The 144,179-nt window shown below is 32.0% G+C and overlaps 7 protein-coding genes, 1 long non-coding RNA gene and 1 other non-coding gene across 18 annotated transcripts; 5 read left to right on the top strand and 4 right to left on the bottom strand.

Moving 5' to 3' along the window:
* The first annotated feature begins 4,834 nt into the window (after nt 1-4,834).
* LOC112769606 (uncharacterized) lies at nt 4,835-5,980 on the top strand. The gene is made up of 3 exons (XR_003186547.3): nt 4,835-5,225; nt 5,669-5,798; nt 5,878-5,980. It is a non-coding gene; the product is annotated as an uncharacterized lncRNA (long non-coding RNA).
* A 28,910-nt stretch (nt 5,981-34,890) lies between these two features.
* Nucleotides 34,891-40,493, top strand: LOC112773053 (uncharacterized). The gene is made up of 3 exons (XM_025818096.2): nt 34,891-35,116; nt 35,211-37,478; nt 40,398-40,493. The coding sequence occupies exons 2-3, from the start codon at nt 35,433-35,435 to the stop codon at nt 40,491-40,493; spliced, it is 2,142 nt and encodes a 713-aa protein (XP_025673881.2). The 5' UTR covers nt 34,891-35,116; nt 35,211-35,432.
* Nucleotides 40,494-47,402: 6,909 nt separating this feature from the next.
* Nucleotides 47,403-55,808, bottom strand: LOC112789544 (importin subunit alpha-9). 2 transcript variants are annotated; one of them, XM_025831483.3, is made up of 11 exons: nt 55,624-55,808; nt 55,305-55,542; nt 54,936-55,089; nt 54,655-54,757; nt 54,179-54,363; nt 53,344-53,423; nt 51,136-51,286; nt 50,941-51,022; nt 50,779-50,837; nt 50,387-50,692; nt 47,403-47,715 (listed from the first exon to the last, which is right to left on the bottom strand). In XM_025831483.3, the coding sequence occupies exons 1-11, from the start codon at nt 55,661-55,663 to the stop codon at nt 47,548-47,550; spliced, it is 1,566 nt and encodes a 521-aa protein (XP_025687268.1). In that variant the 5' UTR covers nt 55,664-55,808; the 3' UTR covers nt 47,403-47,547. The 2 variants fall into 2 exon arrangements, with proteins under 2 accessions (XP_025687268.1, XP_025687269.1); XM_025831484.3 differs by having other exon boundaries at nt 55,305-55,550; nt 55,624-55,798.
* A 10,528-nt stretch (nt 55,809-66,336) lies between these two features.
* Nucleotides 66,337-68,073, top strand: LOC112789543 (E3 ubiquitin-protein ligase PUB23). Its single transcript, XM_025831482.3, has one exon. The coding sequence runs from the start codon at nt 66,755-66,757 to the stop codon at nt 67,985-67,987; it is 1,233 nt and encodes a 410-aa protein (XP_025687267.1). The 5' UTR covers nt 66,337-66,754; the 3' UTR covers nt 67,988-68,073.
* A 4,359-nt stretch (nt 68,074-72,432) lies between these two features.
* Nucleotides 72,433-74,411, bottom strand: LOC112789542 (uncharacterized). The gene is made up of 2 exons (XR_003196293.3): nt 74,049-74,411; nt 72,433-73,218 (listed from the first exon to the last, which is right to left on the bottom strand). It is a non-coding gene; the product is annotated as an uncharacterized protein (transcript).
* A 19,081-nt stretch (nt 74,412-93,492) lies between these two features.
* Nucleotides 93,493-97,569, top strand: LOC112789541 (protein FAR1-RELATED SEQUENCE 5). Its single transcript, XM_025831479.2, has 3 exons — nt 93,493-93,806; nt 94,769-97,189; nt 97,278-97,569. The coding sequence occupies exons 1-3, from the start codon at nt 93,726-93,728 to the stop codon at nt 97,386-97,388; spliced, it is 2,613 nt and encodes an 870-aa protein (XP_025687264.1). The 5' UTR covers nt 93,493-93,725; the 3' UTR covers nt 97,389-97,569.
* A 435-nt stretch (nt 97,570-98,004) lies between these two features.
* LOC112769598 (uncharacterized) lies at nt 98,005-100,023 on the bottom strand. The gene is made up of 7 exons (XM_025814097.3): nt 99,481-100,023; nt 99,234-99,405; nt 99,074-99,160; nt 98,856-98,993; nt 98,646-98,767; nt 98,402-98,474; nt 98,005-98,294 (listed from the first exon to the last, which is right to left on the bottom strand). The coding sequence occupies exons 1-7, from the start codon at nt 99,891-99,893 to the stop codon at nt 98,202-98,204; spliced, it is 1,098 nt and encodes a 365-aa protein (XP_025669882.1). The 5' UTR covers nt 99,894-100,023; the 3' UTR covers nt 98,005-98,201.
* Nucleotides 100,024-102,663: 2,640 nt separating this feature from the next.
* Nucleotides 102,664-108,662, bottom strand: LOC112789540 (uncharacterized). 4 transcript variants are annotated; one of them, XM_072232399.1, is made up of 12 exons: nt 108,348-108,662; nt 107,664-108,246; nt 107,082-107,534; nt 104,873-104,942; nt 104,460-104,778; nt 104,256-104,362; nt 104,017-104,188; nt 103,847-103,933; nt 103,628-103,765; nt 103,415-103,536; nt 103,240-103,315; nt 102,664-103,159 (listed from the first exon to the last, which is right to left on the bottom strand). In XM_072232399.1, the coding sequence occupies exons 4-12, from the start codon at nt 104,920-104,922 to the stop codon at nt 103,040-103,042; spliced, it is 1,191 nt and encodes a 396-aa protein (XP_072088500.1). In that variant the 5' UTR covers nt 104,923-104,942; nt 107,082-107,534; nt 107,664-108,246; nt 108,348-108,662; the 3' UTR covers nt 102,664-103,039. The 4 variants fall into 4 exon arrangements, with proteins under 4 accessions (XP_072088500.1, XP_072088501.1, XP_029151861.1 ...); XM_072232400.1 differs by lacking the exon at nt 108,348-108,662 and having other exon boundaries at nt 107,664-107,793; nt 107,863-107,992; XM_029296028.2 differs by having other exon boundaries at nt 107,664-108,643.
* Nucleotides 108,663-110,782: 2,120 nt separating this feature from the next.
* Nucleotides 110,783-119,114, top strand: LOC112789538 (uncharacterized). 6 transcript variants are annotated; one of them, XR_003196287.3, is made up of 11 exons: nt 110,807-111,240; nt 111,386-111,452; nt 112,258-112,343; nt 112,620-112,706; nt 113,077-113,160; nt 113,245-113,434; nt 113,533-113,685; nt 113,834-113,987; nt 114,618-114,701; nt 114,856-114,931; nt 118,497-119,114. XR_003196287.3 is itself a non-coding variant. In XM_072232397.1 (10 exons), the coding sequence occupies exons 6-9, from the start codon at nt 113,386-113,388 to the stop codon at nt 114,637-114,639; spliced, it is 378 nt and encodes a 125-aa protein (XP_072088498.1). In that variant the 5' UTR covers nt 110,807-111,240; nt 111,386-111,452; nt 112,258-112,343; nt 112,620-112,706; nt 113,077-113,160; nt 113,245-113,385; the 3' UTR covers nt 114,640-114,671; nt 114,856-115,009. The 6 variants fall into 6 exon arrangements, 2 of the variants coding, with proteins under 2 accessions (XP_072088499.1, XP_072088498.1); XR_003196290.2 differs by having other exon boundaries at nt 114,618-114,671; nt 118,497-118,637; XM_072232397.1 differs by lacking the exon at nt 118,497-119,114 and having other exon boundaries at nt 114,618-114,671; nt 114,856-115,009.
* Nucleotides 119,115-144,179: the final 25,065 nt, after the last annotated feature.

The raw sequence follows: 144,179 nt of genomic DNA, 5'->3' as shown, positions 1-144,179 counted from the left end.
TAAAAAATAATATTGTAAAACAAGCTCAACATGAACTTAAAAAAAGTAAAAAAAGTGTAACCTAGCTGCTAAGTGATAAAACAGGTATTTAGGTGTTAGTTATTAAGTCATTTAATTTTTCTTCTGAGCTTATATAAATCTGAGAACACTGGTGTAAAGTGTTGGCTTCTATTCTAATAATCAATTTTACAGATTCACTTTTTTTTTTTTTTTTCTGAAACTTGTTGTGAAAAGTTTTTTTTTTGTAGAAAATCCTTTAATGTATAAATACATATGTGATTTAATTTATTTTTAATGTATATTTATATTTTAACATATATTTTATACTAGTAATTAATTTTAATGATTGATTTTAGTATATATATAGTATTACTTTTATTAAATAGATGAGTGAAATAATTATTAGATCGATCAAAATTTATTAGATTTAATAAATTTTGATATTATATTAAAATTAAATGAATTAAAATCAAATTTATATAAATATAGATATATTCAGAAAATGATGAAGATTGTCTTACAAGAACTATAACAATTATATCTTTAATATATACATATGAGGCTTGTAGTAATAGACACCTGGATATTCCACGTAATTAATGGACCACGCTGCAATTCTTTATTTTTTCAAAGATCTAATTTATTATATTTTATAAAAAAATATAAAAAACTAATTTATTTATAGATATGATCTGCACTATTGCAGAAATATAGAGATATAAAATTATTTGATGACATATGAACAAAAATATTATATCTAGAGATATTGAATTAATGTATTTTGTATCTATTTTACTAAAAAAAATATAGACACTAACAAAAAATATATTTTATTTTTTTATTTTTATATTCATTATTCTTGTTAATTTTATAATTATATTTTTTATTATTGTATTTTCTTCTCAAATCTTTTAAAAAAATAGAATAAATTAGACTCTTATAATTTATTTTTTATCATTAAATAAAATATAAGAATATTAATTTTATGTTTCTTTCTAAATTTCTTATTCTATTCTCAAAATCAAATATAGCTTAAGTGACTTTGGGTTTATAATTTAAAATTTAGAATTCAAAAATTAAAATAAACAAAATAATTTTAAAAAATTGATTGATATTAACTAAAAAAAAGTTGATTTCTTAGTATTACATTATTTATAATCAATATTCATTCTGTTATCTTTAAATTATTTTAGTTAGATCCATATATTTAATATGGTCATGGATTCCTTACTCCTATTTTTATGTAGGAATATGATTAGATATTGACTTCTCTAATTTTTGTTTTTTACACTTTTTTCTTTTTCTTTTAATTTCAAATTTAGAGAAGAGAAGCATGTCTGTTAGAATTTTTCATCTAATTTCAATCAATGTCATTCTCTCATCTTCTTCCTCTGCTGTATCTCTCGTTCACCAATTCTCGCCATCGCAACACGCCTCAGACGACGTCATAACTTGCTTCCGCCGCCGCCGTACAAGACGCTGCCTCAACGCTTGGAGGTTAGTTAATTATTATACCTTTTCAATTTATGGATGCCTTTTCTCTTCTTCTTCCTCTCTTCGCAGCGCAACCCGTATTAGCTAAAAATGGATGTGCATGTTGGTTTTGATATGTTCTGTCCTTGTCTTGTTGATTGCATGAATTGTGGGGAGTGAGGAACCTACATACAATTAGAGTTTTTTCACCCCTTCACTCTCTTGGATTTGATTTGCAATGATTTTGCAGGAACCGGAGTGCTGAAAATATGTATGGTTATGCTGTGGAGGAAGCTATTGGACAGGATGGGATTGAGCTGATTGCTGACCCCAGGAATTTTGCCTTGGCTGATGATACTGTAGTGAAAATACTGTAGGAATAGAGTTTCTCCCCGCCGTTGAATCTAACGCGCCGCAGTTTCGCGTTGTCTTCTGACACCGTAAGCTTGAAAAAAGATTGAGAATTTATGTGATTTTTGGTGTTAGAGGTTCTGCTTCAAATGAAATCTAGCTCCTTTCGATGTTGAATTTTAGTATTCCTTATTGTTGTTCTTTTTAACTGTGACTGTGAATGAACTATATACTTTGCATTATTCACTATCACTCTATAAATTCTGATTCTGAGATAATTTTTTACTTTATACAGTATATTTTAGATTCTTAGTTGACTTGGGCGTGCTATGTGTTAATCTTTTCCTAATTAATGTGCAGTGCAATGGTTATGTGATGTGGTTGTGTGCAAAGAACAAATGATTGTGCTTTTTTAAATGGGGGAATACAATTGATATGAATCTTTATGTCAATAATTAGAATTGTTTATCTATTCAGAGGCTCTAATCTGTGGTGGTTTGAGTTGTGGAGGTTCTGCTCTTTTCATGCTGCATTTTCTGAATGCTACTTAAAAATATTTTGTAGAATGTGGAATAGAGAAGAAAGTGAGAAAAAGACACTACAAGATTAAACATATGTTCTGAGTTGTTTGCTCATGCTCATGTCTTTTCAAGCTAATTGTTGTAGTTAGAAAATTCTATTTTTGTTAGTGATTTTCTTAGTCTATAGATTTAAGAGAGATTTACTGTCATGGGCAAATAAATTCCTTAGTTGTACTAACATTTATATGATCGATCTTCTTGAACTCTTTCATAGCTATTGCAAATGCTGCTTAGTTTCAAAATTTGCATTTAATTAGAGTGTGTTTGAAAACCTTAATGAGATGGAATTGAATTGAATTCTAAAAAGAATTGATTTGGGATTCAATTCTCATCCTACTTTTTAAATTTGAAATAAAAAGAATTAAATAAAAAAATAGTTAAAATATATGTAATATTATTATATTACCCTCATATTGAGAAAAGAAAGAATAAAAAAAATAAAAATATTTAAAAAATCAAATTATGTCACCCTCATATTATGCTCTTTTAATTTGTTCCTTCTTGAATTTTTGTTGACGTCAAATCAATTAGAATTTAGTTAACATAAATTTTAAGAGTGCATATTAAATTTATAAATTAAATTTTTTATTAAAAATATATAAAATTAAAATTTTAATATATTTATTAATAAAATTATTTAAAATTTTTTATTAATATATAATAAATTTATCATATGCCCTTAAACATATGTTAACTAAATTCAATTAATTGATACCTTTTTATATAACATTTGACATAACATCACTTAATTAATGACGTTACTAAAAGGAGTTGAGAAGCATTGTGTGAAGCCATGATAACGAATCCAACCAAATAACAATCAAACATTTAATACTTCCTAAATTTCTGCGTCGAACAAAAAGCCTATGACAACTATACGTGTGTCGTGTATGAATTATAGATGATGAAACTGGGAAAAGGACAAAACGGCCATGGACAATAATAATAATTAACGATGATAGCTACAACACGAAGCTGCTTATAATTGAGAACCATGTATTTGTGATGCGTTACGACTGATGAGAACAAATTGGAAGATAAATAAAGTATATCCCAATTTTGATACAGGAAAATAGAATAGAATGTAATTTAAACAAATTTAAAGAGAAGTCTCACTACTAGAAAATTAGTTATTACAGACGAATATTTTCGACGGATTTTATCCCACGGAAATACAGACGGAATTTTAGAAAAAAATTTTGTCGGAAAACAAAAAAAATGAATTAGCATAAATTACAGACGGAAAACAAAATCCGTCGATAATTCTGTTGGTAAAATTAATTTTTTTCGTGGGAAATGGTTACAGACGGATTTTCCGTCTGTAATTAAATAGACAAAATGCTGCATTTTATTAAATTATTACAGACAGAAAATCCGTCTGTAATTTAAAATTTTCCGTCGAAAAATTTTAATTTAAACCTAATTTCATCCCAAGCCTATCGAAATCCTTTCACACACACAAAACCATATTTCTTCTTTTTCTTCCTTCCTTCTCTCTTTCTCTCTCTTCTTTCACACCCTAGAACCCTAACTAACCACAATTTCTCTCAGAAATGGTATTTCACCATTGCAGAAAACTCTTGCCAGAAATCTGAGTCCCTCTGCCACGTGGAGCAGAATTGTTCTTCAAACTGTGATGATTGCCTCAAAATCTGCATTACCAACCCCCAATACTACTATTATTCCCAACCACCGCCACCACCATCGCCACCGATTCCTCCTCTCCCCATAGACGATACATCAGACCATGAAAAAAGCCACGCGCTCTCGCCCTACTTGGTCCTTGCTCTCTCCGTTATCGGAGCTGCGTTCTTCGTTGTTATTTGCTATGCAATCTTCGCGAGGATCATCAGAAGGAGGAGAAGATCCTTATCGCCACCGTTGAATCTTCGAACACAGGATAATACGCGTGATGATTTCTTCGTTGATGAGGAGCACGGTCCTGTGGTGGACCACCCGATCTAGTACATCTGTAACCCTATCGAGCTCTGTTAGCTACAATTCTTCTATTCCATCCGTACACTCTTTCAACAAGGTTTTTGCTTTTCTTAATTTACTTCTGTATTCATCTTGGTCTTGCTTGTTTAGGTTTATTAGGACTTATTCTTTTTTCTCATTTGTTCTTTTGTGTGTATGAACTACTTTGCAGATTGATTGTTTTGTATATAGCTTCTGCTTTCGTTTTATTGGTTCCATAGAGCTTCAAATTGGAAGGAGGCTTTACCTCCAGGGATTAAGGGATTCTGAGTCATGGATGTGATGTCGGAAGCTCTTCGAGCTTGTCAAAAAACTTCCATGAGATGGATTCATCATCTGAAGATGAGGATCAGGAAACTCATCAATGTGGTTCTGGCAGTTCCAAAGATAAAATTCCTCTTTCTGGGCGGCTGTAGAGAAGCTTACTATTGCAGAAGGTTGTAGTTGTTTGAAATGATGTAGGGTGTATAATGCTTTTGTTTTGTAATTTTTCCTACTTGGGAATAGAAGTAAATAAGTGCTGTGAAAGTCCTATGAAAATGTTTGTAAATAATGTATGTTAACTTGAGTTCTAAAACAACAGTACAATGAGAAAGCTACACAATACCACTATTTCTATCTTCGGCTGGAGATTATGAAAAAATCAACCCATGCTCCGGTTCTTGCAAATTATTCTTTCTGGATTGTGCTTTGGAATAATCTGTTTTGATGATGTTGTCAATGCCTGTAGCACATCAGGTGCAGAGGCTGACTGGGAATCTTCACATTCTTTACTCTGCACTGGCGAGAGGTCTGATCCCGCTCATAGGGAGGCACTTCTTAAATTCAATAAACATGCTAATGGTAAGATTCTTTCTGTTTGGAAATCAATGATTTTTAACAATCTAAATTTCTTCAGAATATATTATTTTCTTTATGTTCATATTTATTTACCATAAGTGAAGTAGAAGTTTCATAAGTGAAGCTAACTACATTGAATTCTCTGGTGTCAAGGCAAGTGATTTCAATGAACCATCTATACACCTGAACTTGTCATTATGATTTTGTTATTATTTTGCTATGTTTGCTAGTGTTTCTAATTCTTTATGCTATTTAGAAGCTTGTTTATAACTTGAATATAGTGATATACTGATGTTAGCTGAATGGAATAGATGCACATTTACCTAAAATGTTGTTCACAGTGCACAGATAACTTGAGAATTGGTCATGTCAATTATATTGGTGGAACTATTTAAACATTTTTATCTAGTGGCCATGTCAATTAAAATTGGGACTGTTGATTTCAGGGATGATATAGTGATATGGGCAAGGAAAAAGACTGGTTCGTCTGTTATTAGGATAAATTCGAAAAAGGAGGCAGAGGAATTTCTGACAAAGTATCATACATTTGTTATTGGTCGGTTTGACAAATTTGAGGTAAGAAACACTTGGAAAACTCATTGTTAGTGTTTCCACTTTTCTAGGCTGTGCTAATTTTTGTGTGCAAATATATCAGGGACATGAATATGACGAATTCGTGAGAGCTGCAAAGTTGGATAATGAACCTGAAATATACACTGCATATGGTGAGTCGGCAATTGTTTCAATCCTTATGTTCAATGAGTTAAAATCTGGTGGACCAACATCACACACTTCTTTTGTAAAACATTTTTTCTTCCTTCCTTTCTTATCTTGTTTACCAAATAGTCTGATGTAAGTCAAGAATGCAAAACTTGCTGATTATGCAGATGGAGCTTTCACAACAAGTAAAATATTGGAGTTTTTTGGACTATAACAACTTTCCATTAGTATATATGGTATGTGGCATATTTATCATTTTTTGTTGAATTTTCATTCTAAAAGGCTAAGCATCATTCTATAAAAGCCGTAAATGAAGTTTTTAGGCTATAGTTACTACTAACAATTAGTAGCTACAAGGTTTTCTGTATGAAGTGCCTGAAAATTTGTTGCAGCTAACATATCATAATCATAAACAGAGTAAATATTGATCATTCTCATTTTGCATGCTGATCTGAGGTGTAGTTAACCAATCCTGTTACTTCCATGTTCCTTTCTTGGTTTCAAGAGTACAAACAACATGGATGCTGCTAGAGACATCTTGGTAGATGGCATAAAGAATTTGCCTCAAAACAAACAGCTTCTGGAGGTAGGTCTATCTTTTCCATATTATTTATGTAACCCTAGTAGAAGTGGAGAGACCTAAGCTAAAACTTTTCACAAGTATGCATTTATAGATAGATACAGAAAACTTCAAATTACTTGTTGTTAGTTAGAATGAGCAGGGGGCAACTCGTCATGTCATAATGAGTGAAACAACTTAGTTGCTACTGGCTTGAATGTCTAATGAGACTTCTTCCCTTTTTCCCTTTTTCTATATATATAAAGAAAAAAGTTCGTTTCAGATGTGTGGTGTATGGAATAACTCAATAAACTGCAGTTATTTTAGAGCTTATCTAACTTCATATTGCTATTTTAACAATTTCTTTAAGTATAGTTACTATTAACAACATTAGTTTGTGCCTAACCCTTCTTTTTCCTTTCATTCTTTCGAATCTTGTTATTGACAGCCTTCAGAACTGTAAGGATACACTTGCAACGTGCTAAGTACGTTTTCTTCCATTATTGGAATTTGCCCCTTCTGCTACCATTATCTTTCTTGTGCACACATTATTGTCTAAATATTTATTATTCTGTTTTTTTTACTATTTTATTTATTTACTATCTGTTGTCATGTTAAAAGTGGACTTTAGTTACATTTCATGTAATTTAAGAGATGAATTCATGATTGGTTATCAATGACAAGGCTTCATTTATAACTATTGACTTGATCAGTGAATTTTCCAGAATGAACTTGAGGCTGCTAAATCTGAGATTCAAAGTTGGCATTCTTCAATTCAAAATGAGCCTTGTGTACCTGCTGGTGCCACTCCTGGTTAGTTTATTCCTTGTCTTTGGCATGTTAATTGTGATATACATCTGCATTTTAATTGTTCAAGTTTTAGTTCTTTGTACACAATTGCTTTATTTTTTTGTTATAAATTTATCCGTGAACTATTAGTTAACCTTTGTTCTTTCCAGAGCCCAAAATGTTGCTTGATTATCTTCAGGCCCTAAAATCCTCAGAAGAGTCTTTAAGAGAGCATGTTTAGAATATAATCTGCCCTTTTTTTCTGTTGATGTAGTTCAGTATCCATTGATTAATTATCAATTATCATTACCATTGACATATATCTATTGTTATCAGCTTTTAAAGGCAAAGAAAAAGGAAGCTGCGTTCATTGTAACATTTGCAAAACGAGAACAAGAGATAGCAGAGTTGAAGGTATCATGCTCAAAATAAGATTTTTTCTATAGCATGGCTGTATATGTGCAATTACATTTCTTTCTGACATCAACTTTGACCACCTGAGTAAAATTTATTTCCACCCTTTAAGAATACTAACAAATTTACCCACTCTTCAATGCTAGTCAAGTTGAAACAATTGCCTTATTTGTTGTCTGAGTGTAGATCGGATATAGTAAGGTAGACATCCTCTGCTCAGAAAGTGGGAAGCAGCGAATAATTTTGATGGACCAAGAATCTCAAGAAGCAAGTATATTGCCATCATCACTAAGAAGCTCAAGAAAGAAGGAAGCTATCCATAAATTAGGATATTAAATCTTGATGAGTCCACTAGTAGTTATTTGTCATCTAATGTATTTAGATTGTATTATTGCATGGAAATAATTGCTTCTTATTATAAAGAAAACGTTTTGTACTCACTAGTGTGTTTTTCTATTTCTACCATTAATAAAAATTGGTATTTATTAAATTTATATTTATTTTGTATGAAAATAAGTTTATTTTGTAATTAGAAAAATAAAAAAAATTTATTTTATCTTACTGACGGATTTACAGACGGATTTTCTGTCTGTAATTAGAGTGTAAGATAATTTTTCAAAGTTCAAATTACAGACGGAAAATCCGTCTGAAAATTCGTCTGTAATTACGGATGGAAAATCTGTCGGAAAATCCGTCTGTAATTACAGACGGAAAATCCGTCGGAAAGTTCGTCGCCTTTAGAAAATGGATAGAAAATTTACAGAGGGAAAATCTGTCGGTAACTGGTAAAAATCCGTCTGTAATTTTCCGATGGAAAAAAAATCCGTCGGTAAATAATTTCCGACGGGGCTTTTACAGAGAGACAAAATCCGTCGGTAATTTCGTCGGTAAGCAAAAATTTGTCTGTAATAAAGACTAAATCCGTCTGTAAATCTTTCTGTATTAATCCATTTTCTAGTTGTGTCTGTCCATTATTTCCTTATCAAATGCACTTAAATTAAATATTAAAATAGTTATGTTAATTCAACCCTAGATATTATTAAGATTACGATTGAGGTTTGCAGAATGATAAATATAGAGAAAATAACACTCGTCTTTTTTTATTTAAAAAATATCACTTATTTATTCTATACTATTAAAATGAAAATAATTTAGCTAAAATACTCTTTAATAATAATTATATTTATAATATAAATAAGTGATTTTTATTTGGTTGATTTAAATAATAATTATAATAATATATTATTTATTATTGTAATACATTTTATTTATTTTTAATATTTTAGATTTTATAATATATTTTAATTAAATCCTATATCTGTTTTTTTTTTGGTGACTAATCCTATATCTGATTTAAATTTGTAATTATAGTCCCCTAATCTTCAAATCACGTTGTCTTCTTCTCTTTGTTGATCTCTTTTCACCTATGCCTCTCGCTCACCTTCATCACGACCCCCAACTTTAGTTTTTACTATCACAACTCCAATTAACCCCTTCACTACCACCATTACCAGGAGTGGGATGAGAGGGGAGGTCAGGAGCCCTTGTGAGACCATCGACTATTAGTAGTATGATCTATAGTGTAAAAAAATGTTGAATATTGTCGGAAACAATCAGATAATACAAATTTCGCCAATAAATTTTTACTGTCAGAATTTTTTTGTCCGACAGTAATTACAGTTGAAAGTTGCGTTGGATTATTGGCTTGAAATCCAATTGGTTACTGGTGGATTCTTCCGAAGATATTATTAGCGCCAAAAAATGTTATTTTCCGCACTGTTCTCGTCGGATTATTTCTACGGTAATTTCGACGGTAATATCAATTTTTTATTTTTTTAAATTTAAAATAAATGGTTAATTTTAATTTTAAATTTTAAATTTTTTTCATATAATTAGTGGTTCGTTCATAAATAATAAAAAAATTTAATTTAAAATAAATAATATAGTGTTCAAATAAATCAAAAGTAAAGTACGTCAAATAATATAATGAAACAATAAAACGAAAAATTAATAACTATAGATTTAGGTAGTCGTCGTCGTCGTCGTCGTTGTCGGTCCCGTGGCCTTGATTCGGCAGCGTGGAAGGCAGTGATGTCCATATACCACCTGCAAGGTCGATGCTAGTGGCGCGCATCTGCCTGGTACACTCCCATCTGAGCCTTCATATACTGCATCTACCCTAGTGACTACCTCCATTTTAGCCTGAGCTCATCCGTAGATGACACGCGGTTGAGGATCTCTTGATACCTCTCTCGATAATCGCTAAGCTCCTGAGCCTGCTGCTGAAGGTTGCGTTAGAGCTCCTGCACCTACAGCCTCAAATCCACGCCTTCCTTGGGTTGACTGGTGACGGAGCCTGACGACGGCCTCAACATGGATGTGTGGAGGCTGCTGGCGAAGAACGACCCCATCTTGTACACGTGGTTCTTGCACGGTGTTGAGGCAGTCTCGCGCCAAACTGCATCAGGATCGACGACTGTAGCTCCAGAGCCATCGGCGGTGTCCTTCCCACCTTGCTGAGACTGCTGAGTCACGTCTTCTAGTCTTTGTGTGTAGGACTCTTGATAATTAACACAAGTTATTGTGATTAGTACGCTGATAGATTTACAGTTAATCTCTAATAATTTCATAGCAGAAGATCATCAGATGTTTGTTTACTCACATAATAGTCCTGAGACTGCTAATAAGCAAATGTCTCTTTGTTCTCCTTTAACATGTGGGCATATTTGAACGTCTCCACAGACGTTGCCTTGCGATCCAACGACTTCGACTACATATGTTGTATTGAAACAATATGATTAGGATGCCTAGTATTGATATGCAAAACAATCTAACTAAGTTATTAACAAAACTAAAGTCACCTTACATACCAGCCTTGCGTTCATCTTCATGAAGGTCGCTGAGCTACCAATATACTTGGACAACCTGGTCGAGGCCCTATTAGCTCTTTGGTGAGATGTTGATGCCGGAACCCCTCATTGATCTCCCAATTATCAAACAGAGCCTTCTTTATGTCCAGTTGGAGTCACTGCGTCTGGTGATAGCCTCCCTGACAAATATCATCCAGCATCTGCTGGAGCTGTCGACCCATTCTATGGTTAAATATCTTCCTAATGGTAAGGTCATGCTCATCGTCTCACCTAAAGTGTAACTGCAACAAAGAAATTTTTAGAATTACTTAAGCAAGATAGAAGATATAAACTAGGTAAAAAGGTTTAAACATAAAAAATATTAATTATCACCCATTTTTGAAATTATCGCTCCCTGGTCTCAGCGGGAATCTTTGTGTAGCTGGGCCAAGGAGCGATGGTTTCATAAATGAGCGGGAATCCTGAGTACACGCGTTGATGTTCGTCGCAAACCTAATAACCCACAAACAAGAATCAACCTAAATCTACTATACATGAATCAATTAGCAGGAACTTTCATCAATAAAGTTAATCAAAATAAAACTTAAAAACACAAGCTAGTCAACCAAATCAACCTAAATTCACTAAAAAGGAATCTATTTTTAGGAACTTTCAGCAACAACCATAATCATTGAAATAGGAAACACTAAACAGTCAACCAAATAAATCTAAATCCACTAGACAGGAATCAATTATCAAGAACTTTTAGCAACAAATTTAACCATAATCATTGAAACTTAAAAACACTAGCCATCATTGAAACCTAAATCCGTTAAATTAGAATCAATTCTCAGACACTTTTTAAGATAACCATCAATTAGAAATACATGAGACTCAACTCGATACTTACCCCATGCTGCCATCAGGCCGAATCTTCAACCGTACGATAGGAGGAAGTGGTGGGACATCAGCTGTTGGCTCATTGTCGTGGTTGGACTCTGGAGCCACGGCATTCGTCGCTGGAGGCGGCGTCGACGTGGATGCGGGCTACTGAGTGGTAGGAGGCAGTGGCGTTGCTGTAGACGGAGGCATGAAATTATGGTTAGGGTCCATGATGAACGGCTGGTCTGCTAAACCCGCAACCTGTGGCGTCATCGGGGTGGTCGAAGTAGAGGGTGAGAAGCCAGAAGTCCTGGGGGTAACAGAAGAAACCCTTCCTCTACCCCGACCACGGTTACGACCACGACTAGCAGCCTAATGCACATAATTTCTACCTATCGACATATCTGCAAATATCAAATTATCAAACATCTCAGCAATAATTTCTCAGCAAAATCGTCATGCATGCAGCAATTAACACAATTAGACAATCCCAAACACTTCAACAATTCAAATTTGAAAACTAAATCCACTAAGATTAGAAAACTAAATTGAACTAACTTTAAAACAGATTGAAAATTAAAATTGAAAAAACCTAAACTAAATTAAACTAAAATTAAAAAAAATCAAATTCTATATGGTAAAGTATATCAAACTTGCAATATTAGGTAAGAAACCTCAAACATTCAAAATTCAAAAATGTCGGTCAATGGAAAAACAAATCAAATTCCATCAATGCAGATTGTCAAAACAAGAGGAGAACAAGCAATAATTTCAAGGGATTGACCAAAATTTTCAATAAAAAGCTTTTTGAGACATATTTACAAACATTTGGCATCCAAAGTCATAAATAAGATAACTTAGCATTAATAAGTAATCTGTGCAACATCAATTAACAAAATTCAACATCAATGACATAGAAAAAAAGTCAACAGCATTGATCATAAATTCATTAGACAGTAGTCTAATTAATTTAAAATAGCAAAATAACAAAATAGCAATTAAAACAATGAATGAGCACAATCAAACAATTAACCAAATAAACTCAACAACAATTTTTCCATTAATTCAATAAGCAAAGTCATAATAGTTCCAGACACTTTTAGCAACAATTCAAAACCTATAACTCTACACTAAATTATCCTAATCACCTAAATCCACTAAAATAAGAAATTAAACTAACTAAACTATTTATACCAATCTAATGAACCAAAACTAACTAACAGGATTTGAAAAAAAATTCAAACAAAGAACCTTGAATGCAAGGTGCAGAAAGCAACGAAGAAAGAAGAAGGAAGGCGACGACACCAGGTTGTTTCCGGCGTTAGCGGTGACAGTCGTGATCCACCGGAGCAGGGAGCTGCAGGCTATGGGCTAAGAAAGGCAAAAGAAGAAGGAGGAAAGGACTGCGGTGGCATTGAGAGGGAGGGGAAGAAGGAGAAGAAGCAGGCGTCGACAGTGGGGGTTGACGGCGACGGAGAGGGGGTGGCGACGGCGGTGATCTCGGCAACGGCGCTGGAACACAAAAGAAAGAGGAATGGTGGTGATGGTGGTGAGGGTTTGAATGAGGGGGAAGGGGTTCATCATTTGAATTTACGCCACTGTTACCGTCGAAAAATTCTGACGATAAACTATTGCGGGTTACCAAAATGTATCGTTTCATTAAATTGAGTTACTGTCAGATTAATCCAACGGTAACTCCGATGGTAAAGGATATACCAATTTAATTTATTTTCCTTCCGAAAATTATTGGCAGCTTTACCATTGGAAAACATAATCTGTCAGTAATAAAAAAACCTTACGAATTCGACGTAGTTACCACCGATAAATCCGCTACTACCCTGCGAAGCTAAATTTGATGGTAAATTCGATAGTACTCAGTATTTTTCTTGTAGGGCTAGACCAGCAGAAAAATACAGTTACGAACATGTACTCCTACATATGGGAGAAACTAGGCAGGAACTCGTCTAACGATGCGCCAGACATGCTGACTCTTTCTCTGACTATGCATCATCTGGTCCTCGCAATTGGCCACCGACGCCACCATCACCATAGAGGGGGCGCGATGGAGATGATAATGGCAGCTTCATCAGAGTGTTCTAATTCTATTTTTTTAAATCTAGATCTGATGCTTTTTTTATAATTAAAACTTAAGATAAAAATATTATAATTTAAGATTTAAATTTAGAATCACTATAATAATTCCAGCAGATAGCGGCAGAAATTTTGTGGCGGCTTTGTAAAATCGCCACGAAACGACAACCTGCGGCTCATATAGCGGCGGTTGGGGGTTGGGGCTGCAATCAGGCCGACAATTAGCGGCGGTTTTTCTTGAACCGTCGCTGTATTTCAATCAGTTATGCATTTAGTGGCGTATTTTCAAAAACCACCACTATATATACCGCCGGGTGAGTTATTGTTTTACATTTTGCGGCGGTTTCGTTTAAACCGCTGCAAAATACGTATTACTACATATTGCAATGTTTTCTTTAGTAATAAACCATCTAGGTATAATCTAGTTAAGTAAAGATTACAATCCTAAGGTACATATGTTTAAATCATTGTTACTTAAACTCGTAACACTACTTTCACATTCGTTTTACGTAAAAAAAATTCACAAGTTAAATAAGCTATATATGTTAACTCATGTGAACAAATTTACCAATAAGATTTTCTTGATTACGTTATTGGCATTTAAATTTGCTTTCAAATATGGATGTAAAAGAAGAAAATAAAATCATACTCTGAATTTATAAAGTTAAAATAAAGTTATAGAGAGCATAAATCAAAGTTACTCCTCTTTAAAGTTATGCCTTACTAAACCTAAATCAAGAATAAACATGTACAACTGCGACCCAAATCATTAAACTAAGCAAATCAGCGTAACTATTATAATAAAAGATCAAAATTTCTCTCCAACATCGTATTGACCTAGCAAAAAAATTCTGTTATGAATCTATGGGCTTCACGTTTTAGAGGATCTGATATTTCATCTCCATACCATGGCATTTTATTAAGATCAAAGCACATTTTCTTAACATGTATATCATCTTGTTTATCTTGTTGGTCTTCTAAAGTTTTATCGTCTTCTTCTGAAACCTTATTTAGATCAAACTGCATGGATCTGTCAACTGCGACAGAGGAGATATCATTTAAATTGTCTTCTGAATCAGACTCTTCTCCATCTAGACTGTCAGGAACTATTTCTCCGGAATATTCTGGTAAGACTGAAAATATCAACATGCACATAACAGAATGAGTATACATAGAAGAAACTGTTAACTCCGGGGTCATTAAATACTGACGTAGAAAAAAAACCAAATTACAAGGTGTTAAGACAATTTTAAAACTAAACGCAAATTTTTGACAATTACCATCACTCTTGTTAGTAGTTTGGGCAAATTTCTTAAACATTAGCTCTGTAGCAATTGTTGTGCTTGCAGAGGATGACGAAAAGTCCTTAGTTTTTATCGATCCTGTTTCACCGTCATGTTATGTTCACTATTGTTTTCAAAACGTAACACTAGTGAAATTATATTGCGTAATAGGTAGCAAGATTATCAAAAATGCAACCCTAAGAATAACAACAACTGTAGAAGGAATAAAAATTTAACGTAAACTAAATTTTTCATATTAAAATCGTTGAAAGAAACAAAAAATCTGCTTTTACTAATGAAAATTCACAATAACATAAATATTTAACTGCAAATAAAAACTACACAAGTATAAAGTAACCAAAGAAAATAAAGTACAACGTTGAGTTTATTTAACTTAGTTTATTCAACATCTCTTTCTCATTTACATTTGTCCTGTTATTTGTTCATAAAAAAACTGTAAACGGAATGCTTTAAATCGGAGCAAGTAACTTTACACACATACTGGGGGCTCCAAAACATTGGCAAGAAAAAAAGACGAAGTGGTAATAAGTCATTATTTGCATTAAGATTTTGATTAATCTTCCTAAGTATGTTGTCGTTTACTAAATTGTGTCGATATCAACGATATAGGAGAAAGAGCAAGGAAGGTCCGTTGGTAGAGAAGAGTTGTTTATCATGACTCATAAGAAAAAAGATGGCTCGTATATCCATCCCGATGCGCGTGTTGTTAGTGTAAGTCGTGTTTGAAAATTTAAAGCAACTTAGCTTACTGTATATATCATGCTACTATTAACTCATGTCTTTCCAATGTGTTGTATATTTGTAGGAAGCAATTGCGAATGCTGAGAGACGGGATGGATTCTCTAAGCACCTTTCACAAAATGATTCGCTAGCACAAGTTCTCGGAAAGGAGCACTCAGGACGAGTTCGTGCCCTAGGTGCTGGACTATGTCCCACCCAAGTCTTTGGTAACGCTGCTGGATAGCCGTCGGGTTCTGCAGAGCCCAATGAAGAGTACGAGAAGAGGATTGCAGAATTGACGACTAAGCTAGAAAAAGAGCAGGCGAAGAGACAGTCGATACATAAGGTCTTGGGATATTTAGTCCAACAGCAAGGAGGCAATTTGCCAGCTGAGGTTGCTGCAAAGCTGGCTTTTTTGGGCGGTACACCGGACTCGTCATGCACAGGGCCATCTTCATCTGGCAATCACGACCTACAACAAAAATTTTGAATTTCAATCAATGTTTTTAGATACTTTTACATTTAAGTTGGTTTAGTGTTTTATGCTTATTTTCTTCAACTTAAGCATTCTTACTTTATTTTGGATGATGTTATGACAATTTCATTATATATGTTATGTTTGCATATATTTAATTTAGTTTGTTATATTAATTGAGTTGTTTTAGTTGGTTGCAATTTCTCTAAATTAATTGAAAAGTAAAAAAATTAAAGTTTAATAAACATACTTTTTTAAAAGAGGTAAATAATAGAAAATCTAAAATTTTAATGGGAAATTTGAAAACCGCCGCAAAACAATAATATTGTCTTCCTTCCTGATATTTAGCGGCGGTTATCATCCGCCACAAAATTGCGTTATTTTCAAATTCCTGGCATTTAGCGGTGGTTACAAACCGCCGCAAATTGAAAAATAACATTTTTCATCCACATACTGCAATGGGTAATAATCGCCGCAAAATCCAAGTTTTATTTCGAGGCAGTTATTTCAGCGGTTGAATAAAAAACCACCGCTATCCGTTTAGTCGCGCCCCATTTTCCGGCGTTTCATTAAACCACCGTGAAATATTTTGCGGCGATTCAAAACCACCGCTAAACGGTTCTAGGAACCGCCGCTAAGTGCCACTTTTGTTGTAGTGAATAAACCGAATAATTTTAAAAAAGTTGATTGATGTTAGCAGAAAAGTATTGATTACTTAATATTAATCATAAAAAATATGTTAATAATTTAAATTTTTAAAATAAATAATTTGCGTATGATTCTTTGTTGGATCGGATAAAATAACATACACGGGTGCTATACTTTCTTTAAACTGAAAATGAATAAATTAATTATATGCTAGCTTAGCTAGCTATAACTGTAACACAATTCTGAGAAGGATCCATTGTCACTCAACAACTTAAAATTCGTATTTATCATCAGAATTTGTGGCTTTCTAAACCCTAATAAAAAGAAAGGAACCTAGGTACATCAGCTGAAGCAGCACCTCTACTTTAATATATTTTTTATATAATATTTTTTCTTTTCGATAACTTTTTGTGAAGCCAATTGAAGACTATTCAAAGAAAGAAAGAAGGAATTGAAAGGTGTGTGTGACTGACTGAGAGAGGGTTAAAAGTGTTTGTAGGGATAAAAGAAAAGAAAAGAAAAGGGAGATATTCGCTGCCAACAAGTGTTGCTTTCTGTAATAAAGGGACACTAATATTATTCTCATCATCACCATAAGAGAGATGAGATCTCCCATTATTTCACTGATTGGATGAAACGTTATGGTGCCACAGAAATTAAAGAAAGTGAATTTTAAAATATGCTAGAATATGTTTGCATGTATTCTGTTGTACGTATATATATATCCATAGAAAATTGCTACAATATCGTTAGGGAAAAAAAATAAGAAAATAAGAAAAGATTTTCAGTCAGGTGATTTCAGAAGTAAATATCATGCTCTATTGTTGATCTTCAATATTACTATAACCATAATACAATTAAATTACACGAATAATAATAATAATAATAATAATAATAATAATAATAATAATAATAATAATAATAATAATAATAATAATAATAATAATAATAATAATAATAATAATAATAAAGATTAAAATATTAATAATTAATAAATATATATTTTATATTTAATTAATTTTTCTCTAAGTGTCTTCTCCACCAGTTTGGTTCTAAAGAATTTTAGAGGAAATGAAAAAGGCTTTGAAGGATTAAATCTAGTTCATGAGTTTTATTATATGAAGGGAGAAGCAGTGGTGGAGCTTAGTTCAGACAAGGGGTGGCCATGGCCCCCAAATTTTTATTAAAAAGATTAGTAATACTTTTTTAAAAAATAAAAAATAGTTCAGTTGGCTCAAATATTTTATTATGACTTAAAATACCAAAGTTTAATCTTCATCTCTTGCTTTTATTGCACAATAATTTTTAGTTTTAAACATTCAAAATATATTGGATTTGGAATGAATTGAGTGTATTCGCATTTCGCAGCTCTCTATTCAATAAGCAACACTCCCTTTACCTTTGAGTTCAAATATAAAAAATTAGGTATTTTTTATTTATGTAATTTAATATTATTTTATATTTTACCGTTTATTTAATTTAATTTTTTATATGATAAAAAATATTAGAATATTCAATAAGTATTGATATTATTGTATGCGTATAAATTGATAAAAAAATTCAATAAATATTATAAATTTTAATATTTGTTCTTCTAATTTCTTTTTTACATATTTTACTGGATATATATTCAAATTTTTATATAAAATAGTCATAAAAAATCAAAGAGTTGATGATGCATTTTTTAAGAGGAAGGCTAATATTCAAAAAGAAAAACATATAACTTTTATAATATCAACATTTGTAGATAGTTCTTCTACTTTAATGAATCACGAAGAAAGTAAGATACAACCTTCAAAAGTTTAAAGAGTTACGTCTGATGAGTTTGACCTTAATTCTTTAGAACGATACCCTGAAAAATGGTTTTAAATTTGGCAATATTACCCAAATCAGAAAGATGAGGTTAGACGAGCTTATCTTAAATGAGATTCATATCAAAAGCATCTTGACAATTATCTTCTATCTAGCTCTCCCAAAATTTCGTTTCAAGCTCCGCCACTGAGAAAGAGATTTTAAAATTTTATCACTCATCCACTCACTCCCTATTTTTAAGTTCTCTTAAATTGGAGGGTTTAGTAAGATTTAAATTTAAGTTCTCTTTTTATTCTTAATAGTTACCATTTTCTCTTTTATACGTAAAACTATAATCGAAAAAAGTTGTAAACTTAAATAATAAATCCTTCAAATTCCTTCTATCTGTTGATTTTAAATACCTTAATAAAAGAAGGTTTAAAAATCTCAAGTGCTTCTGTTACTTTTCCTTCCCCTTCTTTAAAACCTTTCCCTTTTTTTTTGAATAAATATCCAATTCGATATTTATTTATTTTTACGAAGGATATGATAATTTATGTCAAAAAAATATCACAATTTTTTTATTTTAAAATAATATAATTTTTCTGTTAAACAAATAGAAATAGATAATAATGATAATAAAGTATCATTGTATAATAAAAATAAGGATAAAATATATTTTTTGTTTCTAAAATTTGGCAAAAATTTTAAAAATATCCTTAAATTTTATTGTGTTTCAATTTTGTTTTAGAAATTTTCGATTTGCATCAAATATATCATCAACGGTTAAATTTTTAAAAAATTTAAGACCAATCTAACAATAATGTATGAAAATTATGCTTGATTTGCTTGTATTGAATGTTGTTCTTATAAAATTGTTGTTGAATTGGTCTTAAATTTTTTTAAAAAATTAGCCGTCAGGGATATATTTGATGCAAATAAAAATTTTTTGAGACAAAATTAAAATAAAATAAAACTTAGGAGTATTTTTAAAATTTTTGTCAAATTTCAGGGACAAAAATTAAAGTATATTTTACCCTAAAAATAACAGAAGTTATAATGATGAGGGTGAACAAAATAACAATAATGGTGGTAGTAATCAGTTCTATTGTTGAGAAAAAAAAATTAGAATCTAAAATTTTTACAAATTATAAATAAATTTCTAACTAATTTTTATTACTATTTAATAAATTTTTAACAAAAAAATTGTATTATCCCAAAATAAAAGAGTCAAAAATCGACATATCCCTTTTTTATAAAAAATTATATTATCTTTCATAAAAATAGATAGAAATCAGATTAATTAGATGTTCAGTATTTTTTTTTGGAAAAACTTTTTGTAAAAGAGAAAAAGATTTTACTAAGAGAAAATATGTGAGAGAATATATTAAATAGTAAAAAATCACATTTTATTAAACAATTAAAAAAATTGAAAAGATCTACTCTCCTTGAATCTAATTCACAAATTTAATTATTATTTGAAAGACGAAGTTAACATTTTAAAATCCTCCAAACCCCTCATTTCAAATGTTCCAATTTGAAAGGTTTATAATATTTAAATCTAAGTTATCTTTTTATTCTTAATAAATTATTATTAATAAATTATATTTTTATTTTTTTGAGAAAAAATTGAACAAAAAATGTCCCTTTTGAATTAAAAAAAATTTAAGTGAATTAGTTGGACCATTGAGTCCAATAAAAAAATTATTGAAAAAAATGCTGAATTTTTTTGCAAATGCAAAAAAAAAAAAAAAACAAAAAAAGCCGCTCATTTAGATCGTAAATTAGTTTGTTTAACCTACTATATTTTTGAATTAATTAGACTCTACTCATTTAATTTAAAATTTAAAAAAGATCTAATTTTAAAAATAAAAGTTTGTCTGTTAAAGAATTTGACTTATTTTGATGATCCTACAAACAATACTTAATAAACTTTGTCAATTGCATTAAAATTTTGATTTTCCGTCTTACTTAAAAAGGAATTAAATAATATTTTTAATTAAAAAATCTAATTCTAAAATAATGACCCTAATTTTAAATAAGGACAACACTCATATAAAGATGACAAAAACAACTTTAAAAAAGTATAAATTATAAATAAAATTAAAGATTAAAAAAATAATTATATTAATAATTCTAACTAACATTAATTCAAACCACACTGAATTTTTTAAATCAATATAAAATAATTTTTTTAAAATTCTCAATTTCACAATAAATTTTATTCAAAGAATTCAAAAATAAATAAAAAATTGCTAGACTAAAAATTGAACAATTAGAAATAAAAACTAATAGATTAAAATATAGATCTTTAAAAATCAGATAAAAGAAAAAAAATTATTAAAAGAATTATAAAAATTATAAATAAAAACTCAATTTGTAAAAAATTATTAAATTCGTAAAATAAAAAAGTATTAAAATAATAATAAAATGAAAATAAAAATATTATAAAATTTATAAAAAATAATAAAAAATAAAATAATTCTCTAATAAAAATAAAACAAATTAAAAGATTAGGATCAGATTTAAATTAAAAAATTTAAAAATATAATAGTATTTTTTTAATAAAAAATAACACTTTTATTTAGATTATATATCAAAAATATAATACATACCAATCTATCTAATAAATAAAATCAAATATTTTTATTTAAAAACGTTTTAAATATCTTTGTCTAAATATTCGATTTTAAATAACAGTACATGGAGGAATAAATAAAGTGGGAATGGTAGATCAACATCTACCCCAAAAATAAAATGGGAACGAATTCCGTCATGCCAATGAAATAGCGCCAGGTGGCAAGCAAAGAAATGGACACGTTAGTGGATATGGCATGCTCTTGAGTATTGAGCCAGAGGCCCTTGCTTTAACCGTGGTCCAAGCCATCCTTTCGAACCCTTTCCTTTAGCCCACTATATATACATGATGGTGAGACCAGCGGTGGCTATGGCTTTGCCTTTTAATCATAATAATGGTCATGGTCATAGACTCATTGCATGGTGATATACATGAACCATCACTAGGTATATTTTCCCCCACTTTTGGTATTGATAACCAGCTTTGCAGAATTTTTGTATATTCCTAAGGGTTAATTTTGTGCCTGTAACTTTGTCACATGTGTCATGCTCGAAATCGATATTTCAATAGAATAATACTAGCTAAGGAGTAACATTTTTAGTAAAAAATATAAAATTCATTAATATTAATTTAAATGTAAAAAAATGTTTGTCATTTATATTTTTCACTTGAATAATTCAAAGTTAATTAATAATTTTGAGAATATAATTTATCTATTTAGATTTATATTAAAATTATTTTTCCTATAAATTTAAATTGATAAAAAAATTATATAAATAATTATATTTCCAATACATTTTTTTTAATCAAGGGTCTCTTTCAAATTTACTTAAATAACAATGATCACATTCTAAATTTTTTTATCATAAAAATTCTGATACTATATTATGAAATTACTATTTTTAAAAAATTAAACTGATAAAAAAACACATAAAATATTATAGTTTTAGCATAATTAACTTTAGTTGATATGTAGCTATATCTTTTAGGTTTAAAATGTACATTATTGACGTTATTAGATTATACAAAAAAAAAAATTCTACTAACTTTTTTCAAAATTATTTTTCTCACGCTTGATTTATTTTCTTGGCATACCATTTCCGTTTTTTCCATTTTCTTAAATATATTTTTGCCATCATCAATATTATCGATTATAGTACTCTTAGGATATAGAATCAATAGGGTATCTCAGAGAAATTCTAGATTAGGTTTCAATTTGAATAGAACTAACGAACTTCATCACTCCACATATTTATGTTTTAACTTTTAATCGTACGTACGTTGATCTTTCGGTTCTCTTATTTATTTATTTATTTATTATTTATTTTGAATGAATATGAATAATTGAATATGAATATGATGAGTGATAACCCTATCCTCCAGACTGTCTCTAAAACAAAGAATGAATTAGTGTTATTTTCTCCGCTTTAATTTATTCTCCGACCAGATTTCTTGTGAATACTGCTTCCGCATTAATTCCTTCATTAATTATCTTATTTTTGGTATCACTCTGATTTTGACATCACCTAAATGTTGTGTCCCCTAACTATGAATTAGACATATAAAAGCCCTTGTGAATTCATATTAGCATATGTTATTATTAAAGTTATCTGATGAAAAGATGCAATTTGAATACGTTTGAATAAAAAGTTAACTAAACACGTATTGGTGGAATATGAAATTTACATTTTATATAAATAAAATAATATATGCAAATATATACAAATATCTACTAAATTAATTTTTGGTATGTATATAATATTTTTGTGTATATAAATAAAATAGTTATAATTTTAGCTGAAAGTAGTTATAATTAAATTACAATTATAAATGATTGTATTATCAGATAAAATTTATATTAGAGATATAATATTTATGTGTCTCTTTTTATTAGTTTAAATTTTTTAAAGAAAAAATTTGAAAGACATGATACTAAATTTTCTATGACAAAAAATTTAGAGTTCGATTCTTGTTATTTGTTAAAAGAAAAATTAACATAAGACAAAAAAAATATGTAAAAAATTCAAACACACCAAAAAAAATTATATATTGTTTTAAGAAATATGTTAAAAATATAGTCATTCACGTATCTCTTCTTATTAATTTAAACTTTTAATAAAAATAATTTTATGACAAAATAAATATAACGCTAAACTTAAAAATCAAAGAATTAAATCAAATTTTGTTATCTTAAACCTAAATATAAGTCACCACAAAGTTATTTATTCTCCATCACAGTTCATTTACTTATATAACCCATACTTCCCAAATTTCAATAATTAACATAAAATTTAATTACTTAAATTTTCATAATTTTATTCAGTTTTTTAATGAAGTCTTGATAATTTAAAAAATCTAAATTATTTTTATACTACAATAATATATTTTTAAAATTGTGACTAATTTAGTAATTAATATAAAAAAATACAAAAATACTATTCATACACTAAAATCAGCCACTAAAATCAGTTATCAATATATTTGTGTATAAATACATGTATAATTTAATTTATTTTTAATGTATATTTATATTATAATATATATTTTATACTGATAACTGATTTTAGTGACTAATTATGATGTATACGTAGTATAGTCCAAAAAAATAAGACTATGAAAATTGTTAGTCGTTCAATCAATAGCTAAAGAGTTTGGTGATCAATTTTACTTAAAATTTGACCCTAAATCGATCACTATTCTAATAGTTTTTTCCTTTAATAAACTATAATGCAAGAAAGTTTGAATAAACTCCTTATTTTTATCTATCTACTATTATTAAAAAAAAATAAGAGAAAGTCAAATTAAATGTTTTTTATAAATATTTTCTAACAGTTCATTTTTATAACCCGCAAAAATAGGGTTGAGATGACAAGTTCATCTTTACTTTTAGTTTTGGCAAGACTTAGATAAGGATATTTAATTTTATCTATTAAATAGATGGTCGCATATTAGACTTTTAACATGTAACATAAATTAAAATTATTATCTTTATTAAAAAATATTACTATATTTTTAAAATCTTTAATTTGATTTTGATACTAATTTTTTAATTTGTTTAAAATTTAAATTTTTAACAAAAATAATTTTATTAGAGGATTGTTTTATTTTTTTATTATTTTTTATAAATTTTATAATATTATTTTTCTACTTTTATTTCATTATCATTTTGATATTTTTTCATTTTGAGAATTTAATAATTTTTTACGAGTTGAATTTTTATTTATAATTTTTTATTTTTAAATATGTATATTTTAATCTACCAATTTTTATTACTAAGTGTTCTATTTTTAGTATAGTAATTCTTATTTATTTTTGTATTCTTTAAATTATTGAGAAATTGAGATTTTGAAAAAAAAAATATTTTATATTAATTTAAGAAATTCAATGTCGTTTGAATTAATATTAGTTAAAATTATTAATATAATTATTTTTTTCTTAAATCTTTAATTTTATTTATAATTTATATTTTTATTATTAATTTATTTTTTAGAGTGATTTTTTAACTGTTACTAAATAAATAACTTTAAAAAAGATATTTTTATCATCTTTATATGAATCATGGCTTTCAGTTTTACTGTAAATGTGCTTTTTTTTTTCCTTTTTCTTATTATTATATATGCTATCCTCTGTTATGAGCAAACTTTGATGCTATTAGTTGTATATGCATTAATCATTTTAGCTCCACAAATGATTATTCTCTATTTCTCTGTAGAGTTGTGTTTTTTTTCTTTTTTATTGTGTAGATATATGTAAAGTTTAATTATTCTGCAAGTTCCTAGAATTTTATCGAATTTTTAATTAGGTTCCTATATTTTTTTTCAATTGGATCCATGTACCTTTTTTTTTTCAATTAAGTCCCTGCCGTCAGTGTAACATTTGAGATAACAGAATATTCTTGATTAAAAAAGAATATTCTTAGCAATTAGCTATAGAAGCTTGGTGAACTAATCTAAATTTTTTCTTAATACCAAAATAATCCCTCGCATTTCATTCCTAAGAAAAAAAGAAACCCTAAATTTCTCTCATCTCCTCCGTCTCCTGCCTCCGTCGACGGCATCTTTGTTTGCTATCGACTGCAACGGATGGTTGCTGGTGTGCCCTCTGTCGCCTTCACTCTGCACTGGGCCTTTGTGCGTTGTTGTTATCAGAGGTCTTTTTCACGGTTTGTCCGGCCAAGGCGTCTTCGTTCCCTCGCGGTAAAGGCCCTCGCCTGGAGTCACCATGCCGCACCTTGCCGAGCCTCCGACCACGCCTCTGCTCCATCTCCCTGCAGTCGAAATTTCTGCAAGTAAGTGACAAAGAAAAAAGCCTCCTTTTTTCAGTATTAAAAGTTGATATTTATGTTTTTTTTTTAAAAAAAATATGGCATTGTTTGACTGTTGTTACTGTGATGGTGGTGCTTTAAATGGATTCTGCTTCTATTTTTGTTAAATGGATTTTGCTTTCAATGGGGGATTTGTGAAAGTGTGAGTATGCTGATGGTTTCAAATTATGAAAGTCTGAACCTTTTTTTCAAATTATGTGATTGAATGGAGCTACTATGGCATTGGATGATGAATTTTGTTTATTCTTGAATGTTGATTGTTGTGGCTGTGATGATGTTGCTTTAAATAGATTATGCTTCTGTTTTTAATACCTGTAATGATGGAGAACTCGGATTTTACCATAGACATACACCATGGTGGCAAGTTTCATGATTTAGGGAACGGGCTAGAATATTTGGGGGGAAAGGTATTGAAAGATATGCATTATGAGCTCGATGAATGGAGTTTGTAAGAAATAGTTAGTAAGTTGCAAAAGTTAAGGTACAAAGGGTATGTCAGGATCTGGTACTGTGAACCAGACTGTCAATTGAGCTCGGGTCTCAGAGAGTTGATGAGTGATGGAGCTACCATGAGAATGGGTAGGTTATTAGTATCGCAAACTGTTAAGCATTGCTCGGTGTATGTTGTTAATGGCTATAGGAAAGGTAACAGTGTTGAGATATGTTCGAATGATAAGGACTATGTGCCAACTGAAGCTGAATACAATGAGAGTGGTTTCGTAGAAGTAGAGGTTGAATGTGAATCAGAAGCGTCTAGTGAGGAGGATAGATTTGATGACAGTGCAGACGATGGAGACCACAAGGATCATTTTGGGTTTGACGTTGAAGATGAAAATGATGGTGGAGTTGAAAATGTTTTTGGGGGGTTTGATGGCCCTTTAAATGAACATGACAATGCTCAAACTACTGGTTTTGATGCTACTATGAATGACACTGCTGTTAGAGATGATGTTGAAGTTGGAGAGATTTTCAAGGGTTATGAAACTGAAGATATTGATAGCTATGAGGGAGATTTGGATGATATGATTAAGAAGAGAATATATCCTAAATACAATGAGGCTGAGATGAGTAGGGAATATGTGTTTAAGGTGGGATTGGAGTTCAAGTCACTTGGTCAGTTTAAGGATGCTATTAGGGAGCATGCTCTGTTGAATGGAAGGGATATTAGGTATATCAAGAATGATAAGGTTAGATGTAGAGTGGGCTGTAGAGAAAAGAAAGGGAAGTGTAGGTGGATAGCATTTGCATCCAAAGTTGGTAGTTCCGATTGCTTTCGGCTGAAGACCCTTAACGGAAAGCACACTTGTGGACGAGATTACAGCGGTAGGCTTGCATCAAGTAGTTGGGTGTCTCAGAAGATTGTTACCAATATTAGTAGGGGGGAGGAGATGAAGATTGCAACAGTAATTCAGACCATTCAGGATAAATGCACGGCTAATATTTCAGTCACAAAGGCTTATTGGGCGAGGAGAAAGGCGAGTAAAGAAGTACATGGCAGGGCTATTCTACAATATGGCAAACTCAGAGATTACTATGCAGAGATTATGAGGACAAATCTCGGGTCTACTATTCAGATTTTGGTTGACAGGCCTTCAATTACACACCAACCAAGGTTTATGAGGATGTACATGTGTCTAAATTATGTCAAGCAAGGCTTTTTGGCTAGTTGCAGGCCTATTATAGGAGTAGATGGCTGCCACTTGAAGGGTGATCATGGTCAACAACTGTTGGTGGCTATTGGAAGATATCCAAACGATAACTATTTTCCAATTGTTGTTGCTGCTGTAGAGGTTGAGACTAGAGACAATTGGGGTTGATTTATAAACCTGTTATTGGATGATATTGGAGATATCAGTAGAAGGAAGTGGGTATTCATATTCGACCAACAAAAGGTTAGCATTTACTATTTAAATCTGTATGAACCTGCTGTGTAAATGGTTAAGCAATCTATTAGAACTTCAGGAGCTCATAAACCAAGTAATTTAGTAAATATGTAGCACTTATCTTGTAAAATTGAACTTTTACTATGGCAATCTCTCTTGTAAATATTGTCTCTTTGATACGAAATAAAAGGATAAACAAGACAAGAATTGAAATTGAATAGAAAAGATACATTGAAATTGAAATAAAAATAAAAAGATAGATTGAAATTGAGTACAAAGAGAATCACTCTACTTTCTACCCAATTTCTTGACGCAATAAGAAAGGGACTCCTCAACCTAACTTGTCAACGTCATAGTTTGGAAATTGAATCGAATAGACTCTTCAACCTTCTACCCAATTCCCCGATGCAACAAGAGAGGGACTCCTCAACCTCAATTTTCCACACCATGGTTTCATCACGAAACCAAAAAGGAATTTTAAACCTCTAAATCATTATATTCTACTACTACAATAGCTAAGGAGGTATTTATAACCTCTTATTAGGTTAAAACAAAGAAAAACTCTAAAGCCCATAAACATAAGGCCCAATCTAGTAATTAAATAAACAAAATCAAAATACATTAAATAAAATATTCTAAAAATATAAACTAAAATATCTTCTAAATAACTCTTGAACTCTTCATATCACGAACATTTGAAGCACGTATCATTCTCCTCCTCTTCAGAAAAGATTCGTCCTCAAATCTTGTAGGTGGAAAAAATAATATATGAAAAGAACAATAATTACAAGGAAGATAATTTCTTTTTTTTCTTCCATTTTTTTTGCAACTTTATGCTTTTTTTTAAAACAATAATAAAACGCAAACGAAAACAAGAACACAAGAACATAAAGAAAGACGCAACAGACACTGGACTCTTTTTTTATGATAAAAGAAGAACAAATATAGATTAATAAGAATTAATCTAATACCTGAGCTCTGATACCAAATGATACGAAATAAAAAGATAAACAAGACAAGAATTGAAATTAAATAGAAAAGATACATTGAAATTGAAATAAAAATAAAAAGAGAGATTGAAATTGAGTACAAAGAGAATCACTCTACTTTCTACCCAATTTCTTGACACAACAAGAAAGGGACTTCTCAACCTAACTTGTCAACGTCATAGTTTGGGAATTGAATCGAAGGGACTCTTCAACCTTCTACCCAATTCCCCGATGCAACAAGAGAGAGACTCCTCAACCTCAATTGTCCACACCATAGTTTCATCACGAAACTAAAAAAGGGGTTTTGAAACCTCTAAAAATTCTATGCTACGATTACAATAGCTAAGGAGGTATTTATAACCTCTTATTAGGTTAAAACAAAGAAAAACCCTAAAGCCCATAATCATAAGGCCAAATCTAGTAATTAAATAAACAAAATCAAAATATATTAAATTAAAATATTCTAAAAAAGTAAACTAATATCTTCTAAATAATACTTGAACTCTTCATATCTCGAACATTTGAAGCACGTATCATTCTCCTCCTCTTCAAAAAAGATTCGTCCTCGAATCTTGTAAGTGGAAAAATAGAATATGAAAAGCACAAAAATTACAAGGAAGATAATTTCTTTTTTTTCTTTTTTTGTATATATTTCTTTTTTTTCTTTCTTTTTTTTGCACTGTATGATTTTTTTCTTTTCTTAAACAATAAAATCAACAATGATGACAAAACAATAATGAAACACAAACAGAAAACAAGAACACGAAAACTTAAAGAAAGACGCGACAGACTGGACTCTTTTTTATGATAAAAGAAGAACAAATATAGATTAATAAATGATACGAAAATAATAGATAAACATAAAGACAAGAATTCAAACTGAATAAAAAGATACATTAAAATTGAAAGAGAAATAAAAAGGATAGATTGAAATTGAATACAAAGAGAATTACTCTACTTTTTATCCAATTTCTTGACGCAACAAGAAAGGGACTCCTCAACCTCACTTGTCAACGCCATAGTTTGGAAATTGATTCGAAGGGACTCCTCAACCTTCTACTCAATTCCCCGATGTAACAAGAGAGGGACCCCTCAACCTCAATTGTCCACACCATGGTTTCATCACGAAACCAAAAAGGGGTTTTGAAACCTCTAAAAATTCTATTCTACGACTACAATAGCTAAGGAGATATTTATAACCTCTTATTAGGTTAAAACAAACAAAAACCCTAAAGCCCATAATCATAAGGCCCAATCTAGTAATTAAATAAAAAAATCAAAATACATTAAATTAAAATATTCTAAAAAAGTAAACTAATATCTTCTAAATAATACTTGAACTCTTCATATCTCGAACATTTGAAGCACGTATCACTCTTGTTTTATCATCTTAGTGAAAATGTAGCTCTTATTTTTCCCCGGACCAAATACACCTTGAGAAATATGCATATTCTCATATACAGTTTTTAATAGTCTTATAAAAATTGCAATGTAGCATGTGTATGATTTAGTAGTTGTCTTAGCTAGTTTTCTCTTAATTTTTTTTCTCATTACACACTTTTACATTTCTCATAATGGTTTTATGTTCTTGGAATCTGTTTATATTGATCATATCTTGAATCTTTTATCTTATTTGCCCTCCCCATGGTTTATATTTTAGCATTGTTGTTCCACTAACTGATTGTGATGAACTAAGAAAGAGGTCTCAATATGGACATAATAGAAGGCATTGTCCCAATCCAATAGTGTCAGGTATCATGCAAATCTGAACCTACAAACTGTTGTTTTACTGTTTTAAATTCGAAATTATAGTATATTTGAGGTGTTTAGTAAATTAGGTTGTGATTAGTATAACATATGGTGTATGAAAATTTGTTATGATGTGTTGTAAATTGTTGTGAATTGATTTGGATTGCAAACAGATTATACTGCCTTATAAATAGATTATAAGATGATTATAAATTGATTATGCTGTGTTATAAATAAATTGTAAATGGATTATAAATTGATTGAAAAAAGAGCTGAATATTCATGTTGCAATCTGGTGTTTACCTGATTTTAGAACCTGGTGTTGCTACTGCCGCCAACGGAGAAGATCCGAATGCTGCTGACACTGTGCCTATTGCTACTGTTGATCCTGCAGCTGCTGTTGACACTGATCCTGCTGCCGAAAACAGATCTGGTGTGAATATCCGCAAATCTAAGCGAATAAGGCAAATAGGGATAGACAGGGAAAGAGGAAGGGGCAGGGGAAGGGGTAGAGGAAGGGGGTAGAGCTACATCTTCACAACCACTCCCCACCACACCTGCGTCTTTCCAACAGCTACCCGCCACACTTGCTGTTACTGCCTCCACTCAGCCACCTCCCATACTTGCAACTTCAGCTTTTCAGGCTCCAACCACATCCATCGGTGCAGTGGCTCCAACCACAGCCACCTCACAACAAGCCTTACCTCTTGAAGGGCCAGCCTCCCAGTCTCTCCTAGCTGTGGCAAGTACAAAATCTCACCAAGCACCTAGAGCATCTTCTCAACCTTTACCAAAGACAAAGGTGTTTGGTGTGAGGAGAAGTGGGCGGCTGAAGTTAGGAGTGATGAAGCAAAAAGGGGCACCTAGTCTACATATAGACCTAAGTGATGAATGAAGTCTCTTTATATTTACAGCTAGGGTTGTTGGGGTTGCTGTTAAATAGTATATCTTGTGATGAATTGTGTCTATGTGGCCACTGTTTATTATGTGGATAGGACCACTATTTTGATATTTTGTAATCAGGTTGGACCACTTTTAATTGTTGCACTTCTTGGATCTTTATTTTGGATTAGCTATATGTGGCATATTATATGACCACTTATGTTATGATATTTTGTGTAAATATGGTTTACAGGAACACTTATTTAATAAAAATATATGTAGTATATTTTCTGGTCACTTCTTGCTGCAAGTTGTTATCAATTGTGAAAATTTAAATATTCACATTGATAAAGTTGCTTCTCAACTATCATTTGTTATACACACAAAATACATCAAAGTGCAAAATTGATTCAAACTAAACATAATTAACTTTAATTGGATTGAAGCCATACAATCTCTTACATTACAATTTTATAGCACAGATAACTCTAAACTCTTGCAAACCACATTCCAATTATTAAGATTAGCAAAAACATAAATAACATATATTGCATTTTACATTGAATTTTCATATTGTCATCCAACCTCCCAACTTGTTCTTGGAGAATATTCAACTCATCACATAATCTACCCACACAAGCATCTATTTCTCTAGCTTCAACAATTAATCTCTCCATCTCCACGTTTAGCCTCTCTATCTTTCTTTCTTGTGCATCCAATTTTCACATTTCAGCTTCCAACTTAGCAAAATTTTGTGTTCCAACAACTCCAACAGCATCAGCAGACACATTACTTCTTGTACCAACTTCATCAACTTACTCAAAAAATTTGCATCTTCTGTTAGGGTAAGAAATAAATCTTCTATTAGGATTCTTTGTTGTTCCTGAAATTTGAAGACTCAGAGTATCACCACAAAAATAGTGAACCCGCTTTTCTTTTTCCTTTGGCCACCCATTATTTGCACCGTCATCAACCTCAATCCAATCAAAATAATCAATCCATTCAAAAAAGTTGCATTTTGGTATCTTTCCACAAGTAACATACCTCCTACCATGGTCAGAAACGGCTGAGGAATGGTGGACGATTACTGCCTCTCCACAAAAACACAGGTGTCTTCTTTTCTTCGAGTACGAGCTCCTGGAAACACAGCTTCCCGAAGAGAGAATGAATGAGGTTTCTTGACTATGAGCCATAGATTTGGAGAATATGAAAACTGAAAATGGAAAAGGGAGAAGAAAAGAAATCTCAGATACTTCAACGAGAATGTTTATAAGGAGAAGATAAGGGTAAATAAGTCATTCCACAGTTTACTAACGTTTTTTTTTAACGTCAAATGTTAACATGGACTTAATTGGAAAAAAATAAGATACAGAGACCCAATTAAAAAAAAGTATAAAGACCTAATTAAAAATTCGATAAAATTATAAGGACCTATAAAGTAATTAAACCTATATGTAAATTATTTTTCAGAATACTATTTGTTCCCAGATTTTTCTTAATTAATAATGCAGCTTTTAAGTTATGCTTAGAAAGCTAACAATGAAGGAAGTATGAGAATGAATGAGTGAATTGCTAAATTTAAAGTGACCAAAGTGTATCAAATCTACTTTATGTATGCTAAGGAGATTTGAGGAGAAAATCATGAAGAAAATCATAAACACAACAGCATAGTCTATCTCGATTGAGATTTGAACATTGATCTTATTCTTCAAGACGTGGTTCTTTTGTCGCCACGCACATGCAACCCTTTTCAACATATATAACTGCTGTAATTTCTTTCATAAAAGAATAATAATATAATTAACTAAATAATAATAATAATTGACATTGAAAAAGATATTTTTGTCTTCTTCTGTGTCAACCTAGTTGCTATAATAATCTATCAACTCTTTTATAATTGAACTGATTAAATTAGCAAATATATGTATGTACATAATTTTCTTTCTATGTCCTTCCTACTTTATGTTAATCCAAGTTATCCCACTAATTCTTTTGAGATAAGAATTCCCTTAAGAAATAAATCTTTAACCACAAAAATTATATATAATATATAATTTTAATATATTCTTAATGTAAAATAATGTTTTACGTGTATCTAATCATAAAACAATAGATCAAAATATATAATATATATAATTTTAATATATTTTTAATATGAAATTATTTTCACATATATCTATTCATGAAATATATTCTAGATTAATAATAAAAATAATCATTTTTTATATTCAAAATTTTATATATATATAAAGAATACTTAAATAACGAGTCCAAATATCAAGTGTTAGGTTTTCCCATTACAATTATACATATCTTAATTATTCAAATACATCAAGTGGATATATATCCACTTGGATTAAATACATATATACGGAAAGAAGTTGATGAACAAAAAACACTGTGGACCACTGCTCATACCTGTAATAGCTAGTTGAAAGAATACAGAATATATGTCACTCTAAAGTTTAACATACAACTATGCATAATTATCAGAACAACTGATAATCGAACTGATTAAATTATTAAATTATTATATTATTAATTTAATTGATAAATTATAAATTAAATTAGTTAATTTAATTATAATTAAATAATTATATAAAATTTTATTTAATTTTTTTATTTTTATAAAAAAATTTTAGTTTTATTTTATATTTATTTAATTATTATTTTTAAATTTTAATAACTTATCAATTAATTTATATTTATTATATTCTTTAAATATTTATAAATTTATATTTATTATATTTTTTAAGTATTTATAAAAAAATATATTATAGTTAATAAATATTATTTTTTAAAAAATTTATAAATATAATTTAATTTTATTTACATAATATATTTAATAATATATATATAATAATATATTTTTTTAGTTCAATCAGATTTGATCAAATCGATTTAAATCGATTTAAAACAGATTTAACCGAATTTTGATGACCGGATAACCGAATTTTGAGTCCAATTAACTGAGTCGGACTGAATTTGATAATTATGCAATGATGTCAATAATTAAATTTATTTATTTTAGAATTTAATTAGGGAGCTAATCTTTTACACCTAACCACCTAATTTTTGTAATTTTAAATTTTAAAACCTAATAATTTTAAAAATAAAGTTAAAAAATAATATAATAACAATTGACTAATATTGATATTTAAACATTAAATTTTTATATTTTTATTTTATTTATTTTTAAATTTTAATGCCTTTTATTTACTCATTTACCTGAGACTACAACCACTTTAGTGTGACGGAAATAATGTTGAGTTGTGACATACATAAAGATCGCTTATTATTTTTTGCGTGGGAGAGAGGTGAGTGTATCTCACAATGATGGGAGAAGAGATAAGTTTTTTATTGTTATGGTGTGAACAAATCGGACCCTCCGATTTGTTTCATTTTTTAAATCAACAATCACAAATCGGATGGTCCGATTTGTGTTTTTGAAAATAAAAAAATTTTTAATGTTAAAATCGGACCATCCGATTTCTATTTTAAAAAATAAAAAAAAATAAAAATGCAAAACGGACCATGCGATTTGTAATTTTTTTTTCTATCAAACAAATCGGACCCTCCGATTTGTACTTTACTTTTTTTTTCAAACAAATCGGACCGTCCGATTTGAATAAAACACCATATAAAAAAAAACACCTAATCTTCCCATAACAATGTATTACACATATATTTATATAATATAAAAAAAAATTAGCCCATAAAGATACATACATGACTAAGTAATTTGAGTTACCTATGGCCAGTGGCGGATCCACGGGGGGACCTAAGGTGGCCATGGTCCCCCCCAAATTTTTTTTAAAAAAATAGTAAATAGTAATAATTAATAATATTAAATTTTTTTATATATAATATTAAAAAAAATATAACTTACAAAATTTTATAAATTAAAAAAACTAAAAGCTGCATTATGTATTAGATATTTGAATTATTGTTGCTCTTGTTAACAAATAGCCCATTCTAATAATTAATAAAAATGGTTCTATTATACTAGTCCAAGCCCATACTATTAATTAAAGTAACCCTAGTACATTTTTCAAATATTTGTTTCAAACTATCATAGGCATAGCGCCACTTTTCTCTCTCTTTTAGTGATTCCCAAACTTTTGGTCTTCTACTCTTCTCATTCTAATTTTCTTTCCATACCAAAACAAGACATATGAAGAAAAACCATTGAAGAGAAGTGAACAACAAAATATTAACCATTGAATGCACAACAAAGATTCAAAGAGGTATATTTCAATTTTTTTTAAGTTAATGACAATGTCAAGTATTATTTACATTATTTATTTAAAATAATTAATTTATTTTTTTTATAATGGACAGTGTTCAAAGATTGAAGTGAGGACAAAACTCAATAGAATTATTTTTTTGTGAGACTTGGAACAAAAAATAATCAGGTAAATCAATAACTTTATTTTTGGTTATTATATATTTGTGTTTCTAAAATTATTTGTTATTGCTCAATAGGTTTAATATTTTTTTTAAGAAAATAATATATATGCAATTATTTTTTTTTTTTGTTAGATAGTTCAAGTTAAGTTAAAAATGTCAAAGATGAAAACAATTCACTCATTTTTCAAGAGAAAAGAGAGAATATATGATGAACAAAATTCAGCTTCAGATTCTTTGAGTAATGTTCAAAATATTATTGAACAACCTGTGACACAACTTGTTGAGCAAGATATTCAACCCCCTGCTTCCAAAATAGCAAGGACTGAAATAGATCAAGTTAATATTGATACATTGATGCGTGATCCCGGAAAGCGTCCGCAAATTTGGAATTATCCTATCAATCAACAAGATGAAATCCGTAGAGCATACATAAAGTTTGGACCATATCAATTTATTATGGATGAGTACCCTCTTTCTGGTCTAGAAAGTCATCCTCGTCGTTTCAAAGCTCATTGGTTTAAGAGTTTTTCTTGGCTAGAATATTCGCCAGAAGTGGATGCTGCATTTTGTCTTCCATGCTATTTATTTTCTAGAAAATCAAGTCCATTCACATCAGGAGGATTTCGCAATTGGAAAAAAGTGAATAATGGAAAGGATTGTGCATTTTTATCTCATGTGGGTAAATCTCTTAATTCTCCTCATAATATTGCTGTTAAGTCTTGTAAAGATTTGCTTAATCAATTATGTCACATTGACAAAGTATTGGCTAAGCAAAGCTCACAACAAGTTTTAAGCAATAGATTGCGTCTTAAAGCCTCTATTGATACTGTCAAATGGTTAACGTTTCAAGCTTGTGCTTTTAGGGGACATGACGAGAGTCATGAGTCTCAGAATCGAGAAAATTTTCTTGAAATGTTAAAATTATTAGCTTCTTACAATAAAGAAGTGGATGCAGTTGTTTTGGATAATGCTCCTCAAAATGCAATATACACATCACCTTCTATTCAAAAGGAAATTCTACATGTTTTTGCTAGAAAGGTGCAAAATGAAATTCGCAATGAGATTGGTAATGCAAAGTTTTGTTTGATTGTTGATGAAGCTAGAGATGAATCTAGAAGAGAACAAATGACACTTGTTGTTAGATTTGTTGATAAGCATGGATTTGTCAAAGAAAGGCTAATAGATGTTGTTCATGTCAAAGATACTACTTCTGCTACTCTAAAACAAGAGATTTGTTCTGCATTATCTCATCACAATCTCAACATTCAAAATGTTCGAGGTCAAGGGTATGACGGAGCTAGTAATATGCGTGGAGAGTGGAAAGGGTTACAAGCTTTAATTATTCAAGAATGTCCTTATGCATATTATGTTCATTGCTTTGCTCATCAATTACAGCTAGCTCTTGTTGCTGCGGCTAAAGAAGTTGTTGATGTTCATGCTTTTTTCCAAAGTTTGAGTAATATTATCAATGTTGTGTGCTCTTCTTGCAAACGCAATGATGAATTACGATCTGCTTATGCAACTGAAATTTCCCATTTAGTTGCAACTAATCAAATTGAAACAGGAAGAGGAGCAAATCAAATTGGCACATTAAAAAGATCAGGAGATACCAGGTGGAGCTCTCACTTCAACTCAATTTGTAGCCTTTTACGTATGTTTGGAGCAACAACTTCAGTTCTGGAAGATTTGGCTACTAATGGATCTACATATTCTCAACGTGGTGATGCTACTTATGCTCTTAAATCTTTATTATCATTTGATTTTGTTTTCATTTTGCATATGATGAAAGAAATCATGGGAATCACTGATAAACTTTGTCAAGCATTGCAACAAAAATCTCAAGACATTTTGAATGCTATGCATCTGGTTTCTAGTACAAAGTCATTGATTCAACAGTTAAGAGATAGTAGTTGGGGAGCACTTTTGGAGAAAGTTAGTTCTTTCTGCAATGATCATGCTATTCAGATACCTGATATGGGTGCTTCTTTTAGTGACATAATTCGGTCTCGTCGTAAAAAGGATGTTGTCACTGTTGAACACCACTATCGTGTTGACATTTTTACTAGCGTGATAGATTTTCAATTGAAAGAGCTAAATAGTAGATTTAGTGAGCAAGCAACCGAGCTCCTCATACTGAGTACATCTCTAGATCCTAAAGATGCTTTCAAGTTATTCAGTGTTTGCAACATATGCAATCTTGTAAAGAATTTCTATTCTTTAGATTTTTCTGAGCAAGAAAAGATTCAATTGGATTATGAGTTACAACATTATGAACTTGATGTGGTTAAAGCTCCAGATTTTCAGAATTTGTCTACTCTTGCTGAATTGTGTCAAAAATTGACAGAGATAGGAAAATCAAATATATATCCTTTAATTGATAGATTAATTCGTCTTGTTTTGACTCTTCCTGTGACAACAGCAACAACTGAATGGGCCTTTTCAGCTATGAAGATTATTAAAACAAGGCTTCGAAACAAGATGGAAGATGAATTTTTAGCAGATTGTATGATTGTATATATTGAAAAGGAAATTGCTTCAAAATTCACTTCAGAGATGATAATTGATGATTTTAGTTCCATGAAGCATCGTCGAGCAAGTTTAAAAATATCAAAATCTTAAAGTATGTAGTTGAACATTGACTTTTATATAATATAATTACTTTTTTGATATATATGCTACAAATCATATTTTGTTAATTTTTTGTTATATTTTATATTTAATTGGCCCCCTCTTATGAAATTTTTGGTTCCGCCGCTGCCTATGGCAATTTTGTTATTGTTTCTCTAACTTTATCCAAAAAGGTGGCCAACATTAGGAATAAATACTTTTATTATAATAAATGCATTTTTTAATTCTTTTTATTTTGTTTATTCATTTATTTTTCTAATTTGGGTTAAAAGTTAAAACACACATATGTTTGTCTAGCTTTCAGAGCCACTTGTGTATATGCGGCTAAAAGAAAAATGATAAAATAAAAAATAACAAACAAAAATGAGTGGCTCCAACAAAATAATATCTACTTAAATATGTGCTGGGTGGATTTTCCATCAAATAATTATTTTATACAAACATGGTATTTTTTATTCAAAAATACGTACAAAAAATCAATAAATTAATTATTGTCATATATAATATTTATTTTTTTTAGAAAAGCATTGCTAATTTATCTGTATTTCTCAATAAACAAAAAATACTAAGAGTTAAAGCTATATCACAATTATTTCCTAAAATATGGCTAAATTTTTAATCTAAGATGTTTGAAATATTTGGAAAATGTTAGTGTAAGATATGTGCACAAGAGTGTGTTTATTTTTAAATATTTTTATTAAATAAAAATTATTGTACTATTTATTAATTTAATATTATTATTTTATTTATTATATTTTATATCAATAATTTAAATTAAAAAAATAACGTATTAATTAGGTTAATTAATTTTTTAAGATTATAAACAATAAAAAATTAAAATCCATTTATTTGTGACTTTTAAAAACATATTTAAAAAAATACTGCACTCTTAACTTTTTTGTTGAGTGCATTAACATTAGTAGCTAATAATCTGTTTTTGAAATGAGATTTATGAAAATAAGTAAGAGTATTAGTTAAGTGCAAATTAGTGAGAGAATATCTCCAATAATTCTATGGTGTTGGATTATTTTCTATCTTTGTATTAACTGAAAAGGCTTTTTTCTGTTAATAATTGTAAGAGGAGTTTTAGGGAGATAGCAATTTTGTTAAATTCTGGTCAGCACTTAACTATCAAAAGAAAATTGAATAATTCTACATCATTAAATATAATCTCACACTATTAAAAACATCATTAATAGCTAATTAATGGCTAAAAACCACAAAATCTACTGGTCCCTAAACTTTCTCTAATTATAAAAGAGTTTCTATAAAAGATTGTTCTGTTTTTTTTAACTATCATTCTATGCTTATATGTTGCACTAAAACAAGAAAAAAATGTTTCTTTTTTTATTGCATGTAGAATCACTTATCTTATATCCATGTTTTTCTCTTCTTATTTATAAAATAAATGAATTCAAACATTCTTTCATCAATTATTGTAATATAAAATTCTATATCATTTCAGTTTTATATTTTTTTTGTATTCTATGTGTTTGAATATTTTCTGCCTCTTTATTAACTGAAAAGACCTCCTTCTATTGATAAATATAAAAGAATTTTTTTATAAAAGACTGTTCTTTTCTCTTTTATCTGTCATTCTATGTTTACATGTTACACTAAAACAAGACTATCATTTCAGTTTTATATGTTTTTGTTATTCTATGTATTGATTATTTTCTGTCTTTTTATTAACTGAAAAGACATTCTTTTGTTGATAAACGTAAAAGAATCTTTTTATAAAAGACTGTTCTTTTTTCTTTTAACTGTCATTCTATGTTTATATGTTACACTAAAACAAGAAAAAAATATTTTTTTTATTGCACGTACAATCACTTATATCCATATTTTTCTCTTCTTATTTACAAAATAAATGAATTCAAACATTCTTTCATGAATTGTAGTGTAAAATTTTACTATAATTCCAGTTGTATAATGAAAAAGTTTGTAATTCAACTGAGTACATTAGTACTAAAAAGTGACCTAATATAATTTTTAAATTGTTCTACTAGAATTTTTTATTTTGCTTCAAGTTTTTTTTTTATTTTAATTCTCTAATTTTCTTTTTACTTTTACAAATTCTTTTTTCATGTGAATTCATTCTTTGTAATTTTTTTTCATTCTTCCAATTTTTTTCTCACTCTATCGTTATCTTACCTTTATTCATATCATAAACTCAAAAAAAAAGAACATCCAAACCGAAATAACAGAGAAAAAAAATTAGAAATTAATGTTTATGATAAAAGAAGATTTCTCTAAAAGATTAGATGCATGTACTAAAAATTTAGATGATCATGTGTTTACAACGTATTTTTAATAGGAATCATTGACACTGAATTGAAGACTATTTGGTAGAATTAGGATCAAACCAATTCTTTTCCATTTGGATTCAACTCGGGAACTTCCAGAAAGAAAAATTAAGACAGGTTGAAGTTGGTCGTTTATTGGGTGAAAAAATTGATAAAATTATTGATATTGGTTTTTTTTTGTCAGATTATTGCTTCAGGAGGCAAAGTGCTGGAAATTGATTGTGATATGAGAGTATTGGAATCTTCTGTACTTATTCTACTTACCTTGGACATTATTTAAAGCACAAACAAATTTTCATCTCTACTTCAAGTGATATTAAAATAAAAAGTATTGGTGACTAGGTCAAGGCTGATTAGGTAGGAAAAAAATTGACAACAACGGTAGTGTTGATCCAAACAATTTTAGTAATCAACAATCCAAGTCTTCACAGTTAAGAAAAAAACTTGTCCCTTCTTACTTGTTTGAAAATTTCTCTAAACTAAATATAAAAGATGAAAGGAATGAAGTCAGGGAGTATAGAATCTCCCAGAGTTAGCTTGGTAGTCAATAATAAAATGTGATTCTCTTATTATGTTAGAAGATATTACAGGATCTTCGAATGAAATTCAAGAAGACAATCAGATGATAATAGAAGAAGTTAGCAGTAAAAAACTAAATCTAAAACAGATGGCAAAATAGAGTCATAGTTCACTTAATCAATTATGTGGGACAAAGCGAAGAGTCTCTGACAAAGAAAATGAGCTTGTGGGTAATAAGATGTGTGTTGAATAGGAGCTAATTGCTGATCACAGTTCATACCTTATAGGGATTGTTCAATTCCACTCTCCCGAGTTGGTTTTGCTTTTTGAAATGAAAAACCAATCTCGACTGGTGAAAAGAAAATTAAGGGCTTGTGTCTACTTTAATTGACAAATTGTTGATCCTTCTAATAGTACGGGTGGACTTGTGTTAGCATAGAAGAAATTCTATTGTTCAGATTATCAGTTGTTTTGAGTTTTATATTGCTGCTATGATAAAAGATGTCTCTTTTAATATTGAATAAAACTTTGTAGGCGTTTATTTAAATTGCAATAAGAATATTCGGTTATTTCATTTCCAGGAGATCTCTTTGGTTCTCTCCTAATCCAAGGTAAATCGGTTATTGATGGTGATTTCAATTCCATTATTAATCAAAGTGAGAATTTTGGTGGTAATCTTAAATATCATTCTTCTATTGCTGCTGCCTTTAATTACTTTATTGGAGATAACTCATTGATGGATTTGGAAATGGTGGGTAGATTATTTAGGGAAGGTAAACTAATTTAGAAAAGACTTGACAAAGTGCTTCTTGATGAATTTTGGTTCTAATTATACTCTCAACCTATGATCTTTATATTATTAGAGACAAGTTCTGATCACGTCCGTTTTTTTTTTTTTTTGGATACTAACTACCAATTGAAGAGATCAAAGAAAAGATTCAAGTTTTAAATCCTGCTGATGTAGTGAAAAATAAATTTGTAACTTTATCAGTGAGACCTTATATAGAAAGTTTGACGATGTTCAGATTATTTTAGAAGTTCAAATTGGTTGGACACTGATTGGTTCTCTAACAAAAGAACAACTCTATTAATTCTAAAATGAAGATTGTAGAAGTTACAACTATTCTAGAACAAAAACGGACATCAAACATCATGAGAGGCATTGGATTAGTTGAGATTGAACAGTGGCTTGAAAAAACATATTTGTACGAAAAATTTTATTGTAAAGACAAATCTAGAATTAAATGGCTGAAGGAAAAAGACCAAACTTTTTCCATTGGAAATTTAAATCTAGAACTAGAAGAAATAATATATGGCATCTACGGAGGGATAATGGAATATGGCAACGACCAATGCTAATATTACTAGGGTGGTTGAGGATTACTTTAAAAGTATTTTTACGTCTTTCAATTAGGCAGATCATGGGCCTTTTTTCATAAACTTTGAGCTTAAGGTTACAGCTAACATGAATCATAGATTTAGAAAATTTGTTTCTATGTATGATGTGAAAAGAGCTATTTTTAGTATCCATCCTCAAGGTGCACCGGGAGAGGGGTATAACGACTAAGTTCTTCTAATTCTACTGGGATATAGTGGGGAAAAGACATATTCTGGGCTGTGAGGAATTTTTTGCTAGAGGTAAAATTTTGAAAAATTTTAATCACACCAATATCTATCTAGTGCCAAAGGTCTCATATGTGAGCAATATGACCTAGGTAAAACACATCAGTTTGTCCTCCGTTGTCTACAAAATTATTTCGAAGGTGTTGGTTCACAGACCCAAAAGTATATGAACAAGATAATTAGCCATACTCAAAGTGCATTTATGAAAGATAAACTTATTTGTGATAAAATTCTTGTAGCACACGAATGTATACACTACCTTAAACAAAAGAAGTGAGGCTTAGAATACGAAATGGCACTCAGGTTTGATGTAAGTAAAGCCTACAATTCGTGAATTGATGACAACCGTTTCTTACTCTATTGTTATGGAATGTCAACACTATGATTTTTTTAAACCAAATAGAGGCATCTGTCAAGGTGACCCTCTATCCCCTTTTCTTTTTTTATTATGTGTAAAAGGACTTTTTTTCTTGCTATACAAAGAAGAGCAAAATAGTCTGATTCGAAAAATTTGGATAAATAGAAGGTGCACAACTATAAATAACTTGTTATTCGCTGATGATTCCATTCTATTTGGTAAAGTCTCGAAAGATAGTTGTGCTTCTATTTTAGAATTATTGAAATCTTATGAGAGTTTTGGTGGACAAATAATTCATCTTAATAAATCAGTCCTATTTTTCAATAATAACACTTCAGGACCGATTAGAACCTCCCTAACAACTCAGCTGAATATTTCTCATATAAGTGCACAGGATAAATATTTGGACCTACCTTCCTTTGTCAACAGTTCTAAAAAAATCACATTCAACTCAATCAAAGATAAGGTTCTCAAAAAGGCACAAAGATGAAAAAAGGTGCTTGTTATCCAATTAAGAAAGACATGTATTACTTTAAGCAGTTGGTGAAGTCATATCAATCTACATATTGTCATGTTTTAAACTTTCAGACAGCTTGCTAAATGAAATTTATAGTCTTCTAACCCAATTCTGGTAGGGGCAGCAAAGTTCTAAAAGGCAAATGGTGTGGATTGGTTGGTATAAGATGGCTAGACCTAAGAAAGAAGGCGAACTTAGTTTCAAATATCTCAGGGCTTAAAACCTAGCTCTTTTGGATAAATAGTGTTGAGAAATTATGACTCAACCTAACTCTTTTCTTTCTAAAATACTTAAAGGTAAATAATTCAGATTTATCTTTACAGCAGAAGTAGGAATCTTAACTTCTTGGGGTTGGCAAAGTAGTATTCTTGTAGGGAGGCAAGTTGTAGAGAAAGGTATCAGTTGAAAAGTAAGTGATGGTGATATCTGAATCTTCAGTGAACCATGACTCCCTCCCCCTTACTCTTTTACTGTTCCACCATCTGCGGCGCTACTATCAGATAACTCCCATCTGTTTTGTGTTAAAGATATGTCTGTGTCAAATAAACAGTGAAATTAAGCATTACTCAGATCTTTTTTTCTATAGAAATTGCTCAACGAATCCTCTCCATAGCTCCAAGAGAAGGTGAAGACACAATTCAATGGGTGATGAACAGAATAAAAACATATGATGTTGTATCAAGATGCAAGATTACTTACCAATTTTACCATACTTTCATTAAATTTTGTCCGAACTTCATGCAACAGATGCCAATTTGGAGCGATTTATGCGAGTTGAAAATTCCTCACAAGATTTTGCTATTTATGTGGAAAATTCTCCATGGTGAGCTTCATGTTCTGCTTTTCATCCACCAACGGTTTTCATCCACTCCACAACTTGTCAAATCTGCAATTCAGCACCAGAATCACTCATGTACTGTCTATTTTTTTTTGTGGGGATGCTAATCTAGTGTGAAAGAATAGTCATATGCCTTACATCATCTCAAACCCTAAATGTTCCTTGTTCTTCGATTAGTGGCGGGATTTAGTGTTACAAGCTGGACTTCAAGGAACAAGCTCTCATAGAGTTCAACTGATTTTGATTATAACTTGAAATATTTGGAAGGAGAGGTGTTGGTGAGTTTTCGAGCATATCTAGGAAGCTCCAGAAAAAATGCTAGCAACATTACTTAAGAAGTTAAGATGATCTAGAAACCATCTATTTTGTTTTATGCATAATACCTTAAGATAAATCTCTATTTTTTTCTTACAATTTCATTTGTTTGTGAATATCTGAAAATCTTTCTTTTTCTATTTTTTTGTCCTGATTTTTAGACAATATATTTATTTTTTTATTAAATAAAATACCATTATATTTTCTTTGGAAAAAAAAAATCATTGAATGCAACTATATATTTATAGATCATTTAACTATTTCAGTTTAATATGAAATTTTATAGCTATGATTGATAGCATATGAATTTTCAATATGACGGTTAGTGTCATCATAATTTTCTTCAATACAATTTTTGTTGAGTGCGTATAAGATTTGATCGAGTTATACCGATGTATGAGTATCTCTTTTATATATGAAAAAAAAGGAACCAAGCGGGCATTAAAAAAAAAGAAAGAAAATTTTCTTCTATTCATATTTACTTTTACAATTTAAGTATAAATAGATTGAATAGAAAACATAATTTATGATAATACATACATTGTTTAATCTATTTAATCAATCCCATTTAGTCGGATGAATTATTAGGTTTCCTTGATGTTATTGTTACCTAATGTTTAACTTTTAAAACATAAATAAAAAAAATAGGTCTTCTATCGGACACATTACTATACAAACACAAATACTAAAACAAGTTATACACTTTGGAGAAGTCCAAAATCTTTCTAATTAAGGCAGACATGAAATCATCAGAATCCACAACAAGATATACAAAGATTAAAAAAAAAAGTTAAAACAATATTCATAAAATGTGAAATATAATAATTTGTAACCATTCACAATCAAGTTTATTGTTTATAAAAATTTAATTTTGATACTTATAATAAAATTTTTTTTGCATGCATTCAATTATTACGTTAATAAAAATAACTACTTTTAACGATCAACGAATAAATAATCACTTAAACAAATAAGTAGAATTGAATAATAGTATAAAATAATTTACATGATCAGTGTATTAAAAATAAATTTATTTATAATTATTTTACTTTAAACATTGAAATGCCATATTGTACGGACACCCTATTGCTATATATCCCACTAGTGCTTTTTTCTTTGGATAATATCTTACGACAGCTTTAATTGATGATGAGGGAGAAAAATAACTTCTTGGGGGGTTGCAAAATCTAACAAAATCTTGTGTAATTATTATAGCTCATGAGTTATTTCATTGATTTGAGGAATGAACAATGGAACGACAACATGATATGAGTAAAGAACATGGCAGCCCAATGTGAATTCGACAACAAAGCAATTAGCAAAAGAATATGTATACAGTAGTTGAACATACGGGTTGGATGGTACTTAAATTTTATACTCCTACCCCTTGTCATTCGGGGAGCAAAATGAGCAAACACAGATTTTTTATTGTGATTGGATTCTTGTCTTCTCCTAGTTTGGCCCATTACCATTACTATTATTAGACGTGTGATTTGCCAATATAAATCACAAATGCAATGTTTTACTTATTGAGGAATGTTTACCGACCAAAAAAAAAAACTTATTGAGGAATGTTTTGTTTTTCAACATTTATCTATTTGTAGACAGTTAAACAGGTCTGACTCATTTAGATCTAATCTATTTAAATTTATAGATTTACTGATTTTAATTTTTTATTTTAACTCAAACTATTTATGACTAGTTTGATGGGTTAAACTAGCGGTTTGTTTATCTTTTTATTTTAGTTTTTAAAAAATATTTTGACAAAAAATATTATTTTTAAATTAAAAATTTTAAATAAACTGTGTTTTTTAGTTAATAAATTGGATTTTCGGATCGAATCGAAATAAATATTAATCAAAAGTGCTAATGTTTTTTTGGGAAATATATATAAAAAGAAAATGGACGGCCCGTTTATCCCGCAGGTTAACCCATTTAACTCATCAATTTTTTTGGATTAATTGGGCTCAATTTGTTTAATCCAAAATTTAAACGTACTTAATTTTAAAGATAAAATCTACTCGTTTAAACGAATAAACGAGCTGATCCGATAAATTTAACCCATTTTAACCGTCTTACTTATATCTCATATTCACATCTTTATTATTTTATTGTATACTATAAATGATCCAATTCTTTTCTGACAATAACTCAGTAAGATTATAATAAATATTGATGTAGTTGAGTGACATTTTCATTTTTCTTTTGTAATCTTCTAATCTATTTCTCAAATTTGGGTATTAGATATGGAATAATTATTATTAAGAAAGCCATATGATGTGATTTCAATATGTTTGAGCAAATATGCCTTCAATAAAAAAAAAAAGGTATTTACAGTTTCCATACATATTATGTCATATCAAGTATAACAATTTAAATTGAAGTTTAAACAAAATCATGATATTCAGTTTGATTTGCTGCTACTGTGAAGTTTATGGCTTTAAATATGAGTATATGACCAATGCAGATTTGCATTTTCTCATGTACTTTACATTTGCTTATGTTATCTTTTAGATATTCTGAATTCTCAACTTCTCTGTTTTCTAACAAATCATGTGGTTCATAAATCACATACATTACATACACCAAAAAGTAACATGGTACATTATCTTTTGGAAGCTGTACCAAAGTGATTGCCTAAGCCCTAAATTTTCTTTTAAGATTGGATTCTGATCTACGCTAGGAAGCAATAAAGTGTGTGTCTGTGTATGAATGTGTAAGGAATTTGATCTGCTAAAGGACATTGACGTGGTTGAATTGGTTGATTTATAGGCTAAGAATAAGATAAAGCTTTTTGTGTTTAGACACCCAAAAAAAAAAAATTCAATTACCACCTTTCAAAATTATTATTTAGGATAATTTGGAAAAATATCAATTGATAGTAACATCAGTATATCTTGCAAAATTATTAGCCTTTCCATCAAACTACAATATTTTTTCTTCTTATTAACAATAGAAGTATCCTTAAAAAATTATTTAAATTTTCTCAGAGAACAAATATTTACGCCAAATTAGACAGTTATTTCAAAAATGTTTCAAATTAAGCCAGCCAAAAATTACAACTCACTAGTCTCTAGAGTTAATAACACTAATAAAATTTTACATTTTCATTTAAAATTGTGTGGGAGAAAGAGCACATTTATTACAATATCAAACAACTAATGTTACTGGTCATGAAGGCCATAGTCCTCTCCAAAGTACTTGTCAACAAGGGTATTTGCCATAGTTCTCAGTTGTTCATTTTCATGAAACTGAAATCTTTCCATTGCTTCAATCCCATCCTCTTCTTCTACAAGCTTTAGGCCCTTGCCATTTGGCATCCCTCTCAGGACCTGTTGTAAACACCAAAAACATATCGTCAAGAAGGATGCGTAGCTTGTGTTTTTGAAACTTGATAAATTATGAACAAAAAAGAAAAGTAAGTTGATAAATTTAACTTATTTCATAATAGCTGTAAGGCGAAAGCTAGTGTACTCCAGATAAAGTAGGGAGTGCAGCACTCCTTAAAAGTTAACCTACTATCAAAAGTTATTAGGTAAATTTAATTTATTTATTATTGTCATTATTTTTTTTATCATAGGCTGAACAAACAAACCAGCACTAACAAAAAAACTAATTCCTCTGTTACTCTGTTATTGTCGATGTGATGTCTTCAAATATTTTCACTGTTTTGTTTTCTGGCAGGTGCTTCCACTATCGTTTTAGCTAGCTATAGATTTTGACGCTCTTGAACCCACCCTATTCCACTTCTACCATAAATGACCATCAAAGTCCGAAAAATTGCTGCCATAGAAAAGGAAGACGCATATCTGTCGCCATTGCTGGTTAGCTAACTCCAAACACAAAACGGATTCTGTAGAAGAACCCCGGTTTCCATGAAGGCGCATGATTCTCAGATGACGACACAGTTAAAGCACAAAATACATGGCAGTTACAACAGGCCCATTATCTTTTATTTCAAATCAACCTCAATGTGTACGTAATAGAATAAAAAATTAAAATACAATTATATTTAAACAATTATTTGTATTATTTTTTTATTAATTTATTCAAAAAATAATTAAATTCTGAAGCTAATTGGTATAAAATATTACAGATATAAAACTAAGAAAAAATTTTATTTGTATAAAAATGAGCCTAATAAATAATTATTTTATTTAATATATAATTAAAAGTATTTCTTTCTTTGCCAACAAATTATAGTTCAAATGACATAATCTCTAGTCACCAAAAAAAAGACGTAATCTCTTTATATTTACCTAAGAATTGGTAAAAAAAATACTTCTTTCCTTTATTAACTTTTTTAAACATTAATTATTTATTTTACATGCAATATAAAAATAAATGAATATAATATTTATTGAGTAGCAGCAATTACACACAAAATTTTGTTGTCATAGTATTTGAACGAAAGAAAAAAAAATGTTATTTTAAGAAAAAATAATAATATATTTTTAATAATATTTTTAATACAAAATAATAAATTTTAAATATTTTTTTAAATAATATATATTAACTAAAATAATATAATTATCCCAAATAATATATTATAAATATAGTAAAATAACATATTTCAATAAAAAAATTGTTAATAAAAAATTATATAAATATTTTCTTTACATGAATTTTTGTTTCGCACAAAATAAAATTATTATATATTTGTTTGCTTTTTATGTTGTATAAATATTTTTTTAATTAAATTTATATAGTATTAAATCTTTTATCATTCTGTTCATGTTTAATGTTTTAATTTTGTTTCACACGAAATAAAATTATATATATATATATAATACAAAATTTTTTACAATTGTATTTATATTTAATATTAAAATTTTATTTCACATAAAATAAAATTTATTTAAATTTTAATATTATATATATATATAACACAAATTTTTTTTATCATTGCATTTATATTTAATATTATATTTTATTTCACACAAAACAAAATTTATTTAAATTTTAATATTATATACATAATATATATTTAATATTATTTTTTTTAAGATTCTAATATATCTTTTTTTTGGATTTGGTACATGAATTTTTAACTTATTTTTTATGTATTATTTATTTTAATTCTAAAATCCAATAACTTTTTTTTGTACAGACATATTATTTTTAATATTTATATACTAATTTTTTATTTTGAACTTTATCCCAATATCTGAGACTTGCCAAAAAAATCTAAAATTTATAAAAAAAAATAATTAACCTGATTAACAGGTTACCTTTTTAAATCCAGACCATTCAAATAAAATATAATAAATAAAGAGTTTAAATTTAACGAATTCACAAGGTGTGCAACACTCCATACTTAGCAAGGAGCGTTTAAAGATGAGCCTATATATCTGCCTCTCTTTTAATTTTTCTTTTGGAAATTAGCTAATAAGCACCCTTTTTCTTTTAGTCTCTAATATTTAGATTAAGTTCTAATTTCGTTTCTAACGGTTAACATGTTTTCTGATATGTAGTTTTCCTCTCTTCTGGGCAGTTTTCCCGCTCCTCTTACAAAAAAAAATGTCTTATTTTTGTTTCAAATGCTTTCTTTTCGTTTTTTTTTTTTTCAAAATTAATTTTCTCTTCTAAAATACACCGTTTTCCCTCTGTTAATATCTTATTCTTTCGCTTATTCTTCTATCAATTTCACTCTCAAATCACTAAAACTATAACTACAGCCACGATTATGATTGTTGTTACCTAGAAGATGATAATGGAGGAAAAAATATTTTTGAAAGAAAAAATTTAATTTTGACCAAAGGACTAAAATAGAACAAAATAAGGCATTTGGGACAAAAATAGTGTTTCAAACGTTAGAGCCGAAATTAAGACTTAACCCAAACGTTGAGACTAAAAGAGTACTTAACTCGTATAAAAATAGTAACTTGTGGAATGATTGTTATTGGTTATGGAAGGATTATTTATAATATTTAATATTTGATATTTTGGTGGAAAGTTATCATTACTCATTAGTTATGCCGAATGAATTAGCGGATTTCTTACCAGCTCTATGAATTGGAGTCCAAGCCTAGCAGCTTCAATATCAGCAGATCTAACCAAATCAATAAAACCTGGCAAGCATCCTTTCTCGACCAGCGAAATCAGGTGCTCAAAGATCAGATCCGGCTTCGCATTACCTTTAGTAGGCGCAACACAAAGGTTCCCCAATACATAAGCAACTTCCTTTCTTATATCGAATGGAGCGGCAGAAAGAAGACGCAACAGCAAAGGCACCGCCTCGCTTGAATGTATCAACCGCTTGTGCTCAATGTCACCGGCGGCAATATTAGATAGCACCCAGGCTGCTTCCTGCATTTTGAAATTTAAGCTCTTATATCAAGATGATAAACAAAAGAAGGAATAAGTTCATCAAATTGAAGATTAAAATTTTATACCTTCTTTAAGACCCTGTGTTCGCTATTCATACATTTTACCAGGGCTTTTATGATATTATCTGAAAATATTATTACAAAATCAGATGCAAGAAATTATTCCATATTTTGAACGAAAATGCACCAAGATTATCGAGTAAAGGGAGAACCAAGAAAATTACTAGCCTGTAATTTCTTGTCCAGGTGTCAAAATAACATAAATTGTATGGGAATCAGCAGCAATGAGATTACCTAAACTTCGCAAAACCTACAAAGATTTTCCTTTGTTGTTAGAACAACTTATCAGTGAAAATAACAATTGTGATTTGTATGTATTATTAGATGCTAATGCTAAAATGTTATAGATGAAGAGGTCATTACTGGAATCAGTAATTGCAAGCTATTTGATGTTGCCAATCTGTGGACTAGCAATTGAAGCACGTCACTCTTCACCAGCAGACTCGTAGCTACATTTGAAAGTGCCGACAGATACACAACTACCCATGCTACTTCAGTTGCTAATTCGTCATCCCTGATGTCGATTAAAAACATGAATGGCATTACTTAGGACATCATTGCAAGCTGTACTGTTAAGACATAAGAGTTAAAGAGCTTGCTACTAATCTAACACTTCCAAGAAATAAGCTTTGTGTTCACAATACTAAAGGAGGTTGTGTTATCAGTCTATCATCACTTCCAATTTCAACCCCACAAACTTACAGTAGGGTAAAGTTTATGATTATATTGATACTAGTTAAAGGCACACCGCATATTTTTTTTTACAGGTATATCATACAGAAACTCTAATAAACATATATAATAAATACTCTTATACAGAGAAAGAAAAGGCAGAACACATAGAAGGGTTTTCTTCCTTGAGAAAAGCAAATGCCTCTAAAGTCATCAATGGTTTCAGATTTAAATTGCCATCTAACACACACAGAAGTGAGCATGCATGTGTTAAGTATCTAAGGAAAGTGGGGAACCACACCGTAAAAGCTAGCCGATAAGGTGGAAGAACCACTCTCCTTATATACAACATCAAGCATCCGATACTACCCGATGTGGGATTTTGGGCACCCCATAATACCCAAGTCCCTAATAATACACCACCCCTGGAGAGCTGATATCCATGGTGGCTTCACTCTATCAACATTGACCTAGTGGTAGTCACTTCGCTACCAACTATCAGTATTTGGTATTCACCTTAATCCAGCATATAGGTAGCCCTTTCCATAATGTCAACAACCAGGCTCTGATATCATTGTTAACTATCTAAGGAAAGTGGGGAACCACACCTTAAAAGCTAGCTGATAAAGGAGAAGAATCACTCTCCTTATATACAACAGCATGCATACACACACGTGCATGACATGTTTAACATGAATTTTCCAAATTGGCAGATTTACAAAGAGGGCCAAGGATTTGGTACTGAGCACTGGTACGTGGTACCTGTCTGTTAAATATTTGCAAGATATAACCCCCCCCCCCCCAATCCTTTACTTAGAAATCGTAATCCTGCTCTGCTTTTTCCACTATTTACATTTGACCCAATTTCAATTCAACCTTAATGGAGGTTGTTCTTCCTTTTACCTATACAAATTAAATCCCAAATGGTTATCCTAATTTCATGAAAGTTGAAACAGAGGTTCCATTCCTGACTTTTTGTTGTGTGATTGATGAAGTCAATGTTGTCTGCAGATTTGTTCATATTGTAGTCTCCAAGAGAGAGGGAAATGGAAGAACAAAGATTAGCATGACAGAGAGAACATGTTCATGCAATGCATTTGTCATCTGATTTTGTTATGCTAATTTTGTCTCTAACTCATTTAATCACTCAAACTTGGACAAAGAATTTGTACCATTCAAACAAATAGACACACATGTTTTCCTCATGACATGCATAACAGCTGAAACTCCATGTGATAATGCCCTTTTTACCAATTCAATAGATATCTAAAATATATAGCGATTAACATGTACTTGTTCTTTTGAAACATTTGAAATTACCAACACCAAATTTCAAATATATGAATGCAAATTAGAGCCAGAAAAGAGCTTGGAGAAAGAAAAACCATTCAGGAGAAGAATGAAAGCCACCTAAAACAGTGATTCTCCTTTCCGGGAGGAATTCAGAAAGAGAAGTGAAGGTGATTCACCCAGTATCCAGGAAATAGGTTTGAAGGAAGAGTGGTTCTGTTATTTGCTTCACCTAACAATCAAAATAAAGGGTGGATGAAGTTTTAACAAATATTTATGAGGGGTACCGGTGTCCTTCTCTAGAGGGGGATACCAAATCGTTGACCTACGAAGAGAGTTTGAGATGAATCACTTGAAATTTTGGTTGTTAGTTTCATGCCTGTAATCTGTATATGTTTGGCGATATGTTTTCTGTTTATGATAACAGAGAATTCTGGTGTGATTTTAGTGAAGTAAAAGCTAAATATCCTTAAAACTAGACTACGATGTTCAACTGTGATTTAAACAATATGAACTCCTAGCATGTTGATCCACAAATAGATAAATTCAAAAGGAGACATGAGTTCTTAGCAATGATATAGAACCAAGTAAATCCAGAATAATACTCACGCTTTCTTCAAGTGTCGAACGATTGCATCCAATACTCCATCAACACGAATGAGTTCAGTTGCAGCTTTCGGTTCTGGACCCTGCACATAATCATACCAAAGTGATGTTAAAATTCCAAAAAAAAAAAAAAAATTGTCGCCACAACTATTTTCAATTCAACAACAAAGATATATCCAGCTAGTGAGGTCAGCTAGATGGATTAAACAACTAAGCCTTGTCACTGCTACTACACTAGTATGTGTCAGCATAACGAAAGCAGCGGACTGCAAAATATATTTTAGACAACACTGATCACATCATACAAGCTAACTATAAACAGTGAAGAATTACCATAACCAAAAAAAATTTATCCCACTAGGTGGTGTTAGCTACAACCTACAAGCATTAACTGATGCTATAGTGTTCTATCTATCATAAATCATATTTTAAACCATTTACAGTCAAACTGTTCTAGTAGTTTCTCTTATGTGTGAGTTTTCCACTACATCTAGCTATTGGACTGCACTCCCCAGCTGGGGCACTCTTTACTTGGGCCTCTTTATATCTTCTCCTCACATACCCAAACCACCTATAATAAGCACTACACAGTATTTCTTTCTAATGCACTTATTCCTAATCCAATCCCTTCTAATATGTTGTCATGTTCAATGCAACATCCTCATCTCTACAACATTTAGCTTGTCATACTGCTAACTTTACTGCCCAACATACAATCCCATATCTTATAGCTGAGCGGTGAAATTTACCCTTTGGCTTTATACAACATAAACAAATCAGAGCACAAACAAATGTGATGCAATATGATATAAACTATAAAACTGATAAACTTTGACACCTTGATGAGGTTAGACAAAGCCCAGGCAGCTGTTCTAACAGTTGAACCTTTGTTTGGTAGCATCATTCTTGCAAGAGGTAGTAAAGCCCCTTGAGCAAGCAGAACATTCCTCAACTCTTCGCCTTCACCAGCTACATTTCCAAGAGCCCAAGCACACTGTTCGGCAACAGGTGACGAGCTCTTTTCTGCAGAACAGATCATTCATAAATACAAAAGGTAGAAGTAAATACTAAAATATTTAAAATAAGCTCAAAGTTCAAGTATGAATTTTATCGCAAATGTTTAATATAGTTGCCAAAGTCCTGTCCATCCCATTCTTCCTAGTTCCTTTAGATCATAGACACTTTGCAATGTTATAACAATTTGAATTTGAGCTACTAGAATTCTTCTTAATCTTTCTATGCAGACATCAATGAAACAATTAATCCATTCATGGACATGCAAAATTAAACTCAAAGTGATCAGTGATCACTCACCCCCAAGATGAGCAATAAGCAAAGGTAATGCAGGCAACAAAGCTTTTGTTTCTTCAGGATTCCCTGCAGCAATATTTGTAAGACACCAAGCCGCCTCCAGCAACTGAATAACACATTCACCAAAAAAGCGTAAGTGACTAGTAGTAACTTACTGTTCAGTATTGATACTATCTGCATAACATGCACAGTGCAGTTACTGCTTTCTCAAGTTTCATGGATAGTAAAAGGCATTCATGGAAGCAACAGAAGATCATTCTAAAGGAGGAGACAAATCTTCAGACCTGTTCATCCGGAGACCCAAACGAAAGACACTGCACAAGTGCAGGTACCACGCCGGCTTTAATAGCAGACTCAACAGGCGGAAATTCAGACCTTGACAGCAGTCGCCTTAATTCTTGCAGGGCAACCACTCTTTTATGCATTGCACCCTTCCCCCTATACATAGTCATAATGCATATGAGCCAAAGTTAATCAAGATATGAACTTGCACATTGTTGCTTGAAGCTTTATAAAGTTACTTCTTAGTGAGGAGAGTGAACAACAACATTCAATCACTCATTCAAAAACCTATCAAATCAAACCGAACTGGATAATTCTTGTTATTTATCTAACACATAATATAACAAATAGATGAGTTCAGAGGACCAAACTGAAAAGCAACAGAAGATTTCAACTTTTCGACGGCAAGGGAAGTTTGAGAGTCCAAAATGGATTGCTCTTCATCAATGATCATGTCACTGTCAAGGGGAGCTTGGCCATCGCCGTCCCCGTCGCCACCGCCGCCAACGGGGACCCTACAGAGCCTCTTGGCACGCACAAGAGACTCCCTTCTTTCTTTGCCAATCGCCACCGCCTGTTGCCGTCTCCTGGTACCCGCAACAGTTCCAACTGAAACCCTAGATTATTGCAGTGTTCATAACTGAGATGAAATGAAAAGCTTATGCATAACTATGCAAGGAAAAGTGTTACCTGAGGACTTAATGGGGCTTCTGGTAGTATGATCCGCCATTGTTGCTTGGTTCCTTCACCAACTGAAGCAGTAGTATCTACTCGCCACTGAGGCACTGAGCTTCCTTTTCTTTTTCCTTCTTCGCAGCTTGGGTTCGGTGTCAGGGAATAGGGATTAGGGGTGCAGTGCTAGTTCGAACCGGTTATTGAACCGGTGAGACTCCGAAAGTAGAAACTAGGGGTATCATAGTCATTCAGTAAAATGGTCAATTTGAATTGAGAGGTGTTCAAAATTAGGAAGGGCAAAATTATCCGAGATGCAGGAATTTCTGTGGAGACTAATTCGAATGGAGATTTTATTGCGAAAAATTTTCTCTGTGAAAATAGAAACGGGAGTTGAAATTTTTCCCAGACAAGTACGGGGATCCAAGCGAAAATTCCCGTCCCGTCCCCACTAAAACTGCTCAGAGCTGATACATGCGATTTCATTCCAAAAATTGCTTTTACAATCTTTTCATTCGCTAAATTTTTGGATATCAAAGAGGATTCCGATTTCTTAGTTGATATGTTATGCTATTTGCTCATCTTTTTCTTTGTGGATTGATTGCAAAGGAATGGATCCTCTTAATTTTTTTTAACAATTGAGAAAGTAAAGTGTGATATCTCACCATTAATTTTATAAATGGGTTTCAAAAATAAATATGAGAGAAAGAACAATGAAAGGGTTAGAGATCACACTTTACACTCTCAATTTTTTTTAACAATTGAGAGGATCCATTCCCTTAATTGCAGTCTTATTTCTTTGTGATTTGTAGAACATTGCTTTGTTATCATTATTTTCTAACAATGTTTTTTCATATTCATTTGAGATGTAAAGAGAAAGAATATGATAAAAATAGTTGTCATAGAACTTGTTGAAAATGAGTTAGCCTTCTTTAATTTCTACTTCTTTCTCTTATTCAGATTTTTTTTGTTTTCAGTTCTTTTATATAGTCAAGTTTCTAATAATGTAGGCGGTTTTGTTCGATATTTTTAGTTATAGATTTTGATGTGCCTTATTTGGTGAATATATTGATCAACTTAATCGATTTCTGTCTTCTGGATATGCTGAATAGTCAGTTGTGGTTTTACAACTTGTCAAAGTTAAAGTTTTTAGAGGTTTGTATCTTGTAAAATTCATTTTATTTGTGTCACTTATCTGAGTTCACTTGATTTTAACACTATATTCTTGTAACGCATGCATCTATTTCTTATTTTCAAGTAGAGTTGGATTTCAGAATGTTATATTTGCATTAAAGCTTGGATTTAATTTTGATATCCAGAGGTGGCAGCTTTTTGAAAAAGGTATATAAGTAAATTTTTTATGTAGATTATTTTTGTGTTGCTCTTTTTTTAGTTATTTAAGTTGCTACTGTATTTATTAACAGTTGTATTTCACATGGAGTTAGTGGATTTCAACTCATTGGCATTATTGGTTCTAAAAAAAATATCGAAATAAAAGATAACTTTATGAAGCTCACACCTAGATGTACTGTGAAGTCGCTTGATGATAGCAACTGAGTTGGAACCACAATTTTTTTTATTGGTAAATACTACTTTATTTTGGAACGATATTAATCCTTTTGTCCTCTTTAGTATTTGAACATACTTTGTTAGTATTTATTTTAGTTTTTTTAGTTCTAGTTTGCAAATAATACTATGTTTGGTTATAATGTCTTAACATTCTAGACTTGGTCATATATTTTTAGGCGAAAACTTTTGTTGTGCTAGCAAAAATAGCTAAAATAGTTGAGGATGGTCCTTGGTGGTATTCTACTTGTGTGTGTGGTAGAGGTGTTCAGACAGAATCTGGGATTTATTTTTGTCGGTTTTGCAACATTCATGTTACAAATGTGACACCTAGGTATAAATATTTTATAATGTTTCCTTTGTGCTTTATTAAATTGTGAATTATTTCTGTATAGTTGTTATCTTAGGCCAGTATTTTTGTGTATTTATAAAAAATTCAGGTTTAGAATGAAGGTGTTGGTTGAGGATTCTACTGGTGTATCTATTTTTGTGCTCTTTGATCGTGGGACAAGTTACCTACTGAATAAAACTTGTGCTTAGCTGTTTGAACATCATCTTAAGAATGTTGATGTAAGTAAATTGAATGCTATTTTTTTTTTATGTGTTGAGTTTATTGTTATATAGTTTTCTTATCTCTCGGTTTTTACTAATACATTTTTTTGTTGCATTATTTTTCTTTTTTTTCGTAGGTTGTGTTTGACACACAATTTTCTCCTATATTTCAAGAAATTGTTGTAAAAAATCATGCTGTTCAAAGTTCTTAGTAGGCTTGTTGGAATGGAAAAGTTCAAAGGGACTTATCCTGTAAGGCGTGTTTGTAATGATGCTGCAATAGTATTGAAATGTTTGAGCTGTCTGGTTCGAATTTGAGTTCCGAAAAGGTATAAAATGAAATTCCATCCTATTATTTCATTTTAATAAATTAGTACTTGAATTTTCTGTTTTTTTGTTGGTCCACTTTTAATAATGTCTTATATGAGATGTGCTTTGTATTATCTAAAGATGAGTTTGTACCAAAAGGAGAAGGATCATTTGTGGGACCCTCTAAAGTTACCAAATCATCAGATTTGGGGTTGACTCCTTTCACCTGTTTTGAGCTCTTTGCTGGTTTGCCTCAATGTACCAAAAAGAATAAAGTGTTGTTGACTTGGGAGCTAATGAAGGTTCTTTGCTTCTAATTTCTTTTATTTTTTCTATATTATTTTCACTCTTTTTTGAGCCTTGTTTAAATTGAATCTATTATCTTGTGTCCTTTAATAGTATTCTCCTCTCAAGAGAAAATTTATTGATGCTGTGATAGATAAGTTAAATGAAGAGGATAATTCTGAAAATTCATGTGATGAAGTTGATGAAAGTGAAGAGGTGAGTAATGTTGAACTATTTCTTTGAGAGGATACTTAATTTTACCATCGAGTTTCTTTGACTAGAACTCATTAATTATCCCTCTAATTTGACTTTAATTTTCATGCAATTGTTTACAATAGGAGTACATGCTTGGCCTTAATCAAGGCTCTCTTTAGATTAGAAAAGAGGAGAAGCCTTTCTTAAAGAGGTTGAGAAGATCTTTGAAGTTACAATTTGATGAATCTGATGAGTCTCGTGGCTCGGAGAATAAAGGTACATCTGGACAGGGGGTTGATTGAGATAACTGCCCATGGTGGTTAACTAGAGCTATTAATTAGGACTAATCTAAGACATTAGGTATTTTGGTTGTGTCCATGTAATAGCATTTGATATATTAGATTGTAGTCCATGAAAATATCTGAATATGTTTTCATCTTTTGTATAGAATATTTTTTGAATTGTTATTAGGCTTTTTTCTCATATAATAGATTAAGTGTTAGGGTGTGGATATAATATCATTAGCCATTAAGCAAATTAGCTATGTAGCTTTTATGTTTATACTTATTTTTTTGAAATTTAATAAAATATAGTAGCTCTTTTATGATATAAAAATCTCTCATTTCATAATTTAGTTTATTCCTTAACTTTTGTAGTTTTGTCAATTGAATGCTTTATGGTATTTAGAAGATTGTATATTCATGTGTTTTTGAATTGATTTGTACTTTCTTGATGAAATCTATACTAAAACAAGTTGGAAGTGATTTTTTTGTCACTTCCTTTATTTGATAAATTTCTTAGATGCTTTTTTACTAAAATGGTTAATGTAACTTAGGTAACAAAATAATAATTTTTTTTTACCCATCTTACCTCATGCTCCTAGATTAGGATTTTAATTTTTTTATTAGAATTGGTAGACTATAATTGCTATTAGGCAAAAGAGATCCATTTGCAAAAAAATCCTATTCAACTAGGGTTTTTTATTTCTCTTTCATATAAGATCAAAGGTGGATGTTCTCTTTTATTGGATTTGCACATTCCATTTAGTTATTGTTCATTTTGTTATCATTTTTTATCGAGCAATACCATGAGTGAATCATGTATAGTTGCTAGAAAGAGAAGGAAATTGACAACGAAGATGAAAAAAAATGGGACATTTGGAATAAAAAATGGTTAGTTGATTCTTTTGTTAATTATTATTTCTTTAACGAGCAATTTTTTCTCATAGTCAGTTGTATGTTGCAATATTCAGAGTGACAACAAGATCAGGATTAAAGGTATTATTGTCTAATGAAGATGATGAATGCTGTAACCTCACATCAAATATTGTTTACAAAAAAAATTTTCAAAAAATATAATTTGGTAAGTGGTTTCTTCTCTATACTATATGAATCTTTTATTCGAAAAGTTTAGGTTTATTTTACAAGTTATGTTTTTCTATTTTTTATTCTATTTTGGGTCTGTATTTTATTATTTTTTAACGTAAAAAGTGACAATCCAAGAAGATTGAAAAAAAAATTCGAAACAGAAAATAGATATTTTCAACTCGTGCGTTGCACGGATCTTCTGCTAGTATATATATAAAGAGAAAGACCCAAAATTCCTAATCCTCATTTGCATAACCTTCTTCAATTCATAAATCCCTAACGTCGTCCATACTCCATCCAACCTCTTTGTAGCCACCCTCTCGCCACTCTTCTGTCTCACTGCATTGTCACCCTTCACCGTTTCATCACCTCATCGCGTCATTCTCTATATTCGTGGCGTTCCTTTTCATAACTCTATCGTCGTGTCCATTTTCCTCTCTGCTTCCGCATCCCCCACCTCGTCCACTGCTTTGTGCTCTTGCTCGTCGTGGCGTCCTCACTTTTTGTATAAAATCTTACTATTTTTGTATAAGATGAATACTTTCAACTCTATTCTTATGGAAATTAATAATTAATCAGAATTATAAAAAAATGGGGAATGGGGTCTCTGTGGAAAATGGAGCCCTGTGGGGAATGGGATTGAGAGCAATATTCTCCCACGACGGGAAACAGTAACGGGGACAGAGAGCAAATCTAGGGGCAGGGATGGGGAGCAGGAAGGCATACCCTGCCCCCGCCTACCCTATTAACATCTCTATTTAAAATTGATCTAATTTGAATAAAACCGATTAATCGAACCGAATCAAAAAATCCAAAAAAATGACGTTCTGTAGTTTTTGTTATGGTTTGATTCGGTTTTTAATTCTGTTAAGAAAAATCATAACCAAATCGATATTTAACAGAAACCCTAAATTTTAAAATGAAAAGCTGTATACGGACCCAATTAAAATGAAAAAATATAAAAGCTTAATTGTAAATTTGATAAAATTATAGAGATTAACAAATTAATTAAACTTTATTTTAATTTTGTCTCTAATATTTTAAATATATGTGTATACAAAAAACCAAAATTATTTTATCAAAATTAATTATTAGTATAAAATATTTATTGAAATATTAAAATATATATTGAAAATGAGTTAAACAATACATGTATTATTTAATTTATTTTTAATATATATTTTATATTTTAATATATATTTTATAAAAATAACAAATTTGGTAATTAATTTTTTATATACACTTAATATAATTAATTTAATTATCATATATCCAAACAAAAAATTTATAAATTCAAACGGCATACATAATTTTTTTTTTCAAAAAAAAATTCATAAACAAAAAGGAATTAAATTGAAACATTTAAATTATTACGCATTTGAACTTCTTTGAATTAAAAAATGTCTCATCCAAATTCAGTCTATTTTATTTAAGAAAAATTCTAGAGAACTATTAAAATTTATTATTTTTTATCATCATTTGTCTAATAATAATTTAAATTTTTATTTGTAGATATTTGCACATAATAAAAATTAATATAAACCGTATCTATATTTATCAAAATTTATACACATAAATTAATACAATTTATATATATATTTTTTTATAAAGTTTACACACATGATTTTAGACTAGCACTTGACAATAATAATTTATATTCATATTTATAAGTATTTGTATGCAAAAAATATATAATTTGTATATATATTTATCATAATTTATACACATGAATAAATATAATTTACATTCATATTTTTAAAATTTGTACATATAAATAATAATTTAGTATTTATAATGACAAAATGATGATTAAAATTATAAAAAAATTGATGGCCAAATAAAATTTCTCTTTTATTTAATATGTTTGATTGAGATTTTAAATAAGAATAGTATGTAGTAACTTTTAAGCGTAAATATGATAGTAGGTGCTCATTTTCTGAATTCAAATATAACCACAACCATATCATCCCACCATTGAACTTTTGCTCGTCAACCAAATTAGTTTGAAGTTTTCAATGCCATGTGAACATAACGCTTTTTCTTTAATTTTTGCAGCACATAGATAGTCGTCGATCCATATCAGAATCATATAATTTGTACGTACACCTATTAAATAAAACTACATACATTTATTTATTTCAAAATAGAAAAAAAAATTGTTTATTGTCAAAATCCAAACTTTCAATATTGAATGTGTTGTAGACTTAAATTAATAATGTATTATTGCTATGGACATGATAATAATTTCCAAACGAGAAGATCAATTTCTGAAGAAATCTCCCAACTAAACATTGTTGTATATATCTTACAATAATTTTCAAGCAAAGATTCATAGCAGTTATATTCATGTAAGATGAATAATCAAAAATAATTATTTAACGGTTCTTGATTATAAAACAATTTTATGTGAGTTTTTATGTATTTTTTATATCATATATCATATATATATATATATATATATATATATATATATATATATATATATATATATATATATATATATATATATATATATACCCCCCACCCCCCCCCCCCCCCAAAAAATGACGATTTTCTTCAAGCATCCTGTTTCTCCTATAAAATAAAATATACATCTTTTACATAAAATATGCATGGCTGCCACATTATGACATCTCCCTGCGTATATAAAATTAAATGTGTGCATGACTAGACTCAAATCTTATTAGTGTCATGCATAAATATTAGAAAAATACTCCAAAGTCAGAACTCTATATATATTATATTATATGTTTTTTATTTGTCTTGTGTATAGATGAATGCTTTAATTTTTTTATTGTCTGCAATATTTTTTAATCTGATAGGTTAATAATTAATTCGTATAAAGTTTTATCTAAAACTTTATTTTTGACCAATGAATTATCACTTACACGCAGAATTTAAATTCAATACTTATTTAAACGGACTAGCTAGTAATAAACTAATAACTACTAGACTAATTCAAATTAGTTATGGATGCTTTAATTTGTCTGAGTCATATGTATACTTGTCGCCATTCAACAACATTCACATAACGAAAATGATCAAGTAATATATACCGAAAATAAGACCTGGAAAATTAAATGACATACATGTATGTATATAGTTTAGTTTACCTATGAACGTTTTCTTATTAGTAATTGATCTATAATTCTATATGACTATGTATATATCTCAATTAACCAATTAAGTTGCAACAACCAAATGTACACAAGAATCAATTTTACTGGTGAGGGGTGTTTCTTTGTCATAATGAAGGTAGGCAAATTCAACGACAACAATTAGAAAACTCAGAAACATCAATAAGTTATGAGTGTATAGTCAAGAAAAGCGTTAGATTGAGGCAAAAGAAGAGATCAAAAGAGTGAGAAAAATGGACAGCTAGCTCGAAGTTGTATTAAAATTTCTGAATCATTAAACCTCAAGAAAAATATCTTTAGAAGATTGAATCATTAAAACAAGAAAGTCAAGTGGATTACTTTTTCTATGTTTTTGGGAAGTGCCGATTTTTTTTATTTTAAAGCAAAAAGATATTAGAATTTTGCTGCAATTTTTACGTACGCTTTTGAAATAGTTATCTATATATTTTTACAAAAATTCGCATCAAATATATAAACAATTTGTCATTTCCTGAATCTTCTAGAAGTACTTATAGTTTTATTCTTCTTACTAGTATAACATGTTTATTAATTTATTCTTTTATTTAATTTTTTTATCCATTCTAACAAAAATTATCAAAAAAAGAAATTACTTTTGTTTATGTTATTAAATTTTGGAGGCATTTTTACATTTATTGATTTCAATATTAAAGACACCTTTTCATTTAGAAGAGATACGTTTTTCTCTTTAGCATTTTCCAATGAAAGACACATTTCTCTTAGAAGACCATTTTAATAAAGACATACTTAATAATTTATTTTTTAATAAATTTGAATAAAATTGGTTTATTATAGCAACAATAATAAATCTAATTGTCTGCATTATAATTATTAGACCCGATTTGATCTGATCGAATTATATAATCTAAATCGAATATCTTTAATTTTTTTGATAAAAAAACAAATATATCTCTGAACTTTTTGTTTTGCAGACATTTGAATCCCTAAAAATTTAAAAATATAATTAGTTCCTAAAAAAGTTGGATTTATTATTATTGTTATAAAAAAATCGATTTTATTCTAATTTATTAAGAAATTTAAAAATAACCGGTTCATTAATACGTCCAATAATAATGTAGTACGTAAGCATCTTTACAAAAAAAATATTTTACCCGTCTTTATGAAAGTATCATCTTTCTTTTAAGCCCCTTCTCGTTAAAATGCCAAAAAAAAATAGGGCAAAAAACAGAAATAAGTCAAGGAAGAAAATAATTTACGTGAATCAGCCAAAACAAAATCTGCTTCATGAATCTACCAATGCATATTTATATGTAGTTTGAATCAACTTGATTCGAACTCCATTTCTACATAATTCGAAGAATTATACACAAGCACACGCACATACTAATTCGAACCAGCTTGGTTCGAATTACATGGTATAATTCGAATTATACTGTTAAAAATTAATAATTTATTAAAAAAATGTTATTAAAAAATTTATTAAAAAATTAATAATTTAAAAATTAAAAAAAATATTTTATTCTATACAAAATAATTTTAAAAAATGGCTTAAAAGATGTTATGAGTACTATAAAAGTTTGTAATATTCTAGTGATTTAGGTAAATACATGATAAAAATATTTTTTCTTTAATTTCTAAATTATTAGTGACTATGTGGAGTATTTCTTTAATGTCCTAAGTCATTAGGACATTACAAATTTTTATAGTACTTCTAACATCTTTTAAGTCATTTTTTAAATTATTTTGCATAGAATAAAATATTTTTTGTGGTATAATTTAAATAAATTTATTAAAAAATATTCATGATAATTTTTTAATAAAATTATTTAAATTATACGGTGAGATATTACATGATTCGAATTACGCATGGGGAAGTTCGAATCACTCTAATTCAAATTATATGGTGAGCAATTCGAATTCTATACAATACTCTTCTGTCCATTCTTGATAGCTTATGAATATTTTTTTAATAAATTTATTTAAATTATACCACAAAAAATATTTTATTCTATTAAAAATAATTTAAAAAATGGCTTAAAAAAATATTAGAAGTACTATAAAAATTTGTAATGTCCTAATCACTTAGGACATTAAAGAAATACTCTACATAGTCACTAATAATTTACAAATTAAAGAAAAAATATTTTTATCATGTATTTACCTAAATCACTAGAATATTATAAACTTTTATAGTATTCATAACATCTTTTAAGCCATTTTTTAAAATTATTTTGTACAGAATAAAATATATTTTTTAATTATTTTATATGAAATAAAATATTTTCTTTTATTTCTAAATTATTATTGACTATGTAGAATATTTTATTTAAAATTTGAGTACATGCATATATTTACTTAAGTTATTATAACATTATAAATTTTTATAATACTCTTAACATTTTTTAAGCCATTTTTTTAAATTATTTTGCATAGCATACAATATTTTTTGTAGTATAATTTAAAAAAATTTATTAAAAAAATTTATTAAAAATATTCATGAGCTATTAAAAATGGACAGAAAAGTATTATATGGAATTCGAATTGATAGCTCATTAATATTTTAAAGAAGTATCGTAATTAAATATTTTATTAGCTTTTTTTTAACGTATGAAATAAAAATTATATTTTTTATTTTTAAATTATTAATTTTTTTAATAAATTTTTTTAATAAATTATTAAATTTTAACAACATAATTCGAATTATACCATAAATTATTGTGTGTAATTCGAACCAAGCTGGTTCGAATTAGTGTGTACGTGTGTTTGTATATAATTCGAACCAAACTGGTTCGAATTACGTAAAAATGGTGGTTCGAATTACATATAAACGTACATTGATAGATCCATGAAAGTTTTTGTTTTAACTGATTCACGTAAATTATTTTTTTTCTTGGCTTATTTCTGTTTTTTGCCAAAAAAAATATATACAAGAGGTCGCCATGGCAAAACGGGAGTACATGAATAAATAGTATGAAAAAAAAGTAGTATATTGATAAAAAAAATTTAAAAATTCCTGACATTTAGATTAAGTCGTAGTTTTGTTTTTAACATTTGAAAGTTTTTTTTTTATTTTTAAATATTTTATTTTGTTTTATTTTAATTTTTTGGTCAAAATTAATATCTTTTCTTTTAAAAATACCCTTTGTTTCATTATAATATTCTTTTAGATAATAACAAAAATTGTAATTATAATAGTTATATAATATTTGTAGTGATTTAAGAATAAAAATGACAAAAGAATAAAAAAATTAATAATTTAAAAAATATATTTTAATTTTGATTACAAAACAAAAATAAAACGAAATAAAATATTTAAAACCAAAATTAACCAAAACGCTAGAAACTAAAACGATCCTTCACCCACTTATTTTTGTATGTCTAACATTTTCTCCTTACAATTTACAAAACCTTGGAAAAGGTCATAACTCATTTCACATCTCAATATTTATCCAACAATTCTTATGTATGTGTTGACTTTATAATTTATATATATACGTAGTTGATGTAACAACTTGTACAAAAGACGTGTCCCAACTCCATTCCTCTAATTTGTTAGTCCTACGCAGTGCCCACACTATCTGTTTGTTATAATGCCTCACCCAAAAAATTCAACTCCTCTAACAATGTCAATGTCAATCTTAATTTTATAGCTAATTCAACGCCCTCATTTTCCAAATCTGAACCTTTAACAGTGTTTTGATAACTCAATTGACTCATCAATTTCAGTTTTCACATCCTTAATTTCCCAACAAAAAAAACATGGACTATTCAGAAATCGAGGTTCCTGCACCATTTCTATGCCCAATATCACTTCACCTAATGAGAGAGCCTGTTACTGTTTCAACAGGAATCACATATGATAGAGAATCCATAGAGAGATGGTTATTCTCATGCAAGAATTTCACTTGCCCTGTTACAAAGCAACAAATTTTGCAAACACAAGATCTTACTCCAAACCACACTCTTCAAAGGTTGATCCAAAATTGGTGCACTCAGAATCATGTCTCACTTGATGAAACGACTCAGCATGATTCTAGTTCAACCATTGAAAAAGCTCAAGTTGTGAAACTCTTGAATGAAGCAAAGAGGTTTTCACATGATGAGAAATTGAAGTTTCTCAAATGGATTAAAACAATTGCTCTGGAGAGTGAAAGTAACAAGCAGTGTTTGGAATCTGCAGGGGCAATAGATTTCTTGGCTTCAACCATGGATGAAGCAGATTCAACTTTGTTCATCATTGAAGCAGGTATTGAACTCTTGTTTAAATTGAATCCTTCAATATATCAGCTAAAGTATCTTATAAACAATGAAAAAATTCACTTTTTTGAGTCATTGTTTCATGTATTGAGACTTGGAAACCAAGAATCTAGAACTTATGCAACATTGCTATTGAAATCATCATTTGGGGTGGCCAATCCAACCCAATTGAGTTGTGTCAAAACCGAATATTTTGTCGAAATATCAAGAGTGATAAGGGACAAGATCTCACAAGAAGCTTCCAAGGCCGCGCTGAAGCTTCTTGTGGATCTTTGTTCCCGGGGCAGGAACCAGGTCAGAGCAGTCGAGGCCGGCTTAGTACTAAACCTCATTGATCTCCTCATTGATAGTAACAATATTTCCGAAAGACGGATTTGTGAACTCATATTGATAGCTTTGGATAGGCTCTGCGGCTGCGCAGAAGGGCGCGCCGCCTTGTTGAGCCATGGTGCTGCTGTCGCCGTCATTTCGAAGAAGATTCTAAGGGTTTCTTGTGTTGCAAGTGATAGAGCTGTTAAGATTTTGGCCACAGTTTGTAGGTATTCAGCAACACTTAATTTGCTTCAAGAGATGTTGGTGGTTGGTGCTGTGTCTAAGTTGTGTTTGGTGCTTCAAGTGGATAATGGTGCTTCCAATAAGGCTAAGGAGAGGGCTAGTGAGATACTTAAGTTGCATACAAAGGTTTGGAAGAATTCCCCATGTATTCCTGTTAATTTGCTTTCAAACTATCCATGATCTGAAAAAAAAATGGCGTCACTCTTTGCATTTTCAATTCATGTTGAAATTAATTATGATTATATATGTGTTTGTGAATTTACTTATGCCTGGTGTAGGTTTTGCTATATACTCACATTAGTTAATATATAATTTTCTATATATTATAAATTTTATAAGTCTTAACCGTTGAAACAAAATACTTTATTACATATAGATATCAATTTATAAAATTTTATAAAATTTATTGATATTTTCTCATATTACTTTATTTTTATGTATAATTTAATTTTTAAAATACTTGTAAATATATATATATGTCCAAAATTTCTGAAATATTTGATGCATAATATACCGTTATTCAACGGTTAAACTGAAATCATTTAGAATACATAAAAAAATAGTGCAAGTCATTTAAAAAAATAGTTTATGATTCATTTATTTACTGGGTCTTGAAAAAAATATAATTTATCCTATCAATTTTGTAATATATATATATATATATATATATATGCACGTGTATATCAAAAATAATTACTATATATTTATGTATAAATATATGTATTATTTAAATTATTTTAATATATATTTTATATTAATAATTAATTTTATATATATATATATACTAAAATCAGTTATTATATATTTATGTATAAAAATATATATTATTTAAATTATTTTAATATATATTTTATATTAATAATTAATTTTAATGTATATATATATATTATCGGAAAAGGAAAACTATGTATGAATTATATGTACTAGAAGTCTAGAACTACTACTAGTAACTATTAATAAAATCAAGTGTTCCATTGACTTGTATGTCATATTGTCATGTGTATTGTCATATTCCGTTTAATTTTTAGTAAAGCGTTCTATCTTGGGTGCAATAATATAATATATATTGAGAGAAAACCTGAGCTAGATTTTGGTTGCTAGTGCTATAGATTTTGGTGAACAAGATGCTGTTAATAACATTACTATTAGGTTACCTAATCCTCTTGATTGAGAATGAGAACAAGACAAAGGGTTATAACGTCGCAGATTAATGCTTAAAATGATTGTTTATGTGATTCATAGGCTCAAATCGTGGTTACTTATAAACAAACTGTGAGTTAACGTGCATTATCAATTACTTATGGATGAGTTAGTCACTTAATATATATTCCTGACGAAAATAGTAAAATAATGTTATCATTATCAGTTGATATATCAGGCTTCATTTAGTTTTAAAATTAGAATAAGACAAAATATTAAGAATAAATATAAAAAATAAAAATATAAAAATTAATATTTTTATATTTTATTTAATAATATACTGAATATAAAATAAAAGAAACAATAAAAAATTTAATTTATCTTTATTTTTTTACATAAAATTTAAAATAAAAAATAAAATAATTAAAAATATAATTATAAAGATTTGATAATAATGATAATAATAAGTTGTATTTTTATTCGGTATTTTTATGTTTTTTTTGACAAAAAATATAAAATACACTAATTTAATATTTTAAAATATAATATTTTTATTCATATTTTATCTATTAAATATAATTTTTATATTTTTATATTCATGTTTCAATGTCTGAGACTTAGGTCCAGTTTAGATAAACAATTTAATTAAACTATTTTTAAAAAAAAAGTTTAAATAATAAATAACTATATTAAAAGTAGTTTATAAATAAATTATTTTGTATTTGAGTTTTATTCTAAAAATGTCTATTTTATAGAAATGTGATAAAAAGTAATAGTATTATGAGAGAAGTCATTTTTTTTTAATTTTTCTACAAACTTCTAAATAGCTTTTTAAAAAACTACAATTTAATTTTAAAAATTACACCAAATATTAATATTACTATTTTTTAGGGTTAATGTTCAAATTCGTCCCTAAAAGATCACGCGATCTTCATTTTCGTCCCCGAATGATTTTTTTTAATCAAATCAGTCACTGAAAGATAAACTGTTAGTCAAATTAGTTCTTCCGTCAATTGGATGATGACGTGTCACGTTAAGTGCCACGTGACATGATGACGTGACACGCCACGTAGCAGGTCAGTAACACGTGGCACGCCACGTGACAGGTCAGTGACATGTGGCATCACTTGATATATAAAAAATTTTTCTATTAGTCAAAATAGTCCTTGAAAATTCAGACGTAAATCATTTTCATCCCTCAAATTTTAAAAATTAGTCAAACTAGTCCTTATATAATTTTTTTATTTTTTCTTCATAAAATTATCTCTCTCTTTTAATTCTTCTCAAAATCTCTCTTATTCTTTTCTATTCTAAAATATTTTTTCTTACATTACTACAATTTGCTAGAATATATATATATATATATATATATATATATATATATATATATATATATATATATATATATATATATATATATATATATACTCAAAATTAAAAATGTATGTATTTATTAACCTAAACAAAGTTATATGCTCAAAATAAAAATTTATGTATGTTAACCTAAACAAAGTTATACCACTATTTTTTTTACTACATCTTTTTTTTCCATTACGGTATTACTTATATATAGGAGGTAATAGTAGTGATATTTAGAGTCAAAATTCAAAAAGATCCACAAATTTTGCTTCAATTCCAAACTTTACAAAATATTGAAAATTTGTTGGTTAATTATTATTATTATTATTATTATTATTATTATTATTATAAATGAATTGCTTCTTAAGCGTAATACATGTAAACATCATAATAAATTTTTGTGTGTTTTATATGTTTGAGATCGATTATATAATTTTTCTTTTAATTTCACAAATCAATGAGATAAAATGAAATAGAAAATATTATACCTATGTATAATACAAGCTACTCTGCACTAATACATTATATAAATAGATATGCTTCGTATTAAAATAAAATTTCTTTTGTTTTAAATGAAATATTAAAAAAATTATATTAGAATATTAAGATTCAAAAAGTGATTCTATAAACCAGTTTTTCAATTATTGAGTTTTACTATATAAATTAAATAATAATAAAAATTATAATTTTAAAAAAATTTAAAAGATTTAAAATTTAAAATAATTACTATATTATTTAGTAAAATTTAAAATATTAAATTTTTAAATATATAATCAATAATATTTTGATAAACTCATTTAAATAAAAAAAATTCACATAAAAAATTATAATTTGAAAATGTAAAATTTTAAAATACAAATAACAAAATAACTTTATAAAAATTTAATTATTTTTATTATTTTATGTAAAGAGAATTTTGTTTATTAAAGTTTAAAAAATAATATTAAAATTAGTAGTATAAAAAATATTATAAATTTAATATTATAAAAAATTTATATAAGGACTAGTTTGACTAATTTTTAAAATTTAAAGGATGAAAATGACTTACGTCTAGATTTTCAAAGATTATTTTGACTAATAGAAAAAAATTTTATATGTCAAGTGACAGGTGACATGCCACGTGTCATTGACCTGTCACGTGACGTGCCACGTATTACTGACATGCCACGTGGCGTGTAACGTCATCATGCTACGTGGCACTTAACGTGACACGTCATCATCCAATTGACGGAAGGACTAATTTGACTAACAGTTTATCTTTCAAGGACTAATTTGATTAAAAAATCATTCGGAGACGAAAATGAAGATCGCGTGATCTTTCAGAAACAAATTTAAACATTAATCCCTAATTTTTATAAGTCAAAAGTTCAAAAAATTATTTTTTAAGCTTCCAAACAGACCTTATAAACAAAACGCTTTAATAATATCGGATTATGTTCAATTTCTAAGCAATTGACTTTCGAGTTACGGGTAATTAATTTATTTTTCTTTTCGCACTGATGGAGGCAATTGCCAATTATGAATTTATGATCCTGTCTGTAAGCTTGCGAGTTTTTTTAACTTCCCAGGTTGAAGTTTTAGAATTGTATATTATTATATGAACCTTTTTTTTTTAAACAGAAAACAAAAAAAAAATAAAAAAGGTTTAATTACTCTCCAAGTCTTTATAGTTTCATCAAATTTTCAATTAGGTCACTATATTTTTTTTCTTTTTAATTAAGTTTCTATACATCATTTTTTTTAATTTAGTCCCTGTTAACGTTAAACGTAAAAAAATGTTAGTAAATTGCGAAATTACCTGTATACCCTTAGGGACCTAATTAAAAAGAAAAAGTATAAGGACTTAATTGAAAATTCGATAAAATTATAAATATTCAATGAAAGATATTCCTATAATCCTTATTCAATGATTCTACGACATGAAAGATATTCCTATAATCCCTTTTATTTTGTCACTATCATTCTTTTGCTTATTTATATACAAATTATACCAAAAATAATTTCTTTTTATTTTTTTGACTTTCAAAATACCTTATCTTAAGAACATATTAAAAAAGTAATGAATAAAATGAAACAGAAATAGTAGAAAAAAGTATATATAAAATTCAATTTCCATCATTCAAGTATTTATTATGATCATGTAACATTTTATATTTGTGTAGATTCATGAAATATAGTTTGTATCTTTATCATATCATGGTATACTATAAAAAACCACAAAACTATGTAATTTGAAATCTAAAAATGAAAACCATAGAAAACATAGTTTCAATATAATACATAAAATCTGGAAATTAATTCTTGTGTTGCAATTTCCCACTCTCTAAGAACTCCAAAAGGTTCAAATTAATATCATCCACGATTGCATTCTCAGCAAAGATGTCATTTAAGAATCCATGTCCTGAGTTGTCATTGTAAGTAAGCCCCTCTTGACCACTGCTAACAAGTTTGTTGGCACTCCCAATTGGCCTATCCCAAGAATTTGCTAAAGTGTTTAAAGTGCTTCCTGAAGATGGATCCTCCCGAAAGCTAGAATTGGAAAACCTTGGTCTATCAATAAAGTTATTGTCATTAATGTGCTGCTGAGATAATTCTTCCTGCTCATTGAATATATATCTACTTCCTTTAGAAGAATGAAACATCAAGCTTTCAATATCATCATGTATGGATAAGCCTGCTAAAGAAAGGTCATTAAGACCTTGGGACTTTTCTCCCACAACCTTGAAATCAGGGGTTATATCATCAGGGAGCTGACATCGTCGTTTGGGATACTTTTTTGGACAAGTTCATCATCAATTAGGATGTCAATAGAATAACTATATAGACTCTAACTAAAGTTGCAGTAATGTCCAATCAACCTCGTCCAAACCCTCAAAATGGATCAATTTGATCATGTTCATTAATCAGACAAGCTGCCAAAAGAAAGAAGAGGAAAAAAATAAAAAAGTTCACGCAAATTTGACACATCATGTTGATAAATGAATTAAAAGATGAACATGCCAAAATCACAACTCATTATACAATTTAAGTTACAACTATATCCTAAACATCCATGACATATACTACATCATGGGCAAAGCAGTTGAGCTTAAGTTACAATAGAAATATAGCTAATTTTAGTATCACTACAAACAAAATACATGTAAAGCCAGTTCGAGTTTAGAAGACGTCACTTGTATACCAAAAAACAAAAGATGAAGAACAGAGATAAATTGTTTCAGAAATAAGAAGACATAAAACGTATTGTTAAAAATTTCAATTGTTCGCACGATGATGATGACTCGCCAAGAAATTCTGATCTTAGCTTCGTCAATAAGCGACCAAGATAGTTTAAGCCTTCTCCATCTCGACCTCCACCCCAAAAGAAATCATGAGGCGAAGCCTCGACAAGAACAGAATCGGTGGTTAGAAGAAGCATGGTATTCATCACAACAACAACCATCAACAATAAAGTAAATTCATAATCAACAAAATCAATTCATATGTCAATTTATCAATTCACAAAACCCTTTTATATATATATATATATATATATATATATATATATATATATATATATATATATATATATATATATATATATATATATATATTGTAAACCCAAACTATTATATCAAAAGAATTCAAAATTCAATTAAACAAATAGGTATATCAAATCAATTCAGAAATAAGAAAAATTTTCATTTGCTTAAACCTATTTCATTAACTTTGAAAAAACAAAAGAAAAAAATTAACCTATTACCTGTTTTGGCAGACTGACTTCAGGCAGCAAGGCAAGGTGCGGCGAGGTGTGGCGACGCGAGTAGTGGTGTAGCGATCCACGGCGAGGGAACGCGACACGCCACCGGTGGGAAGCATAGTAGAGCAGATGCACGACCAGCGCGGAGCAATGCAGCGCAGACTAAGGACGATGGACGATGACGACGATGGACGCTCACGCCGCCAAGGATGACGACGACGCCGCCGCCGCCCGCAGATGGAGGACGACACCAATGAATGGATCGGAGGAGAAACGCAGTGACTTCAGAGAACAAGTGCTGACTAGGGTTCTTTGTTTTTGGATAAAATGACAAGGGTGATTTTGGTATTTTGAAAAAATAGAAGTGGGTTTAATTAGCTATTATAACTTAATAAGGGGAATATTCATTTTTTGAATAGAATATTCTATTATTTTAAACGGTTTTGTCACGGTAGGGACTAAATTGAAAAAAATTAATATCTAAGGACCCAATTGAAAAGAAAAAAAGTATAGGGATCTAATTGAAAATTTGGCAAAATTATAGGGACCTGCAGAGTAATTAAACCTAAAAAAAACATAACAGGGATTTAATTCTCTCTCCTAGTGGTAGTGGATATAGAAATATAAATACCTTGTTTGTTTTTTTTCTTGGACATGATAAAGGCCGGACATCCGGTCCACATGCCGAAAAGATTTGAGTCCCAGATTTATCTGACTAAACTATCTTAATTTAAACTACTTCTTCCTCTCAACATTCATCTCTCATCCAACAAATTTATATTCTCTAAATTTTGAATTTTTACTTTATAACGTAATAATGTAATTTCTCACCATTTATTTCATAAGTGGGACTAAGAGAAAATATAAAAGAAAAACGGATTTGGATCTTCTAAATTTTGAATTTTATTTTAGAGAGTAAAGTGTGATCTCTCACTATTTATTTCATAGGTAGGACCAAGAATAAATATGAGAGAGAAACCATTCAAGGGAAGAAGATCATACTTTACCATCTAAAGTACAAATTCAAAATTTAGAGAATTCAAATCCAAGAAAAATTATTCAATGGTGAGAAATCACACTTTATCCTCTAAAATGAGATTTAAAATTTAGAGGATCAACTAAACCAAAAGAAGCTAATTCCCCAAAGCTAACGTCTTGAGAGATGGAAGTGGTTGTCGCTGTTGCAATTTGGCTATTGGTGGTGACCAAGTTCGCGCCTACGTTCCGACGATGATGGAAGGCGGAGATCGCACTATTGCTTCGACGCTAATGGAAGGTATGCCTCTGTGAAGCGCTACTCCGTTTCACTGTTTCAAGGCTGCTGGAAGCAATTTACGTTGTTACAGCTCTGATATTATCGGTGCTCAGACTGACGGCTCTGTTCCGGCGAAGGTGGATTCAGATAGGATCGCTGCAAGCTTGCAAGGCTGAGACAGCTCTGCGTTGATGGTGTCTTTCCCTTCTGTCTGATCCATTATTTAAGTACTTGAGCCTGCTAATTTAAATTTTTTTTATTAATATTTTAATGGTAATTAGTTAAGTTCCATTTTTTTTAATGTAAATTTTTTTAATACTTTACAAAAAAATTTTGCTAGCGTGGTGAGCTCTACTGCCTACTCTGAATCTGTCTTCAATTTTGCTGATGAAAATTTCGGAGAGGTAGTCCAAATCTTTTTCTTCTAATGATATCTACAATTTGAGGCGGGGAGTTGTTGGCCAAACAATAGAAAGTTGATTTTGGAGTTTCAGAGTTGCTAGTAAATGTGCCTGTCTGTTTCCTTCCCGAGGAGTCCAGGTGAATCCGCAATTTAGAAGTCTTTTCTGTATAGATTTTATGTCTTGAATGATTGGGTCTATCTCCCAATTTGTATTTCCTGATTTGAGAGTCTGAACAAGCTATATACAATCTGTTTCAATAGTAGCTTTTTTATTATTGAAATTTTCTACTAGAACTACAGCTTCCCTTACTGCTTGTGCTTCTGCTAACAGGCTTGAACTTGCTTGAATCTCTGTTGCTAATTCCCCCCAAGATTTTTTCCCTATGGTCTCTGATCACTGAAGTCGTTGCCCCTGACTTGGTCTCATTGAAAAAAGAAGCGTCGGAGTTTATCTTAAGCCAGCTTTAAGGAGGAGGTCTCCATTTGACATGTATTGCATTATCTTTGTTATCCTCTTTGACTTTGTAGATATTATCATTTGTTTGGCTATTGTACTCTTGCTCTATTTTCCTTGCATAATTGATGGTAGAATCTGAATTAGGTTCTATGTTGTTACATACGTGGTTGTTTTTTGTCTTCCATATTGACCACGTAGTGATGCCTATTCTACTCCAATTCCGGTCCGCTTCCGCTCTACTTGCTTTTTTGCAATTCTTGTACACTTGTTGCAGCCATTCACCCACTGATCTGACATTTTGATTTGTTGGCATATATTATGACTGTGAGATGAACCACACTGCTCTAGTCCATTCGTAGAGTAAACGAGTATACTCGATAGTCTCTTCCTCCTACAAACAGATCAAACAGACACTATTAATCAATAATCGCTACTTTTTTAATTTGCTCTTACCGGTATGATATTGTACGCTGCCTTTCAGAAAAACATTTTGATTTTTTGTGGTGCCTTCATATTCCAAATTCCTTCCCATAGATCCTCCAATGCAGAGCTTGATGAGGGGTTGTTGTTGTGGTTTCTTTCGTTTTTTCCTTTTTTTTGTCACATAGTATCCTATTTTGGTTGTGAATTCTCCATCATTTCTGAAGGGCCACAATAACCTGTCCTCCTCTGAGATCCTGCTAACTGGAGTCTAAATTATCTTTTTTGCTACAACTGGGGAAAACTCCTTTAGATTTTCGCTCTATCCCAATCTTTATAGGATGTGAATAATTCTTCTACTCTTTGATTGTTAGTGCTTCCTCTATTGCATGGCTCGTTGATTCTATGAATCTAGTTATCTTCTCAAACTTTCACTCCATTTCTTTTGCCTATACTCCATTTTCCTTTACATTTTAAAAGCTCACTCCCTTATAATAAACTATTCCATGCCCATATGCCCTTTTGGTGTTTTGGCGCTTTCCAGAAATTACAATATGAAAAATATAGGGCTTTGAGCACTTGTACCAATACAGCTTCTGGGTTCCTGATCACACTCCAAACCTATTTGGCTAATTGCGCAGTATTTTAGTGGTGAAACTCTTTAAAGACGAGTCCTCCTTCTTTCTTACTCTTTAAAGCCAAGCCTTTCAGTGGATCATTCTTTCTTTTCCTTGGCTCCTCCACCAAAGCTTTGCGACTTTGCCATTTAATTTATTGCAAAAAGACTTGAAAAATCTTAGAATACTCGTGGCGTATGTTGGAATTGCTTGTATGACTGCTTTAATGAGAACTTCCTTCCCAGCTTGATTTAACAGGCTTTCTTTTCATCCTTCTATTTTTTCTTCCACTTTTTTCATGATCCACTCTAGAGCGTTACCTTTCGTCCTTCCCCAATGTGTCGGGAGTCTCAGGTATCTCCTCGGGTTGTCCCAAGTTAGTATACTGAGAATCTCTTCTATGTTGACTCTGGTTTAGATTAAAATTTAGTTACTAAAGATTATTCCTAATTTTTCTAAGTTGATCACTTATTCAGAGGCCGAGGTGTATTGGTTCAAAATTTGTACTAGTTGATAAATTTCCTCCTCTTTTGAACCTGAAAATATGATGCAATCATCAGTGAATAGTAAGTGAGTGATGATTCATGCTTTAAGTGCTAGTTTAACTCCTAAAGTAATCTTTTTGTGTAAGGCATTATCTATTAAAATAGTAAAAATCTCAGAAGTTATGATAAAAAGATAAGGGAAAAGAGACTCTCCCTGTCATAATCCTCTCTGTGGGTTGATTTCCTTGGTTAGGCTCCATTGATCTTAAACTTAATATGTCACGCTTCCGATGCACTCCATTATAAGCTTCACCTACTTTGGATGGAACCCAAAGCCTTTAGCACTTCTTCTTTGAACTTCCATTCCATCCTATCATAAGCTTTATTCATGTCGAGCTTGATGGCTAAGTCCTTTGTAGCTTCTTTCCCTTTACTTGTTATCCTGTGAAATACTTCTTGAACTATGACTATATTGCCTTAAATGAGTCTTCCACTGACGAAGGCGCTTTGGATTGGTGAAACAATCTTATCCATGATTCCCTGCAATCTAGCCAATATTATCTTGAATACTATTTTGTAGATGTAGTTGCAGCAACTTATGGGCCTCAAGTGGTTCAAGGTTTTCACTTGCTTAATTTTTGGGATGAGCACGACCTGTGTTTAATTAATTTGTCTTGGAATGGATCCTCCTTCAAAGAAATTTTTAACCACCGCATAAACATCTTTGTCTATGGTGTTCTAATGGTTCTAATAGAAAAGATCACTTAAGCCATCTGGCTCTGGTACTATCCATACTAAACACTGCCTATTTGATTTCGTCCTCTGTGACTTCTTTTAGAAGGTATTCATTCATTTCTTCTGTGACTCTTTTGGGGACCTCTTTTATATATTCCGCTATATTAGATTGATCACTGGAAGTAAAGAGCTTAGAGTGGTAATCTTCAATGAGCCACAAGATTTTCTCCTCATCTTGTACCCAGATTCCTTTTGTGTCCCTCAGTCTATCAATGCGATTTCTATCTCTCTTTTGAATGGTTGAAGCATGGAAGAAGGGCGTGTTCCAGTTTTTCCATTTGAGCCATTTCACTTTAGCTCTTTGAATCCAATACTTTTCTTCTTGTCTTCATAGTTCTCTAATTCTTTGTTTAGCATACTCAATTTGCTGTTGTTACCTTGGATTGTGATGAGAGTTTTGGAGGTTTTGGATTTTACGTTGCCATCTAGTAATCTCCTCGTCGACTCTTTTAAAGCTCCTCATGTTCCATTATTGTAATTCTTTGATGCAATTGCTAGTTTTATCCATAAGTTTGTTCTAGTATCTTCCTTGTACTTTGGATGTCCACTGCTTTTTTATCACTTCCTTGCACTCTTCCTTGTCATCCTAATAGGCCTTATATCTGAACTGCTTTGGTACCTTTAGATTCGGTTTTATGTTGAGGATTAATGGGCAATAGTCTGAAGAAATTGCTGGTAGAGCTATCAAATTGGTATGGTTGAAGATCTGTCTCCACTTCTAGTTTACTAGAGTTTTGTCTATTCTTTCTCTTGTCACAAAGCCATCTCTTGGGTTATTGAACCACGTGAATTTACTGCCTTTGAGTTTCAGGTCCATGAGATTCTTCTTGTGCACCAAATTCTTGTATTCTTCTATTTGTATGTAGGGTTTAAGGTGCTTACCAATCTTCTCTTCTTGATGAAGTATTGATACAAGAAAAAATATCCTTTTGTGGATGAAAAAGGAGGGTCAAAGACCCAAAAAAATAGAAGAAAAAAAAAGGTTTAACAAGACCCTCTTAGTCTAAAAGAACTAAAACTATAAAAAACTAAAGCATGAGCTATATCCAGGGGAGGATTGTCAAAGATGTGCAACCTAAAAGGAAATTTCTATCCTTTTTTAGCTAAAATATGAGCAACAATATTTTCCTCACGAAGTATATGAATCCAATCGATACCTTGCATTCAGCTGGTCAGAATTCAAATTTCTTAGACAAAAGATGAGCAAGAATAAGAATTTGGACATCCATTCCTAATGAAATTGAGTACCATTTGTGAGTTAGACTCCACTATGACATGGTAAATTTCATTAGTAATAGCAATTTGGAGATCCTTAATAATCACCCAAAATTCTGCATGCATAATAGAGCAATTCTCAAGATTACTAGAAAAACCTTTAATAAATCTCCCCAAGTGATCTTTGAAAGTACTCTCGCTTGCCGCATTACGAAGAAGGATCCGTCGACATTTAGCTTGATAAGATGTTTTTGAGGTGGAACCCAACGAATAAGTTGATCCATGGCATCATTTGATTTCTTAAGGACAATGGTACTTCCTAGAACATGAAGGACTTCCTTTGTCCTAGTTTGGATGGAAGCACAAGCAGTATTTGGAGGAGTGACTTTACCTTCAAAAATCAATTGATTTCTAAGGTACCAAATAGTCGAGACACCTACACCAAATAAAATTGGTCACTAATCCTTTCTATTGATGTTGAACTCAAGCCAATTCCTTGTATCTGAGTCGAAGAAATTGCTCATGTAGGCTCGAGGAACAAAGAAACTCCAAATAAGTTTTGTATAGAGACAATCTCTCAAGACGTGCAAAGTGGTTTCTTCCCTTCCAAAATATCTTGGAAAATTTACAATATTTATCATGTGTCTCATTTTCCATGTTGAGTTGGTAAGAATGGCTTCATTAATTATATGTCATAAGAGGTATCAAATTCTTTCAGGACCTCTCCATTTCCATATCAATCTAAAAGTATACTCAGAAGGGGTTGGATTATCCTCTAGCGAGTGGTATGCAGTTTTCATGTTAAAAGTTTCATTAGGGGTAAGTGTCCACGCTACTTGGTCATCTTCTTTCCATGGAGATGGAGGTACCATGACTATAATTCTATCCATAATGTTGCTCAACAGCCACTCTTTAAATTTGGTTTCATTCCAATCTCCTAAAATACAGAGAAAATTATTTAGAGATATATTATTATTCAAATATTGATTTACCTGCAAGGCATATTGATAAAGCCTTCTAATATTTGAAACCCATTGATGTTCTCAAAAATTTATGCAAGAGCCATTGTCAATACACCAAATAGTATTCTTTTGTACATTCTTTCAAGAAGAATAAACTCCTTTCCACAAATTCGAGTCATTCTTCCTTGTCTTGAGATTGGGGAGCATGTCACTTCTATATTTGTACTTTGATTTCAAGACTCTTGACCATATGCAATCTTTCTTTTCTATCAATCTCCAACCAATTTTTATCATGAAGGCATGATTTAAATTCTTGGAGTGACGAATTTCTAGGCCTCCCACATTCTTAAATTTTGTGACATTTCTCCAGCCAAGAAAATGGATCTTTTTAGATTGTTAAGTGTCACCTCACAAAAATTTTCTACAATTTAGATCAATCATATTACAAGTAGAAAAAGGAAGTAATGTAGTTTACATAGTATAACTAGGAAGAGCATTAAGAACCGATCTTACCAAAGTAACTCGTCCTGCAAGAGAAAGAGAAGCTGCCTTCCAATTGCTTAGTTTAGATTTCAATCTATTCATAAACTATTGTAGGTATGTTTCGTGACTCCAAAATGAAGTAGAGGAATACCCAAATACTTCCCAAGATCATTTGTTTTAGTAAACTGAAGTGCCTTACTGATCTTCTCCCAAATGTTATGACCCACATTTTTAGAGAAAAATTTGAGTCCTATCATTGCTAACTTTTTCACCTAAACTGTTACAAAAAGTTTCAGGAGCCTTTTTAATAATTTCAGCTTGTTCCATGCTTGCTTCCGCAAAAAGAATAAGATCATTAATAAAGTAGAGATGTGATCATTCGGGTCCATCCCAATTTAGTTTCATCGATTTTCGATACTTCAAATCTATCGCCACACCAAAATGTATAGAGAGAGGGAATCTCCTTGCCAAATTTTTCTGGATGGATTGAATTCATCAAGAAATTTTCCATTCCATAGCACTCTCATTCTAGCACTAGAAATACAAGCACAGACCATATCAATAAAATTGGTGGCTAGCCCAATGTCCTGCATCGTATCCTTAATGAAACTCTATTTTAATCTGTCATAAACTTTTTTAAGGTCGATCTTGATCGCCATCCATCCTTTCATGCCCTTCTTATTTCTCATCGTATGAATCATCTCTTGATCGCATTTGCTTCAAATTTGTAACAAACTCCACCTTCAACATAAGAGTAATCAAGGTCTCATTTATGTTTCTCACTTCTTGAGAATTATAAAAAATATTTTTTACCAAATAACATAAATCAACACCAACAATATTCCATTTTATTTTGATAGAAAAAGTATCTTATTACTATATATTCTTGTGGCAACACAATTCTTATTTATTTTATTCGAAATGAGAATTATAAAAAAATACTATTTATATACTAATTTTTAACATCTGCATAAAAATATAATTATTATTAAATAATTATATATTTAAAATATTTTTTAATTAAAAAATTTAAAAATATTTATTTAATTGTTAAAAAATACTAATGTCAAAAGATATTTATTATAAAGAGTATAAATATAGTAGGATTGAATCATAAATTATCACTTTAGTTAATAATTCAATGTTTATTTTGTAAGAGTCAAATTTTAGAGTGGTCCCTAAAATTATTACATGCACTAGAATAATTATTGAGATCTCAATTTCAGTACTTACGTTTTTTAGATTGGCAAAATTACACTAAGTTAGTCTCTTACTAGTTTTTTATTAAAGACATATTGATGTGGCTTGATAACATGGGCTCATAGTAATACATGTTACATCATAGTTTAACTTCGTGTAATGATATATGACACGTGACATGTTGACATGGATAGTACTGTCACATCTCAAAATATTATTTGTTCACATGTCAGTTTGGTGTTGCGTACTACCACATAATTTGTCAATTATTGTAGGTACACCAAATTAATCATTGACTTTGCACTATTTTAGATTTTAAAATTAAATATAATAAACTAAATTAGTCTTTAAACTAATTTTTTTATTTTATTGTAAAATTTATGAACGTAATTAATACAATTAAAATTTTAAAAATTATTTTAGCTTACGCAACCAATTTCAAAAAATACTTTGGAGTTTAATTCTATTATGCCATAATATTGTAAGTATTTTCACATAAAACTACTAGCATTTATCCCAAATCAAATAATTTAAGTGCTAGTTTAGATTTGTTTTTTAAAATAGGTTTTTTAAAATATTTTAAAAATATTTTTTAATTTTAAACATGTTTGGATATAATTTTAAAAAAATATTTTTATTAATAAAATAAATAATTCATTTTTTCTAAAAGCCAACAAAACATTACTTAAATAAAAAAGTAGAAGCAAAATTAATTTTTTATTTTTTTTATAAAAATATCTTTTATTATCATAATTAGTAATTATAATTTATATTCTTAATTATAATTTTCTCTCTGAATCTTTAATTTCTCTCTAAATTTTTTTTCTAATTTTAATTTTTTTTCTAAATTCCAAACTCATTTTTAATTCTTATCACTTTGTTAAAAAGGCTCTTCAAACCACCATACCTTATTATATTTTATTATTAATTTTAGTTACACTTTCTATTAATCATATATATAAGATGTATACATATTATTAAACTAATAAAGTTTGGGATTAACATGAGAGTATTGATTAATCTATAAATCTAAGATAATTTTAAAATTTTATTTTTTATTATTTGTTTATGATCAATTATAAGATGTACAATTATTGTTGCTGGAAATTCGTACACACTTTAATAAAAAAAAGTTGAAAGAATATAGTAACTAAGTTCAAAAATATATATCTTTGGTCATTCTTATATTTTATGCTTTGATCTTATCTTTTTATATAATTATTTTTTGTTTTATTCAAATAAAATTAAACATACTTTTTATATTTATTTTTTAAAAAATTATCTAAACATAAAATAATTTTTTCTATTATTTTTCTTAAAAAAGATGAAAAATTTTAATATTTTTTTAAAAAAATCAATTTAAATTGATCCAACTCTTACTAAAATAAATGATAGATTTAACTGTTTAAATAATAAAATTTTTGTTTTTATTTTTAAAATTTCGTTTTATAGTATGGATTTAAGCATCAGTAAAAACTCGTATACTAAACAGATCATCCTTACTTAAAAAAAGATTAATGAAATAAATTTAACCGCAAACAAATTACGATTATCTTATATATGTATTAAAATTAGCAACTAAAATTAGTCACTAATATAAAATATATGTTAAAATATAAATATATATTAAAAAAATTAAATTATATATATTTATACACAAATATATTAGTAATTATTTTTAATATATAAATAATATTTTTAAATAATTATCATCTGTATGTGAATGGGAATATATATTAAATTTATTACTACATTCCTATTAATAAAATAAAATTCGCAGAATGACTTCTTGACTAGCTAAGAACAGATACAAGAGCCATCCAACCAACCAATAAGAGATTTGTTTATTTATTTTTTTAACAAAAAATCTGTTCTTAAAAGAAATATCGTATTTCTTTTTAAGTGCATATAAAAAGATGAGCGGCTAATAAGCCCGTGAGAAAAGAAAAGATTCATAGTTATCTCTTAATAATCGCAATATATCCTAATTTATAAGAAAGTAAATTAAACTAACTTGTCACAAAAAAAAAGAACTAACTAAATGATATTTTTTCCGAAATACTAGTAAATCGCAGTATAGAAAAGAGATTATTTTGTCATTGAATATGAATATATAGAACAGTATAAACCGCCTGGACTTTTCTTTGTAGGTACATGATTTTCACTACATTTACATCATTTATGGGCGTTACAATATTGATTTCTAAGAATGAAGACGTGGTTTAGTAGCGTGGATAGGTGAGTTAAACTCTAAAATGATGTTTGAAATTGACGTCATGTATTAAAATTATTTTTGAGATTTTAATTGCATTAATTATATTTTTGAGATTGACAAAAATGTATCACGTTAGTTCCTAACCCATTTTCTATTAACGACGTGATAACACGGCTTGATGATGTGATGTATTAGTAACACGTGTTACTCCATAATTTAACCATATATAATGATATGATGATGTGTTGATCAGTGACACGTGGCATGCTGACGTTGATGGTTGTGCCACGTGTCACAATGCTATTTGACCACGTGTCATCCATTATGTCATGATTATAGATGTACCAAATTAGTCTCTCACTTTGTGTTAAGTGACTCGTTTTAGTCCTTAAAATTGAATGTCGTGCACCAAACTAGTCCATTCACTAGTTTTTTCTCCCTTTTTTTATAAATTCAAAATTATCAATATCTTTTAATCCATTAATTTCAATTCTATTTTTTCACATGTTATTTAAATACAAGTGCTTTGATAAAATATTTTTTCTCTTGCGGATACCTTGAATCACTTTCTTGGAGTTGATGTGAGGATATTTCAAACACCCCACTACCATCTCCGACATCTTCAATCTAGACGAAAGAGGTCAGAGATGGTAGTGAGGATGCTTGAAGTGCTTTCGGTCTAGTCCATTTACACACAATGAAAACGTGTATTTCATAAGAACCGGAAAAATGTGTATTTTAGTTCTTGATTTCTTGTTAAAAACCCATTTTTTTATGAAAAAATGTGTTTAATCAATCATTTTTTTTTTTACAATAACATACTTATATATTACAAAATTTACCAATGTTAAATTATTATAGAAAAAATTATATAATTAAAACTAAAATTTTAAAAACTTTTGTAAAAGCACTTGTATTTAAACGATATGTAAAAAAAAAGAATTGAAATTAATGCATCTAAAATATTGAAAATTTTAAATTTTAAAAAATGAGAAAAAATTGGTAAAGGGACTAGTTTGGCGCACCACATTCAATTTCAAGGACTAAAATGAATCACTTAACGCAAAGTGAGGGACTAATTTGAAGCATCTACAATGATGACATAATAGATAACACGTGGACGAATACTATTGCGATACGTGGTACAAACAGACACGTGGCCAAATAGCATTGTGACACGTGTCACAACCATCCATGTCAGCATGTTACGTGTCATTGGTCAACACATCATCATATTATTACATGTGGCCAAATTATGGAGTGACACGTGTCACTAACATACCACATCATCAAGTCATGTCATCACGCTGTTAATGAAAAATGGGATAGAGACTAACGTGGTGCATTTTTGTCAATCTCAGAGACGTAATTAGTGCAATTGAAATTTCAAGAACGATTTTAGTGCATGACGCCAATCTTAGTGACCATTTTCGAGTTTAACTCGTGGATAGGTACTTAAGTATTCAAGCTTGTTATACATTTAATGTCTTTTTTTAAGTAAATTTAATTAAGTTAGTTCAAGTCCAATAAAAATTAATTTCATTGGTAAGAGAGTGAATATGCATTCTAATTATTTTCACTAACGTAAACATTTGTATTTCATGTTCTTTTTTTTCTTTGTCTTCTTCGCGTTCGTTCTTCTTTTTCTTCTTCTTCGATAGTTTCTTTTTTATCGGTTTTTTTCATTGCTGCTATATTTTTTTTCTCTTTTCCTCCTCTTCTTCTTGATACTTTTGTAGCATTATGTGTTTTTCTTTTTTTGTTTGATTTTTTTTGTTTTTATTTTTACTTAAAGAGTAAAACAAGAATAATTATGAGAAGGTAAAATAAGAAAGAGAAGATGAACCAGAAAAAAAAGAAGATGACGATGATGATGAAGAAGAAGAAAATGAGGAGTCTTGAGTTATGCAGAATTTATTAAAAAATAATACCGAGATCTTTTAATCATGACACAGAAGTTTCTCAATTTTAACAATAAAATTTTTTAACGAAAACACAAGTTCTTGTTAAAGGAGTGAAATAAGAATTATGAATAACATATTGATGACTTTTCTGAATTTTAAATTTACATGCAATATTTTTGTAGTTGATTGAGTCTTGTTTGTGTTTGTTCTAAATTGAGTTCATGTGTCGTCATCATTAATTATTTTTAGTATCATTTTGAGTTAAATGTGTTGTGTTTGTTGTCATTAACTTGGATTTGTTATAATTATGTCATATCAGGTAGTTGTAGTGATTCTGATGTTATTTAAGTCTTGCTCATGACTTTTTCTAATCCAAAATTGACTTAGATGTATTTTTGTGGTTGATTAAATCTTATTTGTGTGTTTGTTCTAAACTGAATTTGTGTTTCATTATTATTAAGTAATTTTGGTGTCATTTTGAGTTAAACGAGGTGCACTTAGTCTCATTGACTTGGATTTGATATAGTTAGGTTATACAAGAGAATTGTAGTGGCCTCTGGTGTCATTTAAGCCATATGCATGACTTTTTCTTATCCAAAATTGATTTGGATGTGTTTTTGTGATTGATTGAGTCTTGTTTGTGTACTTGTTTTGGATTCAGTTTTTATGTCGTCATCATTAAATAATTTTGGTGACATTCTTATTTAAATAAGGTGCACTCGGTCTCATTGACTTGGATTTTATATAATTAGGTCATACAAAAGATTCGTAGTGGTTTTGGTGTTATTTAAGCCATATTCATGACTTTTTCTTAATTTGACTTCTGTTTTTTATTTTAGTAGAAAAACCTGCAAGTTTAGAATAATTTTGGTAGAACTTTTTAACTTCTTCAAATGTGTTGAAAGTTATCCCAACCTTTGGCATAGATTACTCATCAACATCACACAAAAACTGCAAAAATAAAGAAAAGTTACAAGTATGACACCATTGTAAACTAACAACAATACCAAAATTGTTCATATTCGTAAGCAAAGAATTTTATCAGCTCATTGCTAAATGAAAATCACATAAAAATAAAAAATACTATAACTAATTTCATTTAGCACCAAATGTATAGCATAAGAACCACCAACATTATCCACAAAGTCATATATCAAAGTAACCACAACACCGAAATTAATTTTACCTTGCACTAAATTATGTTTTGAACAACACCAAAACTATCATTAAATATAACAAAAATAGATTGATAGAAAAACAATTCAAAACTCCTAGATACCATTCAAATTTAAATCCTTAATCATCAACACTGATTTTCACAAAGAAAAAAGAAATAATTCATCTCGTATACAAAACTACTACATGAGCATCAACTACTCACAAACTACATCAATCAAAGGAATGAATCAAATCTCGTCGAATTGATTCGATCCAAAATAATGATCTAATTCGTCCTGGTTCAACTGATCTGAACTTGTATCATACATTATTTTCGAAGACAATTGTTATACTTATAACATGAAGACGACAATAATACTGATGATGATGATGATGACGACGATGATGGAGGAGGAAGAGAAAAAAGGAGAAGGAGAAAAATTCAAATGAGAAAAAAATGAGGAGGAAGAGGTGATGGAGATAGTGGTGGTAGTGGTGACGATGACGATAACGAAAGAGAAAGATGAGAAAAAAGGAGGAGGAGGAGGAGAAGAAGAAGCAGGGGCGTAAGGAAGAGGAAGAAGATGAAGAGTGTGCGTGCGTTATGTGAAAAATGGTTTTAACAACTTAATTGGATTTGGTTAAGTATTTTAATTGGTTGTAGAACTTTATTATTAAGTATTACCTTTATTACTGTCAGATGTTAAAGTAGAAGTAGAGTATTTTTCTAGTGTGTTTTTTTCATTGCTTATTATTAAGTATTTTCATTTTTTTTTGTATTTAAAAGGGGATTAAAATCCCAAACGGAAAACCACAAAGTTAGATTGGAACATAAATCGTTCGGGGTATTATGAAGACTCCTCTTACATTATCTGTTAGGATTTACCTCAAATCTCTTTGCGGCTAATCTATAAACATGTATCCTAAGTTGGAGTTCAAACTCTCCTTTGATAACCAACATGTTCTCTTATTTCCCTCTCTATATGTGTGATTGAACATCAATTGCCAATTGTAGATTTTATATGCCTTGAAAAAAGGGTTTGGATCAAGACATTTTTTCAAATTCAAACATATTATTGAATTAGCATGAGATTTTTTTATTTAGTCTCTTGTAACAACAGAAGATTAAAGATGAAAGAGTATAGAAAATGATATTAGCATGTATCATGGTTCAATCTCAAAGTATAATAAAGTCTACGCCCAATCTCCACCACAATAATAATAGAACTTCACTATATCAATCAGACAATCACCAAGATTAAAAGCACTACCAATTCCAAGACCAAAACAAAGATAAACGAACTAAACTGATTCTACACCAAGACAAATGAAGCTACGATTCCAAGCTTCACAAACAAACACCAAGACCAAATTAAAATGTCAACTCTAAACAAAAATTAATGACAAAACTCAAATTTAATCTAAAATTATTTTGGCTTTTCTTCATAGTTTATGCCTTTTTACTTATAGAATTTTTCAAAATAATCTTTCACGGAATCACAAGCCTTTTTCTATTTACTAGAAATACTCAGAACAAAAACTCAATATATTAAATTGAACCCCAACAAAGAAGAATGACACTCAAATGTGCAGTGTATGGATTCTGAATTTTCTCATTGCTTTACTTAAAAATTGATATTCTTCTTATAACAAAACCCAATTTTATGATACTCACTAGTTGTTGCTGTCAGTCATTTTTCATAGTTTTTATGATAATTTTCTTTTTTATTAGTAGCAGCAATCTCTTTCATGTTCTCCTCATATCTTACTCTTGATGGTTGATTCTTTCTAAATATAATTAAATCAACATTTAAATCAATGTCGATCCTAAAACTTTATTTCATATTTAATCAAACTATAAATTAGAATTAGTCTTCAATCAAACCAATAAAATTAAATATTTATCATCACAATAAATGATAAAATCTTTTTAAATTCCACCATTTTTAACTTTTTATTAGCATCTTACCCACTCTTAGTAATTTCGTCATTGCTAGCTCATTGCTTTAACCTCTTGCTTTGGACTGCAAATTGCAAACCTCGCAAAGCTTTAACCTCGCTCTAAATGAGTTCATCTCATGCTTTTTCCAGTTCTCCTGGAAAGCCACATGGAGGCACTAGATAAGGGTGTCCAGACTCTCAAGCATGAAGAACATAGTGCCCGATCGGAAGATTCGAGTGTCTATGAAATGGATAAATCAACATGTGCATTGTCGTGTTATTGAGTGAAGGATGGCGGTAGTTGTGATTGTAGCACTACTACATTTTATACATTTAGTAACATTTATTTTTTAACATTTGTTAAAGTATTAGTAATTATCATAAAATTAAATATTAAGTAACATTTATAAATAAATGTTAACAAATATATTTAAATTTTTTAAAAACTTACTGAAAGTGTTACCTATTCTCACTCTCATGCTGTGAAAATTTTTCTTACTCAAAATTTTTTAAAATAAACAAATTTTCATGGTTTGGAGGTAGAAACTGCTCGAAATTGTTCTCACTCTCACTCTCATGCTGTGAAATTAAACCACCTCTTGCTCTTCTTCAATCATTTCTTGCTCCGTCTCTTCGATCTCTCGCTTCGCCTCATCAACCTCACAATTTGCGAATCGAAACCACAATCGCGTGTTCTCACTATCACTTTTGCTCGTGTTGTCTCATCTCTGGTTCATTCTCTCATCGTCTGCGTTGTCGCTTGCACCGTCATCTTTTCGCATGCACCGTCGTCTTCTCGTCGATTCCATCGTCTGCTCATCTTACGACCTGGTGAGTTCTAATTCTCTTGTTCAATTAGCTTATTACTCCTTTATTCCTCTTTTATCTTTACATAATAGTTAATTTGATGTATAATTATTAGTTGATTTAAGTTTTTAATTGGTTATTAATAATTATGTTTTGAATTTTGATTTTAGTTAAGTTATTTATTTGCTTATTAAATTGTTAAAAACTATACATTATTAGTTTAAATATGCATGATTATTTGGCAGGCAATTAGAAGACACTAAATGTTTGATAAAAATTTTTATACTATCTTTCAATTCAATTAATTACTGGATCAATTCAAACAATTATGTTTATTGTTCACAAGTGTAAATAGGAAAATATGGGTGGCGTGGTTGTGGCTGGGTCTTGGGTGATGATGTATACGAATAAAAATGAAAAATTTACTAGTTGTCAAAAAATTAATAATGAGTAAATCTCTAAATAATTTATGAGATTAGTTGTTTGGATAAAAATATCTGAGATTTTAATTATACTATAATTATTTTTAAAATTAAAAAAAATTATACCATATTAATTTCTCACTTTCTTTTTGTCGTGTTACTCCTCATGCCGCAAGTGACCTAGCGTATCTTTTTTATACTAGATTAGACGAAACGATTTAGTTTTAGTTTTGGTGTTAAATGCTTGAGGAAACAACCTCGTTTAACCTTAATGGTTATATATTTTTTTAGGAATAAGATATTTTATGGTTCATTAAACACTACTAGAAAATTATTTATTACAAATGGATATTTTTAATATATTTTATTCCACAAAAAATACAGACAGATTTTGCAAAATTTTTTTATCAAAACAAAAGAAATGAATTAGCATGAATTACAAATAAAAAAGAGAATTTGTCAATAATTCTATAAAAAATTAATTTCAACAAAATTAATTTTTCATAAAAAATAATTATCAACAAAAAATTCATATATATTTAAATGAACAAAATAAATAAAATACCGTATTTTATTAAATTATTATAAAGGGTTAATACTCAAATTCGTTCCTAAAAGATCACTCATTATTTAAATTAGTTCTTAAATAATTTTTTTAGTCATATTAGTCCCTGAAAGATAAAATTTAAGTCAAATTAGTCCTTCCGTCAGTTGGATGATGACGTGTTACGCCAAGTGGCAGCCAGTGACACATGGCGCGCCACGTAGCAGGTCAGTGACACGTGACATGCCACATCTCACTTGACATGTAAAAAAGTTTTTTATAATCAAAATAGTCCTTGAAAGTTCAAACGTAATCACGTAAATCATTTTCATCCCTAAAATTTTAAAAATTAATCAAACTAGTCCTTATATATATTTTTTATTTTTTTCATAATATTAAATTTGAAATATTTTTTGATACTACTAATTTTAATAGAAATATAATTGACAAACAAAACATTAGTAATTGTATCTTTTCTTCTTAAAATTTTTTCAATAAAATTATCTCTCTCCTTTAATTCTTCTCAAAATCTCTCTTATTCTTTTCTATTCTAAAACATTTTTTTTACATTCTCAAAATCTTTTCTTATTCTTTTCTCAAATTTTGCTTCAATTCCAAACTTTATAAAATATTGAAAATTTGTTGCTTAATTATTATTATTATTATTATTATTATTATTATTATTATTATTATTATTATTATTATATATGCTAAACGAATTGCTTCTTAAGCGTAATACGTGCAAAGATTATAATAAATTTTTGTGTGTTTCATATGTTTGAGATAGATTATATAAATTTTTTTAATTTCACAAATCAATGAGATAAAATGAAATAGGAAACATTATACTTATGCATAACATAGGCTACTCCGCACTAGTACATTATAAAAATAGATATGTTTTGTATTAAAATAAAATTTCTTGTGTTTTAAATGAAATATTTAAAAAATTATATTAGAATATTAAGATTCAAAAAATGATTCCATAAATCAGTTTTTCAATAATTGAGTTTTACCATATAAATTAAACAATAATAAAAATTATAATTTTAAAAAATTTAAAAAATTTAAAATTTAAAATAATTACTATATTATTTAGTAAAATTTAAAATATTAAATTTTTAAATATATAATCAATAATAATTTGATAAATTCATTTAAATAAAAAAAATTCACATAAAAAAATTACAATTTGAAAATATAAAATTTTAAAATACAAATGACAAAATAACTTTATAAAAATTTAATTATTTTTATTATTTATGTAAAGAGAATTTTGTTTATTAAGGTTTAAATAATAATATTAAAATTAGTAGTATAAAAAATTATTTTAAATTTAATATTATAAAAAAATTATATAAGGACTAGTTTGATTATTTTTAAAATTTTAGAGATGAAAATGACTTACGTTTGGACTTTCAAGGACTATTTTAATTATAAAAAACTTGTTTACATGTCAAGTGACGCCACGTGTCACTGACCTGTCACGTGGCGTGATACGTCATCATGCCACGTGGCACTTAACGTGACACATCATCATCCAACTGACGGAATAATTAATTTGACTTTCATTTTATCTTTCAGAGACTAATATGACTAAAAAAAATATTTGAAAACTAATTTAAAGAATAAATGATATTTTAGAGACGAATTTGAATATTAACCCTTATTATAAATAGTCAAATCTCTCTATAATTTAAAATATTTTGTAAAAAATATTAAGATTATTGTAATAAAAACAAATGAGATGAATGTCCATAACAATATAAATCACTAAATAGTAACAGCCTATTTAAAATGCATTTGATTTGAAATTATAGATGAATTGAATTTTATTCCTTGCTTTGGAATAGAAAAAAAACATGAAGTTGAATTTCGGTGAGAATTCCAATTCTCATTTTACCCCATTTACAAATCAGACCTATTTTGGTATGATTTCAAAATCAATTCTCACCTAAATCTCACTTAAACTGTACAATATCAAAAATACCCCTGTTCAAATTATAATATTTCATAATTTCTGGTGAGTTTTAGCATTAGCCTCACCTGGACCAGGCTCATTGTTAGCCCGTGTTTTCTGACACCAGTTAAAGGTGATGTGGCAGGTCTTTTAAAAATGCAAGTCTGAGCCCCTTAAAGATATTATTTGTTATAGAGGTATCTTGAAATGTTAAAATTAAAAAAGAATCCCACCGCGGCACCCCTTCCCCGAAAACCCCCCAGAATCCCTCATTCGTGAACGTCACTCACAAGTCACAATTAGAAGCAAAGTGCGAACAATCCCCAAATCAAAACCCTAGCTTCTTGAACTGTTCTGTCGCAATCCATCCTTCCCCCGTCCCGGACCCAGGCCCTGGGTTGTAGGTTGGCAGATGATCCCCATCCGCACTGGCTTATATGTTCGAGGCTTGGAGCAGGACGCCTTCGTCTCATCGGTCCCCGTCGTGTCGTCGGTCGCCGTCCGGTTCTCCGTCGAAGGTTAGTGAGACTGATTTGATTTCTTCTGTTATTCCTTTTATGCTTTGTGTAGTGAAATTGTGAGTTAAAAATCAAGTCATTGATTTTGCATTGTCGAAATTAAGCTATGCATTCGTGACTCTGCTGCTGGTGTTTTAAATTTTTTAGTATGCTGGTTTTGTTTTTTTTTTATAGATTTATTGTTTTCTGGATTAAGGGGATAATTGTTGTTGTTTATAAATTTTTGTTGCTGGTTGTTTTGGAGGATGCATGGAAGATAATAAGGTAAATGGGCAGAATATTATAATGTAAAGCAAATGTGTACTTTGTTGATAGACTAAAATATTTTTGAGCTTGAGTTAGAGTCATTGTTCTCTGGGAATTTATTTTGGTTGAACGCTTTATATATATATATATATATATATATATATATATATATATATATATATATATATATATATATATATATTGTGTGTGTGTGGAGAGGATAAATTAAATTTTACTTTAGAGTGCTATATATTGATGCCATGCTTTATTAAAATTTTGTAACATAAAATTTTAGTTACACTTAGTATTGGTGTAAGGTTGCTGCATATTTTTTTTCTGTCTATCATGTCTCAATATTTCTTTTGACACTAAATTCTGATTGAACAGTTTTTTCAGTACATGCTAGTGAACCCTTTTAACCAAAAATTCTTGACAATTTTTCGATTGAAGTATTTATTTTCAGAACTTCATTGTAAGGTAGTTACCTGTTTATGGTGGGTGTATTTTAGGTTCATAAAAGAATTATTTAGTCCTTGCTTAGCTTCGTATAAGGTGGATTATGTGGTGTTAAGTTGCAGAAGCATAAAGTTTCTCCTTGAATATAGTACATGCAGTCTATTTCCGATTTCATGAATGATACTTTTTCTGTTATTTTTAAGTGATTTTATATTTACAGCATGTCTTCATTTTTCTTAAATGGCAAATTTTCTTCATAGGTTGTTGGTAGAATGGAGGAGGAAGATGTAGCCTCGTTAGTTCATGGTGCACCGGCCATGGCCGATGAAGTTTCCTTTGTCGGGAACGAAGAAGAACTAGTTTCCGATGAGCCATATGTTTGTGTAGGCGATGAACCTTCATCAGAGGCAAGTGAGGATGCGAATATGGACGGGTATTGTGGCTATAATGATGGTGATGATTTTTACGAAAGCTGGGAAGACAGAGGCATTGATGGGATTGCTGACTTTGGCCGAATTAACTTTAAAGAAATAAGTTTTGATGAGATGAGATTGCTACATTTTCCCGATCGACATGTAGCTTTTGCTTTCTACAATTTATATGCAAAAATGAATGGGTTCGCCGCAAGGAAGACCAGGCTAAGGCAAAATGCCAAGAAACTGGCGACACAACAGCAGTTTGTTTGCTTTAGGCAGGGGTTCAGAGAATTTGCCGCGGATAAGGAGGCATACGAACGTAAGCGGGAGCCTAAGCCTGAGACTAGATGTGGCTGTTTGGCGCAGATGCGTGTTCATCTACATTTGGAGAGTGGTAGATGGATTATTTCATACTTTGATAATGTTCACAACCATGAGATGCTCGACGGAACACTTACATTTATGCTCCCTGGTCATAGGAAGATGAATTCTACCGCAATTGAACAAATGAACATGATGTTGAGAGTCGGGATTAAAACACCACAGATATATTCAGCATTTGTGCATACTGCAGGGGGCTTCCAAAATGTACCATTTTTGAAGAGAGACATGTACAACCAGATTGATAAACAGAGAAAGCTAATAGGGGGCGATGCGGTGTCTTGTCTTCGGTGGTTGGAATCATATGCAGAGGAGAATCCTGGAACGTTTGTGCGTTACTTAGCAGACAAAGAGAATCGTTTGGTGCACCTTTTTTGGTCTGATAACTGTAGTCAATTAGATTACCATGTGTTCGGAGATGTTGTAGCATTTGATGCAACTTATCGAAAGAATAAGTACATGTGCCCACTGGTTGTGTTTTCTGGCGTAAATCACCATAACCAAACCATTATTTTCGCTGCTGCCCTTGTTGCAAATGAGAGTGAGGAGACATATTCTTGGCTACTTGAAAGATTTTTGGAAGCTATGAAGGGGAAAGCTCCTGCGTGTGTTATCACAGATGGGCACGCGGCAATGAGAAAGGCGATTGAAAAGGTATTTCCTATGGCTTATCATCGTCTCTGTGCATGGCATCTCCTTCGGAATGCAACATCACATTTGGCAAATCCAGCATTCACTTCTGAGTTTAAGAAATGCATGCTTTTTGATTATGAGGTTTCAGAGTTTGAAGCCAGGTGGGAGAGATTGGTCACTGAGCTTCAGCTTCAGGATAATCAGTGGGTCTGTGACCTTTATGATCGGAGGAAAATGTGGGCAACGGCTCACATTCATGGCCACTTTTTCGGTGGATTTCGGACGACATCAAGATGCGAGGGTTTGCATTCGATGCTTGGTAAGTTTGTCCACTCTCGCCATAATTTGAGGAACTTTGTTGAACAATATTTTCGCTGTGTATCAGAGATGAGATCTCGGGAAGCACAATCCGATATGCATAGCGTGGTTGGACACTTGGTGTTGCAAAGTCCGTTACATGATTTGGAAAGGTCTGCTGCAAAGTTACTAACGAGGGAGATATTTATCTTGTTTCGGCCCATGCTGTCCCGTGCATGTACATTAAAGGTCCGGTCTTGTACATTGACTCCGACATCGGACATATACACCATTTCACGGTGGGGCAATTCACACAACAACTGGCATGTTTCGCACTATCCCGAGGATTCAATATTTAAATGCTCTTGTTTAAGGATGGAATCCCTTGGAATACCATGCGATCACATTGTAGCTCTTCTTGTACATCTTGATTTCACGGAAATCCCAACAAGTCTTGTTTTGGAGAGGTGGTCTAAGAACGCTCGGTCGAAGGTGAGGCAATATGTTGAGAAGGGACCGTTTAGTTGGGACTCTATGGTAAGTTGTCGCAATTGGATGCTGAACGACCTATGTAGGGAGATGTGTGTGCTTGCTTCAGTGAGGGAGGATAAATTTGAAACAATGACTGAGAAGATACGCAGTGAGATCAATCGATTAAAGCATGACACCGAAGCTGGGCCTTCGACACCCGCGGTTGTTGGCCAATCATCCACACTCGAGGGGTGCGTTCAAAACCCACTTGTTGTGCGTCGCAAGAAGAGGCCAAAGAGGGACTCAGTTAACCGTACCTTGGTTAGGGGTGTGAGACGGTGTAGCATTTGTCATCGGGTTGGGCATAATCGAACTTCTTGCCAGTCAAATGTTTGGCAGGGCCAGCGGCAGCAGCCTAGCCACGAGGAAGACGTCGATGAAGATAACTACTACACTCTTAACTTTGGGGAGGAAGTTGATGATGTTTGTTCTTTAGTATTTTTTTTTAAATTCATTTGTTTTAGTTTGTCTATATGTTGATATTAAGTTAAATACGTATTTTCTAATGCAGGAGTATGCTCATTATCATTCTCAACCCGTGGGGCAAGAGGAACACTTTGGCCGGTATGAAGAGGAGTTCCAAGTGCCATTGACGGATCCTTATTATAGTTGGCATGAGTAGAACAAATATAATTGTGGTTCAATTCTTATGATTTACTGTTAGGGAATTCCTTTATTATATACGTTAACCATGTGTGAAGGTACGTTGCTGATGTAGTTTGGGTCTATGATGTTATTATTGTGACCTTGACATGAGGATCTGCTTAACTTAAATTTGGTGCATGAATGACTTTGTTGTGGCACACTTGGTTTGTCTTTTATCCGAGTATAAATCATGTGAAGTGCTTGGTAGTATTCTTGGCATGTTGAGATGTTTGCGACAGGAAAACTAATTCTAATTGTTATGATCGTGACCCAAATTCCCTAATTTCTAACTAATTTGGAGGACTACTAATTCTAAGTATTATTATTGTGACCTGAGTAAAAGGCTTACCACTACACATACCCCTCAATAATGAATGGGCTAATATACTTGTATATTTTTTTTATTATTAATGCAGTATATTTTTTATTTATTATTAATAACAGCAACCAAAAAGCCTTGTAAATAGTTGCATTAAAGAAAGTTTTAGTAAAAATTAGTTTTAGTATTTTAGTTGTCTATCTTATAATAATTTAACCTTCATGTACTCTTTTGTACTCTAATTTGGAGGCCTAGTAAATCTAATTAGTAATAATAAATTTGAACACATCATTACTGGTATCAAGACACAATAAGGTCATAAAGAAAACCCAAATAAGTAATGTTATCAAAACATAACATAGTATTAATAAGTAGTCCATGTCCATTCAAAAGGTGGTATGATAGAAACATAGGAAATGGGTGCTCCTAAAGTTTGAAAAATGCCATTTGTTGCTCCGCAATCTGCCAGATCTACTTCAGTTTGGGCATCCAATGCCTCGCCTCATTGAATGGAGCCATCAACAATGCAAGTGCCGTGTGCACTCTGACCATGTATTCATCCATCTGCAACATAAACTCAAAACATTTTAATTTTGTTGACAATACGGAAGAATAAGATGGGGTTCCCCTTTGTAAACAAAGATTAATGTTCGTAATGGTTATTGACATACTTTGTGATGAAGATTGTGTTGAAATGTATCACCCATAGCCATCCAGTTTAGAACTAAAACAGCTGACGTGTCACTGTCACAGTTAACTTATTAATTACTCAAGTTGCTTTGCTAAAAAATCCACAAGGCATGTTGGAATAATTAAACAGAAAGACTATAATTTAATTCCAAAAAATTAGTCGTGAAATCATGTTTTACACGAAAGCTGGATATTATTCAGCAAGTTTAGTTACTGCTCTATTACCGTTGTTGGCAAGCAGGAACTCTCTCCACTGGTGATATTCTGAAGTTCATAAGGTCGCCGGTTATCCTAGAAAACTCAATTGGGTATGACGGGTTGCCAACCATGCGAGACACCATATCTCCCTGCATAGAAATGGGATTCGAGGATTATAAACAATACCAATCAAATTGTGTCGAACGAAGAAGACAATTTTGGGGAAAGCCATTTTACCAAATTGCGAACGAAAGCCCTCCTGTTTATGTTCTCTTCCTCACCGGTGCATGAGTCCAAAAGATATATCACTCCCTCTCTAAATCCGATCACCGCAAGATACCAGTGGCCAGAATTTTCTTTAATGGGGAAGTAGGCCTAAATCAAAATAAGCAGTTTGAAGTGAACTAGTGGAGTTGTGAATATGTTACAAGGGAGGGAGGAAGCAGCATACTCACATAATGCAGGGTCATGGATGGCTTCATCCAGATTTCCTTGTAGTTGTTAATCAGTTCAGTTACCAATTTACCTTCGCGCACATCCCTCTATAAATGTTACAGGTAGTTATAGAAAATATATGTTTCAACACCAGGCAAAGATAGGGAAAGGTTTAGTTACCGCGAAGGATGGTGGCAAGCTCCAAAAATGCCTACCATCGAGAGCATCATTAGAAAGGGTCATTCTCATTGCAAAGGCATGAAAAAATTCATCATCCGGAATTTGACCCAGCTGCAAAGTCCCAAAATGGTGCCTCATGAGAACGCAGTCCCGAAACCTGACAAGCTCCTCCCTGTGAAGGAAATGGGTTATTGATTTAACTGAAGTTCCACCGAATCTTACTCGTAAATTCGTCAAAATAACTTACTCTGGGTCGCCATCGTGTTTGAATACGTATGCCACCACCAGTGATTGCAGTTGATTAAGCTTGTTCTCGCTTGGCCTCACCAAGTTTTCGCATGAGGTCTGCCCGATACATCGGCCACCACCCATGTTCACGAGGCTCCCGAACAGCTTAACTGATGTAGTGGAGGCGCTCCCAGATAGACCTCCGTTCATGGCAAGGCCTCTGGTGGTTGGCACACCTTGAATAATTAGAGTAGGGGGCGATGACGGCTGCATAAATGGTTGTAACATGGATCCCATTCGGTTCAAGTTCGATTGTGCGCAGCCTATTGCATTCCCAGCGTTCGTCGGCGGCCGGCCAATGACAGGGGGTGGAGGATTGAAAGGGACTCCACCTGCGACATCAACAATTCCTCCACTCAAGAAGGATGACATCGACTGCGACGGCAAGTGGTTACTCTTCCTTGAGATTGATTTTTGCTCGTCGAAGCGTTTGACACGCGACGGCGCGTGCAGTGTACCCTGCGCCACATCAGACTTTCCCTGGAGAAGATTATAGGGGCATGAAATTAGGTATTCTCAGCTGGAATAATTGTTTACATAACAAATTCTGAACCCAATGAAATCCAAAAAGATTGATGGAATCCCTTGTTAGCCCAATAGCTAGGTTTGGTACTCCCCCTTTCCGTTTTTGTTTTTCATGTGCTCAATTGTTTTGGGCCAAAATTTTGTTTCCTATTTTTTTCACCAGTCCATCAAGGAAACAATTTTTTTGACATGAAGGTTCTTTCCTTACAACAGAAATAAAACAAAATAAAACCTAACATTTTTTGTCCCGAAAAAAGAAAAGTAAATTATCCATAAAGAAAAGAAAATGTTATTTTAAGAAAAAAATAATAATATATTTTTAATAATATTCTTAATACAAAATAATAAATTTTAAATATTTTTTAAATAATATATAATAACTAAAATAATATAATTATCCCAAATAATATATTATAAATATAGTAAAATAACATATTTCAATAAAAATTATTAATAAAACATTATATAAATATTTTTTTTACATGAATTTTTGTTTCGCACAAAATAAAATTATTATATGTTTATTTACTTTTTACGTTGTATAAATATTTTTTTAACTTTTTTTAATTAAATTTATATAGTTCTAAATCTTTTATCATTGATCTGTTCATGTTTAATGTTTTAATTTTGTTTCACACAAAATAAAATTATATATATAATACAAAAAATTTTATCATTGTATTTATATTTAATATTATAATTTTATTTCACATAAAACAAAATTTATTTAAATTTTAATATTTTATATATATATATATATATATATATATATATATATATATATATATATATATATAACACAATTTTTTTTATCATTGTGTTTATATTTAATATTATATTTTATTTCACACAAAACAAAATTTATTTAAATTTTAATATTATATACATAAAATATATTTAATTTTATTTTTTTAAAGATTCTAATATATTTAACTTTGAAAAGTTAGGAGATGTTTTTAAAATTAAATTATTCGTGAAAACATAGTAAAAAATTTAACATAATCTTATATATTAATAAATATTATATTTATTTGTTCTCTTCATTATACTTATGTCTATAAAAATCATTTTATATATTAAAAGCAATTTTACTGAATATAATTTTTATAATGTGTTTATTAAAAATTATTCTTATTTTGATTTATAAGATATATTTCCTTACAAAAGAAATAAAACAAAATAAAACCTAACATTTTTGGTCCCGAAAAAAGAAAAGTAAATTATCCATAAAGGTTTTACTTGGCTGCATATGAAGAGGATGCAACCGTGTGTACCTTTGCAGCCGACTTTACTTGGCTGGTTGTCTTTTGGCCTTTCCATGGTGGAGCACAGTACCTCGCGACATTTGGGCGGTTTGTTTCGGTGTCGTCGTCGTCAGGAATACATATAAACACATTAGTATTCTGGTCTCCGAAGGCGTGTTTCTCTGTTCTTGCCTTCTTAGATGCTCCGACAACCTCCAGATGATCTGACTTTATTTCGGTTGAGTATTCCAACATTGTTTGCCTATCTCGTTGAGCTGGAGAGCATATGAGTTGGACAACACGGTCTCGTTCCTGCTGCCGCCCTTCACAAGCTTCAACCTTAGATGTCAAAACCTCTACCGCTGCTGTAAGAGCTTTCAAAGTGGCCATCAACTCCACATTATTGAGGGGTGGAGGAGGCTGCATTTCGCAAACACCTCGAACACTCAGTATGTTAATGTAAGTACGTAATAATGCATGTAATGACATAAGTTACTAACCTGCTCAGACTTCTACGTAAGCGTTGCGAGGCCTATTAGATCTGGGGAGTCTTCCAGCAGCTTCAAGTCGTTCTCCCCTTGTACAGATCCCTCAACGACCATGGTTGTTGCTGTTGCTGTCGGTGGAGCGCCATCTTGTGGGTGTGTTGACGAGCCTTCGCACATAGGCAGTTGCTGTTTCGAACCCATACGCTAATGGAACAAAGAAAATAGTTGCATTCTAACTTGCTTATTCCTTGTTTTATAGGAATACCTCCTGAGTTTAGTGATGCATGTCACACCTGCCTGGCCATGAGACAATACCAAAGTATTACCATTAACGGCAAAGGAAGCTGCGAGAAGTGGATAAAGATGAAGACAAGGTTTTGCTTGTAATATGTTATTGGCCATAGTCAACCTTTGTATACAGGTGATATGTAACATCAATAGAAGAGCACAATCTTCAAAAATCTGGCTATCACCTTTTGGTACCCTGCCTTTGTTTCAGTACTTTATCCACTGCCAATGAACAATACGACTTAGGATTCATTTTGTCGTTACTAAGTAATTAATAATAGTGTTATCCCTGATTGCACAGACTCGCCTCTTAGATTCGATTTTTTTGACTAAATGAACATAACAAAATAATGCACATGGAAAAAATAATTCAATTCATTTAAGATTTACATAACTCCTATGAAAATATATACATAACTCCTATGAAAAATATTCTACAATACAGTCGGAGTTTGTATTTTGTAAAACATATACATAACTCCTATGACAAATATATTTATTAAAGTGACAGTTGAGTATAAATTTTATATGAGTTAAAAGGTCGGTGGACAGTGGCCCAAGTGTCCTTCATATCTAAATTTTGTCTTATGCATGTCATCACCAAACCCTGTGCAAATATATTTAAAAGAAATGATATTCCCTCCAGAGTCAACTTCACCAACTATAAGGATAAAGTTAGTCACAGTGAAAATAACAAATACAAGGGAACATGTTCTGAAACTCTAACTAGTGAGACAAAATGCATTAAATGCTTACAGCTTACAACAGACAAGGTGGCTATAGAAACATATTTCAGCCAACTACAACAGACAAAGTGGCTCTTGGAGCATATTTCAGCCCACACTACCTTAGGCCAGTCATGAGCGTACAAGCTATCATGACCTCGAACGAGGAATGTAAAAACTTTTTAACATTATTTATCCTAAACCTACACTACATTGATGTCCCTTCCTTGAAATTTGTGGCTGCGTGCTCAAGTAGAACCACCCCTCTGCCAGCGTTGTGCCTTTAGCCTAATCAGCCCTCCGATACCATTGAATGGTCCACCGACAACGGACACAGCAGTCTTGCCTCTCAGGGTCGAGTCGTCAAGCTGTGTGGGAAGTCATAACTAAGTGAAACATTTCTTTTAAAAAAAATCAATAATTTGTGTCACATAAGATTTGTACTAACCACTCCACTAATGTCAAGGGAATTAAAGCAACCTTCAGGGTCCAACCATGATATAACCCAGGCGCCAGAACTATCACTGCGAACATGCATTCGTTAACCATAAGTGAGTAAATTAATCTTTTGCTTAAAAACATAATAAACAGCCTTATGATGATAAACGTTGAATTGGTATAACCTTGTGTTGCAATTTGGAATGCCTTGTCCTCTACGGATCGGCCAATCCCTAAGATTACTAGGTGTGTTTACTTTAAGAGGACCGTACGCAGGCGATGTCATCAAATCATGGATTCTCCCGAGCTGAAACATCCAACATGCAGTGCACAATCTAAGGAATAACTCATATTTAATGTATAGCTTAACGACGAAGAAGGTATACGTGAAGACTCACAATGTCTTTCATAAGTTGTTCCCTGCCGGGTATCATATTGGCATCTGGATAAGAGTCCAAATGGTAGGCAGCTTTATCTACGAAATCAATCACCATACAATACCAATGCCCCAGAATGTCCTCAATTGGAACAAATATCTGATTCAATACTTACAATATGAAGTTCAGCACCTTCAATATGGGAAAATTTGGCATATATAATGAAATATAGAAACTCACGTGATTAAGAAAGCGACTGGGTTTCACCCAAAATGGAATGTATGTCTCTGTGAGTTCCTCTAGTGGCAATTCCTTGGTGACGTCTTCCTGAAAAGAAATCCAAGATCATTATCAGAGACTCACATCACAAACCATTACTTAGTGATACAGGCCGATTATGCGCCACATACCGCAAAAGCAGGTGGGAGGCACCAAAAGAACGGATGCCTAACATGCTGAATTGAACATGTGTTTCGCATTGCTACCATTTCGACAACCCTCCCATCTATAGTTCGTCCAGGTATCAACGTTTGAATATGTCGCCTGGTGAGTCGATATTGGAGCATTCTGACAAGGGTTTCCCTAAATTGAAGCAAACGTTAAAGGGAGTCACACATAACAAATGAAGCAAATAATCATCATGACATACTCATCTGAATGTCCATCCGAGAATAAATAGTTGAATAAGAGGGTATCCTGACGATTGAAATCCATGTCATGAGTGGCTTTAAACTTTGGCCTATTCTTACCAACATTCTGATTAGAACACAACAAGACATTATGTTTTGTTTCATTTAAGTACGTCAATGTAAAGCACTGTTGCATATAAATGTTCTAAAATAAGAAAGTTTACCCGCGTTGTGCTGCAGGCAGTAGCAGCTCTTGAACGCTTTGTCGGCGCTGATCCACTGCATCGCCCATCCGGCGAGTGGAAGAGCCTCCTTCCTTTTAGTACTGGGGCTGTCAGTGGCTGCGGCGGGTTGTTCTCCTCTGAGTCAACTGCAACATCCAGGATTTCTAGAGGAAGGGTTGGAGCTTTGCTTGGAATGGCAGAGCCGCGTAAGATTGTGGCATCTCTGCGGTTGGTCGCTTCAGAAACATCATCAGCAATAGCTTCCACATTTTCAGCGTGTCCATGCAAAACAAAGGCAGCAGCGGCATCATCTTCTTCCCTACAAAAGTGTTAATATAGTATATAACAATATTAGCATCGATGGAAAAAACGACCATGCAGATAATATACATTTCAAAATAGCATTCATCCACCTGAGATTTCGCTGCTGGGAAGCCACTGTCCATGGTTTGGATGGAAACATGTCTTCTACCTAGTAGACCACTTGAATATAGATGAAAGAGAAAAAAAATTAGTATTGGACACATAAACCTCCCAACTAAGTGTGGAATATATAGTGATACCACTCACCCAACATATGAGACTACTGGACAATACACATCATATAATGTTTCACTATATTAAACCAGTGGACACAACCATTATTTTATTTTGCATGTCAAAGTAGGCTTCACACCAATGGCCAAGGGGCCAAGTGTCTCATTGTGTAACAACATATATTAATAGTAAAAGTATAAATTATGAATACCCCTAAAGATCTAACAGAAGAAGTATTTATATTTATTATTCTTATTAATATTATTTCAAACATTATTGAAATTCTTATATATATATATATATACATATATATACATATATATATATATATATATATATATATATATATATATATATATAACATAAATTTTTCTACATTCTATGTTGAAAAATATATTCTATTCCAGGATTTCAAAAATAAATAAGGATAATTAGACTATAAATGACACAACTAGCAATAACAAGATATCCAGACAGGAATATTATGCAGTAATTTTATTCTAGGCCGAATACATGGACTGGTATACATTAAGAAAACAAAATAAAAATTCCAAAAGGCCTGAAATGGCCAAAATTTTACTTTACTAAATTCTCATTTATTGGGACACAAGGGAACCGTTGGAACACATATCTAAAATTCAATTCATGAATTCAATATGCCAACTAACAGATGCCTAGCTACTTCCTTTAAAAAGGCAAGACTCAAATGCTACAACACCATTATTCCATAACATCCCTTCTTATGTTTCATTCAAAACAATGGTCATGCCCAAAAATAAATTCTATGTTGTTTTCCATGGAAAAAAACCTGGGATCTACAACAATTGGCCAGAGTGTTTCGCTCAGGTGAACGGTTTCAGTGGTAACATGCACAAGTCTTACGAGGACTACAACCAAGCTAGGATTGCATGGGAGGACTTCCTGGGAAATCAACAATCACAACACCAGGGAACTTCCATTCAACAAGCAGCACATCAGGGCCCTCTTCATCGAACCGATTACGCGACAACGTTGTATCAACGCCAGGCCACGCCATCGCCACAACCTCACCTTATTACACAAGACTCTTATTCAACTGTTCATGACTTGTATAGCGAACACTTACTCAATCTTCATGAAAAGAGAGCTCCCAATGAAGGGCCCCCCTTGCTGTGTAGGATTCCCCTTCGTTCGTTTGTTATAAGCATCATTAGTGTTGTTGTCCTATGGTATGCTCTATTACGAAACTAATTTATACCTTGTTAGATTCTTCTATTACAGTACACTAATTATAAGAAGAAGCAGTAATCTAACTAATCATCATCTGTAAGGTATCTGTATCTTACGTGCCACTGCATTTCAAATAATTCTGAATGCAATGTTTATATAAAAAGGCACAAGCACTTGAATATATATTAAACAAATTTTTAATTTATGAAGGCATTCCCCTATGCACATTTTCCTTGCAGATCTAAACAAATCTATCACCAGAAGCTAAAGACAAAAACAATAAATATCCCATTATGTGCAGCAGAATCATAATAAATTAAAAAACTTGCATTGTATTCTCTGTGCCATCTGACGTACGATAAAGCACTGTTCCCAAACAACAATAATCATTTCTTAAGATTTCAGCTTTTTTCGTACTGGGCAAATAAGGATGCTACAACAAATTCTTGCTGATTTAAGCTCCCTATTATATAAGTTTGGTTTAGTTTATTAATCTTCCCATATGACACTGATTTTCAGAAGAAATTAACTCAATTACCCTAAAAATCAACTACTTCATTAATACAATTATCAGATAACAGAAATGCAACATATCCATAAGAACACATTACAACAACACACCAAATCAACAAGGTTCCACATGAGAAGAGTCCTCAGCCTAACTTACTCACCCAACAAACTATTCTGGCATTAACACCCTAATTAGCTACAATAACATACCCCTAATTAAATTAAACAATGGCATTGCAATGCATGCAACCTAAAAAGAAGTAAAATAACAATAAAAGAGAACAGCCTAAACACAGCACACATTCTACACACAAATAACAATGGAAACTACAATTTTGTTGCACAACTAAAAAAAAAAACAAGCACCTCTTCAGATTGCATTGCCTTCAACGTTTTCGTGTTTCAGTGCATCGTAACGACCCCTCAGCTTCTCGTATGCCTCTTCTAATTGACTTACCTTCGCACGCAGAGCATTGTTACTGTCGTTTACAAGCTTCAGCTTCGAATAGCTATAGTCCCGAATCTCCTTTCCGGTTAAATCCAACACGCGACCTAACATCTCAAATGCTGCGTCCTCTCTTGCAGCTTTCTCAACCAAGGAGAATCGACCCCTGGCTGAAAGCTCAACTTCAAATGGATTGCCCGGAACCACCACAGTGAACCCATAAAATGGCCCTTTCTCTCTTGTAAACCGTTCTTGCTTGAAAAAACATGGACTAGGAATTTGAGCATCATGGCACACCTTCACCAACCAATCCTCCATGTTGGCCACAACAGCAAAGTCCAAATTCAGCTCCTCCTCTGGAATAACGGGTAGCCCTGGGATTACATTAAACCAAAAACTAAATATCGGCCACCAACCACAACAAAACAGATCAACAAAATGCTATAACAAACCCGACAACACATGTTCTCAAAAATTCACCAACTGAAGTTTTAAATACTTACACGACACAACTGCACCACGCCGTGACCTTTCATTCGATAGATTGTCGTTATGTCCGGAGGCTCCTTCACCAATTGCGCCAACGAATTCACCACACGAAGCTTTCTCCCATGACAGCGAACACATTCTTGCCTTGAAGCACATACAAGCATGTTCATAGCTATTAAAACCTTGGTACTCTGGAAAACTGAAGTTAGTTACCTGTTCGTTAGCCTCTTCCCAACTAGTATAAACACCAGGACAGTGTCCCTTTGTCACAACAAAGAAAAAGAACCGCTTCAACCCTAAATCCATTTGTTCTTATCTCCTTCTCCCCAACTGTGTCTTCCCAGTAGTGTTTCAAAAATCAATTCCAACTTGGGGATTTTGTAACCATCAATTTCTCCCGTCTTTTGTTTTTTTTTTTGTCACGAGCCCGGCCCAATAACCTGACCCAGACCCAACTAACAGCCTCCAAGCCCCGCAACCCGATCCCGAGCTCACCGTCACTTTCACATTTGCGAAGGCATTCACAGTTTCAACGTTCCTCCTCTGGTGATTCATCTCAACTCAGAATCTAACCTGCATCTCCCGCCCACCAACATCCTTGAATAGCACAAAATTAATGACAAACAAGACTTCAGATGTTATAGGCTTGGCACAACGATGAAAATAAAACAGAGTGGGAAAGCCAGTTTCAAACTAACCGATCTATCCAAGGCACTGACTGCATTTCTTGCTTAGGCAACAAATAAGGCATAGTGCCACTTTTGAACAAACAATGAATTATAAAAACCCCTCCCTATTCGGATTCTAATTCCAATTCCGATTGCACTTCACTTGGTCCATCGTTCTATCCCTCATTTCGGACAAAGAAACCGGATTGAAATAGCCACAAATTTCGATAACGACATATGAATTCTGAATATTTCGAGCTGATTGAAATCCGCGTGAAACATAGAGAGAACATATTCCACGGAAAGAACCAAAACCGGATAATCCTGCTGACTAATTACAAAGTCTACTATTTCGATTTTTTTATTAATACTTAATAGTAGTTAATTTTTATAAACGCTAGCCCAAATTGCCAAAACCGGACTTCATTTTTATTCTTTTGCACTAACTAAATGCCTTGCTTTTTTTTCATACAGCTGCTAAAGCAACATAGGCTAACAAAAATTTCTACATAATAAGCCCAACACTAAAAACATCACACATTGCAACAAAAAAAAATCTATTTCAAACGTTTTCATTTTTTTCCTATAACCAAAAGCCTTCATAAAAACAGGTCCAGACCCAAATACATCACACATAAGTAAAAAAAAAATTATATTTCAAATTCTCAATAAGTCACAACACAAAAATAGCTATTTTCACATCACTTCCACCAGTGGGTCACATTACAAATACAACAAAACCTATTCACCCATTACGTTCTGAAAAACCGAATCACACTCTCCGAGAATTTTTTAACTTAAACACGTGTCTTCCTACCAAAGTGCCAGCACAACAAAAAATACAGGCTCACTGTGAGCCTCCTTCACATGAGGCTAATGCTAAAACTCACCATAATTTCTTCACTTTCTTAAATCCTATTTTACTTATTTGTTGGAGGATTGAAGCTGCACACCATGAAACCCTATTCGTGTTCGTCAGAGTTATTCGTTACTTTTACCATTCTCTAACAAGGTGCAAGCTCTTTATTGTAGTGCCATGAAGCCTTCCTTCCTTAGGGAATTCAAAGAGTGTTTTGTCACAAGAAACACGCACGAGATACATAGTGGACTCAATTGGTGCACTCCTTTCCCATGCAAATCCAAATTCCGTGCAATTTCTCCCTCTCTCTCTCTCTCTCTCTCTCCATCCATTTCTGTTTGTATTGGGAAGTCAGAGTGAGTGTGTTGCCTTCACCATTGGAATCGGTGACAAAGGCACAATCAAACACTGCCATTTTTCGCTCGTGCTTCTCACTTAATAATAGAACACAACTCAACACTCCTTAGAATCATTGAGTTTCACTCTCTTCAACAACCGTCGCTCTTTCTCTTACGGCCATGTGTTTTGTTCCTTCCACAGACATTAAAAGAGGGAAACAGAAATGGAAAGTGTTTGGAAGAAGTTATATAAAGAGAGAGACATAGTGAAGGAACAGAGGGTCTATTGCTTAATTTTTGAGAGGCACAAACAGTCCCTTGTCAATGATTTTTGCTTGTTAATTGATTGATGCCCCCTCTCTCTTTAAATGACCATTCTTTCTATCCACTATTTCTTTTTCCTTCATAATTTATTCAATAAACATTAAAATTCTTCTTCCTCCTCCTTCGACGGGCATTGATGGACTAGTGGTTGCTTTGAAGTTTAAAGCTCCACCGCCTAGTCAGGTTATTAAGCCAAATAAAGGGTCATATGAAGAGACCTTCAGCCGTGAAATAAGTTAAATACTTCAATTTTATGTAATGTATTTGTTTTATAAATTGTTATTTATTATTTTAATTTATATTTATTATAATAATTATATTTTGTTAAATACTTTAATTTTGATTTATTGATATGGATTATGAGTATTTTGTTCTAAATTAAACTTTATTATGTTTATGGCTTATGGAATTATCTCATTTTTAATTTTATTATTTTTTAACAAAAAATGATCATATCAAATGAGTGTCATAATCACACATAAATAAGATTATAGAAAAAATGAAAAAGTTATGAGATGTTGATTTTTTTAAAAATAATTTAAATTTCTCACTTTTAAAAAAATTCCACCTATCATAATTTTATGGGTGAGATAGATCTAATTGATGAAGTTGTGTTAGACCAATTTTACTTATAAATAATTTATATAATTATATTATCTAATTTAATTGATAAATAAAATTATACTTAATATTTATTGAGAGATAAAAATATTTTAGAAAAATAATATAATTCATCAACAAATCATTTTAAACAATAAAATTTAATTTTATCTTATTAAATGAATTAGTCTCTCCATACTCAATTAAAAGGTTGCGAGTTCAAGTCTCCTATCTTTGATAAAAAAGAAACTATGAAATTGAATTCCATTTCTTTAGAAATTCATTTCTTAATAAAATTGAATTCTAATTTCATCATTTAACAGGCTGTAAATCCTTATTTATTTATTTTACAACAAAGATAAGGATTTGCTTCACGGGCTCCTCTTCATTTCACATAGCACTCCCAATCATTCATAGGCGGCTACTCCTCACTCATCCTTTCCAAATCCTTCCTCGACGGCACCTCGACGGCACCTGTTGCCCTTGCACCGCCATTGCCCAAACCTCCGTCACACCCCTTCCTCAATCTCTCCATCACACCCATTGCCTAATCTCTCCGTCACAAACCCAATTCTCGCTTTTTCAGTTTCTTAGCCTCGGACAAATTCAGGTTCGGACGAGTCGGAAAGAACACGAAACTTGGATTAACGCTGTGCAGAGCAGGTTCGGCTCTTGCCTTTGGAGGTCTCGACGCCGATGAATTTCGCCACCCTCTTGATGTTGCCGTTTTCTGTCGCTGCTCGCTGAAGCTCGTCAGCGTCGTCACCGCTTTTACCTCTTCTTCTCGTCGCCGTTGGTTCAAGTAGGCTCCGTCGTCCCTTCCCTGTCCCTAGCCCTAGCCCTTCCATTGTGATTCTGTTCCGATTACATTGACTCTTTTGCAATTTTATCTGTTCTGTTCTCAAAACAATTTAGGGTTTTATTACACTTTATCTTTACTGTTATAGAGACAGAGATGGCATGCTTTCTGTGAAGGAACTCCAGCCTGCTGATTCTGATGAAATCTATTCTCAGGTACCTCCCTTCATTCTTCTCTTCCTTGTTTTTTCACTATATGTTACTACTAATTAGGAAGATCCTTAGAGAAGAGGACTGAGGGAAATTAAAGGTGTTTCATATACTTATATCTTGACTTTTTCTATCTTCAATTTTTGGTGGTATCATTCTTCTAACGTTTTTCAATTTTCATATGATACTATTATCTTCATCTTATTTAAGCTTTGTTTTTGGATTGGCAAAACAAGAACTATATCCAATTTCTGCATCTTCTATTCCAATCTACATAATATATATGTAGTTAATGCATCAGATGTTGGTGAGAACCAAAACTAACTTCCATTTGTCATTAGTTGCAACTAAATACACAGTTGTAAATATTAATAACTATTTAGAATCATAGTTATCCTGCCTTGATGAATAAAAAGTATTAAACGGTTGGTAGTAAGGGAAGCTGTTAATCACTTTATCTTGAAACAGATGGTAATTTTGCCCTTTCCATTCTTTTTTCTGTTTAAATGTTTCTAATTTCCAGCTTAGGGATTCGATCACCTGTTCTGAGCTTGTTGCACGATTCTACTCTATTTGTGGTTTTTTTTTTGTGTTGATAAATGCATTTGCTTTAGTTTGAAATGAACAACATTTTATCTCAATTTGAGCTTGAACTATTTATATCAAGCTATTACGTGTAGTTGCTACTCTGAATTCTTAGCTCAGTTTACTGATTGGAATTTATTGCAATTCCCTAGTATATGAATTTGTGAATTTTAGTTGTATATGAATTTACTTATATTTAGTTAATTTTACTTTTAATTCATCCCAGGCAGAGATTTCATTGCTCCTTGCAAATGCTAAGGTACATCAAAATGTGTACATCGAGAGTGTTTGGATCACTGGCATGCGGTTAAGGTATGGATGCTGTCTATATTTTAGTTTCAACGGTTTGTATACTATCGCAATATCAATCTATATACTGTTTGCATAGGGTAACAACTATGTGGTTCATAAGTGATGAATATGATTACTAGTTAAAGGTTGCCAACTTATGTGACAATGAGCGGATGCCACTTTTGTTGATATTCAGATTTCTTTTTCTACCTATTGTTGTTAACCTATAGCAATTTTAATCTATGGTGTAGTTTGAATTACTCTATTAAGAAGGAATGCATGTGTATAATGTAACAGGTTCTAAGCTATGAGCATCATATTCTAAGACTAAGTTTGGGCAGAACAGAAGAGCATTGAGTGTGATCAATCAGAATCTAGTGCAAGGTTGGCCCTTATCCTTGTGTTGTTAACAAGAGACCTTTGCCATTATCAACTAATCTTATTTTACTTTACTTTTTGTTTTGGATAGAAATATTAATTCCATATGACTTCTAAGGTAATTATGTTAAAATCTTAAATGGCTTCAACTAGGTGAATATATTTGTGATTTGATTTTATATTGACGTTGTATCAAATGTTAAATTTTTAGTTTTAGGTGATTTTCCATATTCCACTTGTTGAGTAAAACACTGCCCCAATTTTCAACACTGTTTTGTGTGAATTTGTTGTGTTTGATTTGATTCCTTTTCCTGTGTTCTGGAACTTGACTTTATTACTTTGTTTTTCTTGATTGTTTATTGTTGTTGTTTCGCAGGAGGTGTTTAAAAGGGCTATAATGCAGCCTGGGCCACCTGAGCATTTTGCTTTACTGACAGTTCTAGAATTCATCAAACCTCAGGTATATCCATCCTCTAATCTTTTGAGAATTTCAAATGTAGTGGAGAATTTTGCATTTATGAGTCTTCTCTTTAATATTGTGCAGTGAGGGAGAAAGATTCAATATACACAGTGAAAGTCTGAACTCCTTTTCTGATCATGGGTGGCAAGATTATTGTACTACTTCAACCATTTTCACACATATCAACATCACAGCAGAGGACAGTTCCCCACACCGTCGAGGAGGATGACCAAGGTGCACCGCATAGGCTACATCAGGGGAGAACATTGCCTCGGTATTAATTTCACCCATTTCCCATTTTTGTTCTCTGAATTCAATTCGGTGAAGGTTTCTCAGTTCCTAATAGGTCAATTATCGGTACCGACTTTTCAGATAACCTGAATGACTTGCTGAGGTTTCTGTGGCGCGATGACCCGCAAACTCATGATGAGTTCAAGCAGGTGCGCAAATGGAACAAGGCTTCCAAGGATTTGATTCCGATCATTGAGCACTACCAGGAGGATCAAAATTTGCTTTTGAATGCAGGTTTAGCTTTGCTTTTACTTATTTGAATTTGCATGAATGATGCTGATTGTTGTGGGTTTGATTGATCTTTGGTTGTTGATGGCTTTTTCTATTATATATATATATATATATATATATATATATATATATATATATATATATATTTCAGTGAAGGTTTTGGTGTTCCTTACAATTCCAATCAAACCAGGTTCCACGGATATTCGGCAGCAGCTTGAGTATCTGTGGAGATTGAAGTCTGTAGTGACGAGTAGTGATATATGTGCTGTGGTAGTGTCATTTCTAAAAAAGACCACTTTGGAATGGTAAGCTTTATATTGTAACTGCTGTTGAAAATCATTAGAAGGGAAGGAATTGCGAACCTCTAGTTTATGTGCATATTTCTTATTTAGTAGTTCTGTTTTACGGTGATGCATTCACCGAGGATGATTGGAAATTGGTTTATTTCTTATTTATTGGGAACATCTAATTTCTTCTTATTTAATGGCATATATAGACCATGGGAACCTGTTTACTGAGTATTTGTTGGTTTTCTATTGTGGGAGTTGGAGCATTTTGAATTGAATATGTATTTCTTTAATTGTTGAGGCAAAGATAATAGTAATATGATTTAACTATGACACGGGTTGGACTATTCTATACTAATGTTTCCTAATCACTGAATCTTATTGACTACTTGTGTGCCCCCTTTATATGTTTGTGGATTTAGGTGGGTGGTTAAGAATGGTGAATTTATTGGGTTAACTGAAATTAATGTTCAATTACCTTATGTCTTGTATTAAATAGACATTGTTTACTGCCATTGCATGATCTTTCAAGAGTTAGTATCAAATTAAACTTTTTAACTGGATGTCCTTCTTTGATCTTATATATCATTAATTCTTTGCATTTAGCAATTTTGTTTCATACTTACTGCTATCATATGTTGGTTACAGGGTGATGCCGACAGTGCACTAGACCGCATGTGGCAGAGGAAGAAAGCCGATAAGGTATCCTAAACAACCAGATTTAGTTGTTTGGTACGTGATTATTTGTGTTTTGGTTTATATTGTTGTTATGTATATATTTGTCTAGACTCTGTTATGACTGTGGTACGGACAATATAAACGAACTTAACTGCAAATCCCGACCTTATCAAGAATTCTCCAATTTTTACCCTTTACTTCTCTTCAGATGGATACGGGAGATGGATACGGGAGATCTGTTTTACGAGGTTGATCATTGCTAAATCCAGGAGAAAAGAGTAAAGGTAAAATGGTAGAATCTTATGCAATGCAATCTATTCTAAATGCAACCTACTTGCATGAATCATGAAATTCTAGTTATTATCCACCTATATATATATATATATATATATATATATATATATATATATATATATATATATATAAAGCTTACATGTGATTAAATTGCTTCATATCTTCAAGGAATCATATATGTATATTAAGGCCAAACCATATTAAAACATGTTCACAATTGTGTTGGGTTTAAAAAAATTCACAACCTTACAAGATAATTAACAATTTAAATATAGATATATGGGAATGAGCCATTGAACCCTCACTGGATTTGTGTTTACTCTCTAGTCACTCAGTGTTTAGGGTTAATCACTCTATTCTTTTCTATTCATGTTTTCTAAAACCTTGTTCTTCATCTAACCAATCGACAAATATATAATGTATACATACAAACATCACGAGGTCTTTTTGAAGGTTGTAATGGGGTCAAGGTAAAAGTAAGAGTATATATATAAGACTAAGTGAGCTATAAATTGAATCATTGATTAGTCTAAGATCTCACCTAATATATATACTTTATAAAAATTCAAAATTATCCTGATCTTCCCATAATTTTTCCCATTTTATGTCATATACTCATATGCCAATTTTATTTTGATTTTTGTTTCCATGTGCATTGATTTCTACTAAATTTATTATTGGAGTAATTTTGTCCCCTTATCTATTTGTTTAATTAAAAGGACTTTCTTTCTTTTTTTTTTCTCTTATATTATTATTATAAACATATTTCAATACACATGGTGTTTTAATTTAATTTAGTTTCACATGAGCCCGTTTCCAATTTTTTATTATTCTTATTAATTTTGATTCTTTTCTATCAACCCATGTTCCCATGTTTTTCCACACTTAGTGGATAAACAATCTCCTATCTTAAGCTAACTAAGAATTCAATTTGAAATTAATTTATTTTTCTAGTTAAGGTTAGTGATGTAGTTATAGAACAGAAAGATTAAAAGGACTCAAGGGGGCTAATAAGAGTGATGGAGGTAGGTTTATTTGGGATAAGTGAGGAAAATTTTAAATAATGGCCTTAATTATATGTGGGTATGTATTTACATTCTATATTGGACATATAAGATTGGAATAAAGTAAAGATTACAAGCATAGAAAAGAAGTGCCAAACACAGGAATGAAATTTATGGTTGGATGTAACCATACAATTAAGCTAAAAACTCACAGGTTGTGTGTTCTTTGGCTCAGAAATCATATATTAGTTATGTATGTCATGCAAGTAGAAATCAAGAATTTTCATTCAACTCAATGTGAATCTTAAGGTGGCTTTTAAAATTTTAGTGTTTTTCCTTGAAGAAATGTTAATTAACTCACATTTGTTGCTATATATAAAAGGTGTGTGGATTGTTTTGATTCTGTTACACTAAAGTTTTTAGTTTACTCTTTTATTTTCAATTAAACTAACTTATCATATGCTAAAAGAGTAAATTATACTAATTAATCCATATATTCTATAACTAAGCTAAAAATGCAAATTAAGCTAAATATCTAAGATATATACAGTTTAAAGTGCAAAATGCAAAAATAAAATAAAAATACAGCAAGTAAAAGAAAAATGTGCAAGTACTAAAAGACAAAATAAGATATGATAAAGTAAAAATAAAATAAAGTATAGAAAAATAAACAAAATAAGATAGAAGAGTCTGTAGTGGTTCATCAAAAAGATTCGCCAAAGATGGCGACCTCCCCACACTTAAATTATAGCATCGTCATCGATGCTCTATCAAGCTGGGTGTGAAGAAGTGTCATCTCCAAAAGGGTGTGTTGGTGCTGTCTGTATGGGCTCTGTCAGTGAAAGTGTCTGAGGTTCTGCCTGTATAGGTGCCTGTGGGTCCGCTGGCTGTGTCTGCTGAAGTTCCTCATGCTGTGGTTCTGCCTACTCAGACTCGGAGGGATGTCAGTGTGGCCGGACTGGATCATCAATTTCAAATGTTCATAGCGGTGCTTGCTGCGACCCTCAGACCGCTCATATCATCACTGGTTGCGGCGTTCCATCTGCTCCAGGCGCTCAAATAGGCGGTGCACAAGGTGGTAGACGGGCTCGGGAGCAGGTGACAGTGCAGTGGTGGTAGATGGGGTAGTAGATACTGAAGGAGCAGCGGAAGATGTGGCTGCCTCAGCGGAAGCAGTGAGGAAAGGTGGCCTGTAACCCAAGCCTAGGAACTTCCTGCTGTGAGGGATAATCTTCTTGCAGTTTGCAGCTGTTGGCTTCTCATACTCCCAGGGCACGTCAACTCGGCGGCCTAGCTGAGTGATCAGATAAGGGATAGGGAGAGTGCCTCTGACATAGACCCTGGCCATATAATACCTAATGAAACGTGGAAGATATAAGTCCTGACCCTCCATCACACACCAGATGAGGGTGATCATAACAGTGGGCACCTTTGTCTTCTGAGTGCTCGGCATAATGTAATTACTCAGAATCTGCTGCCAAAGCTGAGCCTCATCATTCAAATGTATCAGCTTGATTCCTTTAGGCACCATTGTATTCTTTTCCATGACCCATTGGGCAGCAGGATCAAAGGCTATTCTCTGCTTTATTATGTCTCAGTCAAATTGCATAAATCTCATATCCTCTTCAGTTTTTTGGTAACTGTCAGGCTGATCTGACTTAGGCGGAAGCTGGAGGATGTCCTCAACAGCTTCCTCAGTGATCAAGATTTGCTTCCCTTTGAGGTGCACTGCATCCAGGAAAGTCTTGAAAAAGCAAGCAGAAAAAGTCAATAGCCTTTAAAACCAAAAGCAAGGGTAAAAAAGATCCAAGGCTTTGAGCATCAATGGATAGGAGGGCTCAAGAAAATAAAATTCAAGCCTAAGCAGCTAAATCAAGCTATCTCTAACCATGTGTTTGTGTCATGAAGTTCCAAGTGAAAAATTTGAGATTGAGTGGTTAAAGTCTGATCCAAAACAAAGATTTTGCTTAAGAGCTCTGGACACCTCTAATTGGAGACTTTAGCAAAGTTGAGCTCTGTGACATTTATGTATCCGGTGGTAATACTGGAAAATAAAATGCTTAGGGCCACGGTCAAGACTCATAAAAATAGTTATGTTTAAGAATCAACATACTTAACTAAGAGAATTAATAACACTATCTGAATTCTGAGTTCCTATGGATGCCAATCATTCTAAACTTCTAAGGATAAAGTGAGATGCCAAAACTGTTCAGAAGCAAAAAGTTACAAGTCTCGCTCATCTTATTAGAACTAATATTCATTGATATTTTGAGAGTTATAGTATATTTTTTTCTTTTTATTCCATTTGATTTTCAGTTGCTTGGAGACAAGCAACAATTTAAGTTTGGTGTTGTGATGAGCGGATAATTTATACGCTTTTTGGCATTGTTTTTAAGTAGTTTTTAATAAGTTCTAGCTATTTTTAGGAATGTTTTTATTAGTTTTTATGCAAAAGTTACATTTCTGGACTTTACTATGAGTTTTGTGTGTTTTTTTGTGATTTTATGTATTTTCTGGCTGGAATTGAGAGACTTGAGCAAAAATCTGATAGGAGGCTGAAAAAGGACTACAGATGCTGTTGGATTTTGACTTCTCTGCACTTGAAATAGATTTTTTTGAGCTACAGATCTCCAAATGGCGCGCTCTCAATTTTGTTGGAAAGTAGACATCCAGGGCTTTCCAGCAATATATAATAGTTCATACTTTATTCGAGTTTAGATGACGCAACGCCAGTCCCATGCTGCATTCTGGAGTAAAATGCCAGAAACACGTTACAAACCAGAGTTAAACGCCAAAAACATGTTATAATTTGTCATTTAACTCCAAGAGAAGCCTTTGCACGTGTAAAGTTTAAGCTCAGCCCAAACACAAACCAAGTGGGCCCCGAAAGTGGATTACTACATCAATTACTTATCTTTGTAACCCTAGTAGCTAGTTTAGTATAAATAGAATTTTTTACTATTGTATTGGGGGGTCTCTCTTAGACCATTTGGTCTTTTTGAACCATTAAGTCTTGGTTATCCTGGTTTTTTTTCTGGGGCCGGAACCAATGAACACCTTTATCACTTATATATTTTTAACGGTGGAATTTTTACACACCATAGATTAAGGTGTGGAGCTCTGTTGTACCTTGAGCATTAATGCAAAGTACTGTTGTTCTTCTATTCAATTCACGCTTATTCTTATTCCAAGATATCCATTCGCACCTAATAACCTAATGAATGTGATGATTATGTGACGCTCAACACCATTCTCACTTATGAACGTATGTCTGACAATCATTTTCGTTCTACATGCAAATAAGCTTGAATGAATATCTCTTGAATTCCTTAATCAGAATATTCGTGGTAGAAGTTAGAATCTATTGGCAGTATTTTTGAGAATCCGAAAAGTTTAAATCTTGTCTGTGATATTCCGAGTAGGATTCAGGGATTGAATGACTGTGACGAGGTTAAAACTCGCGACTGTAGGGCGTGGTGACAACGCAAAAGGATAGTAAATCCTATTCCTGCATGATCGAGAACCGACAGATGATTAGCCGTGCGGTGACAGCGCACATGGAGTATTTTCACTGAGAGAACGGACGGTAGCCATTGACAACGGTGATCCCCAACATACATCTTGTCATGGAAAGGAGTAAATGATTGGATGAAAGCAGTAGAAATGCAGAGATTCATAAAGAACACAGTATTTTCATGCGCTTATCTGAAATTTTCACCAATGAATTACATCAGTATCTCTATTTCTATTTTATGCTTTATTTATCTTTATATTCGATAACCATTATAACCATTAGAATCCGCTTGACTGAGATTTACAAGATGATCATAACTTGTTTCATACCAACAATCTCCGTGGGATCGACCCTTATTCACGTGAGGTTTATTACTTGGACGATTCAGTACACTTGCTGGTTAGTTGTGCGAAGTTGTGAAGAATGTGTGTGAACCATAGTATTGTGCACCAAGTTTTTGGAGCAATTGCTAGGAATTGTTCGAGTTGTGAAAAGTATGGGTCACAATTTTGCTTATCAAGTTTTTGGCGTCGTTGCCGGGAATTGTTTGAGTTTGGACAACTGACGGTTCATCTTGTTATTCAGATTAGGTAATTTTTTTTCAAAAAGTTTTCAAAAATCTTTCAAAATTTTTTTTCGTTTTTCAAAAAGAAATTTTCGAAAAATCCAAAAAAATAATAAAATCATAAAAATAAAAAATATTGTGTTTCTTGTTTGAGTCTAGTGTCAATCTTTAAGTTTAGTGTCAATTGCATATTTTTATTTTTCTCAAAAATTTTCGAAAAATTCATGCATTGCATTCTTCATGATCTTCAAGTTGTTCTTGATAAGTCTTCTTGTTTGATCTTCATATTTTCTTGTTTTGTGCCTATTGTTGTTTTTCGTATGAATTTTTGCATTCATAATGTCTAAATCTGGTGTCTTGCATGTTTTTCTTTTCTTGAAATTTCAAAAATAAGTTTTGATGTTTATTTTGATCTTGAAAGTGTTCGTGGTGTTCATCTTGACATTCATAGTGTTCTTGCATGCATCATTTGTTTTAATCAATAATTTTTATGTTTTGAATCATTTTTATGTTTTTCTCTTTCTTCATTAAATTTAAAAAAAATATCTTTTCCTTATTTCTCTCATAAATTTCGAAATATTTGGGTTGACTTAGTGAAAAATTTTTAAAATTAGTTTTCTTGTTAGTCAAGTCAAGATTTTAAATTTAAAAATCTTATCTTTTCAAAATTTTTTCAAAAATCAAATCTTTTTTTCTTTTATAGGTTCGAAAATTTTTTAAAATTGATTGTTAAAATATTTTTTTTAATTTTACTTCATAATTTTCGAAAACTTCACTAACAATTAATTTGAAGTTTGTTACTTTCTTGTTAAGAAAGGTTCAATATTTAAATTCTAGGATCCTATCTTTTAATTTCTTGTTAGTCAAGTAATCAAGTTTAATTTTAAAAATCAAATATTTTTAATTTCCTTTTCAAATCTTTTGCAAAATATCTTTTCAATCATATCTTTTTAATCATATCTTTTTTAATCATATCTTTTTCAAAGATTTGATTTCAAAATTTTTTCTAACTTATCTTTTCAAAATTGATTTTCAAATATTTTTCAACTAACTAATTGATTTTTTGTTTGTTTTACTATTTCTTATCTTTTTCAAAACCACCTAACTACTATTTTCTCTCTAATTTTCGAAAATCACTTCATTTTTTTCCAAAAATTTTTTTATTTAACTAATTGTTTTAAATTTTAATTTTATTCCTTTTTATAAATTTAAATTTTAACTTTAATCTAAAATAAAAACAAAAATATTTTTCTTTTATTTTAGTTAAAAACTCCTCTCTCTCACCTTTTTCTATTTATTTATTTATCTACTAACACTTCTCTTCTACTCAAAATTCGAACCTTCTTCTCCCTCTACCTGTGTTCGAATTTTCTTCTTATTTTCTTTAACTCACATAAAGGAATCTCTCTACTGTGGTAAATAGGATTCCTATTATTATTTTTTGTTCCCTTCTTTTTCATAAGAGCAGGAGCAAGGACAAGAACATTCTTGTTGAAGCAGATCCTGAACCTGAAAGGACTCTGAAAAAGAAACTAAGAGAAGCTAAAATACAACAATCTAGAGAAAATCTTACAGAAATTTTCGAAAAAGAAGAGGAGATGACAGCCGAAAATAATGACAACAACAATAATGCAAGGAGGATGCTTGGTGATTATATTACATATACTTCTAATTTTTATGGAAAAAGCATCTCAATCCCTGCCATTGGAGTAAATAATTTTGAGCTGAAGTCTCAACTAGTTGTTTTAATACAACAGAACTGCAAGTTTCATAGACTTTCATCAGAAGATCCCTATCAGTTTTTAACTGAGTTTTTGCAGATCTGTGATACTGTTAAGACTAATGGAGTAGATCCTGAAGTCTACAGGCTCATGCTTTTTTCTTTTGCTATAAGAAACAGAGCTAGAACATGGTTGGACTCACAACCTAAAGATAGCCTGGACTCTTGGGATAAATTGGTCACGACCTTCTTGGCCAAGTTCTTTTCTCCTTAAAAGCTGAGCAAGTTTAGAGTGGATGTTCAGACCTTCAAACAAAAAGATAGTGAATCTCTATGAAGTTTGGGGAAGATACAAGCAGTTGACCAAAAAGTGTTCTTTTGACATGCTTTCAGAGTGGACCATTTTGGATATATTCTATGATTGTTTATCTGAGTTCTCTAAGATGTCACTGGACTATTCTGCAGGTGGATCTATTCACCTAAAAAAAACGCCTGCAAAAGCTCAAGAATTCATTGACATGGTTGCAAATAATCAATTCATGTACACCTTTGAGAGGAATCCTGTGAGTAATGGGACACCTAAGAAGAAGGGAGTTCTTGAAGTTGATGCTTTGAATGTCATACTGGCCCAGAACAAAATATTGACCTAATAAGTCAATATGATATCTCAGAGTCTGAATGGATTGCAAAATACATCCAACAGTACTAAAGAAGCATCTTCTAAAGAAGCTTATGATCATGAGAACCCTGCAATGACAGAGGTGAATTACATGAGTGAAGCCTATGGAAATACCTATAATCCCTCATGGAGAAATTATCCAAATTTTTCATGGAAGGATCAATAAAAGCCTCAACAAGGCTTTAATAATGGTGGAAGAAACAGGTTTAGCAATAGCTAGTTTTTTTCATAATCTTCTCAGCAACAGACAGAGAATTCTGAACAGAGCCCCTCTAGCTTAGTAAACATAATCTCTGATCTATCTAAGGCCACTTTAGGTTTCATGAATGAAACAAAGTCTTCCATTAGAAATTTGGAGGCACAAGTGGGTCAGCTGAGTAAAAAAATCACTGAAACTCCTCCTAGTACTCTTCCAAGCAATATAGAAGAGAATCTAAAAAGAGAGTGCAAGGCCATTGATATAATGAAAATGATCGAATCCAAAGAGGAAGGGGAGGATGTGAATCCCAATGAGGAAGACCTCATGGGACGTCCTCCAGATAGAAAGGAGTTCCCTATTGAGGACCTAAAAAATCTGAGGCTCATATAAAGACTATAGAGATTCCATGAAACTTCCTGCTGCCATTCATGAGCTCTGAGTGCTATTCTTCCTTTGAAGAGGATGAAGATGTAACTGAAGAGCAAGTTGCTTAATATCTAGGAGCCATCATGAAGTTGAATGCCAAGTTGTTTGGTAATGAGACTTGGGAAGATGAACCTCCCTTGCTCATTAGTGAACTAAATACATGGGTTTAACAAATTTTATCTCAAAAGAAACAAGATCCTGGTAAATTTTTAATACCATGTACCATAGGCACCATGACCTTTGAGAAGGCTTTGTGTGACCTGGGATTAGGTATAAATCTTATGCCATTATCTGTAATAGAAAAATTGGGGATCTTTGAGGTACAAGCTGTAAGAATCTTATTAGAAATGGCAGACAAGTCAATAAAACAAGCTTATAGATTGGTAGAGAACGTGTAAGTGAAGGTTAAAGGCTTTTACATCCTTGCTGATTTCATAATCCTAGACACGAGAAAGGATGAGGATGAATGCATAATTCTTGGAAGACCCTTCCTAGCCACAGCAGGAGCTGTGATTGATGTTGATAGAGGAGAGCTAGTCCTTCAATTGAATGGGGACTACCTTGTGTTTAAAGCTCAAGGATCTTCCTCTGCAACCATGGAGAGGAAGCATGAAAAGCTTTTCTTAATACAGAGTCAAACAAAGCTCCCACAATCAAACTCTAAGTTTGGTGTTGGGAGGTCACAACTAAACTCTAAGTTCGGTGTTGAGAAGCTCCCACATTCAAACTCTAAGTTTGTTGTTGGGAGGTCCCAACAATGCTCTGAACATTTGTGAAGCTCCATGAGAACTCACTGTCAAGCTATTGACATTAAAGAACCGCGTGTTGGGAGGCAATCCAATTTTTATTTATCTATATTTCTATTGTTCTTTTATGTTTTATTAGGATTATGATCATGTGGAGTCACAAAACAATTGCAATAATTAAAAACAGAATCAAAAACAGCAGAAGAAAAAGCACACCCTGGAGGAAGAGCTGTTTGGCGTTTAAATGCTAGAAACAAGCATCTATCTGGCGTTTAACGCCAGAAAAAAGCACCAAGCTGGCGTTAAACGCCAGAAACATGCTACATTTGGGCGTTTAACGCCAGAAACAAGCTGCAGTTTGGTGTTAAACGCTAGGATTGCATACAGAGGGCGTTTTACACGCCTAAAAGGTGCATGAATGAGAAATCCTTGACATTTCAAGATCTGTGGATCCCACAGGATCACCTCAGGATCTGTGGAACCCACAGGATCCTTACCAACCCCACTTCTCTCTTCTTCACACAATCCAATAACACTATACCCTTCACCAATCACTTCAATCTCTCTTTTCCATTACCCCTTCACCAATCACTTCAATCTCTCTTTTCCATTACCCCTTCACCAATCACATCCATTCACTCTTTCCCAAAAATCACACCTACCTTCAAATTCAAAATGTTTTTCTCACTCAAACCCATCCTAAATGACTGAACCCAAACCCCTCTCCCTCCACTATATAAACCCCTCCATCCTTTTTCATTTTCACACAACACTACCCTTTCTTTTTCCCCTTGGCCGAAACCCATACTTGTCTCCCTCTCTTTCATATCTTTTTCTTCTATTCTTTCTTCTTTAACTCGAGGGCGAGTAACATTCTAAGTTTGGTGTGGTAAAAGCATAGTTTTTTGTTTTTTCATAACCGTTGATGGCACCTAAGGCCAGAGAAACCTCAAGAAAGAAGAAAGGGAAGGCAATTGCTTCCACTTTTTAGTCATGGGAGATAGAGAGATTCATCTCAAAAGCCCATCAAGACCACTTTTATGAAGTTGTGGCAAAAAAAAGGTGATCCCTGAGATCCCTTTTAAGCTTAAAAAGGGCGAATATCCGGAGATCCGATAAGAGATTAGAAGAAGAGGATGGGAAATTCTCTCCAATCCCATTCAACAAGTTGGAATCTTAACGGTTCAAGAGTTCTATGCAAACGCATGGATCACTAGGAACCATGATCAAAGCATGAACCCAAACCCAAAGAATTGACTTACAATGGTTCGGGGAAAATGCTTAGATTTCAGTCTGGAAAACGTAAGGTTGGCGTTCAACTTGCCTATGATGTAAGAAGACGCACGCCCTTACACTAAAAGGGTAAACTTTGATCCAAAGTTGGACCAAGTCCTCATGGACATATGTGTGAAAGGAGTTCAATGGAAAAAAGACTCAAAAGACAAGCCGGTTCAATTGAGAAGACTGGACCTTAAGCCTGTGGCTAGAGGATGGTTGAAGCTCATCCAACGCTTCATCATCCCCACTAGCAACTGATCCGAAATAATTGTGGATCGGGCCATCATGATTCATAGTATCATGATTGGAGAGGAAGTAGAAGTTCATGAAGTCATCTCTCTAGAACTCTACAAAGTAGCCGAAAAATCCTCCACCTTAGCAAGGTTAGCTTTTTCTCATCTCATTTGCCATCTATGCAACTTAGCTGGAGTTGTTATAGAAAGAGACATTCTCATTGAAGAGGACAAGTCCATCACTAAGAAGATGATAGAGCAAACAAGAGAGCCCATTCATGGATCTTGAGAGACGTATGAGGAAGCTCATCATCAAGAAATTCCTGAGATGCCTCAAGGGATGTATTTTTCTCCAAACAACTATTAGGAACAACTCAACACTTCTCTAGAAGGATTGAGTCATAACATGAACCAATTAAGGGTGGAACACCAAGAGCACTCCATCATTCTCAATGAGATTAGAGAAAATCAAAGAGCTCTGAGGGAGGAGCAACAAAGGCAAGGAAGAGACATAGAGGAGCTCAAGAACACCATTGATCCTTCAAGGAAAAGGTGCCACCCTCAATAAGGTGGACTCCTTCCTTAACTTCCTTGTTCTTATCTCTCTGTTTTTCAATTCTATGCTATATGTTTGTCTATGTTTTGAGTCTTTACTACATGATCATTAGTATTTAGTAACTATGTCTTAAAGCTATGAATAATTCCATGAATTCTTCACTTTTCTTAAAAGAAAAATGTTTTTAATACAAAAGAACAAGAAGTACATGAGTTTTGAATTCATCATTGAAATTAGTTTAATTATATTGATGTGGTGACAATACTTTTTGTTTTCCTGAATGAATGCTTGGACAATGCATATTTTTTGATCTTGTTGTTTATGAATGTTAAAATTGTTGGCTTTTGAAAGAATGATGAAAAAGTGAAATATTATTGATGATCTGAAAAATCATAAAATTGATTCCTGAAGCAAGAAAAAGCAGTGAATAACAAAGCTTGCGAAAAAAAAGCCAATAGCCCTTAAAATCAAAAGGCAAGGGTAAAAAGGATCAAAGGCTTTGAGCATCAATGGATAGGAGGGCCCAATGAAATAAAATCCAAGCCTAAGCGGCTAAATCAAGCTGTGCCTAACCATGTGCTTGTGTCATGAAGGTCCAAGTGAAAAGCTTGAGACTGAGTGGTTAAAGTCGTGATCCAAAGCAAAAAGAGTGTGCTTAAGAGCTCTGGACACCTCTAACTGGGGACTTTAGCAAAGCTGAGTCATAATTTGAAAAGGTTCACCCAGTCATGTGTTTGTGACATTTATGTATCCGGTGGTAATACTGGAAAACAAAGTGCTTAGGGCCACGGCCAAGGCTCATAAAAGTAGCTGTGAAGAATCAACATATTTAATTTGGAGAATCAATAACACTATCTGAACTCTGAGTTTTTATAGATGCCAATCATTCTAAACTTCTAAGGATAAAGTGAGATGCCAAAACTGCTCAGAAGCAAAAAGCTACAAGTCCCGCTCATCTAATTAGAACTAATATTCATTGATATTTTGAGATTTATAGTATATTCTCTTCTTTTTATCTTATTTGATTTTCAGTTGCTTGGGGACAAGCAACAATTAAAGTTTGATGTTGTGACGAGCGGATAATTTATATGCTTTTTGGCATTGTTTTTAGGTAATTTTTAGTAGGATCTAGCTACTTTTAGGGATGTTTTTATTAGTTTTTATGTAAAATTCACATTTCTAGATTTTACTATGAGTTTGTGTGTTTTTCTGTGATTTCAGGTATTTTCTGACTGAAATTGAGGGTCTTGAACAAAAATCTGATAGGAGGCTGAAAAAGGACTACAGATGCTGTTGAATTCTGACCTCCCTGCACTCGAAATGAATTTTCTGGAGGGAGGTCAGAGTGCAGGGAGGTCAGAATCCAACAGCATCTGTAGTCCTTTTTCAGCCTCCTATCAGATTTTTGCTTAAGTCCCTCAATTTTAGCCAGAAAATACCTGAAATCACATAAAAATACACAAATTCATAGTAAAGTCTAGAAATGTGAATTTTGCATAAAAACTAGTAAAAATATCCCTAAAAGTAGCTAGATCTTACTAAAAACTACCTAAAAACAACGTCAAAAAGCGTGTAAATTATCCGCTCATCACAATATAAAACTTAAATTGTTGCTTGTCCCCAAGCAACTGAAAATCAAATAGGATAAAAAGAAGAGAATATACTATAAAATTCAAAATATCAATGAATATTAGTTCTAATTAGATGAGCGAAACTTGTAGCTTTTTGCTTCCGAACAGTTTTGGCATCTCACTTTATCCTTAAAAGTTTAGAATGATTGGCATCCATAGGAACTCAGAGTTCAGATAGTGTTATTGATTCTCCTAGTTAAGTATGTTGATTTTTGAACACAGCTACTTTTATGAGTCTTGGCCGTGACCCTAAACACTTTGTTTTTCAATATTACCACCGGATACATAAATGCCACAAACATATGACTGGGTGAACCTTTTCAGATTGTGAGTCAGCTTTGCTAAAGTCTGCAGTTAGAGGTGTCTAGAGCTCTTAAGCACACTCTTTTTGCTTTGGATCACGACTTTAACCACTCAGTCTCAAGCTTTTCACTTGGATCTTCATGACACAAGCACATGGTTAGGGACAGCTTGATTTAGCCACTTAGGCCTGGATTTTGTTTTCTTGGGCCCTCCTATCCATTGATGCTCAAAGCATTGGATTTTTTTTACCCTTGTCTTTTGGTTTTAAGTGATATTGGCTTTTTTTGCTTGTTTTTTTTCGCAAGCTTTGTTATTTAGTACTTTTTCTTGTTTTAGGAATCAATTTTATGATTTTTCAGATCATCAATAACATTTTTCTTTTTCATCATTCTTTCAAGAGCCAATAATTTTAACATTTATAAACAACAAGATAAAAAATATGCACTGTTCAAGCATTCATTCAAAAAAACAAAAAGTATTGTCACCACATCAATATAATTAATCTAATTTCAAGGATGAATTCAAAACTCATGTACTTCTTGTTCTTTTATATTAAAAATATTTTTCATTTAAAAAAGGTGAAGGATTTATGGAATTATTCATAGCCTTAAAACATAGCTATTAAATACTAATGATCATGTAGTAAAGACTCAAAACAAAGACAAACATATAGCATAAAACTGAAAAACAGAGAGATAAGAACAAGGAAGTTAAGAAATGAGTCCACCTTAGTGAGGGTGGCGCCTTCTTCTTGAAGGACCAATTGTGTTCTTGAGCTCCTCTATGTCTCTTCCTTACTTTTGTTGTTCCTCTTTCATAACTCTTTGATCTTCTTTAATCTCATTGAGAATGATGGAGTGCTCTTGGTGTTCCACCCTTAATTGGTTCATGTTATGACTCAATCCTTTTAGAGAAGTGTTGAGTTGTTCCCAATAGTTGTTTGGAAGAAAATGCATCCCTTGAGGTATCTCAGGAATTTCTTGATGATGAGTTTCCTCATGCGTCTCTTGAGATTCATCAATGGGCTTTCTTGTTTGCTCCATCCTCTTCTTAGTGATGGGCTTGTCCTCTTCAATGAGGATGTCTCCTTCTATGACAACTCCAGCTAAGTTGCATAGATGGCAAATGAGATGAGAAAAAGTCAGCATTGCCAAGGTGGAGGATTTTTCGGCTACTTTGTAGAGTTCTAGAGAGATGACTTCATGAACTTCTACTTCCTCTCCAATCATGATGCTATGGATCATGATGGCCCGATCCACAGTTACTTCGGATCGGTTGCTAGTGGGGATGATGGAGCGTTAGATGAACTCCAACCATCCTCTAGCCACAGGCTTAAGGTCCAGTCTTCTCAATTGAACCGGCTTGCCTCTTGAGTCTCTTTTCCATTGAGTTCCTTCTACACATATGTCCATGAGGACTTGGTCCAACCTTTGATCAAAGTTGACCCTTCTAGTGTAGGGGAGTGCGTCTTCTTGCATCATAGGCAAGTTGAACGCCAACCTTACGTTCTCTAGACTGAAATCTAAGCATTTCTCCCGAACCATTGTAAGCCAATTTTTTGGGTTTGGGTTCATGCTTTGATCATGGTTTCTAGTGATTCATGCGTTTGCATAGAATTCTTGAATCGTTAAGATTCCGACTTGTTGAATGGGATTAGAGAGAACTTCCCATCCTCTTCTTCTAATCTCTTGTCGGATCTCCGGATATTCGCCCTTTTTGAGCTTAAAAGGGACCTCAAAGATCACCTTTTTTTTGGCCACAACTTCATAGAAGTGGTCTTGATGGGCTTTTGAGATGAATCTTTCCATCTCCCATGATTCAGAGGTGGAAGCAATTGCCTTCCCTTTTCTCTTTCTTGAGGTTTCTCTGGCCTTAGGTGCCATCAATGGTTATGAAAAAACAAAAAAGCTATGCTTTTACTACACCAAACTTAGAATGTTGGTCGCCTTCGAGCAAAAGAAGATCGAATAGAAGAAGATATGGAGGAGAGGGTGAGAGGTGTGGGTTTCGGCCAAGGAAGAGAAGAGAGGGTAGTGTTGTGTGAAAATGAAGAAGGATGGAGGGGTTTATATAGTGGAGGGAGAGGGGTTTGGGTTCGGTCATTTAGGGTGGGTTTGGGTGGGAAAGAGATTTTGAATTTGAAGGTATGTGGGGTTTGTGGAAAAGAGTGGATGGATGTGATTGGTGAATGGGTAATGGGGAAGAGAGATTGAGGTGATTGGTGAAGGGTATAATGTTATTGGATTGTGTGAAGAAGAGAGAAGTGGGGTAGGTGGGGATCCTGTGGGGTCTTCAGATCTTGATGTGTCAAGGATTTCTCATTCTTGCACCTTTTAGGAATGTAAAACGCCCTCTGTATGCAATATTGGCGTTTAACGCCAGACTGCAGCTTGTTTCTGGCGTTTAACGCTAGCCTGATGCTTGTTTTTGGCGTTAAACGCCAGATAGATACTTGTTTTTGGCGTTTAAACGCCAGACAGCTCTTCCTCCAGGGTGTGCTTTTTTTTTCTGCTATTTTTGATTCTGTTTTTATTTTTTGCAATTATTTTGTGACTCCACATGATCATAAACCTAATAAAACATAAAAGAACAATAGCAATATAGATAAATAAAAATTGGGTTGCCTCCCAATAAGCGCTTCTTTTATGTCAATAGCTTGACAGTGAGCTCTCATGGAGGTTCACAGATGTTCAGAGCATTGTTGGGACCTCCCAACACCAAACTTAGAGTTTGAATGTGGGGGTTCAACTCCAAACTTAGAGTTTGGTTATGGCCTCCCAACACCAAACTTAGAGTTTGATTGTGAGAGTTTTGTTTGACTCTGTATTGAGAGAAGCTTTTCATGCTTCCTCTCCATGGTTTGCAGAGGAAGATCTTTGAGCTTTAAACACAAGGTAGTCCCCATTCAATTGAAGGACTAGCTTTCCTCTGTCAACATCAATCACAACTTCTGCTGTGGCTAGGAAGGGTCTTCCAAGGATGATGCATTCATCCTCATCCTTCCCAGTGTTTAGGATTATGAAATCAACAGGGATGTAAAGGCCTTTAACCTTCACTAACACGTCCTCTACCAATCCATAAGCTTGTTTTATTGACTTGTCTGCCATCTCTAATGAGATTCTTGCAGCTTGTACCTCAAAGATCCCCAGTTTCTCCATTACAGAGAGTGACATAAGATTTATACCTGATCCCAGGTCACACAGAGCCTTCTTAAAGGACATGGTGCCTATGGTACAAGGTATTAAGAATTTACCAAGATCTTGTTTCTTTTGAGGTAAAGTTTGCTGAACCCATGTATTTAGTTCACTAATGAGCAAGGGATGTTCATCTTCCCAAAGTCTCAGTACCAAACAACTTGGCATTCAGCTTCATAATGGCTCCTAGATATTGAGCAACTTGCTCTTCAGTTACATCTTCATCCTCTTCAGAGGAAGAATAGTTCTCAGAGCTCATGAATGGCAGAAGAAAGTTTAATGGAATCTCTATGGTCTCTATATGAGCCTCAGATTCCTTTAGGCCCTCAATAGGGAACTTCTTTCTGTCTGGAGGACGTCCCATGAGGTCTTCCTCATTGAGATTCACGTCCTCCCCTTCCTCTTTGGATTCGGCCATTTTGATAATATCAATGGCTTTGCACTCTCTTTTTGGATTCATTTCTGTATTGCTTGGGAGAGTACTAGGAGGAGTTTCAGTAATTTTCTTACTCAGTTGACCCACTTGTGCCTCCAAGTTTCTAATGGAGGACCTTGTTTCATTCATGAAACTTAAAGTGGCCTTAGATAGATCAGAGACTATGTTTGCTAAGCTAGAGGAGGGGCTCTGTTCAGAATTCTCTGTCTGTTACTGAGAATATGATGGAAAAGGCTTGCTATTGCTAAACCTGTTTCTTCAAAAAAAAAATCTGCAGACTGCAAGAAGATTATCCCTTACAACAGGAACTACCTAGCCTTGGGTTACAGGCCGCCTTTCCTCACTGCCTCCGCTGAGGCAGCCAAATCTTCCGCTGCTCGTTCAGCATCTACTGCCCCAGCTACTACCACTGCACTATCACCTACTCCCAAGCCCGTCTACCACCTTGTGCACTGCCTATTCGAGCGCTTGGACCAGATGGAACGCCGCAACCAGCGGCGATATGAGCGGTCTGAGCGTCGCAGCAAGCGCCGCTATGAGCATTTGAAGTTAATGATCCTGTCCGGCCACACTGACATCCCCTCCGATCCTGACACACCATCTGAGCCATCTGAGGAGGAGGCAGATGACCAGGAAGAGGATGCACGAGCAAGAGGCTGAGCAGGCAGAGCCCCAGCATGAGGAGTCTCAACAAACACAGCCAGAAGACCCACAGGCACCTATACAGGCAGAGCCTCAAACACTTTCACTGCCAGAGCCCATACAGACAGCACCAGCACACCCTTCCGGAGATGACACTTCTTAACAGCCAATTTGATAGAGCATCGAGGACAATGCTATAATTTAAGTGTGGGGAGGTCGCCATCTCTGGCGAATCTTTTTGGTGAACCACTACAGACTCATCTATCTTATTTTGTTTATTTTTCTGTACTTTATTTTATTTTATTTTTATTTTATCTTATCTTATTTTGTCTTTTAGTACTTGCACATTTTTCTTTTGCTTTTGCTGTATTTTTATTTTATTTTTGCATTTTGCACTTTGGGCTGTATATATCTTAGATATTTAGCTTAATTTGCACTTTTAGCTTATTAGTTATAGAATATGTGTATTAATTAGTATAGTTTACCCTTTTAGCATATGATAAGTTGGTTTAATTGAAAATAAAAGAGTAAACTAGAAACTTTAGTGTAACAGAATCAAAACAATCCACACACCTTGTATATATATAGCAACAAATGTGAGTTAGTTAATAACATTTCTTCAAGGAAGAACACTAAGATTTTAAGGGCCACCTTAAGATTCACATTGAGTTGAATGAAAACTCTTGATTTCTACTTGCATGACATACATAATTGATATATGATTTCTGAGCCAAAGAACACACAACCTGTGAGTTTTGAGTTTAATTGTATGGTTTCATCCAACCATAAATTTCATTTCTGTGTGTTTCGCACTTCTTTTCTATGCTTGTAATCTTTACTTTGTTCCAATCTATATGTCCAATATAGAATGTAGATACATACCCACATATGATTGAGGCCATTATTTAAATTTTTTCTCACTTATCCCAAGTAAGCCTACCTCCAACATCACCCTTGTTAGCCCTCTTGAGCCCTTTGAATCCCCTTCTGTTCTATAATCACATCACTAGCCTTAAGCAGAAAAACAAATTAAAAATCCCAAGTTGAATTCTTGGTTAACTTAAGATAGGAGATTGTGTATCCAATAAGTGTGTGGAAACATGGGAACATGGGTTGATAGGAAAGAATCAAAATTAATAAGAATAATCAGAAACTTGGGAACATGCTCATGTGAAACCAAGTTAAACTAAAACACCATGTGCATTGATATATGTTTATGTTAAAAAAAGGAAAAATCCTTTTAGTTAAACAAATAGATAATGGGACAAAATTACCCCAATAATAAATTTAGTAGAAATCAATGCACATGGAAATAAAAATCAAAATAAAATTGGTACACGAGTATGTGACACAAAATGGGAAAAATTATGGGAAGACCAGGATAATTTTGAATTTTTATAAAGTATGTATATGTTAGGTGAAATCTTAGACTAATCAAGGATTCAATTATAGCTCACTTAGCCATATATATACTCTTACCTTTACCTTGGCCCCATTACAACCTTGAATAAGACCTGATGATGTTTGTATGTATACATTATATATTTGTTGATTGATTAGATGAAGAACAAGGTTTTAGAAAGCATGAATAGAAAAGAATAGAGTGATTAACCCCAAACACTGAGTGACTAGAGAGTAAACACAAATCCAGTGAGGGTTCAATGGCTCATTCCCGTATATCCATATTTAAATTGTTAATTGTCTTGCAAGATTGTGAATTATTTTTAAACCCAACTCAATTGTGAACATGTTTTAATATGGTTTGGCCTTAATTGTACATATATGATTCCTTGAAGATATGAAGCAAATTAACCACATGTAAGATATATATATATATATATATATATATATATTAGAATTGCATGATTCATGTAGGTAGCTTGCATTTAGAATAGATTGCATTGCATAAGATTCCACCATTTTACCTTTACTCTTTTCTCTTAGATTTAGCATGAGAACATGCTATTGTTTAAGTGTGGGGAGATTGATAAACCCCTATTTTATGAGTTATCTTGTGCGTAAATTGAGTGTTTTTAACAAATCTTCACCCACTTATTCATGTAAATTGCATGGTTTTACTATTCCTTCCTCATTTTATGATATATGTGAAAACATGTTTCCTATACTTTAAAAATATTAAATTTAATTATCCTTTATTACCATTCGATGCCGTGATTTGTGTGTTAAGTATTTTCAGGTTTTATAGGGCAGGAATGACTTAGAAGACAAAAAGGAGACATACAAAATTGGAAGGAAAGCACAAAAATGGAGTTTTGAAAAAAAAAAAGCGACGCGCACGCATGGACGACGCGGACGCATGCCCTGAGCAGAACGCAATTGACGCGGACGCATGACTGACATGGACGCGTGGAAGAGCAAAACTCCAGATGACGCGTGACCCACGCGTACGCGTGACAGACGCCACGTGCAGAAATTGAAGAAAATGCTCCTAGTGATTTCTGAACCCACTTTTGGCTCAGATCCAAGTCCAGAAGCACAGATTAGAAGCTATAAAGTGTGGAATCCATCCATTCATCAATAACAATTGATACAAATTCACAATTTTAGGTTTTTAGATGTTGTTTTTAGAGAGAGAGAGGTTCTCTCATCTCTCTTAGGATTAAGATTTAGGATTTCTATTATGTTCAGACTACTTCTATTCATCACAGGTTCAATGTTCCTTTAATTTATTTTCTACTTTTATTTATTCTATTACTTTAATTTATGAACCCTTATGTCAGACTTGATCTCTCTTATTTATGTAATTTGAGGTAATTCATATTTATGACTTTAATTTAGCTTTTTACACCCTTTGGCCTTAGTTGAGTAATTAGTAACACTTGAGTTATCAAACTCAGCTGTTGATTGAAATTGGAATTCTTTGCTGATTAATTTGTACTCCAATAACTCTTGTCTTTCCATAGGAGTTGACTAGGACTTGAGGATCAAATTAATTAGTCCGCTTGACTTTTCTTTATTTAGTAAGGGCTAACTAAAGTGGGAGAAGAGTCCAATTCTCATCACACCTGATAAGGATAACTAGGATATGACTTCAATTTTTTATACCTTGCCAAGAGATTTTATAATTATTAATTTATTTTTCTGACCATTTAAATAACCTGTTCCTTATTTTGAAAACCCAAAATTATACTGTTTTCTTTAACCAATAATAAATCATACCTTCCTGCAATTCCTTGAGAGACGACCCGAGGTTTAAATACTTCGATTATAAATTTTATGGGGTTTTGTTACTTGTGACAACCAAACTTTTGTACAAAAGGATTCTCTGTTGGTTTAGAAACTATACTTACAACTCGATTATATATTTGTGAATTTCTTTACCGATAGAAATCCGTTCGTCAAAATGGCGCCGTTGTCGGAAAATTGCAAACGTGTGCCTTATTATTGGTTATTGTAAATATTTTTCTTGTTTGTTTTCTTTGCTTTGATCTAAAAATTCTAAATTTGGTGTCATTTTATTGTTTTTCTCTTTTCTCATTAATTTTAAAAATATATTTTCTCTTTATTTTAATTGATTTTTTTTGAAAATTATAAAAAAAAATTCAGATTTTTATTTTAAAATTTTTATCTTAACTTATCTTAGTTTTAAATTTCAAAATTCAAATATTTTTTCAAAAATCCTATCTTTTTCAAAATCTTATCTTATCTTATTTCAAAATCAAAATTTCAAATCTCAATATTTAAAATTCCAAAATTCAAAATTCAAATTTCAAAATTTAAATTTAAAATTTTAAAAATCAAACGTTTTCAAAATTTAAATCTTGTTTCAGATCTTTATCTTATATTGTTGTTAGTGTTTCTAAGTTTTAGGAGTTTATTTTCATTAATTTTTTTAGTTTTTGTTTTTATTTTCTTTAGCTACTATGAATTCTCACCCCTGTGGTTTCAAGTTTGTTTCCAATGTTGTTGTAAGGAATAGAAACTATAATGAAAATAGGAATCAAGGTTGGAAGAATCAAAGATGGGAAGAGCCACAAGGATTTGATCAACCCTCTTGGCAACAACCCCCTCCAATGCGCTATAACCAACAATCATTCTGTGATGCAAACAAAGACAATAGTTATGGTGGAGCTCTTCATGACAACCAACCTCCACCAAATTACTATGGCCAAGAGCCATTCCAGGGAGCGTACCAAGATGATGAATATGGTGGACCCCCTTACCAACAAGCCCCACCATATGCCTATGATCCCCCTTCTCAACATAAGTTTGAACCACCAAACTCACAAGCCCCATACTACCAAACATAACCTCATATAATCCTAAACCATATCCACCATACCAACGACACTATGAGCCAAACGAATCATACATAGAACCACTCCAATTCCAACCCAACTATTGTAACACCCTACCATACAGAGTCTTATGCTTAAGTCATAATTCAGAGATGGTAGGGTATTACGACCTCTAAAATAAAAATTTAGTACATATAGTAGTATGAATAAGGTTTATAACTAGGAGCCTTTGTAGAAAAAGGGGTAAACAAAAATCGCAATTCTAAAGCACAACACTCCGAAAAGGGGTAAACAATTACGGCCTTTCAGCCCATGGCATAACAAGCACTTCCACCGCCATCCTCCGCCTCTCACATAATCATCTTTGATCCTTATTGATCATTCATTTTTCCCTTGCTTCATGATGATTGGATTTTTGACGGTTTAGAATTTCACAAATGAATTCTCGTTGCAAGTATAGTTTCTAAACCAACAATAATCCTTTCATACAAAAGATTGTTTGTCACAAGTAACAAACCCCTAAAATTAATAACCGAAGTATTCAAACCTCGGATCGTTCTCCCTAGGAATTGTAATGAAGTGTTTTGTTATTGGTTGTGAGTTAATTTTGGGGTTTTAATAAGAAACATGAAAGATAAATGGCAAGAAAGTAAACTAAGGCCTAAAAAGGTCTTGGCAAGGGTTGGTGGTCAAGGATCTCTATCCTAATCACTAACCACAATATGAGAATTGGCAAGGATTAATCTCATTAAATCATCCTCTAACTAGTAGTAAAGGAAAGTCAAATGAGCTATATCAATCCTAGTCCATAAGTCCTAACTCTCCACTAATTCAATTAGTGAGAACTAGAGTCAATAGATCACAATCATCAATTACTTGGACATTAGTAACTCAAGAGTTCCTAAGTTACCTTTCCAAGCCAAGAACATAAAACTCTACTCTAAAATCCAACCAAGCATTTCATCAAACACTTGGAAGGCATAAAAGGAAAGCATAGTAAATCAACAACAAGAACAAGATCTAACAACAATCAAAAGAAACACATTTATTATGAATTACCTTGATTGAATTGAAAGAGAGTAGAAGAAACAAAAGTAGATCTACAACAAAACACAAGAACAACATAAAGGAAATTACAACAAAAGAATGGAAGGAGAATGAATGTAACAACAAGGAATTAAGAAGATAGAAGTAGAAGAAGATGTATTAAAATCTAGATCTAAGAACTAAACCTAGTCCTAATCCTAATCCTAGAGAGAAGTGAGAGCTTCTCTCTCTAGAAACTACTTCTAAAACTAAACTATGACTAATGGTAACTAACATGTGTTTTCCTCTTCACTCCTTGGGTTAAATAGCATCTTTGGCGCCAAAGTTGGTTGGGATTGGGCCCCACAACCCTTGAGAATTCGTTGGTCACGTTTTCATTAAAAAATCATAAACTAGCACTGACGCGTACGCGCACAGCACGCGTACGCGTCCATGGGGTGATTCGCAAGGTGCGCGCAAGCGCCAGGTGCGCGCGCGCGTCCATGGGCTAGTTCAACTTCTTTGCCTTTTCATGATTTTTCTACTTTGCATGCTTTCCTTTTCACTCCTTTGATCCATTCCTAGCCTTTTCAATTTGAAATCACTAACAAACACATCAAGGCATCTAGTGGAATCAAAGGTGAATCAAAATCATCAAGTTAAAGGCCTAAAAAGCATGTTTTCACATCTAAGCACAAATAAGGAGACAATCACAAAACCATGCTATTTCATTGAATAAATGCGGGTAAAAGGTGATAAAATCTCTTAAAATCAATACAATATAAACCGTCAAAACGGGGTTTATCAACCTCCCCACACTTAAACCAAGCATGTCCTCATGTTTAAACCAAGAATGAAGTAAGGGTATGGCATTTATTCAAATGGAAACTAACTAAATGCAATCTACCTATATGCAACTATCTACATGAATGCAATTGCTTGGTCAAAATAAATCAATTCCCAAGAAGCATATATGCATAAGGGCTAAGGACTAGCAAGTCTAATCCAAAATTGAATTGAGTTATTAAATATTTTTACAAACTTGCATGAAGAAATGATCATAGACGAAAACATGTAATTGAGCATCAAACCCTCACCGGATGTATTTGCACTCTATTCGCTCAAGTGTTTAGGGTTGATTCTCTCAATTCTCTCCTAAGCATGCTTTCTAAGATTTGTTTTTATTATAACAATCAACAAATATTTCATGCATGCATACATATATCATGAGGTCTTTTCTTTGGTTGTAATGGGGCTAGGGTCAAGGTATGATGCATATTTGGTCAAGTGAGGTTGAAATTTGAATCTTTGATAAACTTAAACTTCCCACCTAACCTATGACATCCTATACAATTTCAAAGCTAACCTAACTACCCATTTCTCACTTTTTCACATACTCATGCAATTTATTTTCATTTCACAACACATATGCATTAAGTTTTATTGGACCTTGCTTTGGGGCATTTTGTCCCCTTTTTATTACTTTCTTTTTCTTTCTTTTTCTATTTTTTCTTTTCCATATTATTTTTCTTTTCTTTTTCTTTTGTTTTTCTCATTTTTTTCTTTCTATATACAAGAGCATCAATGCATAAGGTTTTATATTTGATCAATACATGAGTATGTACCCAATTCCCAATATTTTCAATAACAATACAAAACTACCCTTTTATTCACCCAATGTCCCAAGGTTCCCACACTTGAATGATACTCACACACACTAGCCTAAGTGATGATTGGATTTTTGACGGTTTAGAATTTCACAAATGAATTCTCGTTGCAAGTATAGTTTCTAAACCAATCACTAATCCTTTCATACAAAAAGTTGTTTGTCACAAGTAACAAACCCCTAATTTTATAAACCAGAGTATTCAAACCTCGGGTCGTTCTCCCTAGGAATTACAATAAAGTGCCTTGTTATTGGTTAGAAATGTGTTTTGGGGTTTTGGATAAGAAGCATGAAAAGTAAATGGCAATGAAAATAAACTAACAACTATAAAAGGTTCTTGGCAAGGTATGAAAATTATAAGTCCTATCCTAGTTATCCTTCTCAATTGTGATGAGAATTGTTCATTGCTACCACTTAGTTAACCCTTACTAAATAAAGGAAAGTCAAGTGGATGAATTGACTTGAGCCACAAGTCCTAGCCAACTCCCAAGGAAAGACTAGCTTTAGTGCACTCCAAACCAATTAGCAATCTCTCCAATTACCAATCAACAAAGGAATTAGATAACTCAAGTGTCACTAATTACTCTACCTAGGTCAAGAGGAACAAAATCTATACTATTTCTAGAAGAGGCATTTCAACAAACACATAAAAGGCAATAAAAGTAAACAACATAAATTGCAAGAATTAAAGAGAGATCTAACTACAAAGGCAAGAGATCAACAATAGAAAAGCAAAGAAGAACAATTATTATGAATTACCTCTTATTGAATTGAAAGAAAATGGAAGGAACAATAGTAGATCTACAACAAAGTATAAGAACAACATAAGGAAATTACAATAAAAGAATGGAAGAAGAATGAATGTAACAACAAGGAATTGAGAAGATAGAAGTAGAAGAAGATGAATTAAAATCTAGATCTAAAAACTAAACCTAATCCTAATCCTAATCCTAGAGAGAAGTGAGAGCTTCTCTCTCTAGAAACTAATTCTAAAACTAAACTATGACTAATGGTAACTAACATGTTCATCCCTCTTCAATCCTTGGCTTAAATAGGATCAGAAATGAGTTGGATTGGGCGCACAAGGCTTGTAAATTCGCTAGCCACGAGTTTGCATGAAGTGAATCACGTGCACCAACGGCGCGCACGCGTACAGTGCGCGTACGCGTCCTTATACGTATAGCAACTATGGCAAATCTTATATCGTTTCGAAGCCCCAAATGTTATCTTTCCAACCCAACTGAAACCGCATCATTTGGACATCTGTAGCTCAAGTTATGGTCATTTAAGTGCGAAGAGATCGGCTTGACAGCTTTCCGGTTCTTTCATTTCTTCATGAGTTCTCCAACTGTTCATGCTTTCTTTCTTCATTCCCTTGATCCAATCTTTGCCTCCTAAACCTTAAATCACTTAACAAACATATCAAGGCATCTAATGGAATCAAGGTGAATTAGATTTAGCTATTTTTAGTCCTAAAAAGCATGTTTTCACTCTTAAGCACAATTAAAGGAGAATATACAAAACCATGCTATTTCATTGAATAAATGTGGGTAAAAGGTGATAAAATTCCCTAAAATCAATACAAGATAAACCCTACAAATTGGGTTTATCACTAAGCTAATCAAAGATCCAAATTAGGATATTTATTGTTTTTCACTTTAAGGCTTGTAATGTGCTAAATTAAAGAACCAAGTGGGTTAATCGTAGGCTCAAAATTGGCTAACAAAGGAAGATAAAAGGTAAGGCCATTTGGGTAAGTGAGCTAATGAAATGATGGCCTCAATCATATAAATGCATGAATACACAAAATAATGGACATAAAGAATCAAACAAATCAAAGATTATAATTATAGAAAGAGAATAATGCACACAAGAAGGAAAAATAAGTGGTTATAAGATGTAACCACACCATTAGGCTCAAGTCTCACTTGCTTGTGTTTTTAGCTCAAAAATATGATCCACAAGATATATATAATTCAAGAAAGTTCTATGAAGAGTTTTCACTCAACACCTCCAAGAACAGATTTTTCACCGCCAAATCCCTTTTCAAGCTTTTCAATATCACTAATCAAGCTCCAATATTCACACATACACAATCTAAGCCACAATCATCATACCCATACACAACATCTCAATACCCAAACATCATAAAACAACCAATTACACTAGGGTTGAGAATCTTACCACACCCAAGGTCCATGGAGACAAGATTAACCTTCTCCTTCAAGAGAGTTGGGTCCTATAACATCAAAGAGTCCAAAATCTCAACATTTTGCCTCATGAAACTCGAAATCAAAGCTGGAAATTTGAAGCGCAAAACGTGGCTTACCTTAAGATTAATTGTATGGGTTTTGTAGAGCTCTTCGCGATGAACGCATGGCCACAAACGGTGCGACAACCGGAGCTCTAGATCAAAAGTTATGGTGGTTTGAAGATTAACCAAGGGAGAGAACTTGAGAGTGTGTTCTTCCCTTTCCCTCCACCATTTTAGCGTGTGTGTGTGTCTAATGAGGAGAGAGAGTGCTGAAAACTAGGGTTTGGTTTAGTTTAGTTGGGCCAAGGGCCCACTTTGGGTCCGGTTGGCCCGGTTTGGCCCGTTCGGTCCAATCTTGGTCCGAATTCTATAAAATTGGTACCAAAATTCTCGTCTCAATCTCCTCTATCACATTTAGCCATAAAAATCACATTTTTGACTTTCTAGAATAAATTCTCATTTATGGGTTAATTAGTTGTTAATTAACCGAGTTTTACATTCTAACCACCTAATTGAGAATTTTGCCCAGAAAATTCAAATGCAATTACCTGAGAATAAGTGCGGATGATCTGTTCGCATCTCCGACTCAAGTTCCCAAGTGTGTTCCTCAACACCGCCTCGACTCCATGCCACTTTGACTAATGAAACCTCTTTTCTACGCAACCGTTTGATACTAGTATCATCAATTTTGACCGAAGCCAATGGAAGCGTCAAATCTTCCCTTAACTGAACCGATTCAGGTTCTAACACATGGCTAGCATCAGGAGTGTACTTCCGAAGCTGCGACACGTGAAACACGTCGTGCAGGTTCGAAAGATGAGGTGGCAGAGCCATCCGATACGCCACCGGTCCAACCCTCTCTAGGATTTGAAATGGACCAATGTATCGAGGATTCAACTTCTTTGCTTTAATCGCCCTACCTACTCCCATGGTCGGAGTAACCTTAAGGAAGACATGATCTCCTTCCTCAAATTCTAAGGGCTTTCGCCTCTGATCGGCGTAACTCTTTTGACAACTCTGCGCCGTAAGCATCCTATCTCGGATTTTCTTGACTTGTTCAGTGGTCTCAGCTATCATTTCCGGCCCCAACAAGCCTTTCTCCCCAGCTTCATACCAACATAGCGGAGATTGACATTTTCTCCCATACAAGGCCTCATACGGAGCCATTCCGATGCTCGCATGGTAACTATTATTGTATGCAAACTCCACTAATGGCATATACCGATCCCAACTCGCCGGTTGGTCCAAAACACAAGCTCTCAACATATCCTCTAGTGTTTGGATCGTCCTTTCGGATTGACCATCTGTTTGAGGATGGTAAGCCGTGCTCAAGCTTAGTCGGGTTCTAAAAGCTTTCTGAAATGCACCCCAAAACCTTGAAGTGAAACGAGGATCTCTATCAGAGATTATAGTAGCAGGTACACCATGAAGTCTCACAATCTCCTTTATGTATAACCGTGCTAGCTCCTCAAGGGTGTAAGTCATACGAATGGATAAAAAGTGAGCTGACTTCGTCAGTCGGTCCACAATCACCCAGATAGCATCAAAACCAGCCCTAGTCCTTGGCAATCCTGACACAAAGTCCATTGCAATACTTTCCCACTTCCATTGTGGAATCTCTAAAGGTTGCAACATCCCGGCAGGTCTTTGATGTTCAGTCTTTACCTTTTGACAAGTTAAGCACCTTGAAACATATTCTGCCACATCATTCTTCATACCCGGCCACCAGAACATCGCCTTTAAATCATGGTACATCTTAGTACTTCCCGGGTGAATGGAGAATCCGCTTTTGTGTGCCTCTTTTAAGATATCCTGCCTCAAAGTGCTAACATCTGGCACAATGATTCTACTCTTGAATCTCCATAACCCATCTTTCTCTTCTAACACTCTCCACTGTTTTCCTTGCTCAATGGCCGGTAACACCTTTGATAACGCGTCATCATTCTCATGAGCCTTCAGGAGTTCGGACTTAAAGTCACTCGAGATCTGTAATCGAGTCAAACACAGAGTCCCAGACACTTCTTGGACACCAATTTTTAGACTCTCAAACTCCTTGAGCAACTTTTCTTCTTGAAGTGTCATCCAAGCAACATACAGCGACTTCTGACTCAACGCATCTGCTACTATATTTGCCTTTCCCGGATGGTAATTCAACTCAAAGTCGTAGTCCTTCAACAATTCCATCCACCTCCTCTGCCTCATATTAAGCTCTTTCTGATCAAAGAGGTACTTCAAGCTCTTATGATCAGAGAAAACTTGGAACATAACCCATAGAGGTAATGCCTCCATACCTTTAGCGCAAACACGACCGTAGCAAGCTCCAAATCGTGCGTAGGATAATTAACTTCATACGGTCTCAACTGCCGTGAGGCATACGCCACCACATTATGATGCTGCATCGGCACGCACCCCAGACCCTTCAATGAGGCATCACAGTACACCTCAAATGGCTCGTTCAGCTCAGGTAACACTAACACAGGTGCAGTGGTCAACTTTTTCTTCAATGTCTGAAAGCTCTCCTCGCACTCAGGAGTCCAAACAAACGGAATGTCTTTGCGGGTTAACTTTGTCATTGGCAAAGCTATCTGTGAAAAGCCCTGGATAAACCTTCGGTAATAGCCAGCTAAGCCCAGAAAACTTCTTATCTCCGTTACGGTGGCTGGTTGCTTCCAATCCATTACAGCCTCCACCTTAGTTGGATCTACGGCTATTCCCTTTTTACTCACCACGTGGCCCAAAAACTTCACCTCGCTCTTCCAAAACTCACACTTAGACAGTTTTGCATAGAGTTTCTTCTCCTTTAGAATCTGCAACACGGTCCTCAAGTGTTCCGCATGCTCTTCCTCAGTCTTGGAATAAATTAGTATGTCGTCAATGAAGACAACAACAAATTTATCCAGAAACGGA

The sequence above is a fragment of the Arachis hypogaea genome, chromosome 3, assembly GCF_003086295.3.
Source record: "Arachis hypogaea cultivar Tifrunner chromosome 3, arahy.Tifrunner.gnm2.J5K5, whole genome shotgun sequence".
Taxonomy (NCBI): domain Eukaryota; kingdom Viridiplantae; phylum Streptophyta; class Magnoliopsida; order Fabales; family Fabaceae; genus Arachis; species Arachis hypogaea.
The sequence above is the reverse complement of the archived record's forward strand: the minus strand, read 5'-3'. Positions and strand labels throughout refer to the sequence as shown.

Excerpts from the sequence above, each read along its gene's own strand:
- LOC112773053 (XM_025818096.2), top strand. The coding sequence starts at position 35,433 with ATGTCAAAGATGAAAACAATTCACTCATTTTTCAAGAGAAAAGAGAGA. Across the intron at positions 37,479-40,397 it reads TTTGCAACATATGCAATCTT|ATTATTGCTTCAGGAGGCAA; the intron begins GTAAAGAATTTC and ends TTTTTTTGTCAG.
- LOC112789541 (XM_025831479.2), top strand. The coding sequence starts at position 93,726 with ATGTTCGAGGCTTGGAGCAGGACGCCTTCGTCTCATCGGTCCCCGTCG. Across the intron at positions 93,807-94,768 it reads CGTCCGGTTCTCCGTCGAAG|GTTGTTGGTAGAATGGAGGA; the intron begins GTTAGTGAGACT and ends TTTTCTTCATAG. Across the intron at positions 97,190-97,277 it reads TTGGGGAGGAAGTTGATGAT|GAGTATGCTCATTATCATTC; the intron begins GTTTGTTCTTTA and ends TTTCTAATGCAG.
- LOC112789544 (XM_025831483.3), bottom strand. The coding sequence starts at position 55,663 with ATGGCGGATCATACTACCAGAAGCCCCATTAAGTCCTCAG. Across the intron at positions 54,364-54,654 it reads GCTTATTGCTCATCTTGGGG|AAAAGAGCTCGTCACCTGTT; the intron begins GTGAGTGATCAC and ends TCTGTTCTGCAG. Across the intron at positions 50,838-50,940 it reads ACCTGGACAAGAAATTACAG|ATAATATCATAAAAGCCCTG; the intron begins GCTAGTAATTTT and ends TAATATTTTCAG.
- LOC112789538 (XM_072232397.1), top strand. The coding sequence starts at position 113,386 with ATGACCAAGGTGCACCGCATAGGCTACATCAGGGGAGAACATTGCCTC. Across the intron at positions 113,435-113,532 it reads CAGGGGAGAACATTGCCTCG|ATAACCTGAATGACTTGCTG; the intron begins GTATTAATTTCA and ends CCGACTTTTCAG. Across the intron at positions 113,686-113,833 it reads AAATTTGCTTTTGAATGCAG|TGAAGGTTTTGGTGTTCCTT; the intron begins GTTTAGCTTTGC and ends TATATATTTCAG.
- LOC112769598 (XM_025814097.3), bottom strand. The coding sequence starts at position 99,893 with ATGTCATCCTTCTTGAGTGGAGGAATTGTTGATGTCGCAGGTGGAGTC. Across the intron at positions 98,768-98,855 it reads GGGCTTTCGTTCGCAATTTG|GGAGATATGGTGTCTCGCAT; the intron begins GTAAAATGGCTT and ends ATTTCTATGCAG. Across the intron at positions 98,295-98,401 it reads AACACAATCTTCATCACAAA|ATGGATGAATACATGGTCAG; the intron begins GTATGTCAATAA and ends TTTATGTTGCAG.
- LOC112789543 (XM_025831482.3), top strand. The coding sequence starts at position 66,755 with ATGGACTATTCAGAAATCGAGGTTCCTGCACCATTTCTATGCCCAATA.
- LOC112789540 (XM_025831476.3), bottom strand. Across the intron at positions 104,363-104,459 it reads CTGCCTGCAGCACAACGCGG|AATGTTGGTAAGAATAGGCC; the intron begins GTAAACTTTCTT and ends TGTTCTAATCAG. Across the intron at positions 103,537-103,627 it reads AACAACTTATGAAAGACATT|CTCGGGAGAATCCATGATTT; the intron begins GTGAGTCTTCAC and ends TGGATGTTTCAG.